Here is a 144,179-nt window from a genome sequence, read left to right as displayed (position 1 = left end):
ATTGTTATTGAGTTCTCTGCGGGCAAAATTTAGACAGAGATCCAACCCAGCACCACCACTGGAAGAGAACAAGATGAGTTATATAGTTACTTCTTTTCTCCAGCTTGTAAAGTGTCCTCCTGTGATTTTACTGATAAGAACATTGCAATCCTTTCACAGACATTAAAGGAAGTATGAATCAGAGATTTCTATGGTGTACTTCATCTTGGCATATTTGTGCCTTGAGCTCTATGAATGCCTTGCAAGACGGTTGTCTTTATCACATATCTGTTATACAAATGAGTCATCTGGGGGGCCAAGAAGGCCCCACCTGGCAGTCATTCAGGTTTGTTGATGGATGAGTTGCCATCAGATGAGCACATTACAGAGCTTCTGTCATCAGGGCCCAAGTTGTATGGATATGTGCAGACGGGAGGTAGATGTTGTTTAAAGGTTAAAGGCATTACTCTAACTGCTCTATCATGATCTTCTACAACAAAATAAGAGTAGTAACTAAAAATTTTAAAAGCCTTCCATATGTTATTATCATGGGCATGCACTGGAAGCACACCTCTTTTGTTGTTCTGGCAGGGTCTAGTAATGGTAGGAAAGGTCATTTTGTAAAAAGTCTTCTGAAGAAAGCTAGCTATCTATTGTGCTTGGGAATCCTGTGTGGTGGGACAGGTGTTGGCAGAAACTGTTCAGTACATATTATTTCATCAGATTTGTGGAGGACTTACCATAAGTCTTAATGAAAACCATTTATTTTCCCCTAATAAAGCAGAGTTGTGATCAACGACTCAGGGAATGAGCTCTGCTTGTGATAGTGACAAAACCGAGGAAACTTCTACTATGTGCATTGCAAGAATGTCAGCATCCTGCACAAATCCAGAAAGATTTTGCTAGCATGAAAAGAGCTGCACAATCACACAGAACACAAAACATACTTAAGAATCCCCAAGATAAGCCATCAGCTGTGTCACCAAACAGACAAATGTGTTCTGGCAAGGCCTTGTTCTTGACGGAAGCTTTTGAAGATGTAATGAAGACACCATACTGGTACTTTGGTGTCAGTTAAAACACTTCTGAGAAAATATTATGGCTAAGAACCAGTCAGTGTGTATGGCCACTGTTGCGGCATAATGATGATGGGCAGCTAAGTACTACCCAGCTGCTCATTCTCCCTCCTCTGTCCCCCATGTCAACAAAATAGGCAGAAAATAAACTCAAGCTCAACCTCCAACAGAGCTCTGTAGCACAGGGCCCACCCTTCAGAGGTGTATTTCTACAACAAAGGTCCCCAGGGGCAGCAGCTCCCCTAGCCCCCCTGTCCCACTGCTGGCTCTTCTCCATGGGCTGCAACTTCTGCCAGAGGCTGCTTCTGCAAGGGCTCTCCATAGGCTGTACCTCCTTCAGGCCTCAGCTATTGCTGCAGTGTGGGCTCCTCCATGGCTGCACATGGAGATCTGCTCTGCATGGTGCCCATGGGCTGCAAGAAGACACCCTGCTCCTCCATGGGCCCCTCCTGGGCTGCAGGGAGCTTCTGTTCTGCGCCTGGAGCACCTCCTGCCCCACTTCTGCACTGACTGTGGGGTCTGCAGGGCTGTTTCTCTCACATTTTCTCACTCATAGCTGATACTGAGCAGCAGTTTTTTCCCTTCCTTAAACGGAGGGTCAGCTAGTGTCTCTCAGCAGCAGACCTGTTTTCCAGCTGTCAGGAACTGACTCTTATCTAAAATGGGGCAGTTTCTAGACTCTTCTCACAGAGGCCACCCCTGTAGCCTCCTTGAGAAATATCCTTTCAATACATTGCCATTTTGGCATCTATGTAATAAGGGAAATGGAAAGCATCATTGACAGATTTTTTCTTGTTTTCTTCACTCTCTAAAAGCAAAAATTTACTCCTAAAGAGCCAGTAAAATATTTTTCCCTAGTAATAATATTAACAATAATAATAATGAGAAATAAACTGTTTTAAAGTGGCATGGGATTACAATTAGTCAGGATAAATCTGAGAATCTTAAAATAAGGATTACACCAGATGAGCTGGGATGCTTTCTCTGCAAGGCACTTAGGCCTATTTCCACCGGTGCTGGTGTCAAGTTTTATGTTAATTTCTTAAGCGCGGTGATCAGATCTGGGTGGAAGGAAAACAGGCAAAAGATTCAAGCCCATTCAGATCCCAGACCTGGAGTTAAGGATACTCTAATTCACATATAAAAATTATGTGTTGCCTCTGCCTGTATAATGCACTGAGTCACACGTAGCTCTTTTCCTTTGGGGTTTTAGGCAGTGTTCCGTCTGGGCCTTTTCAACTAAATTCCTTCGGGTGTTGTGAAAAGATTAGGGTCAGAGTCCAGTAGGTTTATGCTGGTTTAAATTTTATTTCTGGCTAAATCACATCAGATTTTGTTTACCTGATGACAGCAACTTTCATTCCTGGCTGCAAAGTTCTCCATTGCAATTGCTAGTAAGTCTTGCTAATTCCCTCAAGCCTTGCAAAGGAGCTAGCAAGAAGAACAAATAAATTGTGAATTGCTGCTAGGCATGTGAAACTTGGAGGTCTGGAAGTGCAAGGTTAGATGATCTCCCAGGATAGATCTTAAACCCACATTTGAGCCTATTATTTATTGGAACGAAGTTGGTGGAAGCAGAGGGAAGAAAGATTTAGCTGTTTAAACTAAATAATAAGTAGTAAGGGAGAAGGGCCATATTAAAAAAAAAAAAAAAGAAAATGGAGTTTTAGAAACTTGTACACTATTAGAAGGTTGGTTTCTTGTTTTATGACTTTAGCTGTGTCAACTCTATTCATTAAAAAATTAAAGCTTTAGTTGAATTAAATTCTCTTTGGCTGTTACTGATTTGAAAAAATCGTGCAGTCTCAAGGGACATAGCTGGGATGAAGATTGCTACCCGGGTCAGCAGACACCACATGTTGAAGGTTAAAGAAGGTATGCCACAGTTTGCTTTTTCTCATTCAGGCTTTCATAACAGTGAAAAAGTAGGAAAAAAAAAGAAAAAAAGAAATAAGGAGGAAAAAAGAAATGAAAAAAATATCTCTCCCGGAAAGCCAAGTACTGACACAGGCCTCTGCTTCATGGGGACTAATGATCCCCATTCAAAACTGTGCTACATTCAGAGTAGCAGGGAAGACTATATACTTTGTTGGCATGAAAGGGTGGGTCTCCTTTGACTTCAGCAGAGTTTGACTTATTTATGCTAGCAGAAAATTTGGCCATGAAATTATTAGTTGTAGTATAAGAACCTTCCTCTGCCAGAGCAGGATTATTCCCTCATTCAATGTATTTTGCAGTCTAACATTAAACATGAAATGTTCAGCATTCTATATGACAGGGTTTTCCCTCTGTCTCTTGGGATGCTAAGTTATTAAGAACTTTTTCTCATTGCTCAGCCTATGCTGATTTCTCTTTAGTACCGTCTGACTCCACTACTCCCAGTTCTACCCCATGGTACCACCCAAAGAAATTCTTCATCCTTTCCTTGCGCATAACTCTCACATTTCAAGAAAAGGAAGGATCCTCCTTTCATTATCGGTAACTTCTGTATATCTGATCGTTCTGCAAAATGTTCAACATTTACTATTACAAGAGTTAAAATTTAATTTAGAAAATAAGCAAAATGTTACCTTTGATCTTGTGTGGTAAAGGGAGTACAAAAACTCTTACTGAGCAGGTTGCCAGGAAAAAGGACGTGAAGAAATATGGCATGCTTCTGCCCCTACATGTAGGTGAATGGAGATTGCCAGCTGCACTAGAGGCATTCTTTAAAGGAGAACCAGAAAGAAAGAAAAAGAGCAGCCTCCTATTTCTCTTCTGGAGCTGGAAGTACACTCTGTACACTCCCTGACACTGCTGCAAAATGCCAGAGACTGAGCGCTTCTTGTTAAGAAGGGTTAGAGTAGAAGAGGTCTAAAAAAGGCCAGAAACTCCTTGGCCATTGTAAGGCCACTTTCTTCAGATTCTTCAGAAGTGTGAAGACTCCACTTTGTGATCTAATTTTGCTTTGCTTATGTATTTGGAACAAAAATTTACCCTGTATGTTTCCCCTCAGAGCTCAGTAAGGCTAGCTATTAAATAAAAGAGTATTCCACTGACAGTGAAGATGGCACATAAAATGGCCCCTCGTCCCTCCTTTTAAAATTCTTCTTATTAGCTAGCTCAATAGGAGTTTAGCCAGTATACATACTTTGTGACTATCCTGAGTTGCCAAAGCTGTATGTCCTGCTCAGCTCCTGATAGAATAATTTTCACATTATTTTTTACACAAAAAAATATGCATCTCAAGCTCTTTTTTAGTAGATCTTTGTAAGTTGATATTTATGCCTCTGTGGAAGGCTACAAGTAGCTCCTACTAATATACTGTGAAGTAGGTTAAACAGAACACGGATTGATGCCTAATATAAAAGTGGGCTCTGTAAAGTAAGAAGTCAGAGTACTGTGATTTTGGCTGCAGAGCCTCACCGGACTTGAGCAGCTAAACGGTTGGAGCCCAACTGCTAGTCTGACGCCAAACGTTTCTCTGCATACTGTTTTTGTGCAGCTCAGACTCGGCTTTGTCAACATCTCTGTGACTTAGAAGGCACTGCTCCTCCTAGCCTCACATGTCAAAACTGTCCCCTGTTGATGAAGTCATACAGACTGAACATAGCTTGCTCCAAGAGAACACTGATCGTAGGGCACGGGAGACGCACAAAGAACAGCCCTGCCCTCCCCACCCCAACACACACCATTTTACAGCCCATGGCTTTCTAGGAGGGAGAAAATGCAGAAGCGTCACATCTTCCAGCTCTGCTGAGAGGTGCTTCCAGTTTCGCCTCTGGATAGTCACCACCTGCAGGACACTTCTGCAGAACAGAAGTATGTTTACAAGGCAAGGAATTCAGTTTCTGTTTTTGTCTAGATGCCACAGAACAAATTATTTCCAATACAGCCCCTCCTAGATGAAAGTTTAGAACGTACACTGCAAAGCCTGCAATACAGTTAGTAGAACGTTCACTCTTTCAGTGAAATGTACTTACCATCACAGTATGCTTATTTTCTAAACTAGGCAAATTGACATAGAAGGCCATCCACGTTTCTGGCCTCTGGGCTTAGTTTCATTTGAAAAAATCTCTTTGAAGTGTACTCTGCTGTGGTGAAATTACTTACTTCAGTGATATCACTGTCTTAAATCATGAGGATTTACCCTTCCAGGCTTATTTCCATGAAGTTTGAAGAAGGCACAGTCATGTAAGAGCAATGGCACTTTCCAGCTTATTGGAATGATTATCAGATGCAAAGTAAGCAACAAATCAGTCACAAATAGGGAGTAGAGCTGACAGGTTGGAGTTAAGCAAGTCCAAAAAGGGGAAGATTAACTTCGTAACAATAAATGAAAAGTCTAAATCTGCCAGTGTATGACAAACTGTGTGGTCTTCTTTATCTAGGTGGTTCTGGTTTTGACAACAGCATATCTTAGTTGGTTTTTTTAATCCAAATGACAGCTTTTTAACCTCAGTATGAACCTAACGCAACTGTGTAGTGAGATAGAACTTCAAATTGAAATCTCACATTTGAAAAATATCTGGGTTCCATGTTTTAAATTTACAAAGGTTAACTTAACTGGTTTTATAAAGCAGTAGCATGGAGATTTCCAGCCCCAGAGGTGATGCATTGGATCACTCCAAAATTCAACAGTAAAATCCCACAATGAATTAACACAGCTTAACCTCCATACAGTATCATGTCTATCTTCTGTTTCCATTAAAAATGAAAAAGTTAGAATTAAAAGAATCTCAGAGTTTCAAATACAGTCAACATAAAGTATACCATTTCAAAAATGTGTCGGGTATAGGACAAAAATTAAAATGTGAGAATATAAAGCAATGCAAGACAAAACCCAAACAAATGGTCCAAGCAAGGAATGCTCCCCACCAAACATCTGGACACTGCAAACTCTGAGGAAGTTACTACATCAGAGTCCAGATTTTGCAGCTGTCTTGTGTAATGAGCAGATCTAAAACTTTGGATCTGATCGTATCTGAGTTTTAAAGATGTTTGGATTTGGAGCTTAGTTTATAGTTCTGGCCTAGTTACAGCACATGCATTTTAGATGTTTCTGAGACACTAGAATGACTGAGCTTTGTAAAAACCAAAACGTTTTGAAATTTAAGATGTCATTTATTTTGTTAAGAAACTGCATAAATTAAACTTCTTATTTAGATCTTTTTTGTGTGTTCACTTAGGTAAAAAAGCTTACACACAATGCAAGTCCCACTGAAAGTAAAAGTATTACGTGTTCATAAGTTCCACTTTTTAAGTTACAAAGAAGTGCTGTGCATTTAAGAGGCAACTAAGTGCTTTTTATTATTCTTGCTTCTGGACAGTATTACTTGGCTTTGTAAACATAAAGCATCATCTGTTGAACTGATCACTTCTTCATAGCATGGTTTCTCACATATCAGTCAGAGTACACAACATTTTTTGTAGGTCATTTAGAAGTTTTGAAAATCATTATTATTCACCAGAATATTTTCTCTTGCAAGATAAGAAGCTTTTTTGCTTGTTTGTATGAATACAAATATGAGTTAAAGAAGCTTTATTTTCTTCTTTGCAGAGGCACCTGGGAAGAATACAGGGATGTTGTCCAGACATGCAGAGAAGGGATCAAGACAGCCAAGGAGCAGAAGGAACTGCACTTAGTGACGGATGTGAAAAATAACAAGTAGAGTTTCTACAGGTGCACTGGTCAAAAAAGAAAGGCCAAAGAGAGTGTACCCTCTGTCATAAATGAGAAGGGAGTATCGGCAACAACAGATACGGAGAAGCCTGAGGTACTTAAATTCTTTGCCTCAGTCTTCACTGGCAGTGAGGCTTCCCAAATCTCTCACACCACTGAACCTCTAGGCAGGGACTGGGAGAGTAAAATCCCCTCCCCTACAAGAGAAGAGAAAGTTTGAGACTGCCTCATGAGACTGAATGTGTTTGCCTATGGGGCCCAATTACATGCATCCCAGGGTTCTAAAGAAACTTGTTGATGAAGTTGCAAAGACACTCTCTACCGTATTCAAAAAGCTGAGGCTGTCAGGTCAAGTCCCAGGTGATTGGAAAAAGGGAAACATCACTCCCATTTTTAAAAAAGGGAGAAAGAAAGACCCAGGAAAATACAAATTGGTGAGCCTCACTTTTGTGCCTGGGAAGATTATAGAGTAATAGATTCATAGAATCATTAAAATTGGAAAAGATCTCTAAGAAAGATCATGAAATAGATCCTCCAGGAAGAGATGTTAAGAAACGTGCTAGATGAGGAAATGATCCAAAACAGCCAGCACAGCTTCACCAAGGGCAGATCATGCCTCATCAATCTGGCAATGGCCTTCTGTGGTGGATACCAATAAATTAAGGAAGAGCAACTGATGTCATCTACCTGAACTTCTGAAAGGCCTTTTATATGGACCCACACCACATTCTTATCTCTAAAATGAATGATGAAGTTGATATGATGGAAGGGATGCCATCCAGAGGGATCTGGACAGGCTTGAGAAGTGGGGCCACATAAACTTAATGAGGTTCAACAAGTCCAAGCACAAGTTGCTGCACTTGGGTGACAGCAGCTCCAGATTTTTGTACAGGCTTGGAGAAGAATTCATTGAGAGCAGTCTTGCAGAAAAGGACTTACGAGTTCTGATAGTCAAAATCACAGTGTGAGCCAGCAGTGTGCACTTGCAGCCCAGAAGGCCAACTGTATCCTGGGCTGCCTCAAAAGAAAGATTGGCCAGCAAAGTGAGGGAGGTGATTGTCATCTACTCTGCCTTTGTGAGGCTCCATGTGGGTTACTGCATCCAGGCCTAGGACGCCCAGCACGAGTAAGATTTGGAACTGTTGGAGTGGATCCAGAGGGCCATGAAGATGAGCAGAGGGCTGGGGCACCTCTCCTACAAAGAAAGACTGAGGGAGCTGGGCATGTTCTCTAAAGGCTAAGAAAGGGAGGCAGAACAATAACGCTCCAGAGGGACTTTGTTGTGACCTTCCAGTACTTAAAAGGTGCTGATAAACAGGAGGAAGACCAACTTTTTACACAGTCTGATAGTGATAGGATAAGGCAGAATGGTTTTAAACTAAAAGAGAGGGGGTTTACATTGGATATTGGATGGGAAATTCTTTACTCACAGGGTGATGAGGCAGTGGTACAGGCCACCTAGAGAAGCTGTGGATGTCCCTTACCTGGAGGTGTTCAAAGTCAGGTTGGATGGAGCCCTGGGCAGTCTGATCTGGTGGGTGGCAGCCCTGCCAACGGCAGGGGGGTTGGAATGTGAATGGTCTTTGAGGTCCCTTCCAACCCAAACCATTCTATGATTCTGCAAGTTCATTCATTTTGTATCAATGAAAGATTAACTGTGCCTTCTTCAATTGCCGCTGCTATTGAAGTTTGTTACTTAATCATTTCATATCTGTCTTGTAAAGAAACTGACAGCATTTTTTCAGAGAATAATTTTTGCAAGCCAGAAATAAGCAAAGTCTAAGCTCCACTATAGTAACTGAGAGTCTTGTAGTAGCACATAGTAGAATTGACTCAAATACCTGGCAAATAACTGTTTGAAAATATTTATTTATTGCCTCAAAACAATGTTCATCATCTCTTGATGCCAGTAGTCACTGTTTATCTCACTTTTACCTTTCTCTCACCCCCATTTCCATGCAGCACTATTCCCAAATTCAGTCTCTTTGAAAAGAAAAAAAAATCCTGTCAAAAGCCTGATATTTGCTAAGTACTTCTGGTATCTGGAAGATGGTTGGTGTTCTACAACATTCACATTGTATAACAGCTTCAACTCAACCAGAAGATGGGCTACAGAGCTAGTATACCTGAAAGCCTAGAAGAAGTGGAAGTGAAACTGCGCTTGTATCTCTCTCTATATTGGAGTCTGAATTACACCTTTGCTAAGGATTGTGAAGACTTCTCAGCTCCAGTTAGCAGTGCAGAACACCTGTGTTTTTAGTGTTATTCATGCAGAACGCTAAAACAATAGGAAGATAACAATAGCCCATTTGAAAAGCAACATATTTTTTTCTCATTGGAGCGTTTGGGGCAGGAGAATTTCCCTTTCCTTCAGGATCTATTTTTGTCTTTCATGAATTTACAGAGAAACATGGATCAAACAGCATTTCCAGTATCATGCTGATTAGAATCACACCCTGCCACGCAAATGTTGAAAGAACTTAAAATCATTAGAGTATTCTTGCAGTGAATGTCTTTCTTATCTATTCCCATTTTTCTGACATTTTAGAAAGAATTTAAATGGCTAATAAATATTCTTAGCTTCTATGTGAGAAAGAAACGTACTTGAAAGATTTCTTAGTATCCACTCATTTCTAAATGTTAGAGCTTCTTAAATTAGGCTGGAGATATTGCAAGAAGTAATTATAATGATCTATGAAATTTGACCGCACTGGTCAAGACAGCTACAGTAAAGCCATATAATTGCCCATCATCTAATTCTTGTTTTCATACCTCTGTGCCTACTACTATCAGAGTAATTAGAGATCAAGCTTTGAGAAATTGTTCACTATAGGATCCTAGCCACAGTACTGCCTTCTCCACCTTCATACATCCTTCCTCACCCATTCGTGAACTATATTTTAAAACACCATCAAGGAGTTCAGTATGAACACAGACTTCTGCTTATATAGACTAAAGTTTTGGTTTGAGCCAAGGTGATTAAATAAAATGGCTGTCCTGGAACTTAGGAAAGTGCATCAAACCAGCTACTTAGCTTCCAGCATTTTTCAGTCTTTCAGCACAGCATCTGGATGATATACACTCTGAAACAGAAATAGGACATCACTGGCATACTTTGCTATGAAGCTTTAGTTAGCTAAGTGAAATCCAGTTCATCGATGATCCTGATTAAAGTAAGAGGATAGCAGACATCTACACTGGCAGGGACCACCTCTCATTTGCTCACTGAAGAAGTAGGTAAAACAGTTAGTTATCGTGCTATAACTAGTGGTTGATTTGCGCTACATCTAGCCATGCTTCATGAAAAACATGGGAAGGAGGAGGAGGAGGGAGTTGGTGTCTCTAATTTCTATAATCATGTAACTTACAAGAGGAATATATCTTACTAGAATTAATCATAGGTGGCACTTAAGAAAGTGGCAGCAATTAATTCTTCAGTTTGGGTCATACAAAAGACTCAAATCTCACAGATACTGACAGCAGTGCTTTCTGTAGCTTAACAAAAGTTTTATTCTGGAGCTATTTTAACAATCAAAATTAATCAACACTCATACTCGTAATTTAAGTTGAGTAATTGAGGATTTAAGGATACTCTTATGTATAACTCTGGAGTCTGTAGTGGCAGGTCAGTGGTAAGATAATAAATTTGCTCTAGATTTGCCCCAATAAGACTGGAGGAGATCAAGGAAAGCTAAGTCCTGATCTAGAAGTGAATAAAGCATTTTTAAAAAGACTTGACTTAGATTACTGTCTACAAAATTTCTATTCTGTATTCCACCACACAGTGCATAGCACTTCCCCACACCCTATAGAAAAGTGAAAACCAAATTAAGAAAATCCATAACCATAAAGAAATACAGGGGCCCTCTTTGATGAAAATCCCAGTTAATACTTAGCAGAAAACCATGCTTTTCATTACTGAGGAGACGGAAAATACCCTAACTTTTCCTCTAATTTCATCTAAAGTGAATTTATTTCTTTACACTAAAGTTGGTAGTTTATTAATTCCTGAGCATATTAGTTGTTCATACTAATAAATAGAGATTAAGTGTGATGATGTCCTACTAAAAATAACCATTGGAAGATCATCATCACATTTTATCCAAATTTAATTTATTTTCAAATCAGTGCTTTAGAGAAAGATGACAATGCCCAGAAGACAATCTCTTAACTGCTAATTATGGGGCTAAGGAAGGGAGGAAGAAAGGGACAGAGAAGACGAGACCCTTTCTTGGTAAAGAAATAAGCCTCTGTAGATAGAGTATAAAATAGTCAGACTCTGAACAAACAGTGATCCAGCCTCTTTTTTTTTGGAATATGATGTACAGACATATCCAAAATGTACTTTCTAACCTTCTGGCAATTATCTTATTTTAAATATTAAATCCTGCTTGTAAGTTTCTCAAGTGCCATATTGAAAAAGTTTGGATTTCTTGACCTCTATCTTATTTCAAAGAATGTTATAGTATATCTCCTTTGATGGCTGGAGACACTGTTGTAATAGTGTTTCAGCTAGCACGCTCACGTTCATTTAGTATTAATTTCATGCTAACTAATGTATAACCACTTGAATATGCACCCTTAACATCCTTTAACTTACAAAATCTTCTCTCTTCCGTAGATAGTCTATATTGTTAATCTTCACAGTAACTATTTTGTGCACCTTCTCCAATTTTACTTCATCTTTCTTCAACACAGGCAATGATGAGTGCATGATACACAACATTCCTAGTCCCTCCTTGACTTAATGAAAAATATCTATTAGCAGAATTGCAAATTATTTTTATTTACAATACATTGGTCTCTCATAAGCAAATTCCTATTGAGTAGAGCACTGAAGCTGCTTTCTTCTTCAGCTCTCTCCAATTACTGAGTTTCCTACTTACAACATGCAATGATTTTTAGTGTCTAATTCCATGATTATACACTTACTTTGTTAAATCCTATTGTATTTTACTCTTATAACATGAAGTGGAACCAATTAACATCTTCTGGGAAATGCATCTTTTGGGATGAATACTATGAATACTCACTTAGTTGATAGGGATTTGCCCTAGCCAACTTAAATGAATGAGAAAAAGTAATCAAAATGCAATTCTAGATGGAAACTCAATATCACCTATGATTCAGATATTTCAGTCAGCTTGATGCAAGAGCTGGACTAGTAACTAGTATTAAGTTTTTCCGTGTTTTAAAATGTTGACCCGAGTTAATATAATGAACATTAAGAACAAAGAAAAATCTTCAGACACAATTCCTATTAGAGAAATGCCTTTGAAATAATTTTGCAAGCAAATCTGAAAGTTTTCTAACTGAATGGAAATTAGTACTTCCTTCCAGATAAGACATTTATTACTACAAGGAGGAAGAAGAGTTAAAAATTGAATCAGAATTCATTGACAGACAATATAGTTTGTGCTAATCAATGCCTGTTTAGGGGATTAATTTCAAAGGCTGAAATGCTTATAACAACACTTATCCACCTACCCAACCATTTCTTCGAAGACCATATTTTGAACATTCAGTTGAGTTGTACTACTTGCAAGAACAGTTAGAAAATTCCCTCAGGAAGTCTTTCTATTAAAGTCTTTTTTCCCATCAATACCTCTTAATAGAATGTAGTAATATTTGTACCAGGAATCTCATTTCCAGTAGGAAACTTCCTGCCTTGACACTCAAAAACTTTCCTATTTTTCCCAGTGGAATTTTTACTTGATCTTTAATTAAAACAATCAGTGCTAGGCAACCTGTTCCTGCTGGTCTCTTGAGTAGTCTCTTAAGACTGATTCCTTTGTATTTCTATATAGAACAATTTAGTTGGCCCATCATTTTCTACATTTCCTTTGCTATTTATTATCTGGCATATTTGTGCTTGAATAAGTATAATTTTGCCGACAGCCATAATCCTGTATTTGTGACTTAGCATTTAGTTGCCATAGAAATGACTGCCATGTCACAAATCAAGCATTATTAGTACAACTTGCAGTGCTGGATCAAATTGAAGGATACTATAAACTGGAAAAGAGTAAGCCTTTTAAGTGTAGAAATAGGTAAATAAGACAAGAACTCTTTCAGGAAATTATTGGCAAGTTTGTACATAGATTTGTCCTTGAAATTTAAAATTTGTAATTTAGCTCTTATTCTTTCTGTTCTACTGTCTTGATCTCATGGCAAAAAAGTCCCAGTGATTTTTAAAAGGTAAAATGAAGGCTGAGCGTAAGAAAATTTCATAACTTAAAATGAAAATGAAGCTGGAAATGGAGCAAACTGTAGGATACACACTGGTAACATTTACAGGAGATGTTTTCATAGAAAGTGATCTGTTTAATTCAGAAGCAGGGAGTTTGACAGTGTATTTGTGTTGAAAGTGACCCAGATATGTCTCATGCATCCTTAGTGAATCAACCCAGAAGCTAATACATGAGGGGCAGAAAGTTGGCAAGAAGCTTTACAGACTTTCTAAGCAGTTTCCAGGTTGAGCAGATAATGAATCCTAAGCAATCTTACTTTGCAGTAAATTTTCTCTTTCTGCCCTTCCAGCAGTTAAAAATCAAATAAGTTCTAAAGAAGACAAATTGATATTATATGAATTCTGAAGCTTTTTTGTGCAGTTGGATTTAATCATGGGTTCTTGGAATACAGGAATCTAGAAATTCTGCTTCTTTGGAGCATATATCATCAGGTAGGGGTGCAGGGGTGCACCTCAACAGATGAGTGAAGGAAATCCAAAGTGAAGATATCTAGGATATCTAGGATACCTAAGATATCTACTAAAATATCTAGGATAAAAGAGTGTTAAAACATTTATGTTTCACTAGATTTAAAGGTAGAACATGGGTGCCAAAAAATAGAAGGGCAAAATAAAACGCTTCATTTGCAGGAGACATGAAGGAAAAATAGAAATAGAGTTTATTAGCAACTGGATTTTGTTGGCTTTACTGTAATAACGTGGCATATTTGTTTGGGAGTAATTCTGTTCAAGCTGAAAGGAAAATTTGAAAAGCTGAAAATTTTCAATAGGACTATATGAGCACAGGGAGTTTTCTGTGAGGAAAATGTTTGTTGCTTGTAGTACTACGTCATGAAATAAATGGAAAGTATATTTTCCTTATTTTATGGGTGCTCTTGAACTAAATATTAAAATCTATGTCCCATTCTTAACAATCATCTGTTAAACAAGTATCCTATCTGTTCTCCATCACTTCTGAAGTAACTACTGCATGTTGAGGTTTTTTTCTAAGTGTTTCTAAGTGCTATTAGCCAGGGTTAGTGAGAGCTGTTTGAATCTAGGAACTCATACTAAGAACATTTTCTTCTTAGCCAAAGTGAATGTTAGTTTTTAATTCAGTAGTTCTTACGTGGTGATGACTTGATATTGGGTGTGGTATAAAAGATCCTGAAAAATCAAATTAACTTCAGCTAAGTGTGAAAACAATCAGAGATATACTAATTACTGTGAAAAACAAATTCACCAATAATAACACAAGCAAGCAAGCAAACAAAACCCACTAACACCTACTAGGATGTGAGATTTTCCTAATTTTTTTGCGGCAGATTGCATGAGTAGATGCAACACTTCTCACTGAAACTCTCCAAATTGATTTCAGGAGCTTGCTTGAAAATCTGTGGCATGAACCGTTCTTTTTTAAGGGAAGTAACATTCCAGAGCTCTGAGACTGTTTGCATCCTTAACTTGTCTTATCTTTCCTGCATTTACCTTGCTTCTTCTCACTCCACGAAAGCCTTATAAATTAAATTTCTTTCTTGGGGTAATACCTGAAACACAGTTCCTGGTTGGCTTTTGTTCAGGCTGTTCTATACAAACCACAGCCTTCCAAAAGTAAAGATTCTTCAGGTGGGATTTTCATTTATGTTGGTGGAGATCATTACCAAGTAAGCTGTTTCACTAGTTGTAGTACAAGGTTGCCATTGCCATGTATGGATGTATATTATAATTAAAACCTTTCTAAAAGTCAGATCAAACAATAAGAAGGAGAAAAAATAAGAAAAATACTGATACCTTGATAAGAAGAGGACTGCAAGGACCCATGATTTCATTCTGCAGTATTTCAAGATAGCAATCATTTGTTAACATAATCAGATAATGTTTTTATTTTCCATTTCTTACATTACTAGAATAGCCTAGTGTTGCCACTTCTTTCTGTTTGCCATGTGAGCTCCTGCAAATTCTTTAAACCCAGCATGTAATAGAATGCATTTACCAAAAACTAAGTGAATTATCTGCTCAACCATTTGCAGAGAGCTGAAAAATCTCAGGCTAAAGATAAGCAGCAGAGATAAGCATTGAAAGAGTTTCATAGCCTATCATCTACTGAAATACAGTAGCCACAAAGCATTATTTCTTCCAGTTCAGTGAAACACAGAAAGTAAAGTGTTTTCTTCATTATGTTGTCTGAAACATTCAACACTTCTTTGTGACTAGTTGAGGGGGATGACTATAAGCAGATTAAACAGGATCTTGAAAAAAAGTTCTGTGAGGTTCTGTGCATTTCAAGCATTATCATTATTAGTATGCAATTCTCTCTGTTACAGCTTCTAGAGTTGGAAGAGGTCATGGATTTAACCACTATGTACAGGTCCTGATACAAAGCCCACTGAACCAACTGTAACACTATATTTTAGTTTGGGTGATGCCAGTAGAATTAGTGTAAGTATAGGATGTTTGTCTTTAAAAGTGAAAATTCACACTCTGCTCTTATCCAAGTGCATTAATCAGTCCACCACAAATGGTAACCACTATAAATCATTTTACTCAAAGCTCAGCAAAATAGTACTTAGTGCAAAGCCAGTAAGTACTGTCGTACCTCTCACATAAGCAGCAATGTTTTACTAGGTTGGGTAATATTAAATATATTTACTGAACAAGTAAGACTAAGGTATTTGGAGAAAGAAAGCTTTGCTTAGATGCGCAATATCACAGAATCATAGAGCAGCTTTGGTTGAAAGGGACCTTAAAGAACGTATAGTTCAAGCCTCACTGCCATGGGTAGGGTTGCCATCCACCAGCTCAGGCTCCCCAGGTCCCCATCGAGCCTGGCCTTGAACACCTCCAAGGATGGAGCACCCACAGCTTCTGTGGGCAACCTATGCCAGTGCCTCACCACCCTCTGAGTAAAAAATTTCCCCCATAATATCTAATCTGTACCTCCCCTCTTTTAGTTTAAAACCATTTCCCCTTGTCCTATCACTGTCTGCCCATGTAAAAGTCAGTCTCCCTCCTGTTTATAAGCTTTCTTTAAGTACTGAAAGGCTGTAATGAGGTCTCCCTGGAGCCTTCTTTTCTTCAGGCTGAACAAACCAAGCTCCCTCAGCCTTTCTTTGCAGGAGAGGAGCTCCAGCCCCCTGATAATCTTTGTGACCCTCCTCTGGACTTACTCTGAGAATTTCACATCTTTCTTGTGTTGGTGGCCCCAGACCTGGACACAGTAGTCCAGATGGAGCTTCATGAAGACAAAGCAAAGGAAGAATCACATCCCTTGCCCTGAAATGAATTAATCAGATCAATTCTGAGTACCAGTTACAAATCTTCAACCTAATGAAATATCAAATAATTAAGCCAAATAGGCATTGTTTTGAACTTTGCAGCATTTAACTGCATTAGAATGACTAAGATAACAAAGACATTGATTTTACCTTAGAGGAAACCCAAAGCATAGCACTAGCATGATGTTTGGATTATTACTGTTTGCTATCTGTGAATAATACTTCTGTTCTGATATGCACAGAAAATGTTAGAAAGGTTAAAAGTCTTCCAAAAAGATTGCCAGTAAATAAAATTTGAGTAATTAGATACCAGATTCTATAATATAGGCTCTAGCAGACATTTTAGTGCAGTCATTAAATCAGACAAATATTCTGGAAATTATTTTCCTCATTTCTGTCAGTGTCTCTATATCTCCAACATTTATTTTCTCATGAGCCACTTTCGAGACCCTTGGACAAGAAGCGTTGAGTTCAACATATTAATGTTAAAATAAACAAAATTCCATAAAAGGTGACTTCTGAGAGCACACAAAAAGAAGGAAAGAAAGAAATATTGAGTATTGTCAAATGCAAACAATGTTTTCTTCTTCATCATCAAGATTCTTCTAAGACAGTTTGCCTGGATGGTATGCAAGCCTTTCTCACTGCATTAAAGGTATTTGCAGGTATCCATTTCTTTCCATCTTGGCCTGGTGCCTATTGCTTAAAGTTGTTGAGGAGCTGAAAGATAAAGCCATGATAGTTTTAAATGAAAAATAGCCAAGAGATCATCTGTTAAGAGATTTGTTCTTGTCATCTATCAGTTTGTTTGGTGTATCTCTTGCCAAAAGCTAGTGCAAGCCTTACATTATATACTCTAGCCACTTATGCCATCTGAAGAAGTTGTTTGACATATTTCAAAGGTTGTTTTATTATTATTATTATTATTATTATTATTATTATTATTATTATTATTATTATTATTATTACTGTAGAAGGAGTTCATTTCTTTCCCCAGTTACATCAAAAAGAGCTAGAACAATGAAGCTCCTTTTGTAAAATGAAAATATGTAGGGAATCCAGCGCTGTGCTAACAATGCTTGACATTAGGAATGTTTTCCATAATAGAAAGTAGAAAAGAAAAAGCACTTGTATGTATGCTAGGTGGAGATCTTAAATGTGATAACAATTCTATTGCACTGTGCAGTTCTAGCATGCAGTTACAAGTACTCGAATAAACAAACATTCTTCAGATATAGCAGGGGCTCAAGCATCCATTAAAACTTTAAAATCACTTACCATGAAATTGCCTTGTTCTTCATGTACTCTATAAACATGCATGTAACTTTAAATTGAAATGGATGAAGTCTGGTAAATTTTCAATACAGGAGTTACGTAGGTGAAATGCTGAGATGTTTGACTCTAATACCAGTGGAACAATATACACAGCTGCCCATGTTAGAAAGATTCTTTATTATGTTCTGCTTCTACAGTAAATAAGCATGAATCTTCATCTTCTTAGAACACTGGGAAGACCAAGTATGAGTGAAGTGTATGTAAATTTGCAGAGAAAAATCATAGCTACATCTAAATATTTTTGTTTTGTATTGAATGAAGGCTAGCTTTTATTAATCATAGAATGACCTAGATTGGAAGGTACTTCAAGGATCATCAAGTTCCAATACCCCTGCCATGGGCAGAATTGCCAACTGCTAGATCAAGTACTAGATCAGATTGCTTAGAGCCTCATTCAACCAGTCCTCAAACACCTCCAGGGACGGGGCATATACAACCTCTCTGGGCAACCTGTTTCAGCACCTCACCACTATCTCAGTAAAAAAACTTCCCCTGACATCTAATCTAAATCTCCCCTCCTTTAGTTTAAAACCACTATCCCTTGTCCTATCACTTGTGATAAAAAAGTTGGTAAAAAGTTGGTTTCCCTCATATTTATAATCTGCCTTTAAAAAATGGAAGGCTGCAATGAGGTATCCTCACAGCTTTCTCTTTTCCAGACCGAACAAGCCCAGTTCCTTCAGCCTGTCTTCGTAGGAGAGATCCTCTAGCCCTTTGATCGTCTTCATGGCCCTCCTCTGGACCCTCTCCAAAAGCATCACAACTTTCCTGTGTTGGGGTTCCCAGACTTGGAGATGGAGCTCCAGCTGGGGTCTCATGAGAAAAGAGTAGAGTGAGATAATCATCTTCCTTGCCCTGCTGGCCACCACTCTTCTGATGGAACACAGGATACCATTGGTCGTCTTGCCTGCAAGTGCACTGCACTGGCTCATGTCAGGTTTTTCATCAACTAGGACCCCTAAATCCTTCTCAGCAAGTCTACTCTCAAGGAGTTCTTCTCCCAGTTTGTATACATATTGGGGATTACCTCGACCCAAGTGCAAAGCCTTGCACTTTGCTTTGTTGAACCTCATTAGGTTCACAAGAGCCCACTTTTCAAGCATATCAAGGTCCCTACGGGTGGCATCCCTTCCTTCTGCTGTATCAACCACGCTGCTCAGTTTGACATCATCAGCAAATGTGCTGAAGGTACACTCAATCCCATTATTTATGTCATTGATAAAGATGTTAAAAAGTGCTGGTCCCAAGACGGACTCCTGGATGACACTCTTCATTACTGGCCTTCACCTGTACATAGAGCTGTTGACCAAAATCCTCTGGCTGCAACCTTCTAACCAATTCCTTATCCACCAAATAGTCCACTCTTCAAATCCATATCTGTCCAAATTAGAGATAAGGGTGTGGTGGGGGACGATGTCAAACGCCTTGCAGAAGTCCAGGTAGATGATATCTCTTGCATTCCCTTTCTCCACCAATGCCATCACTCCATCCTAGAAAGCCACCAGATTGGTCACACACGACCTTCCCTAGGTGAAGCCATGCTGGCTGTCTCAGATCACCCTCTTGTCCCTCATGTGCCTTAAGACATCTTCCAGGAGGATCTGTTCCGTGATCTTCCCAGGCACAGAGGTGAGGCTCACTGGCCTGTAGTTCCTCCTTCCTCCCTTTCTTGTAAATGGGATCAATGTTTCCCCTTTTCCAGTCCCCAGGGACTTTGCCTGACAGCCATGACTGTTCAGATATGATGGAGAGTGGCTCAGAAACCACATCAGTCTGCTCCTTTATGACACTGAGATGCATGTTGACCACTGCACAGACTTGTACACACTGTCTCATGAGGTGGTCTCAGACGTGCTCAGCCCTCACAGTGGTGGGGAGTTTGCTATCCGAATTCCCACTAGGAGGTTCAGGGATGTAAGGATAGAAGTGTAGAATTCATTTTGCAATGCTGAAAGCAGATTATAAGATAACAAACTGATAGCAAATATGTGAAGTATGTTGTAATGTGTCTGCTATCAGAAACTAGCATTTACAGCCTAGGCCTTATTTTTAATGTTTCTGTCCTATAACACTTAGTGAGGATACTGCATCTCAGATTCTCAGCATGTCCTCTTGTTTCAAAGTCTGTGACCTTTTTTTTTTTTTATGCACATATTTCTTTAACAATTTTGTCACCTCATGGTGATTTTTATATTCTCTTCTTATCAACCTCCAAGAGCAACTCAGCATGAAATATACAGTTCTGAATGTAGCAAACTCCACCACTTTGTTCATACACCAATGGATCATTGTTGCAATACATGGAGGTGAAGTAAGATCAGAGATATTGCTAGATGGAGAAGAAAACCTCACAAATCTTCAGATTTTTCTGGTAGCCTATGCAGATATACAGGATTGGAATTTTGATCAGTTAATAAAGAATAAACATATGTTTTCACTGTTTCACCTCTACCCTTGCATAGATTTTTTTGTAATGATTTCAAGATTTATGCACCTATAACTCAAAAAAAGCTGGTCAGATAATGTAGTCATTCTTCTTTAAAGATAAAATTTTACCTAGTAAAAGCATCCATGGTATCTTGTCAGTGTGGTTATCTGTGCTGTGGTAATTTTCAGCACATCAGAAACTATGTTAAGCACTGACACAAAGTTCACAAAATATTTCAACTGGTAAATCAACACTTTGGGGATATCTTTTGTTGGAAGGTTTAGTTTTCTTGCTCGTAAGTGGAAATAATAGAAGTGGAAATTGAGATGTTCACACAAGAAAATGTCGTCAGACTTGATTGGAAGATAAGAAAATGTCCTGAAGCTTTTTCTCTTATTACTCTGAGGGGTGAGCATTCACTCAGAAGTTTCTCGCTATCTGCTATCTGTATTTACTTTGCGTCAGCCTGAGCAAGGACCCTGGATGGCAACTTGCTTGATACCATCCATCCAGGAATTTCAAATTAGCCCTTTCTATCTCCAGTTACTCTGGTAGATTCCTACCGTCCAGCATCCCTTTCTGCCTTCCTCGGTGTGCAGAGCTCTCACTAGCTCCTGTCTTCAGCGGGGTTAATCCCAGGGCCCCCAAATTCACAGGGTTAGCTGTTCCTAAACAGTGCTAGTAAAAGACAGTCTGCTACTTTTTTTCTCTGTAAGTGCACTGGTGCAGCATCATCTGAATAATGTCATTACAACCTAGATTTTCATTACAGAACTGGAGATCTTTAAAAGCAAGACCAAATAATATTGCAGAAAATACACAGCAAACCTCCTTAGGCCAAGATTAAGATATTTTGGGTGGTGTGTAAGATGATGTCTATAGTTGCTAAAACTTGGTATGATTACTTCAGAACTTGCTCCATGTTAGCCATAGCACTCAGAAAAATGATATTGGGATTTACTTTTTTTTCTCTTTCTATGTTATATGCTGTATAAGTAAACTTAGGTAATTAATAGCCTAGGTGTAAGATCTATTTGAAAGACAGAGCAGAGCAGAGGCACAAAACCTATGACAATGCAATGCATACTTGTGTATACGCAGAATGTACAAATTTGCAGGATTTTAAAAAGTATTTTCCTGGCTAGATCCCTGTTCTCTGAGCATCATATGGGAAAAGCAAACAGACAAACAAACCTACCACCTCCACAAAGTTTTGCAGAATATTAGGTAGATGAGGACAAAGGCCAAATGCAAAAATGCAGAGGTGAAAAGAGAAGTAACTGTTTTCAGTCTCTGCAGGAACACAACCAGTTTCTCAGGATTTATAGCAAATCATGAGAGAGATAGAGGAGTTGACAGGAAAAATTAAAAGCAAGAAGAAGAATCTTGATAATAGAGATTTAGAAGATGGAATTACCTTTATCAAAATTGTCTCCTTATGACAAACTCATTAACAAGTAGCTGTGTGTCTTATATTTAAACCAAAGTTATTTTCCATAAAACATGGAAAAATATATAATAATAAAGGCTGTTGCTTTCATCTGTGGACTGGAAAACTAATATGGGGCAAAGACACGGTGCAGGCTCTCCACTAATTTTTTAATATCAAACCTTAGCAGCTTTAGATACCACATTACATAACACCAAAGAGGAGTCTAAGAGCAAATGTTTTAAATATGTTTTTCACAGCTAGAAACATTCCTGTAGTTTTTCAGTTTGTTGTTTCACGTGTTTTCTTTTCTACTAAAACCTAGGTAAATCATAGCTTACAAATGTGTGAGAGAAGATTACAGACCTTTTACTTGCAAATCTATCATTAAAAACAGAACTGGATATTAGACCATTTCAGTCTCCATCTTGATTCAAAAGGGAGAAATTAAAAAAAAAAATTCTCTAATGTTAAGCTTTTTAAAGAAAACATTCTAGTAGTAAACGAAAATTATAGTCCTCCCCAAAAGGAAGAAAATATTTTGAAGGAATGTAAATTCTGGGGTTTTGATAACAAAATAATGTCATGGAGTCAAGAGGATAGCCAGGTAGTATGGCATGGGTGAGTTAATTTTATTAAGGGGACAAAAAAGTGGGATAGGCTGTGTCAGGTAAAAGAATTATACTTGTGCACATGCATGTGCACACACACAGAGTTAACATATGTAGTTATGTGCATGATTCCCCTCAAGTTCTCATGTCAGGTAGTTCAGGTAGCAGAAAAAGCAATGCTCTCTTCACCTATTCCATGGCATACTCTGTCTGGGGGCTTGGCACCAATGCTTCAACAGTTGCACCTCAGATTCTCTGCTTCTAAATGTGTCAGATGTCCACACAGCAATTTTTCCCAGTCTCTCTTACTGGAGTATTTCACAGCCAGGTGCTATCTCAGATTGCTCCACAGTATCACACTCTGCCTGTTTAGCAGTTTCAGTTGTTATTCTCCTGTCATTCGTTATACCATGGCCCATAGGTAGGGTCATCACACTTGGCTCTTGCTCACACTGTCCTCCTATTGGCTATGTCTCCTTATGCTCAGTCACCCACTTCTGATTGAGGTAAAGGTTATGATGCTCCCATGGCAAATAAAAAAGATGTTGAAGACAAAAAGAAAAAAAAAAGGTTGGAAAGGGATGATTAAAATGTCCTATGAACGGGATTTAATATCAGCCCTTACAAGATATTTTGCCATCACAGCTGTGTAAATTTACCGTAACACAGAACATGTGAATAATTTGGAGCCTAGTCCTCAGAAGCTGTGTGGATTGTCATCACAGGGGTTATAGTCTTAAGGAATTCCCCTAGGTCTTCAGGAAAAAAGTATCTGCTGAAGCAAGTGCTAAATCAACTAATGATGCTTTGAAAGGACACGGTAATAAGGACAGTAAAGATTAGTTGCTGGAAGGGATCTTCTAGAGCTCATCAACAAAAAGTTTTCTACTTTGCAAGTTCAAGATACTTGCAAGAACTGTATTGATGCTGTCATGCCTGCAGCACAGCTTGTATGCCTTTCCTAGGACAGTGGTATGCAGGTGGAAGCAGCAGATATTCATGAAGTACTATCCCCCCAACTTTTTTATTATCAGCCTCTTTTTCTTTCTTTTTAACCCATTCTAAAGAGCTAAAATGATAGCTATCACTGGAAAAGTTGTCTCTGTTATTAGTGGGAAAAAATGCATTTCATAAAGCACTGGCATTGCTGATGACTTCACCACTTCAGTGGTGCCATGCAGGAGCACATACACAATGCTTTGCTATCACTGCTGTCCCTTTGACATCCTAAGTAGCCTCTGCCTCAACTATGCCAATCCCATAATGCCTCAGGTTATTATTCTTTTGCCCCACACATTGTCTCCTCTTGCAGAATGATGTGTATTCAGGTTTCACAATGAAGAACACAATTTTCAGCACTTTAACAGGTGCTTTTTAGCTTAGTTGTTTACCAATACGAGTAACTATCGGAATGTCTCTAGAGAACACATCTGTACTCCTTAGGATCAAGCTACTGATTAAATTGTTATTTTATTAGTCCCCTCACCTCCCCTTACTACTCTTATATTGTTAGATAAACAACCAAAACACATTTGAAATTATGCTAAGCTTATAGTGAAATATAACTAGGTACCAAAACAACTACTTCAAGATATGTTCTGGAAGAGGTTGGTCTTAATCATATATGCCTCAAGGGCCCATATGTGAAATGGTGTACTAAAAAGGATTTTTCTACAAGAAGGAACCTCAATTAATATGCATGAATTATTTGGAGAACTTCAGATGAAAGGTGGTATGAACAGTCAAAGCATTCGTATTCTAATACATTCCCCGAGACAGTTTGGCCCAAAGTAGGCTTAACTCTCCGTCTAGCTAGAGGCTGACAGATGTATTTCATGATGAATAATTTGTGCTTGAATGAACAATTTCAGAAGTGATTCTGATTTTTTAATGTTTTCTGAAGGTGAGCATCTGCAATTCTATTATTATATGGGGGGAGGGGAGAAAAAGCTATATCCACGCATGTGTGTGTCTGACTGAAATTATAAAGCTTTGTGCTGAAAGGATCTGTAGCTAGGAGACAGCTAAAAATAACTTTATTCAGGACAGATGGGTGATGCGAATATATGGGTGCTATTCAACTGTTTTACTGGACTTTCCAACCCTTTGATGTGTTTCACTAATCCACTCTGAAGATCTGCATGAACAAAAGTTTGCATATATTATGCAAAAATAAAATACATAAAGATGATGTGTGAGTAGGTAGGATTAACTTTGGCAAATTCCACAGATTTGGGCTATTTTCCTTCGTTAGCTTCTTTGGTTTTGGTTTTAATACTAATATTCAGGTTTAAGAGACATTGAAAAAATGACCACTTTTGCACAGTGGCCTTCATCAGTAGAAATCTCTACGTTTGTTACAATATCTTTTGTAACTTAAAATTTGAGGGGGAAAATGCATCTATTTAATAGTTAAAAATATTAAAATTAAATGCCAGAGTGCCCTCTACTGGCCCCCAATATTAACACTGAGCTAACAAAAATCAAATATTTGAAACACGGCAAAACAAACAAACAAAAAACCTATGGTCCATAATTTATGAAAAGTTTGCCAGCTGTGTTTAATTCCAAACATGCTGGACTTGTTAAAAACAAGTCCCTCCCACATCTTGAAAAGATGGTGGCAACATACAATGTATGGAGCTTGAAAAGACAGACTGGCTTTTCCAGTGGCTGCTGACTGCATGCTGGTAGAATAAACCACATTCATAATCAAACAAAGAGACTTTGTTTTTATATGTCACTGATTTAAAAAATGCTTTGCAGTGTATGAAAATGGAAACAAAGCATGCCCTATTACATTATCTGCAGACAGTAGAAGACTGTAAGTTCAGTAGGGACTGTGAGTTTCCTGCTCCCTGCTTTGGTTTTCCACACAAGCCATCGCAAGAGAGCTGCTGTCCTATGTTAGGTTTAGAAAACAGACTGATAGTTTCTCACTATCAAGAGGGATCTCTTCACTTCAGAGATCAATAAGAAGTTTCTTGCACAAACTGGAAATACTTTCTTAGAGGTAGCAGCAGGTGATTGCTGATTTTCAGGAGGGGATGCCCTACAAAGGAGGAATAGAAGGGATTTTAACACCTTACTGTGCTTGCAACTTCACCTCCTGGCAATCTCCAGAAGTGTGTATGCAGTGCTTCAAGGCAGATCAACGGATTTGTTTCTTCATATGTCCTCACACTCCAATATTGCAGAGAGCAGCAGGCAAGCATGGGTACTTGTTATATAAAGCATTGCAGAATTCCAAGAACTTCCTTTAGACATAAAAAAAGTGAGAAACATATGAGCTAATGGGATTATTTTTTTACTTTGTAGGCCCAGAAAAATAGAGAAAGAGCTGTTGATGCTGTTTGTGCTATTATTTGATAGGTATTCTGACATGAGTGTGTGGAAGAACACATCTACAGTTAAGTTCACAGTCTAGTGAAATGCTGAAGTTGTGGCCTCTAGATATCTGCTTATGAAATTGCATCACATTAATATTTCTAGCTGCCAAACATCATCCAGTATAGACTGGAGGATACCTTCCACTTAATTTCTTTTTCCATCTCTGAGCTTTATGTTAGGCTATTAAAGCTTAGCAAGTATTCTTAAGCAGGCAAAGGAAAAACATCAGAGTTCTAATTTGGGTAAACGCAGAATTTTTTGTTTCGTTGGATTAGCACAAAAGCCATACAGAGCAAACTGAGCAATTTTACCTCAAGGATTAAGTGTGAGAGCTTGATGCACATTAATATGCATTCTCAACAGTTCTGTGAAACATGGACTTACTACCAGCACCACTGTACAGTCGGAGATCTAGAATTACATACTGCCTAATTTATGTCAAAAATTCTCTGACAATGCTGGGAATCAAGTCTATGCTGAGTCACACCCCAGGGCCTTAAACAGATCTCTGAGTACTTTGAAAAGAGGTATGGTGGGACATCAGTAACCTGGGGATCCCCATGAGGCCCTTCTAGGCCAAAAGATAGCAATTTCACAGTGCTCTCTAGAGTGAAATCAGGGAACAGTTTCTGGGAGGAAGAATACTGAAGAAACTATGAAATTATCTGTACTGTTCTGAGCCTCCAAAACTCCCTCATTTTACACAGCTATTTCAGCTTCATGCACAGCTGAACACAACTGCTGTTCTTTTGCGGTAAATGTAGTGAGTCTAAGCTATTTTTCATGTAGTGTGCCAGGTTTTTATCTTTTTATTTTTTCTGAGAAATACTAAAATGACGGTGTATACAGTCCAGCCTCCTTCTATTAACTTTGTAATTCATCTTGCTTTTTGTAAGAGCAAGGCTTGATGCACCTGTTGCCATGCAGAAACCGATGAGCTGCCTTAGCGCTGTCCTTTTCTCTACCCCCAGTCATCATACAGAAACTGAGTACAATGTTGGATCAGATTGTTGTGTAGTGTTGGATGAAGCTGATTCATGTGCAGTTTCCTTTGGGCATCGTCAATGATATATGCTGATGTCCATCTTATCCTTTCCTCATGGATCAAGTTTGTATTAGGGTAACTGTGAGTTGTTAATAAGCAACTTCTGCCTATTGCACAAGGCTACTGTCAGAGGCCAGCTTCTTCTCTCACACTGAAGAGGTATGCTTACAAGGTTTTCTGTTTGTACCTCTGTTTTGCTCTTCATGTCAGTATTTGTTTTAGGACCGAAAGCAGTTCTGATCACATTTTACTTAGTGGTTAAAACCAGAGAAATTCCAGGAACACAAGTCTAAAATAGAAATTAAATAAAATCTCTTCCTCTTTCACTTATAGAGTACTCTGCTTTTTCAGTCTGGCAATTTAGCAAATGTTTTTTTTCCCAATGTCAGCTGAAAAGTTAGTAATAAGAGAGGATAGCTCTGGCTCTAAAGCTTCCTGCCAGCAGACTGAACATCCTTTGTGCTTCTCCTAGAGCTGCCTTCATCGTGAAACCCCATAGATGGGCTGAAACTTCCACATTACTACAGGAACTTCTGGGTTTCATACTCTTCCCCTGATCTTCAAAAGGGCTCAGGCAAAAGGAGATACAAAATGTCTGTCTGGGATCCAGCTAGAGTTAGTGCTATAAATTCGCTAAGGCTGTTTAAAGATCAAATCACCCAAGAGGCCTTGATGTAAATTAAAAAAATATGAGGCTGCATAGTGGACTGAGTTCTGCTTGCAATACTGCGATATTATCTAGCTTGTCAATTGCAAGGAGTTGGGAGTTGCCAAGGCTTCAGTGCTTCTGGATAAGAAATTCAGGCACTTGATGAACTTTACAGACAAAACCTGTTATCACCACCAGGTTAAGTGGAAACTCAATGGGCACTTTGAGAAACCAAACTTAATATATAGGCACTTAAAATAGGTATTAAATCCTTAAAACCTAGCCAAGGTATTTGTGGAATTTTCCTTATGCAATTAACTCAGTGTGATCATGTAAGTAGTGTATTGTCATTATTTCCACCATTAAATGCCTCATTGTCCTTCAAGTACTTCATGCTGTCAACTGCTGTAGCTCTAACTGTTGCACAGAGCCATAACTAGTCTTGATCTTGCTAAGCTTTGGAGGCAGGCAATAAAGGCCTGTGGACATCCAAGTATTTCAATGCATAGCATGTAGCAGTTACATTTTAAAGTTCTGTGACTTCATTAATTTCAGTAGATACTAAGGATGTTCTACCTCTCTATAACAGGAAAAAAAGTTTGGAGAATCCACAGCTCCAACTTCGATATGTTCAGGACTTAACTGGACATGCCCCTGTATGAACTAATCGTATATCCTCTGAGCAGGAGGTTGGACTAGCCCCCTAGATAACACTCCAAATCTGATTATTATTTTTTTAATTCTATGCAGATTTGTTTCCAAAACTATCATGAAAATGGATGTCAGATGTAATATTTAAGAATCCCTCAATTAAACATTTTTGCAGAGAACAGTCAGCTATATATATATATATATATATATAGGCAAGCGCTACAGATATGCATGCAATTTATTATATTCTAACCTTTCTCAGTCATATAACATGTCTGCAGTTTAGCATCCTCACAGATAAACTGTTGAAGTATGTGGAACTGAAAACTGGCTGAATGACTGGACCTACCAGGTTGTGATCAGTGGTACAAAGACCAGCAGAAGGCCAACCATAAGTGATATATCCTAGCAGTCAAAATGAGGTCCAAACATATTCAACATCTTCCCTAGTGGTCTGGGCAATGAGGCAGAGTGCACTCCCTATGACTTCACTGATGATACAAAGTAGTGATATACCAGAGGACTTTGCTGTCACCCAGAAGGGCCAAGACAGACTGGAGAAACTAGCCAACAGAAAATTAATAAGCTTCAACAAAGAAAAATGTCAAGTAATGCTGTCATGTCTAAAAAGAATGTTACCAGTGTGAAAGTTACCGACAATATGGGTCTGTATGTGGGACAAAAGAGTTTATGCATTATACAAAATTGGGCTTAGGCGTTAGGTGGGGTAGAAGTACAGCACCCTGAGCAGAGCAGAGGCAGCTAACAGACACAGCAGTTTGCGCAGCTCTACTGAGAGGGACACGGGAGTCCTGGTGGAACAAATCTGACCACAAAACAGCAGAGTGCCCTTGCAGTGAAAAGTCCAACAAGCTCCGGGTCTGCTTTAGACAGTGCTGCCAGTGGGGTTGGGTAATAATCCTTCCCCTCTAATCAGCACTGGTAAGTCAAATTTGGAGTCCAGTGTCCAGTACTGGGCTCCCCAGCAGAAAAGAGGCACGGATACATTGGAACAAAATCAGCAAAGGGCACCTGTGATGGTGAAGGGCCTGGAGCATCTGCCACATGAGGAGAGGATGAGAGAGCTGGGCCCATTCAGCCGCTAGAAGACAAGGCTCAGGGAGATCTTATCAATGTGTACAAATACCAGAGGGGACTGAATGAACAAGATGAAGACAGATTCTGTTCAGAGGTTCACAGTGAAAGGGTGAGAACCAAAGGGCACAAATAGAACACATGAATATCCACCTGAACACAATAAAACTATTTAGTTGTGAAGGTCATCAAATGCTGGGACAGATTGCTCAGAGAGGCTGTGAAGTCACCATCTGTGGAGGTCCTTAAACCTGAATAGGCACAGACCTGGGAAACCTACTCTAGTTGACTCTATCTCAGTGGGACTAGAGAATTTCAGAGGTGCCAGTGAACCTCACAAAACAGTGAGACAGCAATACCTTTCAGAAATTCCAAGTCTGCATTTGGACTACCAGAGACTAAGAATTTCAAGATTAATAGTGATTACAGAGTGGAAACCCTGAGACTAACTCCAGTTTTTCATGTAGTCAGCCTACTGGTACATTACAGAAAATTAAGACCAAGTTCATTTCTATAGAACGGAGTCAGATTTATAAAGTGATACCTGGATACGTGCCCTAATTTGTTGCTTCATTTTCTCACCTTGAACACGGCCTACTTCTGCGCTGGGAAGAAGACTCACATGTACATACAGACCCATACAGATCCTGTTCCTTGCCTTTGTGAATCTATTGAGTTTTCATAACCTATCAATATGGCAAGCCTGGGTCACATCTAGAACTATTGCTCAGTTTGCATGTCACCTTAAAGATTAGAAGGCTTAAACTATATGAACCCACAAAAGAAGCCCTTATAGCAGTTTACAGGTCATGTCTCCTTATAAAGCAGTTGTCTGTATAATGTCAGAATTCAAATAAGAAATTCTGGTGTGACTTATCATCTTCTTTCTAACTTTCCAGAGGGAAGACATTATTTCAAAGCGGGGGGGGGGGGGGGGGGGGGGGGGGGGGTGGAGGAACCCACCAACCCTAATTTGGTCAATCATCTATTTTCTTTTTTAAAATTTAATTAAAAATCCTGAACCTTTCAGGAACTAGAGGAATACAGAAGTGATGAAAATTATACATTGTGTCAGGTCTGGACTTGTGTCATCAAGTGATGGCATTTAGCAGATTTTTTGACCATTTGTGCATTCTTTCTGGCCCTATTTGTGGAATGACCTGCAAGGGTGGGAATGGGGCAGAATTACATATTTGCTCTAAATCATACAAGATTTTCTAATAGATAGTTGCTGTATACTTTCCATAAACACTACAAAGTAATAATCTGATAGTGATAATCTGAAGGTGCTCCATGTTGCTCAAGCGCATATTCACAATGCAGCCCACGGAGAGGAGCCATGGTGGAGCAGAGTGAAAAAGGAGGAAGGAGCAGCAGAAGAGCTGCAATGAAGTGACCACAAACCTCCTTCCCCCTGTGCTGCTCAGAGGAGGAGGAGGAGTCAGGAGGTAAGGGGTTAATTTGAGCTTAGGAAATTGGGTGGGCAGAAAAGGTGTTACTTTAATGTTAGTTTTTGTTGTTGTTGTTGTTTCTTACTACCCAAATCTATTTTAATTAGTGATAAATTTTCTCTAAGTTTAGCTTAGTGGTTGTTCACCCTCCTGGTCAGCTAAACTCCATCACATTGCTCTCTCATTCCCAATCCTCAAAGGAAGAGGGGGAGAAAATACTGTGGAAAAGGGTTCAAGGGTCAAGATAAGGACAGGGAGATCACTCACCTATTACCGTCATGGGCAAAATAGACTCAATGTAGAGAGACTAATGTAATTTACTGCCTGTTACTAATAGACTAGAGAAATGAGAACTAAAAGTAAACTAAAAAAAACTTTCCCCCATCCACTTTCTTCTACTTCCTTCCCCTGAGCAGTTCAGGTGGAACTGGCAACAGGGGTCTGCGGTCAGATCAGAACACTACATCTCTGCCGCTCCTCCATGGTCACTCTGCCCCTGCTCCATGTGGATCCCCACCATGGGATGCTGTCCTTCCCAAACTGATCCTACATGGGCTTCCCACAGACTACAGCTCTGCAAGCACTTCTCCAGTATGGCTCCAAAACATGTTTCCCGTCCTTCACAATGTTGCTGCTGCTGCACAGCACTTTTCTCCATTTCATATATATGCTCTCCCAGAGGCACAACACTGTCTCCCACTGGCCAGCATTTAGTTTTCTAGACAGATGGAACTGGCTCTAATCCAAAATTGGGCAGTTTCTGGACTTTTCTCACAGAAACCATCCCTACAGCCACCCTGCTACCAAAACCTTGACAAATAAACCTCATACAGTCACTTTGTCACTGACAGTAACAAATAAATGGTCTCCCTGTCTTTACCTTGGCCCACAAGCTTCCTATCTGCTCTCCCAACCCACTGAGAAGGGACCAAGAGCAATACACTGGGTGGGTGTCTGGTTCTTTGCTGAGGTTAACCCATGCCAATATCAGTACAATAAAGAATATAAACCCTGTATAACTCTAATATAAAACATGCAAAATAGTATTACAAGCTAAGTCAGTCTAAGCACTACTTGGTGTTTTTTGAAACCCAGCATACTTTAATAGGAAGTATCCTGTCTCCACAAGATTGCACGTTGGTCATAATGACATTAACTTTATGCGCTCGATGTTCAGCCTACCCTATTTATGAAGATCATTTTACATACATGGGTTTTAATTCAGAGAAGCAATACAATAATACAAAAATATTTTTGTATATATTTTGTATATTTTTTGTATATATTTTGTATATTTTTTTTCACAGTCTGAAACAAAATTGTTTTTAGCCAAAGTTAAGCACAAGAGATTTGTAAACAATAAAATAATAATTCACAAAATTATTCTAGTTATTCTCTCAGCATTTATTTGAAATATCAATATTCCAGGATACAGTTTATATATTAAGCAGTAGGGAATTGTCATAATTTCACATCATCCAGTACTGAAGTGGCACGTACAAAGCAGCACATTAAACCTCTGAAAGAGTCTCTATAGTTTAGATAAATAGAACTCTGGATAACTAAACTAACAGAACTTTTGCATCTGAAAGAACGCTGAGAAGCTAGGCACAGCACTGTACACACCAAGTGCAGTAAGGAGGAAAAAAAAGAGTGAACTAATCATATGGGGAAATGTTTTTGCATATGCAGCCACATGTCCTTAATTGCTCAACACAAAAAGAAAAAAGTTTCATTTAGTCCTCATTGAGGGCAGAATACACACAAATGATGTTCGAAGAACACATGGTAGACAGAAATAAAAGTAGGGAAGGTTGTATTTGGTTGGTTTTCCTCCACAGTGAATGAGTTTACAAAAACTATATCTGGTACTTAAGCAGCATGATTTTGTGCCAAAACTTGACAAGAAACAGTTAACACAACAGTTTTATCCCCCATCTTGCCCTTCTACTGGCATTTTATTGAGCATGCTCAAAGTTTCTGAAGGGCAACTTCATGTAGTTTGTGGTTCAAGCTTTTTACTATAGGAATCCCCTTTTTATGGTTCAAAGTTTACCTATAGGTGGAAATAGGTCTTTTAATAACAATCAAAAATACAAAAATGAGCAGAGACCAGAAGGGCACACAGTACAGTGGTTCACTTTCTGAGAAACCAGAGAGTCTACATTTTTACCGTCTCTGTGAGAATAGCAAGCCATTTTGGTCAGAATATAAAATTCTTGTTAGTCATGGTTAGACCTGTGTGAACTGTATCACTAGGAAGGGAAAGATGGAATGGCAAGAACTTTTCCCTCTTTTTACAGAGAACTAAGACTGAAAAGTAATACAGTGGTGATAGGCATTATCTTCCCAATACTGCCTTCACTTCCTGCTACTTCACCATGAGTTACCTGTTTGGCTCGCCATCATCTTCCCAGCTTCACCTCAGCAGTACTCTGGTTACCACCAGGCCAGCATGGCCAAGTGATCTAACCCACACTGTGTTGGCTCAGAAGATACCACGCATCACCACTACGTAGTATGACAACACATAAACCAAAGATGCTCAGTGGGACTTGACGATTCTAACCACTGCAGTTTGCACTTGTAAGGTGTAAGAAGCAGCATTTTGAAAGCAGTGGTATGGACATTACTATCTGGGACAGAAGTGGTGGATCAGCTATCCTAATTGGGTAAAGGAACTAGAATATCAACATAATTGATGGGGAAGAAACCTGACTGGCCATGAAGCATCCCTTCATACCAGTTTTCATCAATCTGGTTAGTGAGGGTAATAATATCACCCTCTTTAAATCCCAGCTCCCCTTCATTTTCTGGTTCGAAGTCATACAGAGCTCGGCAGCATGGCTGATCCATGTGAGCACCTATGGAGAAGAAATAGAAAGAAATAACATGTTTAAAAATCTCAACAGTTGTGGTATCCTTTTTAGCCTTGTACTTTGTATAGATTTTGCTGTTTCTAGTGTGTTTCATATGGTGATGGCAGTCCTTTGACAGCATCTAAATCTGGGCTAGTAAACTGTATTAGAAGATAGTTACCAGCTTTTGGCAGTTGAGAATACTAAAAGAACTAAACTACAGACAAGCCCACACTTAAAAGAACAACTACTACCAGTTTGGGATCTAATTATTGTCTGTTTACAAACCACAAAAAGTGAAGCAAAAGCCCAAACATATTTCCAGCTTTACTGGCACAGAGATGCTTTCTCTGTGTCTCAGGGAAACAGTGAAAGGGTATCTTAAAATAACAGCAAAAATAAAACTGTAGCTTTATTTGGAATCTTCACTGGTACAGCTATTGCGTAAACTACCCCATATGCTCCAGATCTCCTGAATTTTTGTATGAGGTTTACAAAGAAAAGTTTCCCATTCCCATGGAACAACTGATGTTTACAGGGCCATCAGAACTGCTTTGGAACAGGTTTGAAATGGAAAGCTTTCTAATACGATATTTCATGAACATCTAACCATAAACCCTTTAGCATGGCGAATGGATGTTATTATAAGCCATTAATTAGATTAGATTTTAATTGCTTATATGAAATCTAGAAATATTATTTTCTTCTTGTGCTCCCATCTTTCCCTCAATCCCTGAAGATTATATAGCTTTAAGCCTACCAAAAGCATAATTGTTCATAGTCAAAATATTTAGGATTTATCAGCACTAAAATGTATTAAACTTATATCTCTGACTTTCCATAGTAAAAGTCTATGCACTTCCACTGGTCAGAATGAACTGACACATGCCTCTAAATCATAATGTCAACTCTAGGAATATGTGTTTCAGCTTTTTTACATGCACCAGTTTCAGGATGAATGGATTTCAGATACAGACTTTTAAAATATTCATTTCAACCGCTCCCTGTAGCTGGAAGATCCATGCTTGAACTATTTTAGGATAAGAATATTCAATTTCTGTAGATGTCAATAGGGCAAGATTTAATGCAAAGATGAAATCTTTGAATGAACTAACACAAATCTACATTAAAGAATTTTAAGAGAAGACATTTCTCTAAAAGTGATGCACACCTCAAGTGAAAGAACACCTGTTGAAGAAAATGTTAAATATTGCTCTCTGTAAAGGAAAGCACAATTGTCTGAGAAATACAGGAATATCAGATTGTACAACCTTATCACATAGAAGTGTTTGTGACACCACAAAAACACAGGGGAAGAAGAAAACTATAGTGGCATGACATAGAGATTTTTACTGTACAAGACTGAAGCTATACTCATGCACAAGGAATCCCCAGTTTAACTCCCATTCTTTGTCAGCATAATCACAAAATTACCAGTTTGCAAGGCTATGCTAGGCCACTTCCAGTTGCATGAGCCAAACGGAGATACCATTGCTGCACATATATGGGAGAACTTTAAATATTCACACCAGGGTACTATGAGAAGGAAGGAAATCCTGACTAAAGATCTAGCGAAAAGCATTTAATCTTGCAACATAGAGTATGCTAGCAATTGTCATTGAGATCAGTTGGAATAGTTGAAGTCAGGGTCTGGAAAGAGGACAACTGCCATGATAGTATGTATTAAAGACTGTTACTGTGAGGAACAAGTGATAAGGCTTTCTTAGTATGTGCTGACAGGAAATAAAATACATCTTGAAGCTACTAACAATGTACAGTGATATAAATGTTTCACCTTGTATATGCTGCTCACCATTGGACAAATAACATACCTCACTTCCAGTCTTGGTGATTTTTAATTTCAAGTTATATGTACCATAATACCTGATTTTAAAAATTAGGGTAAGATTATTGAGATTTGCAGTATTCTAGGGTTCTGTATTTTATGGAGAACTTACAGTTGATCGTCGGGTTTTCTAAATGCCTGTTTTATGATCTGTGTTTCAAGGGGAATTTAGTATGGCAGCAATCTTTTTATTTCTAGTACTAAGGACGTTTTTGATCCAAAGATGGATGATCCATCTATGTTTTTCTTCCTGAGGAAATGAACATTTTACAAAAAAATTCTGTACTGTGTTTTGCAACCAGACTAAGTCCTTCAGTAGAATAATGTAGTTAATTCAAACAGTTCAGTTAGTTCACCTGTACTATCCTCATTCTCATTTTCGTTACTAAGGAAGAACTACCCTCTAGGAGGAACATCTGCACTGTAGGAAAATTCAGCCAGATTTGGCCGTTTTTTGTCTCATTGCTATGCTGTTACCTGCTGGTTTTGGAGTAGTGGCGTGGGATATTCCTCCATTGTGCTGAGTATTGTCACCACCAGTTGTGAAATCCAGGCTCATACGAGGTTTGGGCTGGTATTCTCTTCTGGGCTGAGATGATGCCTCTTTTATTCTGTCAAAACATGAAATTAGTCAAATGTCAAGGCTTGCATCCTTGAAAACAGATGAGACACACCAAAAAACTTTATTTCCAAGGCTAAAAGTTAACCTTTGTCAATCAGCCAGTCTAAACAAGTTTTAGCATTTGGAGTAATTTTTATTTAACACATTAGTTTAAATTACCACCTGACGTGATTGTGCCATTAAATTATTCATTTGTCTTTTCCCTTAAGAATTTTGGCCAAGATCCTTTTAACAATAACAAGAGATCCTAATGAAGAAAACCTTGTGATTTGATCTAGTAATGCTCAGAGAATAGCTCTGCCCTTATTTTTAGCTCGACTGAAACCCAGCTGTTTTGCTGCTATTGCTGTCAATCCTTAACTATTCACCAGTTTGATGCCAACTCGTGTCATTTTGTGCGGAGACTATGTGAGAATGTATTGACTTCTGTTGCAGACTTTGTTCACCTGTAATTGGGAACACTTGCTTCATAGAGACACACAACCCCAGTTTTCCTGACTCTCAGAATAAAAATGTTATGCATCATTCATTTCAATTTATTCTTCAACTTGAGAAATGTATAATTTCTAGGAAAGAGTACCTTTTCAGATTCCTGGCTAGCTAGAATCCGAGCAATTTATGCAGAACAACTTCCAAATCTGCTTCTAACATAATTCAGGGAAGAATACCTGAGTCAAGAACTTTCCATTCAAAGTGCAGGTTGGTTTATCTAACGTTTTCTAGGCTGGCCCTAGACTTATGGTCGATAAGGTATTTTAATTTATTTACTGAAAAAATTTGCTCATAACTTAATCAGTTTTTGTCCTGACAACAAGTATCGATATTAGTCAGTCCTAGAGACTGCTTTCTTCTACAGAAACAAAAAAACATCAGCAAATCTAAACAGAAAGCAATGAAGTTAACAGATAAATAAAAAGGCTTTGCTGCATTTCACTCGTTTACAGAAGTTCTTTTTTTGAAACAGCAAAGCCTTGGAAAAAAAAATAGATTTAACCTGTTTATTACTCATAATACTTCTGTAAAGGAAATATCATTTTTCTTATTTTATGAACTCGAAGTTCATAAAGTTTTAGTGACTTCATAAAAATTACCCAAAGCTTAGCATAACCCTTTTTTCTTAAGAAAAGAAATATCTCCAAGGAAACTGTTCCTTCTTCCCAGATGCTCTGTCATGATAGATTTTCTGCCTCCATAACACACAAAAACAAGTTCAATAAATGTACAGAAAGAGCATTACCTGTCTTCCAGCTTAGAAGTAACTCGCTGAAGGATCTGTGTGGCCTGCTTGTGGTACTCCAGCTGGGCTTGTACAAGAGCAGAAAGCTGGCTCACCTGTTCAATCTGACGATTGACATGAAAATATATCTTAGGTCACATCATTACACATCAGCAACAGAAAACAAAGAACACTGTCACACTGAAACTGCAAAGGCATTTTTACTTTTTTCTCTGAAAACTTTATTTGTCCTTGTAGTTCATAGTTATATATCAGCCTTTATGCATTACCATGTCTGATTATGACCTGATCAGCAATAGTGATTGAAGCTCTCCTCTGCTGATCATCTCCAGGGTCTATCTGCATGAACATCAGCCTACAGATCTGCTTCATTCCAAAAATATTTTCATTCAGAAAGTCAAAATGAGGCTAAAATTTAATACACCTTCTCCACTGCAACCTCCTTTGGTGTCTTTGAAGGACAGAAAACCATATGGGTAACAGACATGCTTCTTTTGTATTCTGAGCTGTGGAGTAGGCCAATACATGAAGATGCAATGTGCCTTTGTATATAGGTTATTTGTAGTGAAGACAGATAGCATTCTACTTCATAAAGGGCAAATCACTGAAAACTCTTGTAAGGGGAGCACCTCTCCAACGAAGAAAGGCCGAAGGAGCTGAGGTTGTTCAGCCCGGAGAAGGGAAGGCTCAAAGGAAAACTCACTGTGGTATTTCAGTAAAGGGAGCTTACAAGAATGATGTAAAAAGAATTTTTACAGTTTGATAGTGACTGGATAAAGGGGAACACTTTTAAGCTAAAAGACAATTGGTTTATATTAGATCCCAGGAATAAATTTTTCACTATGGAAGTGGTAAGGCATTGGAACAGGCTGCCCAGAGAAGCTGTGGGTGCCCTATCCCTGGAGGCCTTCAAGGCCAGGTCGATGGGGTCCTGGGCAGCCTGAGCTGGTGGGTAGTAACTCTGCCCATGGCAGGAGGGTTAGAAATGGATGGTCTTTAAGATCCCTTCCAACCCAAGCCATTCTATGATTCTACTATTCGACCATTCCATGAATGTAGTTCCCAGCAGTTTCTACAATACACAGTGCCACAGTGGTATATCACAAGCCTGGACTATCTGGTCATATAGGGCTGTTAATACAAAGATTAAAACTAAAAATTCACTGTACTTTTGCAAGAGCGTTTGTTTTTTTAATGTCTCCTTTAGAGCACTCTTATAACAAAATGAGCTATTAAGTTATGTGTGAATTTAAACTTAAAATAAATCCAGTCATTTACTTAAACTGAAATATTTAAGTTGAGCTTCAGTTGACCAGATATCCTGTACAACAAACTTCAGCTGTAATGTACGGTTTTTTTCCTTCCAGAAAAGGTAGATTTTTCTTCTTGTTTGATTTTACAGTTACATTACTTACAAAGCGAGAATTTAAAAAACGAATAGATGTAAAACTCTAAACCAGTCTCTTAAGCAAAAAAATAGGCTTCAGAATCAAGTTTCAGCAGTCATATTAACTCTGGATTTCCTATTTGTTACTGTACATGATTAGGGCAGAGATCATGAGGGTTGTGCGTTTATAATCTCTGGTATTTACCAGTCCTCTCAGGAGCATAGACACTTGAGGAAAAGTGTGAGATTAAACTCCATAACCACAGCTAAGTAAAAATCATTATTTACATTTATGTCATTCTAAGAAGGAAGATGTTTTGTCCTTCTAAGTAATACTGTTCAGTTAGGAAGCACAATAGTGTTATAGGGGATTTATGTTCTTTATCTCTTATCTATCAAATACCTATTAACCTAGTCTGGCATGTGCATACTGTATGTTAATATAGCTTCTGAGCCTCTTACTGAGTGTAATGAAGTAGCAAGTGCTTTCTCATTTTAAAGTTATAGGAATCTATGTCATCACAGATTTAGAAGTCTGTTCTAAGAATTAGCTCAGAGCATAAATAAGGGGTATCTCACATCCATCTCCAGAAGGTTGAACATGCTTGACTCAGCAATTTCTTTTGATTCATCAAATTTCTCCAGAGCTTGGCGAAGCTCTTCATCAGGGAGCTTGCCCTGTCTTTTCTTCTTGTAATCAAAATCCAGACGTCGACCCTCCATTTTCTTTAGGTGATGCTGGAAAACAGGAAGGTAGAAGAATAAATAAGAATAAAGAGTGTTTCCCAGCTCCCCTTGCCTTTCTCTACCATGGGCTATCTGTAATGTAACCAGATATACCATGTACCTTTACATATGTATGCTGTTTGCTATATGTCATCCCTTCCTGAGACAGAAAAAGCAGAACAGTGAGGTGGTTTTACATCTCTTTTAAGATGTACTGCTGTCCAAATACAAAAAACTTTCAGAACTAAAACAGGCCACACACAATGAATAAATACTTTTGATACTTGTATTAAAGGTATGAGAGTTTCTGACATTTAACTCTCTTTGGCTTGTGTAACACTCTTCTTGAGCAAAGCAACACAGAAAACACTTTAAATCACTTTCATCAGATCATCAAAGTATCTTAATGCTGTCTTTTATTAAAGATTTTCTGTTTTATTAATTGACAGATCACTCCTGTCATTCCATTTAGCAGCTGCCATGCCAAGCTGGCCAAAAGTTAATGCTGCTAGTCAGAATACTTAAGGTCTTTACTTTTCCTCAGAAAAATCAATTTGTCATCTATTACGATTATCAGTTTTGTAAATTTTATCAGACTGCCTAAGACATCTTTGTTCCTTGTATATTTAACCATGTGGAAGCATCAATGATCTCAGAAGAATAGTTATTTATACACATAAACACCTGCTGAATTAGGAAGCACTTTTACTTTCACTATGATAAAGTCAGGCTGTGTCTGTACAAGTATGCGTCCACAAAGAATTTTCTGTGTGTAGATGCTGGGTGATCCTTGGACAATGAACCACACAATTCGTGCATTTGTATTCCAAATTCCTGGGAATATTTTGGGCACAATTTTCACACAGACAAAAGAGTAGTGCCAGTCTAGAGGCAAGTATGAAAATGCCTCTGCTTATTATACACTAGAAAACTGAACACAAACATCTCTTCATCTAATTAGTAAGTGAAATGCATTTCCAGATGGTACAATTACAGTACTGTGTTAATGCCTACCAAGGTTTGGTGATGCTATTCTCAAAAAAGTTATAATTGTGATCTTTCCCATTCTAAACAGAGAGACAGCCATGAAAAGCAGAATTCAAACCAAAAGAGACTAAATCAGACCATTTGTGAATCTAAGAGCTCTTTTTAAACTACACAGCAAATAGATTTTTTTGTATATATATATATATATATATAAAAATACTCCGTACAGTTGGCATTATGAAAATGCCACATTGATGACAATACCTGTATTTCTCTCAGGTCTTTGTCATGGAGATTCTGAAGTGGGTCAATGAAGTTTTGTTTAACTTCCATGTCTAAAGAGTCTTTGACCTCAGAAAGCTCCTTCATTGCTTCTCCCACATCTGCAAGCGCTGGTCCTGAAAAAAGATGTCCACTTTATCTTAAAATAACTTGGTTTCAATGCATGAAACTGACTCATGGATTCAGTTAGCATTCCATTTTCACCTTCAGGTTTAGGAAAGAAACAGAGTCTGATGCACCATGTGAAAGGGTAGCAAGTATTTTACACTTGTACAGCCCCCAGAACTTATGCTTTGTAACACAGCTGAGCTTGAGAATTCACTCTGCACAAGAGTCTGCCTCCACACACACCTTTTTGTGCATTCACTCCTCACTGTGTTGAAGGAAACGCTGGAGAACAATTCTCTTTATTTGCTCCAGTATGGTCTCAACACTAGATTTCATATAAAAATAGTATTAATGCAAATCAAAATTTTCCTATTTGTATCAGTTAAAATGCTGACAGTTTCAAAAGTAAAAATAGCTAACCAGTGTTTTATTTTTATTTGATGAAAGATTCCTTTGATGAAACTCTCAAGTTCATACACTAAGAAAAGTTCATAAAAGACAGTAAGAATTAGCTGTATGAGGTCCACAAAAATTACCATTCTGGTTTATCTCCTCTGTATGAAAATAAAAGCAAGAAGCTAAAAAATACTCTCCTGATTTGAGAGGTACATTGGTGGAAGAAAGTCTACTTTCAAAGAATACTAAGGGTCTGAAAACTTAAAAATGCAAGGAATTAGGAAGAGCTTTGTCTCCCAAGCAGGGGATGGATGTCAGGGATGCACAGTAAAACTAAAGAGCCTGCCAGATCTAGATGAAGAGTGACAAACAGCCATAATAGCTGCTATTAGTTAAGAATGTAAAACTAATTCCTATATCTATTCTGCTGTGTGCTAATGTAATCATTGGGGAATGTAGAACAATTTGCACAAACTGAATTCTATTAGTTCTTCATTTTCCCTTTCAGAATATATTTGAAAATTAGCAAGGAAGAGGCAACCAATTAAAAAAAAAAGAACAATTAAGTAATCCTTAGTACAAATAAACCTACATCTGACAAGATAGTAAAATCCTAGTCAACAAGCAAGAAAGTGCCTTTTCTATTGCAGATATTTTTAAGCCAGAAGCAACATAGTATGAAGATTCAAGCAGGAAATAGAATTTTCAGGATCCTATTTGAGTGTTCTAAGTGTTGATAGATAAAAATAGCCAGAGAGAAGCCTGCACAATTATGACAGAGAGATAAGGGAACATGCTGGAAATGCTACCTCTTCTGTTTAGACCCCTACTGTGGATGAACACAATACAAAATCTTGGTATTCTGACTCAGGCAGCTGTAAACTCATTTGAAGCTTGAGAGAGGGTAAGGGCTCTACAGATAAGACAGAATTGGTAACTAGTGCCTTAATATATTTAAGATTGTCAGAAAAAAAGGCCAAAATATTAATTAAGGAATTAAAGTTTTCAACAATATCTTTTAAAAAAATCCATTAGCCCCAATTCCTCGCCTTTAATGAAGACAGTAACATTAGTTACAATTTTTTGTCTGAGGACAAAAAGCATAGGTCACACCAAAGGTTATGCCTCCTGTTTATTTTTATGGAAACTACAATAGATAACAACACTATTTTGAGAGAAAATTCTCAGCTACAAAACATTACTTTTCAAAATAGGAACCACCGTTAGCTATGCATTTTTGCCAGTGATGTACAAGCACCTACACTCTGGAACATGGCTGGTCTTTCACATCATTATCGCCACTGCTGAAACACACCATCCACTGCCCCACTGTGCTCACATCCACTGTTTAGTCTCCACAAACGTTCAACGTCAAGGAATGTCAGTGGGTGCAGCTTTTTCCACATGGAGAAACTCAATTCCACACCATTGCTTCAGACACACTTCCACGTCAGACTACATTTTGTCAGACTCCCTCTCTGCTGCCATCTGTCACACGACAACAAAATGTAATGGAATATTGGTGGGAAGGTTCAACCTCTACTGCCATACCACCAACATCCGCCTCTGATGTTGTGAGCCAACATAACAAAATAGGAGGCATTATTTTCAGAGCAGCCCCTGTAATTCACAGACAGTAATGACATTTCTGAACACATACATTTTCCGTCATAATGTAGTCCCTGTACCATAATCTACAGTAAGTCTAAAGCCTATGTGGATATGGCTCCAAGTGGTAACAATTTGATTTTCATCTGTAAGAAAATATCTCTACTCCAAATCCACAGAAAATTCTGGATCCCCATAATGTCAGCAGACCTAGTCCAACCTCAAAGGAGAAGTCTGATGAAGCTGAACATGAGTTTCTAGCAGAATTTCTTCCTTTATAAAACCATTTTATATTTATATTTATATTTTATATATTTATTTTATATTTATTTTATATATATATTATATATATATATATTTATAAAACCATTTTATAAACCTTCCTTTATAAAACCATTTTAAAACCAGACTTTAATGATGAAAATAAATTACATTAAATTTTGTTATCCTTTTTATTTCAGTGCAATGGAAAGAGAAGTAATCAAATTACCAAAGTTGCATTCTTCTCCAAGTTCTCGGCCAAATTTCAGCATTGCATCTGCCAGCAAGGCTTCAGCCTGAGGGTAACCCGGTCCCTTTTCCTGGCCTCGAATTTTGGACATAGTGTTAATCATGCTGAGTTTAGCCCTGGAAGCTGAAAGAGGAAAGTGACAGAGGTTACATGGTATTTTGAGTCCAGAGACAGAAATGCTCCACTTCACGTGAAATGCTATCATGTATGTAACTCTTGATTCACCTGCACTCTAAATTTATTTGAACTTCCTACAATGTGTTTGAAAGACATTATCTAAATTTAGGATCGAGTGCTGTTTTTCAGGAATGATCTTTGGAGCAAGGAAACAAAATATTGTCAGTCACTGATGGTTTATCTTGCTGGTAGTCCAGAGAGGAGGCTCAGACCTGAACTTTAAGTCAAAGTCTCCCTTGAAACGACACAGACAGAAAAATGCCCAGGAACACTGCCAAGATAGCATGTTTGATGTGTTACAACTCAGGAAGAATTTTTAAGATGTCCCAAAATGTTTAATCTTGAGACTCCTGCCTAGCAAACAAGTGCCAGATTGAGCCAATCTTCTTCTCAAGGACAAATCCAGACTAGGCACACTCAAGATTAAACTTTTGATACCCCTGGTGTTTATGTTTCACAGTTTTTCATCTGTAGAGTATGAAATAAAAACTCGGTTCCCAGCTATGATGTCCAAAACCTTGCAAAATATATGCATATATTAATGAGGATTTGGACGAACTCCCACGTTAACATGTTTTTTGATGTACTTTAGTTTATATTTTATTTCAGATACACAACTACAGATCAGAAGAAAGCACACTATCATCAGCTAATGAAAACAAAGAGAGCAAAAATAAGTAATTTGCCTACAGATATGCTTTTTTTGCAGCTACAGAATGTGAATAGTCTGCAGAGATTGTGGGGTTTTGCCAGGTGAGAGTGTGTTTTTCTATCTGCACTACTGTGTTTACTACAGAAGGACACCTATGAATGCCTCTTCCTTCCTCCCTGAAATGATTTGACTTTGGCAGCAGCTCTTAGACAGTAGTACTTCTATTGACAAAGCATCAAATAGCTAATGTAATTGTTCAAAATTTGGCCTTGCGCACATTCCTGCAACAAAGCAAACCATTAGCAGGGTGCAGTCAACAAGTGTTTTGCTCTTAATGTATTGTTGAAGAGCATTTATTAAGAGATGGTTCTTGCTGCTGAATGTATTTCACTTTGTGGAGTATATATTTATGCACAGATATAGACATGGTCAATGTACAGAGACAGCAGAATCAGAAAATGGTCATAGTACTTATTTTGGGTGGGAAACAGCTAAGAAGGGGTAGCATATTTTTAACAGATAGTCACAATGTTTTTGTAAGCTGCCTCAGTGAACGTCAGTGCCATTAGATCACGCTTTTCTGCATCTGAATTTCTTGATGCCTTTTGTTGCCTACCATTTCAAAACTACCATTAGTAGACTGACTGACTGTTCACTATAAGAAAATGAATATTAATTAATTGTGTGGCCTTTAAAAATGGCATCTAAAGGATAGAGGTAATAGGGAAATACAGAAGCACAAAATAAACTTGGGCATAAACAAAATCAATAGGCCGGGAAATGGAAATGGAGAAATGAACACAGTAAGCTGAAATAAAACAGGAACAAATGTGAGTATTTTCAGAAATTAAAGCAAAAACATAAGAGGAAATGTTAAAAAAAGGTTGTGGCTATGTCCTAGACTTGCTACTATAAGTAGAAAAAGAAAGGTACAGGAAAGAATTAAGCAGATTAAAAAAAAACAATAAGGAAAGGGCAAGAAGAGGAGAAAGGTAAGCATGAAAAAATCATGTTTCAATGATTCATTTAATCATAAGTATCAAATCTGGTTTCTACACTTAATTGGAAAGCTCAAGTTCCAAATAATCTAGTTTTAGTTGGAAATCTCAGAATATGTCCACCAGTGGCTTCATTCCTTCTCTTTTAAAGTTGATTCCATTAGCTTCCATGGGATCTGAGGAAAGCCTCTGCTCAGTCGATCTAAAAATCCCATCCTGACACATTTCAGTTCTATTCCTTTACTATGGAATGTTCCATGTGCTTTCTTTTGTAATTTATGTCTCAGCCTGAGGGAGGACAGGCAGAACAACATATGGAAATGGTTTGATTTTTTTCCCAGTTGCACTCCCTCTCCTTTGCACTTACTTTCCTGGTGTCCCTATTGATTTCTCTTAATATCGAGTGTTAACTGAATTACTGCAAAACATAAGAATTCTTTATACTCATTCTTTATACTCTCAATGCCAATTTTTTTTCTTTCAAGTTATAGCCATGTACATCTGCATGGAAGGTACATCATTTTCCTCATGAGACTTCATCATGTTCAATTTTAGCCATTTTTAGATAGCCTTCCATTTTTTTCATAATTGGGAAGTCTACAATGCTAACTTTATCATTCACAATAACTTTAGCCCAGTGTTCCTTTCAATAAATTCACCTTTGTCATCAAAATACTTCTTGTCTTTTTCTCTTTCCTTTCCTTTTCTCTTTCCTTTCCTTTTTTCCTTTCTTTTCTCTTCTCTTTTCTTTTCTCTTCTCTTATCTTCTTTTCTTTCCTTTCCTTCCCTTTCCTTTCCTTCCCTTTCCTTCCCTTCCCTTTCCCTTTCTTCCCTTTCCCTTCCTTCCCTTTCCCTTCCTTCCCTTTCCTTTCCTTCCCTTTCCCTTCTTTCCCTTTCCCTTCCTTCCCTTTTCCTTTCCTTCCCTCTTCCTTCCAGCATCAGTCCATTAAATGTTTAGTGAAGCTGGGCCATGCTGCATACCTCCTGTGTTGATCCCCCATAATACCATGAAGACAACTGACCTCCCACAGGGCTGTACTTTATTAACCAAGCATACTGCTGTTTTCAGGGTATATCCTACTTATCAAGGAGTGTGTGCCGCGCCCCAAATCCTATTAATCCTATGAGAAACAGGTAAACTTCTAAACAAAATCTTCTGTTAAGTATTGCTGTTATTTTTTTTTCACTAATTTCCCCCCTCAACTCCAATGTAATGTTTCTCATTAAAATGAGAAAGCAAATAGGAAATATATGAAATAAGTAGTTTTGGTGTCCAAAATAACATTCTAGTAGATAGTAACATAGCCATACAGAAAATTTTAAAGATCCTTTTTTTTTTCTTTTATTGAAAAAGAATGTCATTTTCCATGTAATTCTTATCGCTACAGGGAGCTCTTTTGCAATTTTGCAGTTGGCATAAACCAGTCTAAGATCAGCTGAGAGCTGAAAGAGGCAGTCCTTTTTTTCCTCTTATTCTATCTGCTACCTTTTCCCAGCTGTGAAATGAACAACATGATCTCATTTGATATGCAAAAAGGTAAATCTTCCTCCCGTCTGTTAGAATTTTAATTTTCTGATGTTTCTCACATACTCTACAAGCAGATGAAAAAATGGATAGTTAGAAAATAGGAACTGCTGTAGCCGTGCAATTTTGCATCAGCCTCAGGTGGCTGAAATCACACCCTGAGATACTTCCAAAGATTTTGCTCTCTGCTGTTGTTGTGAGCCTCTTTTGTGATTCACAGAAATCATGATCACTCATATCTATCAGGAAGGGAAGTACAAAACAGCCTAAGCTTATTACTCAGTCTATATGATGTTGCACAACAGCATCTTGACAGCAGTTAACAATTTTATCACTAACTCCATAATGCTTGTCAGTCCTATTGCTTTTCCTGCAGAGAGCTTGTTGATGGTGAGCAATGAAGCTGTGGGCTTGAGTCATAAACAGTATTCCATCTGTTGATACAGAAACCATTTTAGTCATCATTATTTTCTTTTCAGTAGTTCTCGTAAATATTCTTCCTCCTTTTTTCAACCCACTGACAGCATCATCATATTATCCTCCTTTCCTCTGCAATCTAACTCATAAATATCACAAAGTGAGCTACACCAGCAACAGTCCTTCATCCTACCGCACTGGTGATAAAATATCTCACAGTAGTTCAAAATTGTTTCCAGCTATTAAGAGATACTGAATGAATTTTGTCTGTACCTCCATGAAACTCCAAAATAGGTACACGGCCCAGTTTTGATTTCAGACTTGCTTTCAGACAATCTTTCAGTTGCGTAACTCCACTGATTCCATTGGTGAAACAGGCATTGACACAAACCCCCTACATTCCCAGTCCACATCTGTAGATTTTTGAATATACTGGTTTACTAGTGACCATAACAGCTCCAGATCACCTTCCTTGTGAGAATCCTCTGGCAAGACAGCAGCATGCAGCTCTCCATCAGCCCACTGAAAAAGCCTTTCTTTCACCTCCCCATGGAAACCAGCCATTTATTTCTATTTCAAAGGTTCAAGTTAGCAATCTCTGATTAGGACTGCAGACACCTCCTTTTTCACCAATTCACCACAAATAAATAGCTCTTTTGCATCCCCCCCTTTTGTAGCAACTCTAATGAGGATGGGAAATTGCTAGAGGTCGAGGTGAAGGGTGTTACTTTTGTTCCTGAGCCCTGCAGGAATCTGCAGGATTCTGCAGGAATCACAGAATCTCCTTCAGAACTCAGTCGTTCTTCCCAGGAACTGAAAAGTCTGCCCAGATCCTGATCCTCAGCCTTGTCCTGATCCCATCCCCAGGGAGATACACAGGGCTCGTGCACCACCGCACGTGGTGGGACAGGCTCTGACTGAGGCCCTGCTCTGCCTTCCTTGTGCAGGCAGCCACCTCTAGCCCCTGGAAGCCCCCACCCTCATACTGCTGACATACAGATGGCTGGCATGTAAACAGACTCCGTTTCTAAGCATATGTTGTCTCTTTACCTGAAGGTATAATACAACAATAAAATAAGTCTCCTAAAGCCAGCCTCCATTTCCACTGCAATCTAACACAGAAGCTCATACTCACCTTTCAACCCACAGAAACTTCACTGATTTTGCATTAATCTCAGCTCTACCATTAAGGATGAGATCTGTCAGACTACACAATATTGAGAAAAAAGCATATTTTCAAAAAGTGCTCCAAGTACTGTGAGGTTGTGAAATTATATTACCTGGATTGGGCTGAAGATACTCTATTGTCTTCGCCATTATTTCCATAACTGCCCTGCTGGTAACATCCACTTTCTAAATGACAGAGAGTTAAACAAAAAGAAACATGAAAAGGGGTGTCAGACAAGAGGAAGATGCTTTTGTATCTTCTTTTTGTTCTTATGAATTCTTTTAACTATTCTCATCATTTTAATTTTGTGTACTTGTGAATAGCTGTGGAGTAAATCCAGCCCTGGTTGCAGAGTGGTGATAATGCCTGAAAAACTGCCAAAATACGAGCCTACCATTTCTGCTTGTAGCAGAACCACTCTTTAAGTGGAGCTATTACTACAGAGTACCTCGAGATGATCTATCAGGAATTTGACACAATTCACTGTGCTATACTGATGTTTTTCATTACTCTGGAAAATGTCCCATAATGTGGAAAACTTATTGATAGAAATGTCATTGAAAGTTATCTATAGAATTATTAATCTCTGGTCCCAAATAAGCGGCAAACTAATGGAAAAGCAGATAGTGGTTGGTTTTGACTTACATCTAAAGAGAAAATGAGCTGTCTGCCTCTTTCAGAAGGAGTTTTGGTAAAACTGGGATAGGAGAGACAAGGTATCCCTCAGTATCTGATTCCAAGAACATTAGCAGCTAGAAGACATTGACCGTTTATTCCCACTGGATCACTCCATGAAGAAGTATTTTATATTTAGGAGCTTAAATAAGGACAACTATAAAGAATTGCATATCATTATTTTCTTCTACTGTAAAAGGAATTCTTGCTTTCTTAAGTAGTCAGCATCAGCTTTCAAAATTGCTTATACGGAAATATAGAACTACACTCTCTCTCAGAATTAGCCCTCAAAAACAGAAATGCTGTTTTGGCAGACTAGGGGCTCACCATAACCTATCCTGTACTCTACGTTTGAGAAAACACATTGCTTTTCTCTGCAGGGTAGCTTGTGACCTACAGAGTGAATCACTTTACTATAATGGCAAAATCCTATTTTAAAAAAGAACACCTGAGGTAAGTTGTTTGCAGCAAGCTGTGACTGACCTTCTTCCATTTTTGTTTTTTTTTTTATTGCTACTGCCATCTGCCAGGTCTTGCTCTATGCTTTACTCAAAGAAGCAGCAGAGGTCTGCCAGCCCTGGTTGAACAAGAAGCTGAACTGCCTTGTAGGGAGCCCTGAAATGGCAAGAAGGCTGCAGAGGAGAGCGGGGGCGAGGGAACAGAAGGCCAGGGACAGGCAGAAGGAGCATGTCCACTGCCTACAGAAAAGCTGGCAAGGGATCTGGGACCAGTGGGGAGTTGGGGGCAGACTGTTAGTTTACTCTGTTCCCTTCTCAACTCTTAGCGCTCTCATCTTCTGGGCTGGCAACACGTACCTCCCATGAGCACCCTGTGGGACCCACCCCTGGCTGTTGCACTGTCCTATTTCCAGCTTTAAAACTAACATCAGTTTTCTGAATCTTCTTTAACAAATTCCAGGTTTGATGGGAAGGCCTATGGTTGTGGCACCTTCAAAAGAAAGCTGTGGCAAGAGGGAGAAATCACTTATCTAACACTCTGCGATGAAGTGCAAAGGGTATTCCCACCTCCTTTGATTTTCATCTGTCACAGAACCAGGCCGAACACCCATAAACCGCTGACATCATCCATGGCTTTTTTCCTCATCTTCCCATAAAATGCACAGATATTTAGCTGTTTCTGTTCTATTTCTCTTGATCTATTATCTATTGGATAAATACTCTACAAACCACATAGCAGTAGTGTTACAAGATTTGATGGCAACTGTCAAAGATGAAGTTAGAAAAAAAAACCTTGACTTTTTCAGCTAACATTTTCTCATCACTACACAGAGCTGTGGCTTTCCTTCTTCCCATAAAGACAGTCAGTGCTACCACTGCCAGCTTCTCTGAGCAGTCAGCTGGGGGCAATTAGCTCCATCCTCCCAACACACATTGCCAGCAGATGCTGCCTAAGGGTATCTCTGAATCTGTGAATGAATATCCCAGCGCTACTGTCAACCCTCTTCTTCAGACAGCTCTTGCTCATCTTGAGTGATGCTCAAGAAGCTGAGAATTACAGTGGCACACTTTCCACTGAAATGACCATACTTACAGACAGACTCTCTCTGCTTACAGGGTCCCTCTAAAATGATTTAACTGATGGCAATTTGTAGCTGGCATCAGCTTCAATCTCTGAATGAAATATTGACAGTATAAAGAGTACCATATATTATGTATTCCTCCATCAAAAGATAAAAAGGGACAAGAATCAGAATACTCATTCTTACTGAATAGAATGTGAGACATTCAAAACTATTCAAATTATTCAGGGCCAGAAGCTTTGAAAACCCATCCCTAGAAAGGAAAAATGAACACTAATTAGTGAATATATCTGTATTAAGACTTACCCTTTCCATTTCTTTGAAGTCATCATCTAGCTTGGTTCCTTCTGCACCTCCTACTTTTTCACTTACTTTCTGCAGTTAAAAAAAATGAAGGAAAGAAAGGAAAACAAATATTCAGCAATAACATAAATTCTAGCCACCTAGTTTTCTTATGGAAGTATTCTTCCCCCGTAAGTTGGTACAACGCTCAGACACACTTTTTCTGAAAAATTATTTCAATCATACTTCAACATAAGCAAAAACAAAACAAAAAAGACTAGTACGTAAATCTCAAGAGACCCAATCGTTTGCTGGTATTAAAAGAGATACGTACTATCACATCCTTGCACTATCCCACCCTTTTTTGTCTGTGGAGTGGATGCCTGTATCTTGAACTTCCCAAGCAACTAATCAACAATGACAGAGCTGTATTCAGCAGACAGAAACATCCATGACCATTTGTGCTGGTGAAAAATGAACTGACTTGACAGAATGAACTGGGGAGGGAATCAAGGTATGTAAAGCTTTCTCACCACAGCTGAAAAATGGCCCCAGCTGCATTGTTCAGTAGATAAAAATGCAATGCCTAGAATAATAATCATGTATAAACTCAAAGCTGAGCCCTGACTCCAGTCATCCAGAAGGCAACAGGCACCCACCCCCTTAGATGCATTTTGACTCAAGCCACAATCAGGTCTTCTGCATTTAAAATCAGGTTTATAAATAAGTGTCCCATACAAAAAAACACAGCTATATTCACACCATGCAAGAACTTGAGGGTCATATGAGTTGTATACAGTCTTTTCGCCCTGGCAAAGACGCTAGGGGACCTTATCACAGTATTCCAGTACAGCCAAGAGCAACTACAAAGAGGATGGAGGCACTCTCTTTGCAAGGAGCCACACTGAGGAGAAGGGGTAATAAGTACAAGTTCCACTGGGAGAAAATTCATGTTGGTATTAGAAACTTATTTTTAAGGTGAGAACAAACAATCATGGAAAAAACCTCCCCAAGGAGGTAGTAGAATCTCCAACACTGGAGGTTTTCAAGATGCGATTGGACAGGGCTCCCTTTTCTCATCAACAATCAGACCTGATCACATTCTGAAGGTCCTTCCCACCACAGCCGTTCTGTCTGATTCTCTAATTCTGTCATTCCATATACATTACTTAGTTGACAGACCAAAAACCAAAACATTGAACTTTGGTGTCATTTTTTTAGCAAATATTCTGTTTGTTGTTCTTTTGTTGTTGTTGTTGTTGTTGTTTTGTTTCTTTTTTAATTGTATAAAATAGACATCTGGAAAATGAATTGGAAAATGAAACAATGTTATCATTTCATTTCCTCGATTCAAGCTGGAAGACATTAAGGAGAGTTTCCTTCGAAAGTCAGTAAAAGCTACAGTAGTGGATTTGAATGACGACTGCTACACAATACCAATCAAAACAGATTTTAGCAATTGCATTGTCAGTCACAGAAGTATGTTAGTGGTGTAACTTTACAAGTCAGCCAGATCCATGTGACCCAGTGAATGTACTACCCTTTCACTAGGTTGCTATTTGTCAAATGAAATTCATCAGACATATCAGTTTCTGTTTTCTGCACATTTTCAGTTCTTTGTACTGAACATTATTTAATTTTATAAACCTTCCTAAGAGTTTCTGAACCTTCTTTCAACTGTTTTAACAAAATGTAACTACTGACTTCAGTAAAGTGACTTCTGCAATACACAGGCAGAAATTAATAAAAAAATGCACTTTTTTGCTCTTTGTTTCAACCCATGCTAACATAGGTTGAAAGACAGCCCACAACCTATCATTTACCTGTGATTAATAAAATCCAGACATGATTAATTTCATCTTCACTACAGTTCACACCTACAAAGCTGCAAGCACAGCATCAACAAGCACTTATTGATGCAGACTATCATTACATTTAGAATAGAAAATGGGTATGAGTTCCGTTTGTTTTCCGTCAGGTCACTGCTAATTAGTACCCAATATGGTACTAATTATCACTATGAAAAGCTAAAAAAAAAAAAAAAAAAAGCAGGACTACACTTACCCATTCTTCTCTATACAATTCAGATGATTCTCTGTGGTCTGTATTGCTGAACTTACCCTTTACAGAGATCAGTGAGGTACCACAAAAAAATATTTTAAACTCAGAGCTGTTAGAAACAATTCTACTATGGACAACAGGTAGATTAAATATCTTAACAGGTGTTCTTCATCTGCAGCATCTGTGACAAATGATAACAAAGGAAGTAAAAAAAGCCAGTTTTCCTCATCAATCCATAGATTCATAGAATCATAGAATGGCTTGGGTTGGAAGGGACCACAAGGATCATCAAGCTCCAACCCTCCTGCCGCAGGCAGAGCTGCCAACCTCCATAACTAATACTAGATCAGGCTGTCCAACCTGACCTCGAACACCTCTAGGGATGGGGCATCCACAATCTCTCTGGGCAGCCTGTGCCAGCACCTCACCACTCACTTGGTAAAGAACTTCCCCCTGACTTCCAGCATAAATCTTTCCTCCTTCAACTTAAAACCATTTCCCTTTGTCCTGACATTATCTACCCTTGTAAAGAGTTGGCTCCCCTCCTGTTTGTAGGCTCACTTTAGGTACTGGAAGGCTGCAATGAAGTCACACCACAGCCTTCTCTTCTCCAGGCTGAGCAAGCCCAGCTCCCTCAGCCTGTCTTTGTAGGGGAGGTGCTCCAGCCTTCTGATCATCCTGGTGGCCCCCCTCTGGACCCTAACAGCTTCCTGCCTTTCTTGTACTGGGGGCCCCAGACCTGGACGCAGCACTCCAGATGGGGCCTCACGAAGGCAGAGTAGAGAGGGACAATTACATCCCTCTCCCTGCTGGCCACCCCTCTTCTGATGGAGCCCAGGATACCATTGGCCTGAGCTGCAAGAGCAGCCATGAGTAAGTCTTCTGTGAGCAGACATCCTACTACTGCTGAAATGGCAAAATCTGTACAGAAGCTGCTATCTACCACAAGACTTTTAGGTCCATGAAAACAACAGGCTGCAAATATGCTAGTACTTAAAGATTCAAAGCAGATTTTGAATAAATGATATTCATCTCTAAGGATACAAAGTACTTAAAGGTAATTAAATTTCCAGTCTCTGTTAGGTGTAGCTTTATTTTTCATACCTTAGGAGCTCTTCATAGCTGATGAGGTTTTGCAGACAAGTCCTATCATCCCCAATGATCCCCTGAAGATACCATTTCACATCTACAAACATTAGCAACTGCTCTTCCTCTTCATATTCAGCTGAGAAATGCATGACACTTAACAGTGTAGCTCTGTAGTCAGCTAGATCAGCTGTAGTCAAAGAGGCAGTTCACCCCCTTCTTCTCAACATGCTTACCATTTTTGGTCACTTTGTCAATATCAGTCACACAATCCATATAAAAGTCACACATTTAAGGTGACAAAGTGCAGAAAATTTGTTCTTAAAGTTCTGAGTAAAGTGCTGTTAAAGACAAGAGGGATGAGTCACAGGTGAGAGACAAGCCATAGAGCACTTCTGGAGTTAGGTGACTCTTTTCTCAGGGTTGTTTATGTCACAGACTTTCAGGGAAGCACCTTCACCTCCATTATCCAGCCCAAAATCTAGTTTGGAGAAGCGTTATCAGACCATAGGAAAAGAGCAGCAGAACCACAATCCCACTGAAAGCTTAAATACTGTTTTTTTCTTGAAAGGCCATAACACTTAGTAGTCAGAGACAAGAAATCAAATCAGGAATTTAAATTAAAGAGAAAAAATCCCAAAGAGTGCTTCTCTTATGGCAGAAGGCAGCAATCTGCTCAGAGGAAGATATTAAGCTCCCATTTCAAGGCCATTATCTAAGGTGGTCTTCTGGGAGCTGTGGGCCTTGTCATAAATTTGACAATTTAAGTCAAATTATAGAAAAGTATTTATTAATTCGAGTAAGCAAAAACACAAGCAAAGAACAGCGCTGGGCACCCTGGGAGTCGCAGAGTCACGACTCCTCAAGAAGGCGCAACCTGCCACCAGCCGCTCTTTATTTTTATAGTCTCTCAGTTCTGGTTGTTGAGGCTTCCGGGGTGCTTGTTTGACGTCTGCAGTTGTACTTTCCCGTTGCTAGATGTCATCGCAATCTTTCTCTTACTGGGTTGGTTTGCTTTATTTAGGATGGAGAGGCGAAGTGGCGAGACAGAATGTTCGAGTTATCACAAGGACAGTTACTAGACCTAGATGTTTATATTCCCTCCAGGGGGTTCAGGATGTGTATATTTCCCCCCTTCGTCAGGCTAGCAGTACTTTCCTTCACAATGGACAAACAGTCTCACATTCACACTTTATCACAATTACTACAATGAACAAACATAAACATTCCCACATTTTTATCACAGGCCTGAGAAAGGCAACTGAAACATTTGCAACTGAAATCACATATATGTCATGACATATTGCTTAGAGATATTCCTCAGCCCATTCATTTCCATTCTCCTAATCAAATGTTTAAGCATTTAATTACAGGCGCTGTTCCACAGATATGATGTCACTGGTCAAGAAGCTATGGCAGCTTGCATCAGCTGAGGATCTGCTTGTACAAGAGATTCAGAAGCAGTCAGAAACCTGCACTGTAAGGTTTTATCTTCTGGAAGCACAGTGGCAGAAGTATCTTCAGGTTTATTAAGGATTTTCAAACAGGTCCTAAAATGCTGTGATGCTTTGTTAGCATTCCAAACAGAAGGAAGACATAGCTGCCTTGCAAAAGCAGTGATAAATATATATTTCAATGGAAAGAAGTCTGTGTACACATGCTGAAGGTCTGCCAATGCTGTGGGCTTTTCAGAAGGAGAAAGCATTTGAAAAAGTACATTTATAAAAAGCACAGTCTCTAATCAAGATTTTTTAAAATTTATTCTGTCATTTCACATTCTGTTGAGTGCAAAGATACTTACAGGTTAATATTTCTGCCTGTTGATTCCCACACAGGGTTTTACTTCAGAATTTGTTACCACAGAAAACATGACACTTGAAATTCAAATTTATGGCAACAGTTCTGGCTCACTGCAGTCAGTGAGGGATATGTCTTGTGGCAAATCACACTTTCAGCCTTAGCAAGAAGCAAGAGAGGAGATTTTCTGGTAATTTCAGCTAAATTGTAATATAGACTAAAAGAAAGAATGCATCTAAGAAGAGCAAGTAAATCAGCTCTATTTGAGACTTCTCCTTTTCCAATATCACTAAAATAGAAAAGAGGCACCTTTTCCAGGTTAGCTATCTCCAGTAATCTAGAGATAGTTTATATAAATCCTGCAAGGCTATAGAAAATATCACTGCCAGTGCACAGCGCCTAATTTTGGACCAGAAAGGAAATCAACATCTGATTTCAACTGAGGAAGCATAATCTTGCTCAAGTTCTTCAGAAACAGCCACCTAGGTGAGGGAAGTTTATGAGCCAAATGATCCAAAACTATTGGTCCTGGAAAGCTTCAGGAAGCTCAACGGGTCTGACATAGCTCATCAGAAACCAGAAATATTGGTTTCCATTACAAAACCATGCCACTCATTTGCAGGAAAAAACTGAGCAAAAAAACCCTATATTTTTGTTAAATGCAGAAGATTTCACAGGAATGGAAACTTATCACCCTTTCCCTTGCATTTAATAGTCCTTGCACTCTATTCTATTTTTCTTTTAATTTGTAAAAACATTGTACAAAAGAGGAATTGTCATAGGACATGGCAAGACAACGTATAACAAGCCACCTCAGTGGTAAAACACAAACAGGATCCCAACTTAACGTGTATTTAAGACTAACGAGGATGATAAAGCCCTTTTACATCCCATTAGCGAATTTCTCAGCCCTGGCAGCCAGAAGAGCAGTCCATGATGCCAGCTGGAGTTTGTCAGCACAGGATCTTCTCTGTGCAAAACTGAGAAGCACAGTGACTCCACCACTACAACAGAAACTCAGAGGAGCCATGAAAATAGTGTGAAAGGCAAGAGGGTAAAAAAAAGAGATGTCCGAGAACCTCCAGGAAACTTCACTGTTTCTGTTCTGTTTGCACTGAGACTTTCATTGTGCCAGTGAAGCTTTGCTTTCTCCCTACTAAGATGAAGAAATCCACTTGCCTACCACATGGAAAAATTGTGAGAATTAATTTGCACCTGACACTGCTTGTCATCTTGAGCATATCTAGCAGTTACTGATGTAGTTAAGGTAAGCATCTGCCAGACAAGTCTGAGATTATCTCTTCCGTTTCCCTTCTGCCATTTGACAGATACATTTAATCAGGAAATAATATACTGACTCCCCAGACAGCATTGCAATCACTCTCTCCCTGCTTACAGTCTTTTTTCATGGATCTGTTCCACCCAGCAGCACATCATCACAGCTGGGTACATTTATCCTTTCTTAAAATTTCCCTTGACTCCGATGATGTTAGATGCAGAATGACAACAAAAAGTACACTACTCAAAAATCAGGAAGTTAATTGAATTTGGGAACCCTAACAAGGAAAAAGAAGGCTAAGACTGGGCCACAAGAGGCTTGCCTTGGGCCCCACAAAGCATCTCCTAAATACTCTTCATATGCATATAATAGCTTGCCCTTGCTGCTGCTTGCAGCTGCTAGTAGTAGGGCCCATAGTCTTGTAAAGAGCCCTCAGTCCAGAGGTAGGCTGGAACTCCTGGGAAATCAGCTGTAATGTGACATACAGAAGAGACAGTACTTGACAGTGCCACTGGTGAAGCTTGTCAAGTCACAAGGGAAAATCTTAATGGGACAGATTCTCCAGCAATAATCTGGAGCAATGGCAAAATGGCTCACTGAAACTTTTCCTTTGAAAGAAATCCAGTGAAAGAAACACCCATACTGAATCTGTCCTATGTGCTTAATCTCATCATTCAGGGTCCATCCCTAAATCGGACTTTTTTCATTTTCAGTTAAAGCTGAAGGGAGACAGGGATCAGTGATTACTTTGTCCATTCTAACATAGCATTTTTCTTTCTGAATGCTGTCAACGACACAGTGCAGAATTCTGCTGCTGCAGAGTTGTTCAGCACTAGTGCACAATATGAAAGTATGGCTGCATCTGTGCAAGCTTCTGCGCTGATGGCAGTTACTGCAGTGCCTCTGCTGCAATGCCACTGCATTAGACTGGAGACTGTCCACTGGTGAGAGAAATAAAGCAGGATGAGAGCAGGGACAGAACTGCTGCAAAAGTGCTGTGGAGTAGCAGCCTGGCCGTATCCCTGTGGCAAGTCCCTGCACATAGGCATCCACTGTAAGAAAGGACGTAAGAAATACCACAGGAAAAATACAAAACTAAATCACTATTACACATTCTAGTGTCAGAGGTGTACTGACAACTGAGACACTGCCATGCATCCAAGACAAGCACTGGAATCCATTTAAAGTGCATTACTGAAGTTTCACGTTTGCCACACAGAGGCTTCAGAAGCTCAGTTCTCTGCGTGTTTGTGTTCAGCCAGAAAGTTGGTCACAACCTCAGCACCTTTGCTGTTCAGAGCAAGGTCAGGAGCTGGCAAAGAGGAGCTGAGAAGCTGGCAAATGCCACCACAGAGCTGAGGACAGTCAGAACACTGTGTGCTTTTTTGACACTACCTCTCTGTCCCCAGCAGGACACCAGTACGGGCAGCAGAGAAGAAACTGGCATAAAAAAGGTTGCTGTATCAGCTAGAATATATGCCAATCTCTCTCTTTTTTTTTTTTTCCCCCCAGTAAGCAGCGGGAACAGAGAATCTACTCCCATATGGTATTTCCACTTCTGATGCCAACAGTGCTGTGATCTAGGACCCGTAACAGACCTGCAGGCAAGAACATGCTCACACACTTTTCACACTTGTGCAAAGGGACCTGGACTCAGACCCACAATCCTTATGAGCTCTCCTCACAGCAGCAGTGGGAGCTTGGCCCTACACTGTACTGTCACAGAGAAAGCAGACCTCTGTGCTTTATTTCTGAGTGCCAAAAAGTATGATAGCACTGCTTTTTCAAGGCAAGTGTATCACTCAAACTGAGTGGTGATAAAGAAACTCTGAGGTAAGGGCAAAAATAAAACAAGAATACAGTGAGTTTTTTGGATTCTGAAATTTATTGCCTGGAGGTGAGCAGTGCCAGCTTTCTCATGGAATGTTATCAGCAGGCAGTTCCTGGCCCATCATGTTCTGTTACCATAAATAAACAGTGTTTTTGTATTTTAGGAGAATGTGAACTACAAAATTACACATTCATTCAATCTATCATACTTCTTTCACATCTCCATAGCAAGTTTTATGAAACTATATGGGGAAGATCACAGAATCACAGAATTGTTTGAGCTGGAAAAGACCTTTAAAGGTCATCTAGTCTACCTCCCTGGCAATGAACAGAGACACCTACAGCTAGATCAGGTGAACAGAGCCCTGTCCAGCCTGACCTTGAATATCTCCAGGGATGGGGCATCCACCACATCTCTGGGCAACCTGTTCCAGTGCCTCACCAGCCCTACTGTAAAACACTTCTTCCTTATGTCCAATCTAAATCTCCCCTCTTTTAGTTTAAAACCATTTCCCCTTGTCCTATGACAACAGACCCTGCTTAAGAGTCTATCTTCTTTCTTATAGTCCCCCCATAATACTGAGAGCCTTCTGTCAGGTCTCCAATGCTCCTTATAAAATTCCTGTGCAGGCAAAATCTAGAACTGTTGCTTTACATTTTCTTGCTGCACTTTCAGGCAGAGGAGCTGTGGATATTAAACCTATTATAAAGGCATAAGACATTATACAGAGTGAAAAAGAGGCTAAGAGAAGCAGACCACGTATCCATCCAGTAAGCTGCATTATCTGGAGCTCAGGTACATCATGTTTATGGATCACGATCTGCATCCTCTCAGCTGCATACATAGCACATCTGCCCTGTCTACATAGCTTCTGACTGCAGAAGAAGCAATGATCTCTTCCTTCTCCCTGCTTCAGTTGGCATTTGCTTACCTTACCACATCCCAGACCTCCATGGTACAGGTGACAGGTGAATTAAACCAAGTCACCAGACTGCTTGAGCTCATCTACTCCATTTCAGTACAAAAATGTGAATAAGTTTCCTATAGTAGTAGTTTACAAGCTGAGAGGCAGAATTCACATTCTCTCCTCATGAGGAACATCTTTGCAGTAAACTTCAGCTTTGCAAAGTTGAGTACCTCACATGCAAGTATAAAATGTGCAAGGGCACGTTTTATATGCCTCTAAGATCTCCACAGAACATGCAGCCCAAACACCCAATCTGGGAGCACCTCTCCTATGAAGAAGGGCTGAGGGAGCAGGGCTTGTTCAGCCTGGAGAAGAAAAAGCTCCAGGGAGACCTCACTGCAGCCTTCCAGTACTTAAAGGGGACTTATAAACAGGAGGGAAACCAACTTTTTACATAGTCTGATAGTAAGAGGACAAGGGGTAATGGTTTTAAACTAAAAGAGGGGAGATTTAGGTTAGACATTAGGAGGAAATTTTTTACTCAGAGGGCGATGAGGCAATGGCACAGCTGCCCAGAGAAGCTGTGGGTGCCCCATTCCTGGAGGCGTTCAAGGCCAGGTTGGATGGGGCTCTGGGCAGCCTGAGCTGGTGGGTAGCAATCAGCTCACGGCAGGGGGTTAGAACTGGATGGTCTTTAAGGTCCCTTTCAACCCAAGCTGTCCATGATTCTATGAAGTAAGTACTACTGCAGCTTACAAAGGAGCACCTCTGAATTCCAGGCAGTTGAACAGACATTCCTGCACTGAGCAAGAGAGCTGAGTCTGCTGCCCATATTTGGAAATTCTAAGAGATACCAAAGAACAGAGAAAAATGCCATAAAATCCCCCTGGAAACAGCTTACAGTATAGCAGTGATTTCAGTAACTGGATCATCACCGCCACCAAGATTCATCATAAGACAACACAGCTCAATACAGCAAACTGTGCTTTACATGCATACTGCAAATACTTACAGTCAGTTTTTCTGTTTTTTACAGCCCAAAGTATTGTGGCATACCTACCTTAAGTTTCACAGAAAAGAAGGGGAGAAATGTTTCTCTGAAAAAGCAATTTCAGTTGCTGCTTTTTGTCTGATTATAGTCCCTGTAATTTTAACATGATATGAGAATAAACTACTCCATGAACAAGTTCAGCTTTATAAAGCCATTAGATTATACTGACTTTTCCTAAAAATATTACAAAGTCTTCATGCACTTGTAGTACAGGCTCATTTACAGTCCCAGAATTTTAAAAACAGATTAGGAAGATGCAAACGGAGAACTGCTTACATTTCTCACTTAATACAAAAGGGTGAAGATTTAAAGCTTAGACTTTTCTGAACTGCTTTCTGAGAGAACGGATCCATTGTTAACTCTTTCCTGCTCTCAGTGTGGCAGTCCACTATCCAGAACGAAAATACTTGCTCACTGCGTACTGAAGTCTCCATAAAAAATAAAGAGAAGAATATCAATGCTGAAATTTTGTCCTCCCCCAGTTACACGATAGACATGTCTCATCACAAATATAGGCAATACCTTTTAAATGGTGCACTATGAAAATAAAATCATTGGTATATGAAGGGAGTAATGTTCACAGTTCAGAGTGCAGAATTACATGCATGGGAATATATTTCTTAGAGCTAAGCACACCTGACCCTTTCAGGGGGTTCATGTAGGTGAAGTGGCATCCTAATTCTCTTCTAGAAAGACAACTGCATATATCTATCAAATACAGGCAGAGAGCCATAGTTTAAACCTGCATCATCCTGTTTAGAGAGACAAACCACAGCTATGTTTCACAAGTGATGGAAGTCACCCCAGTGTCCACAGTAGCTGGCTGCCTGCACATCCACAGCCATCTCACTGAAACCTGTTTTCTCCTGACTGGATCTATTTTGCAGTACATAGCTGTCATAAGGCATGCTGTACAGTCCTTGCCACATGCTCAGGGGCTTTCCAACTACTGTAAAGTAATTGGAGGTCTCTGCCTGCCATCTGCAAAAGGAGAGAGGATGTGGAAAGAGCAAAGCCAGAGAGAGAAATAAAAGAGGTATTGTTTTCAGCTGGTACAACAAATAGTTTTGCTTCTGCTCTTCTGCTTCACCAGATGTCATCCTAAGAGATGCTCCACATTGTCCCTGCCACTGAAAATCCCATCTTCTTTCTTCTTTTTTCTTAAAAAACATTTACACTGTTGTCATGTGCTGATCTGTTTTGTGCCAGTTTTTATTGCAGAGACACCATATTTCAACAAAAGGTACCAGCATACTTTGTAGAGTGGAGTAGATTTAAAGGTAATGTAAAAAAAAAAAAAAAAAAAGTGTTTAAATGTTTAAATTTCTCTTCCATTTGAAATAACCATTCCAAACTCCAATTGAAATGCAAAGTGTTTTTAAGGACAATTGCCTTACACTGCAGGTGAAAATAATACTTTTTCTTCCCTTCCTCCTTGCTATGTTTTACATTATAACAAGTCTTAACATTTATCTTGGATTTTAAGATATAAATATCTTGTAGTCTGCATGGAATTTTTAAACATGTACGATCCCTTATGGGAATCTGCTAATTAAATTTATTAGAACATTTATATTCAATACATGATCTACCATATATTATTATGTGGTGGTAAAAAGCAAACAACAAAAAATACAGAGCAGGTAAGATTTTCAAATGTCTAAATTCAAACATCAGAATGAACAATAAAAATACAGCATTAGCCTCTTCATGTACTTTAGTTAGTTAGCCTGATTATCCGAGCTATCCACATGCTCAGAGTTACTGTCCTCTGTACAGAAAATTAATGCAGTAACATCTTCATTATAACCATACAGTTTTATCTTTTGAGGATAGAGGGGATAAGCTGAGATCTGTATTCTTTCACATCCTTCAGACCTGTACTTGGCTGTAAAAGAAGAAACACAGCAACAGAAAGAATGGTAAATACTTCATTGCCTTAGTCTGCATTATGATGCTTAGCAGTGTAATGCAGTCCGAGGAAAGAAATCATTCCTGAAAAATTCTGATCTCATATACCATCATTTCTTGCTTTAAAATACTGTATTTGAATTAGTTTCCAAAAGCAACATACAAGTAGAAATCATATGCAGAAGTGGTTGGTTTGAAGTATGTCAATATACTGTGCTAGACCTGAGCCGTCTTAATGCAACTTCAAATCCAGAGAAGATCCCAGATTAGCCAGGACAAAAAGGTTGGTGACAGGCAGAAATTCCTGGCATTTGTTACAGTACCACCTGTAGCTTATGGGGACACTGAGAACACAAATTTTTCACTGTTCCCTGTTTATGATGATATCTTTTATGTAGCTTTAAAAAATATTAAAAATTAACTTATGCTCACAGAAGGCGTGCAAACAAGGGAGTCTTATATTAGAACCAATACAGCTCCCCTACTGACTTTTACTCATATGTAGGTCTCAATTATGCCACAGGCTTTATAGTTTTTTTCCAGAGAGGTATCATATTGACTGAGCATGGCCTATGCCAAGTAATTTAATCCACTTGTGCTCAGGTTTCATTCCTCCCTACACTACATCAGTAGCAGGGTGGATTAGTCAGTGAGGATCACAGTTTCCACAATAAATTTTTTTTGCAAAGTACAAATGTTCTTAATGAGCAGGCAGCATAACTTGTTTCTTAGCAAACATACCATAGCTCCCAGAGCTGACCTTTGTCCATAGGACAGGTAGGAAAACTCCCACTGATCTTACTGATACAATATCAAGCAAAACAGCTTCAGTCTGGAGGAGGCTCAGAGGTGACCTCAACGCTCTCTGTAACTACCTGAAGGGAGATTGTAGTAAGCTGGGGTTCGGCCTCTTCTCTCTTGTAACTAGTGACAGGACGAGGGGGAATGACCTCAAGTTGCACCAGGGGAGATTCAGGCTGGACATTAGGAAGTACTACTTTTCTGAAAGAGCGGTCAGGAGCTGGAATGGGCTGCCCAGGGAGGTGGTTGAGTCACCGTCCCTGGAGGTGTTCAAGAAACATTTACATATAGCGTTGAGAGACATGGTTTAGTGGGGTTATTGGTGGTAGGTGGATGGTTGGACTGCATGATCTTGTAGGTCTTTTCCAACCTTGCTAATTCTATGATTCTATGTCAAGATTCTCCTCAAAAGCCACTAATCATTCAAATACTTCTTGAATTCTTAAGACTCCTGTGTTAACAAGATAACTGGAGTTGATAGCACTGTACTACTCATATTTCAGAAACACCAGCTCAAAATGGAATGGCAATGTTAGACACATTCATAAAAATAAATTTTATGGAAACTTTGACCTTGTAATGGTTTTGCACTTCATTAGTATTTAACAGCTGTTGTTTGAATCTATATAGAACAATCAATATTAAACAACCATAATGCCTATGGTTAAAACCATTAGTCCCTTTGTTTTAAGCACTATTTTAACTAATTAATACGGATAAATAAAAGCCTTGCCTACTCTAGGGATTCTTTTCCAAAAACACCTCCTTTATAGCTAGAAGTACTCTGGCTCCAGCAGGACTTCAAATGCTGGCAGTATATTGCCAACACTTCTAACCCTGCTCAGGTGTTCACTAGGCAAAGCTACATGACGTACCTACACCAGCACTGCCAATACAACTAGCAGCAGTGGAACCCAACCAGGTTAACATTTCTCAATTGCTAGTTATGATACAGCAAGGGCATCTGAGACTTAAAGATGGCTGCTGGAATTCAGAAAGCATAAATACAAAGTAGCATACCAGCATGCTGAATTACACCCACCTTTGTATCCATAGAAGGTGTGGAAAAAGGAAAGAGTGAAAACATACCTGTATTTTAACTAATAAGATCTTAAATACATGAATGGAAGCATTTTGATCCTGTATACTAAATGCAAATGTGGAAGTTCAGAAATTATTTACACAAACTCCAGTGCTAGCAAGCACCGTAACAACATGCCACCTGATTCCTAGATGATCCATCCTTTATTCTTAGCTATACAAGATAAAGATACGACAGCATCCAAAAAAGAAAATCTGGTCCTTGTCTTTAAGAATAAGTTACTATATGTATCTTAAGCTTCTACACTGCCAATAGCAATTTACTGCTAAATTTGCAATGCAACTGTCCACCATGATATCACATCCGAAACACGAAAAATATATGAATACAGGTGAGGTTTTAAATTGTACAGGATTTTGGAAGTCCCTAGGCAAAAGTAAATGTGTAAGTATTTTCCTCTGTCACAGTTTGGTAATGGCAATGAAAAACAGGATTCTAGCGGTGGAAAAGTACCTAGAACTGAGGGTAAGGTGTACGGAGACTGAGAAATTGCACTGGCTTTTGCAAGATCTCATTTTTCATACTCCATTTATGCAGAATATGTCACTCACTCTGAAGCTGCATAGTCTGGTGGACAGTAAATAAGCCACATTTTGAATATTCATGAATCTGTGAATAACATTTTCTGTGTCCCAGTTTTTTAGCTTCTGCATGAAATGATAATTCCCAGAATAAACCATTTTTACATTTTCTCCTTAAAGTGTGCATAGGCTGTGATGGCATCTACAAATTAGTTGTGTCTTCTGGTTATGATCTGAAGAACTCATATTCTAGTCACTCTATGCCAATGTAAGCATCAACAAATGGTTTACAAGAGCTTTGAATAGGTGAGATTCTTTAAATATAAATTTTTCAAAAGGCAAAAGAATTCCTCACACATCTTGGGACATGCAATCACAGGATCACAGAGCGGCTGAGGTTGGAACAGACCTCTGGAGGTCATCTGATCAAAGATCCCCTGCTCAACCAGAGCAGGTTGCCCAGGACAGTGTCCAGATGGCAAATCTGCCAAATCAGGCATATCAAAAAAACGTGTGGATACATTTACTAGCAGTGCTCTCTCAAGACATAGTATTCAGTTCTTATTCTTCAAGCTTTAGGGTTCTCCATTGCTGATCCCCTGAATCTTCCCTGTTAGGGCTTCCCTGTTAGGGCCCCCCACAAGGGAGAGCAAACTATGTCTCTAACAGTGAGAGTCTGGAGAAGGCTGCCTTCCAGCACTACGGAAATGTTCAGTAAGACAACTAGTGCTGCCAGTACCAATACACTTCTGAAGGTGGAGATCATGTAGGAGTGCCATGGTTGTGGCTGGGACATGCTTAATTTTATTCACAAAGGCTCATATGATGCTGTGTTTTGGATTTAGGATAAAAATAATAACACACCGAAATTTTAGTTGTTGCTGAGCAATGTTTACAGTCCGGGACATTTCAGCTTCTTTTGCTGTCCTGCCAGTGAGGGGCTCAGGGAGCACAAGGAGTCAGAAGGGAACACAGCCAGGGCAGTGGACCCAAACTAACAAAAGGGATATTTCATAGCAAGTGGGGTCATGCTCAGCTATAAAAGTTGGGGAGAGAAGGAAGGAGGAGCAGACATTCAGTGTGACAGCGTCTGTCTTAACAATAAACTGTTATGTGTGATGGGGATTGCTTTCCTGGCAGTGGATGAATATCTGCATGCTGATGAGAAGCACTGAATGAATTCTGAATGAATTTCTTGCTTTGCTTTGCTTTGCTTTGCTTTGCTTTGCTTTGCTTTGCTTGCACAGGCAGCTTTTGCTTTACCTGTTAATCTGTCTTTATCTTAACCCATAAGTGAGTTCTCTCACTTTCATCTTTCCGATTCTTTCCCCCATCACACTTGGGGAGAGTGAGTGAGTGACTGTGAGGGACTCAGCTGCTTTTCAGGGTTAAACCATAATGGGGGCAACAGGAAAACCAACACCCACAGCTGCTCTTTTTTAAGATGCCAGAAATGCACCAGCCAATACCTTTTCCCAAAGGAAGAAAGTTCAGTCTTTGCTAAACTAAACTATGCCCTGCTTTTCACCAAGAATATGAGGCAGTGTCTAGTGGTGGAGCTGTCAGAAAAATGGTTACAAGTTCACACGGCCTCCTGACCACCCAAGCATTTACTTGCATTTCCAGCCAATAGGTACCACACTAGAATCTGTCTGTGTGTCGGTTCTGCCACAAGCCACTCCGATTCAGTATTTTATTTTTTATATTTACATGGATGGATACTGTTTACATGGATGGATAGTGATAGGACAAGGGGGAATGGTTTTAAACTAAGACAGGGAAGGTTTAGGTTAGATATTAGGAGGAATTTTTTTTACTCAGAGGGTGGTGACGCACTGGAACAGGTTGCCCAAGAAGGCTGTGGATGCCCCATCCCTGGAGGCATTCAAAGCCAGGCTGGATGTGGCTCTGGTCTAGTGGCTGGCAACCCTGCACACAGCAGGGGGGTTGAAACTAGATGATCTTTGAGGCCCTTTTCAACCCAGGCCATTCTATGATTCTATGATTCTATTACTTTTTTTGTTTGTTTCAACATCAGTATAACTGGAGTCTTTCACTAAGATAACTCAGCAGCGTGCTCCACTCTCATGACTGCCAACCTATTTTAGTTAGCAGAAAGTGGGGAAATGCCTTTGCTCCTGAACAGTTTCCATTTCAACTTCAAGCTTATCTTACACAGCCATTCTGAAGGATAATGCTACTTTAAATTACCGAGGAAACTGGAAAGAACCACTGTGCTTAATGCAAAACAGCATTTTGCTCTTGTAATTTGCTCTTGTAATAGACACTGTCCTTATCTTTTGGAGTAGCTGATAAAGTTTCTACTTCTTCTTTGACATATACCATTGTTTTATGAAGTTGCTGTTCTTCCAGTTCACTTTTCCTTTAACACATGAAACTGATTCTGTCAAACACAGCAAAATAAACAATTAGAATTGCAAATTAGTGTTTCCCTTTCTTATACTGTAGGAACATTAGTGGAAAAAACAACAACAACAAAAACAACAGTTTAAAATAAGGACATTTTCAAAGGGTTATTATATCCTGAATATTTTATCAGTAATAAATTTTACAATCATCACAAGGTTTGAAACTGGAAAAATAAACCTAAAACAATGAACCTAAACCAAAACAACTAACAGAAAAACAATTGCTGACCTGACACAGGAAAGTGGAGAAAAATTACCTCTAGAGGACTGCAGGGCTGGCAGCAGATGCACTACCCATATAAGCTCACAAAGCTACTAAAGTTTAGAAATGAAGCTGGTAATGTTTCCACGTCACTGTTCTTTGCATAAAATGTAGTATCTCCGTTTTCCTCTACTTTTATCTTTCTTGCCTATTTGAGCTGTAAGTCTGCCTGGGTAAAACTGGGGTTGTTTGTATGCAGAGTGCATATACATCATTAAGATGGTTCAGTCGAGATCGTAGGCGTGACATTCCCTCGGCACTAGTGCTGAGATTTACCTTCATTTTGACATGCAAAATTAAGTGAAACTTTTCCCCTATCAAACTACCCAAGGAAAAGTCTAAAATCTCTCAGATTCCTCATTACATGAGCTTTATAGCCTCATGCAAACTGCAAGCAAATCAATAAAACTGACAGTATTATGACACACAGGACAGGCAAGCTCTGTTTAAACAGCTCAGATGATGCAGTATGACTGTCTCTCATTCTTTCTTGAGATCTCTTCTGTATAATAGATTCTGATGATTCAGATGCTCTGTGTGAAAATAGTCAGGAACCCAAAAGATCAGCATGTTAAATAACTGCAGAAGGACTTTTATAGTTTAAGGCTCGGAAATGGTAATCAGAAATAGTAATTCTGACAATATGCTATAGAGTAACTTCAGAGATGCTACGTATTTCTCAGATTGACAGATAATGTCACTTGGCCAAGTAGAATATTTTTTGGCAGAGTTTTAGTGGTTTCAATATGACGTCAGAAATGATTTCTCCATGAATAGATAGCTACTCTGTTCAAAACCACGCAGAGTAAGCGACCCTGTAACTCACTCTGGGAAACAATCTAACTGAAGAGACTAAAATGCGGATTTCTGACATCTCAAAGCTTTATCTGTTCAATGACGAAAATCGTGCTGGCCCAATTAATATTTGGAGGCAAGGGATGTGGAGAAGGACCTCACACAACATGGAGGAGCTCCAAAGGAAGAGATTAAGATCATACAGTTCACAGAGGAAATTCGAATGAACAGTATATACTTCAGCAAGTTACTCTCTGCTTTTTACATAAAAATTCTTCTGCTATCTCAGAACTGCTTTCAGCACCATATATGTTAGCAGATTTTCTGTAATCTTTAAAAGATTAACAAAATAAGCAAATTATGCTTTCCTAATCTGATCAGTTTGTATGTTACAGAGTTTCCACGTTCACAGTGTTTTTAACAGACTCTGTGGAATATGCTTTGCTGTGGAGGTCAATAACAACTTAGCTTGCCAACCCCATTTCTTTCAGGGTATTGATAGGGCTGACAACTATTCCAGTGCTCCTTACTAGGCAAGGTAAGAAATGAAGAAGATAGCATCATAAATGTAGAATGCATAAATCCTCTATTTGTGTAAATCATAAAACAACAGGCTTGGTTTCCCCTGCTGTGTCAGCAGTAAAGTTTCTTTTATGAAAACTCTGCTTTTAAAAGTACCAAAAATGTTACAATAACTACACACACACGAGAAAAACATCCTTTTTTCACAGCAAAAATATGAAAGAAAATTCTTTCTGATCTGTGAATTTAATTATATAACATTTTTAAATTTAATAACCCATTAAAATCCATTATCTATAGCTCTTAAAAAGGGAAATGATCAACCATGCTTGCTCAGGGAAAGGCATTCAGGCAGTCATTACAAAGTTAGCTGCTATAAGGCACAGTAAATCTTCCTTTCTTTTTTATGTAACCACAAGTTATAATCTATGTATTTCTATTGTACTGTAATGAGATGTTTGAATCATTTCATGGTAGCCTGCTGCACCTAATAAAAGGTTTTACTGCATCAGCGTTCACAAGGGATGAAATACGTGCCAATTATTCACAGCAGAATGATCATTTTCCTTTACCTTTGTCATTCTTTCCAGCAGAGAAAATGGTCAGGATTTTCACACAGGTTTTGCTACTCCACAGAGGCTTTAGACAAAATGCACCAAAGCAATGTGCAGGATTGCTAGGTTTTAGCCCAGGTGGTAGATGTAAAAATTTGTAACAACTAAAGAAGTGAAACCTCCACTGGGGCCTAAACATCCTGCTTAACCTTCAATTCTATATGCCTGATTACCTCAGGGAAATACTTAGATCAACAGAGGCACCCAGACTTGCTGATATTAAGCAAGCTGAGCTGCAAAATTTGTGATTAAGTGTTGTAGTAACAATTCCAGTGCAGTGAGAGAGATGATTAGTCCTTCGGAGCAGTAGTTGTCCTAGGTCCTCAAAAGTTTGAATTTGATCCTCAAAAGAATGGGACTTGTGCTGAAGTCATTTTCACAGATAAGATTTGGGCTTCCCAAGTCAAACTGACTTTGTAACAGTGAGCGCTCTGCCTAAAACTGGAATAGAATGCATCAGTATCAGAAGAAAGATAAGGGAAGCTTAAGAAGAGAACACAAATTGGAAACATCTGAATGTAAAGACATAATTAGTGCAAATTTATTACCATTTATTTATTAAGATCATGAATAGCTGGGTATCTGTTTTTCTGGGCAAAAAGAAAGCATAAAATATACAACGTCTTGCAAAATATGTACATAGACTACCTGAACTCTTTTAACTTTTAGCCAAAATTTGCATTTAAAATTCATAAACAATGTTTCTGCATCCCTAAATCAATTTTGCCTTATACAATTATGGAAAAAAAAAACAAGACTTCCCACATTAAAACAAAATTTTGAACAATGCAATTAATTTGTAAGCTGTGATGGCAACAGCATTTGGGGCTAACATGTAGTATATCAGCACAGATGGATACTCTTTTGATAATGAGTATGCGGACCACTGTAGAAAACATATCACAAATACGTGCTTAAGCTTCTCTCTTTTCCCAGTAGGGAGTCCAGTTGAACACTGTGTGCAGAAATGCAGCATACCAGATTGTATCCAGTTTTATGCCATATGAGATAGAATTATTACTTGTTGCTATCCTTTGGTTAGTACCTGCATGTGAAAAGAAGTGTGTGAATATATAAATGTGGCCTTAGACCGCACACATTTATAACCATTTTTCTATTTAAAAACTATCACTAAAGAGATAAAGAATAATGTTTTCTCTGCGTTAAATTAACTTTTAATTTCTTTCTGCTATGATGAAAGCTACCATGATTTGAATACAAGGTACCTCCAGACAGGTGAGCAGCTGTTGCATGCAAATAATGCAAAAACAGATCTAATTTCTTGTCTTCAGCCTCATTAAACCGACTTCTGCAGTAGGCCAATTTCAGCAGCAATGCCAGTGGCAGAGGTTTCCTAAATTAGCTCAGCTCAAATTAAATATTTAAAGAAGAAAAGCTTTTAAGACAGTAGGGTATCATTAAGCCACAACTGCCATGCAGAGCTACACAACTGTCATCTCAGAATACATGCAAAAAAGAAAATCTGCTGGCTTCAAGGCAGATAATTACCAAGATCCATAGGTTAATATAAGAATTCAGAAGCACAGTGCATCACCTTGCACTGACTTACAAACTGTGAATATGTATTTCCTCAAATACCCAAACTTATGCACATTTAAAGGAAAAGAGAAAACAAAACAAACAAAACAGTAAAATCAAAACCCACCCTGTTTTTAAAGCTTCAATCTCCAACAGTGAAGTCTGCTGAAAAAAAATGGGAGATAATACAGGTCTCTCAAAGCAGTGAAGAGTGAATTACTACAGTGTTTTTCTTAAAGGAGCACTAGTTGTTCCAAGAAATTGTTAATTCATATCAAGTAAGGTCACTAAGTCATGTAAACTTGCTTATTCAGGCAAAGTAATGGATGTATACTGTGGAAATTCATGCCACTGATTTCACATACCAAAAACAATCTGTGTTAGGGAATTTGAATTCCACGGCGAGGAAATGGTGTTCATCATATAGAGGTTTCGTACAATGTCTTTAATATCTATTACTGCATAGAAACTGGCATAGATAAGTTTTTTGTAACAACTCAGAAGTAAAACTCCTTTTCATTCAATATTGGTTTTACTTTTTTTCATGCCAATTGTATCCTTACTAAAAATTCTGTCTCAGGAAAGAAAAACACTACCAAAATAGCAGTGGAAATGCCAATCCACATGAAAACTTAGTTCTGTTTTTGTGTGTCTTTGTTATGTTTTGTCTTGCAAGCACTCTTAATGGCAGCTAAAAGCAGAAAATTCTCAATTATGCTACCACCTTTACATGACTTTCTGCCCACTGTCTGGACTTGCAAGGGCATTCTCTGAGGTATCGTTCCTCAACTTGAGACAATTTAGCTCTCACTTCCCACACAAATAGCATTTATTACTAGCTTGTCCAATCTGTTATCATGTCAGTCATCACTGTTTTATTCGACATGCTGTTTGTGCACTAATCTACCCACTGTTGAAGTAATTGCTGTCCAAGTTCTTCTTATTCCAACTAGCAGGCACAGGGTACTTTTAAGAACTCTGAGTAAAATGGAAGATGCCAGATAGCAGGTAGTATAGCGGTATTCAACATTCAGTTCTGTCCAAGCCTAAAAAAAATCATCTATAGGTACCTCCTGGTTCTGGCCACACTGTCCTACTAGCCTACAGTGACAAAACAATCCATTGTTCAATGACTGTCAAACCCAATTCTTTCCCCTGAGTTTTTCCTCCTTTTTACTGCCCACAATGCTTTTTGCAGCCATTGCATTTGCTTCCATTTCTTTTTCAAACCCCAGCATCTTCACTTCTCTGTAATTCAGAGGTAGTTCTCCCACTCCTCTCGTGAGTTTCCCTCCCTTAAGTATTTGTAGAAAGATAAGGAACTATCTGACAGCGATCCCAACTACAGAAATATTTTACTAACTACACTTCCGGTGAACACTTTATGTGCTGTAGCGGTAATACTAAAAAAGAGATATCATGAACACTGAAGATCAACAGGAAATAAATCAAGATTCCTAGGCAATAAAAGATGTAACATGCTAGTCTGATGAGACATGCAGCAAAGGATGCACTGAAAGCCTCAGATTGTTTTCATGCACAGTTTAATAATATTTAGGCATTATCTGTGTCACATTAAGTTGCAGAGACACGAGACAATACTTTTTACTAAGTGAGAACACAAAAGTGAGAGAGCTTTCACAAAAAAGAATAAATAAACATCCAAATGTATACAATCAATGCTACATCTGAAGCTTTTAGATTTTCAATAGGAACCAAACATATTGTAAACAGCAACCTCAGTTAACTATATTGTATATAATCTATTTTGTATATAGTCTATTGTATGTAGCAACAACATAGCAAAACACTTAAGTGGTTTGCTTCACACGTATCATAGTTATCATAGAATCATAAAGGTCGGAAAAGACCACTAAGATCATCAAGTCCAACCATCAACCCATCACCACTAAGACTACTAAAACACGTCTGAGTGCTACATCAACCCTTTTCTTGAACACCTCCAGGGACAGTGACTCTACCACTTCCCTAGGCAGACTGTACAATGCCTAACTATTTCTGAGAAGAAATTCTTCCTAATATCCAACCTGAACCTCTACTGGTACAACATAAGGCCACTACCTCTCATCCTATCACTAGTAACCCAGGAGAAGAGGCTGATCCCCACCTCACTTCAAACTCCTTTCAGGTCATTGTAGAGAGCAATAAGGTCTCCCCTGAGCTTCCTCCAGACTAAACAGTTCCCTCAGCTGCTCCCCATAAGACTTACGATCCAGTACCTTCACAGCTTTGTCGCCCTTCTCTGGACACACTCCAGGGCCTCAGTATCTTTCTTGTAGTGAGGAGCCCACACCTGAACACAGCGCTGGATGTACAGCCTCACCAGTGCCGCGTGCAGGGGGATGATGACCTCCCTAGACCTGCTGGCTACACTGTTTCTGATATAAGCCAAGATGCCCTTGTCCTTCTTGGCCACCTGGGCACACTGCTGGCTCATGTGCATATAGACGAAATTCAAGATCGGTACTGTAACATGACAGTGAAAAATTAAATGCTTATTTCTAGACTCAGACAGTCACTTGCTTTCATTGCTTTTCACACATTATTCTACCCATCTCTTGTGGAAAGGGAAATACTACTACTCCTTTATACAGTATGTATTTATTTTTAGTGCATTTCCTCTTTGATCCAAGGATCACTATTTACAGTTTGAGATTACAGAATCATACAGAATCACAGAACATTCTGTGTGTATTCAGAATTTTTCCTAACTTAATCACTTAATGATAAAAGTTTCAAATTGAATGCTTTCTCTCCTTTTTACACTGATTTTAGATACTTTCCTCCCCTCTTTACAGGTGCAATATTACCAGAAAACTGCCAGTACTACAGACTGTTCCTCAGAATAACTCTGTGCTGATTAAACTTTAAGTCACATAATTAGGGTGTGCAGTCTGTAATTGCTGTTGTCATTTTAGCCAATTACTATCTACCGGGATATCTCTTAACCATTCTTTGATATTCAAGATGATGACACTGAAGACCTATTTTCATAGAATCAAAGAATCTTTAGAGATTAGTTGGGAGAGACCTTTAAAGGTCATCTAGTCCAACTCCCCTGCAATGAACAGGGACATCCACAGCTAGATCAGGTTGCTCAGAGCCTGGTCCAGCCTTGCCTTGAAAGTCTCCAGGGACAGGGCTTCCACCACATCTCTGGGCAACCTGTTCCAGTGCCTCACCACCCTCGCTGTAGAAGACTTTTTCCCCATATGTAACCTAAATCTATCCTCTTTAAACTTGAAACCATTTCCCCTTGTTCTATCACAACAGACCCTGCTAAAGAGTCTGTCCCCTTCTTTCTTATAAGCCCTCCTCCAGATACTGACAGGCCGCTATCAGGTCACCTCAGAGCCTTCTTTCAGCCTTCTCCAGGCTGAACAGCCCCAGCTCTTTCAGCCTGTCCTCCTCAGAGGAGGACACCTCATAGAAGAGGTGTTCCACCCCTTGGATAATTTTTGTGGCCCATTTTCTTAGAGAATGCTACCATTATGTTAAACTCCACATCGTTATTTTACAGAAACATAGTCATGATAAGCTATTGTTTGCTGCAGATACTAAGAAACATTTTAAAACTTACTATGTTTGTCTGAAGACTTTTCAGGATGAACCATCTCCCAGCTTCATCTTGCGAAGTGCTGTATTTGTACGTGAACTGAGCTGATGTTTTACGTGCAAAATTATAAAATGTGTCTCTGAAAGACAGCTGAGCTTCAGAGACATCAGCTATATGAGCAGTGTTGCTACGACTCAGTGTTTCATAACCAGGACACAGCTTTCTGGTTATTACCGATGGCATGGGTTTGTTTATTTTCCTCTTAGATGTTACACTGATTTATTGCAAGTTCATCACGCTCCTAACATCTATCGCTATGAAACTGAAAGCTGTTTTAGAACTTTCTAAGGGCTTTATGAAGTCTTGTCAGAGATTAGCTACAGAACAAAAATTAGAACCAGCAGTAGTTGCTTGAAGTTCATTCTCTAATAGACAACTAGAGAGCATCTGCAGACTCTGTGCATGAAAGAACTTCTCCATGGGTACAGCTTTTTCATAGTTGAGGTGTTTGTATGCTACGCTTTCATTTCAGTGTTTAATGTCATACCTTGTTTGACTTACACAGGAAAATGTGCTTAGTTTCAATCTTACTTTTGGCAATCACTCACTTAAATCATGAAATCATTATTCAAAGTTAACAATCTCTGTCTCGGAAAAGACCTAATCTTAGATGGAGAGGCTGCTGCTGTTGGTCATAATCTAGTGCTATCAATCACAGAGGATTGCAAACAAAGACTTCATATGATCTGATTAATGCTTACACTGTCCTTGACGTCGCAGTTGTGATCTGAAAGCTCAAAGGCTTAGAGATTTTCAGGTCATCGTTACTAATTGCTAAGCTGCCAGATATTATTATGCTTTTCCCACATGGGAGCCCTTAAAAAAAAAAAAAAAGTGAGAGACAGAAAAGAAAAACCCACAACAAAAGAAAACCAAAACAAATCAAAGAGACAGGAAGAAAAAAGTAGAAAGTCATCTTGAAGGTCCAAGATGTACAAAACAGCCAGCAAGCTAAAAACTATCAAGAAGTAGGACAGATCAGACTCTGACAGAGGCTGAAACAAAGCATGTACTAATTTGTGCAAGATTTACTATTATTTCCTCCCTTTCTCCTTTTTTCTCCACTATCAATTACAATTGCACTTTAGACTCACTTCTGGAGAAAACAAAGCAGGTCAGAAAAGTTCACTGTAACTCCTCTTTTCAGATGCTTCAAAACTCTGGTAAGTATTGTCTTTGTCGGCTCTCTAAGCAGTGTCTCAGGTTAGATTCAAGGACAGTTCTACAATACTTCTGAAGACTATAATGTCATTCTACAAATCTCAAATTGTCAGTAAGGTTGCCAATAACAGTGCTTCAAATAAATACAGGCTAAAACTTTATTTCTAGCTTCTCAAACGAAAGACAAATATTGAAAAGCATACATGAAAAACATGGAACAGAAGAACTGTAACAGCAAGAAAAACAATATTCAAAGGTGAAGAAAAAGGGCAAAGGAAAGCACCTAGTACCAAGCTAATGATGAAACTGAAAGTCTCGAAACAGAAAAATGAAGACAAATTGCTAGAAGCAAGAACAAAAAACTCAGACACTTAAATGGAGCACAAGAGATACAAGCAGAGATTTTTTAGCTAAAATTCTAAAATGGAAAAGGATACTGCAAACAGCAATGTAAGCACAAAACTGGCTAGCTTGTATTCATCAGCACCAGAAAAGCCAGGACAGATCGTTTGTGCAAGAGGGAGAAGGGAACCATGGCAAGTGAAAAATTACAGCCAACAACAGGTGGTTTTCAGGTAAGGAAGGAATAGAAGGAGTGTCTCCAATAGAAGAGAATATGCCATCCTTACACTGTGGTCTACATTTGCTTCTGACACTCCAATTTTCATTTTGTGACTACATTAAGGTTTCCAAGTAGGCAACATCTCAATTAAAATAACTCTATTAGTTAAATAGGAGGTAAGGAAAGGATGTATTTTCAGCATAGTCTACCCAATTCACCTTGACACCAGATGGTGACCTCACCACTAGTGCAGTTTAATGACCTTCAGACAGGTTACTTAATGACCTTAATAAATAACGTGAAAACATATTCACACATTTTATGTTAAGCTAGGCTACAGTATTCTGTTTGTTTATATCCACCGGTTGCTCTTTGGAATCCAAAATCATCTTTTTAACACAGCTTTCATGATGTAATTTTTCCAAATACATAAGCACCAGTTCAACTTAAAGGACCAAATTTACACCTTTTTCCTGTATGTATCTTTTTCATGTTGGTTTTGCAATAGTGTAAGAATTAGAACAACTGTGATTTCTTAAAGAAGAAAATCAAAATCACAACTCAATTTTGTTCTTAACATTACCTGCAAAAGAGAAATAACTTTATGATCACATTCTATGCAGGAAGACCTCTGCCTACAGAGACACATTGTGACAGTTGATGACATAAAAAAATTACTAAAAAAAATGAAAATTCTTCTACTCTTTTTCCATTTGTAGCCTAGACTTTTAGTCTTAAATCTTCCTTTCTTTATACAAACAGATTTTTGCTTCAGGAAACTATGAGATCTTGTTCTTGCTTTACCAAATCTTCCTGACAGATATAATAACACCTGATTCACAGTGGCTTTATATTCTGTTTTCTGGAAAAGGTAGGTCTTTTTTCATAGCCTCCCTAACTGCACTAACAAAACACTGTAATCAGTTTGGATTGCTTTCAAGCTGAGATTCATGTTAAAGACGAAAGTCCTCAGCAACTGAAGTTTTGCTATTTCTCAGCATTAGTACTGTGATTCATTATTTCCAAGCCTCAGAGTGACCTCCACAAGTTCCAGTTATACAGAATAGGGCTAATCAGTTTCTCATCAGGGCCATCAAGTCAGCTCTGATCTCCTCTCATTCCTGCTGAAGTTCTGAATTAACTTTAAAATTTGACTGTTGTCATGGTTTTATGATTTTCAGTTATTGGTATTCCACATCATAACATCATGTAGTGTATGTACCTGGTTCTCAGAAGAGAAGGACTACTACAGTCCCCAGGGTACTTTGCTCCTCTGTTACCATTTCCGGCCAGAGGGAAAAGATAAAAACTTGCAGATCACGAGACCTCATCCCTTCTCTTTCTGCCGTTTCTCGTCCTGGCAGCACCTCACTCTCCAGACGTCTTATCGTCGGTAGTAGAGTAAGGCCTACCTTGATTTTGGGACATTCTCTCTCTCTATATTGGATTTATCAGCCTAAATGTGTTGTTTTGCATTCCGATATCTTATTTAGTAAATTAGTTTGTTTCTCCTCAAATTGTTGCCGTTGTTTTTGCTCTCAGGGCCATCTCCTTACCCTTTTTTTCCCTTTTCCCTTTTCCCGGGGCGTGGGCCTGTGGGTCCTCCGTCCCATTCGTCACGGAACCGGGCCAAATGCCCATAAACCGTTGACAGACTGTTTTGTAAGATTATCAGTTGTATACATCTCAGATCTCGCTTATAGCTTTGCCTGGTTCAAAGGGGTCATACATGGTGCATGACAGTGTATCAGAATAAACAGACAGAATCTCAGTAAGCCAAAATAGCTCAGGTTCTCTATGTCTGTATATTATGAAAAAAGGAACTTGGATCACCAAGGTCAAAAATTAATACCTCAGGCCTGAGTCTACGATGCCTCTCCCACGCAGTGCAGCACCCCACAAATGGTTAAGAGGGGAGGCAGCAGCCAGCATGAGTCTCAGAAGCAAACAGTTTCTAAGGACAGATGCATCATACTTTCCAAGTCTGTATGACGGCACGCAGAGACAACAAGAAGGCAGCTAGCTTAATTAACAAATTTCCCTTGATTTTTAGGTGAATCACAACTTCAAAAAATTGAAATCATTTACACAGACAATTTTACCTGAATATTACAGAAAAGATAACACGTGATTTACTTGAGATTGTTATCTGTACCATACTACATTTTTCCATAATGATAGGTAATTTCATCATTATCACTTTTGGCATGAGAAAAGTTTAGCAGTTTTTAAAAAGAAGTTCTTACCTCATCACTGATAATCAGTCTGATTTTTATATTTACCTTGTGGCTTTGTCATGAGCATTCAGTGAAGCAGAATTTGAAAAAAAAGAATTAGGCAAATTCTTCCAGAGGTATAAAACAAGGTATTCCCAAGCAGTTGTAAACTGTAAAAAAATTAAAAATTCCATTCTGCTTTAAGAACTACAGGATATTTTGCATTACCATGACAGATACATTAGCAGAGCTGTATACTGACTTCCAGCCATAGTCAGTAACTATAGTTTAATTATAATTTTATTTCTTCTATTGTACCTTCCTAAGCCATTCTGAAAAAAATAGAAATGCCAGCCTTTTTTTTTTTAATAAATTAGCTGAAAGCAATAGTTTCTAAAAGACTAAGCTATTCCTTTCAAGGAAAAATTAAACCTTTAGCATCACAACACACAGGGCCTTGATATAGTCCTGTATTTTTCCTCTTTTATTGCTTTTATACTGGTAGAGCTAGGTTTGTGATTAAAAAAAAGAGATGCAGTAAAGCTAGTTTTTAACATCTGAAAACTGTCCTGGAATCGAAGAGTGAAACACTAGAACTTTATCAGAAACGTTTCAGAGAACAAACAAATAAACAAACAAAAAAACCACAACAGAAGGCTGGTAGTCATGGCAAAATTTGAAGTGATAACTCTATCAGGAGCAGTATAGGACACCATGGATTTGCAGCTATGTAGCAATGCCAAAGACTTAAGTCACATCTGCTACAATTAAAAAAAAAAATCAAAGACTAATACCATTCTCTGTGACATTAATACAGCTTTAATATAGTCACTGCCCACCTTACACATGCCTGCATACTATGCATTAAAACACCTTATTCAAGATTTTCTTCAAATGCAGAAATTATTGATCTGTCCTGTGGGTGTAAAATCAAATGTATAGGAAAACATGATTATGTACAAGTTCAGTAAAGAAATAAAGGTTACTGCATAAATAAAATATGAACCGTATGTTGTAAAATCATCTTATTAGTCCAGTGCAGCACATAACTATTGTGCTGCTAATGCAGCACATAACTGATTGGTAAGCTCTATCAGGAGGTTCTCCTGATGACCAGGAGTTCTCACAGGGTCAGATTTCTCTCTTCTAACATTTTGTATGAATGGGCTAAAGGAAGAAGAAAACTAATTAAGTATGCTGGACCACCAAGAACACAGCCGGATCTGGCTAACAAATAAGTTGGCACTGACAGCTCTCAGTGCAGCCCCCGTGGTCCCTCGCTTTCTTTTGGGAGGGGGTGCTGGACCTGTGCTCATAGTCTAACATCAGTGAAACTTGTTCCTCTCCAAATCCTTGCCCCAACCCCTGAATTTCCCAGAAGCACTAAGTGGCATGGTTCAGGGTGCTTTACCACCCACTTCTGGGAAGCAGGACAAGCGGCCGGCTGTCTTCCCTCCCAGCAGCCAGTGCCATCATGCGTGGGCTCAAGAAAGGGAGTTTCCGCATGTATGCTCCCCAACAAATGGAGAACACCAGGTTCTCACACCAATTTCCTCCCAAAAGCAGATGTCAGCAATTCCTTACACAAGGAAAGACATTTTTTACATTAATCTTCTGTCACGTGAAAACCAAATTTTCACATTCAGGTACAGAGGCTACACTGTACTCCAACCCCTTTCCACTGCTGTCAGTGCCACCTGATGTGTACCCCTCTGAAGGCACAAGCTAACTGCTTGTTAGCTGCTAGCAATGCATTAATTATGAGATTTTTCCCATTTACCATAAATGCAGACAAACGATAAGTGTACAAAAAACTAGCTTATGTAAGATGTTCTTATTGCTCAGAAAGCAGTCGCATATTGAGCAAGCAGATCTATGAAAATATAAAATTATTAAAGTGTTGATTCCTGAATATAATTTTTTTCTATTTCATTCCCAGATTACTCTAGAAAGTCCAGGTTATCTTTATTCTTATTGTTCAACTGAAAAGGAAATTTTCCTTAAACATCAGAGAATACTCAAGCAATTGTCCTCTACTTAAGTTGGGTTTTTTTGTTCAGATATATAGTAACATTTATAATCTAATTAATACTTACAATTATAATATGATCTAAAAATAATTAATTTTATCTACATTTATAAATTATTTGATCACTTATTTATAATCTACATTTATGTCTAAAATACTGCCTATACGATTTATACTTACAGATACAAAAAGAGAGAAACTAAACCGCACACATCAAACTGGTTTTCAATATACTGAAGGATTTGTAGGCAAATTTTCCAAAATTACACAAAATGACAGAAAATGATTAGCTAACTTTGACTTTCCGAATATATGCATTATGATACAGGGGAAGTTTAGACTGGACAACAGGGAGAATTTCCACACAGAAAGGGTGGTTAAATATGGAGCTGGACTGCTCAGGGAAGTGGTGGAGTCCCTTCTCTGGAGGTATGTAAGTGATGTGTGGACGTGGTTTAGTGATGGGCCTTAGGAGGTTAAGTTAATGGCTATTCTAGATGATCTCAGAGGTCTTTTCCAATCCAGACAATTCTATGGCTCTTTTATAATCCTCTGCTAGCTTTACACTAGTTACAGCTTCATTATGGTTTTCCCATTCAGTGAAGAAAATGTGCAGCATTCTTCTAAAAACATAGCTTTTTAATTTATTCTAGCTCTGTTGATTGAGAGGTTATAATGATTACATGCACTAAGCTTACAAAGCTTAACCTCTACTTAAAAAATTTTTAAAAAAATCCCACTACAGTAGGCAGGTGCTTTAGAGAAGTTTGACTCAGCCATTTCTAGCTGCTACTCAGCCATTTCTGACTGCTGAAGGTGCCTGGAAGACCAATATCCATCTAAAGATAGCAAAGGTGAGCCCCACATGCTCTCCAGTCCTTTCAGGAAATGTGTCCTATTTTAATTCTGAAGTAATAAAAGATGTGCTCTGTAAGATATCTGAATTATTCCAACTGAGTTCAGTAGGAATAAAGAAAGAAAGAAAGAAACTCAGCAGGAATTAACCAGCTAAAGGCCAATAATGTGATTAAAAAAACATTTTCATCTCCCAAGTAAGTTTTTTGTTTGTTTAAGAGAGGTTCATTTGCACAATTTTCACCCAGACTTTCAAATTCACAAGACTGGTTGAAATGCTTTCCGTGATGGAAGAAAAGTCTTCCTGTGACTCCTAGGTAGGACTGAAAATACAGAAGGTACCATATGTCTTTAAATACAAGACCTACCATTGTACCCTAGCAACTCAGCTGAAAAACCAACATCTTTAATTCTAAACATACACAGCACTACATACATGAAATAAGAATTAATTGCATTATGAATTTGTAACTGCAGCAAATTTACCAATCACTGACTTCACGTTATTCCCAATCAGTCCCAACTTCAAGAAGCCAGCAGTAGAAGAGCCATGTTAGGTGATTCAAAACTCTCTTCCTTAGGCTTAAATCAATTCTCACAAAATTGCCTCCATTTCAGCTGTGAAGTGTACACCAAGTTCAGAAAATGATTAAGAGCAAAAAATGGGGAAAAAGAAATATTTTTTTTTTTCATAAAAAACACCCACAAAGGGAGGAAAAGAAGAAAGGGAGGCAGAGTATAAGAGGCAGAAAAAAACTGAAAATAAGAACCCACAAAATATGCTCCTTACAGTAGTCCTTTCTGGTAGGAAAGAGACAGTAGGTCTTCACCCACTGTTTAAATGATCGCTGGAACAAGCACAGCACTTACAGCTTATTTCCTGAATTGCAGCTTCCTGCTTATTTGTTGCATAACCAGGGAAAAATCAATCCATTAATGAAATCATAATTATTTTTATTATATAGAGTAACATTTCATCTAGTTACCTCCATATGCTGTCCAGTCACATCCTGAAAGACCTTGTACTGTGCTCAGTGGAATGAAAGTTGTCATGACAACTATTACTTCAAAAGTCTTGACCTTTTATGACTAACATTTTATGTTTCAAAACATTACAACAAAACATAGACAAAAAAAACCCACTTCTCTAGGCAAGGCGCTGTGCAAGAACAGTTAAAAAGACCTCTTCTCTGCATCATTTTAAAATCATACTTTACAAAAGCAAAGCAACTTACTTGAATAGGTTCAGCATGCATTTAGCAAAAGCACTCTTTAATGTCTCTAAAAAGACAGTTTCTAGAACACGATGAAGTTCAGAGTCCACTTTTAACAAAATGCAGGAAGTAGAGAAATTGTCACACTTTTTAAAGATTAAAAGCACTGAGCAGCAGCTGAGAGACAAGAGCAGGAAAATGTGAGTGAAACAGCTCTGCAGACAACAAGGTCAGTGAAGAAAGAAGGCAGGAGGTGCCCCAAGGCACTGGAGCTGAAGTTCCCACACAGCCTGTGGAGAAGTCCATGATGGAGCACATCAACACATGCACCCATGAAGGACGCCACACCACAGCAGGTGGATGTGGCCTTAAGGAGGCTGGAATCCATGGAGATCCCACACAGGAGCAAGCTGGCCAAAACTGCAGCCAGTGAACAGGAGTTTACACTAAAGCACTTTGTTCCTGAAGGACTACACTCTGTGGAAAGGACACACGCTGGAGCAGTTCTTGAAGAACTGCAGCCCGCAGCAGAAGGACCCACCCTTTAGCAGCTTGTGAAGGACTGTATACTATGGTAGGGACTCCCAGCTGGAGCAGAAGAATAGTGTGAGAAGGAAGGAACAACAGAGATGAAGTGTTCTGTACTGACCACAACTCCCGTACCTCATCACTCCCTGCCATTTTGAAGAGAAGGGGTAGAAGAGTCAGGAATGAAGTCGTGCCTGGAAGAAATATGGGTGGAACGAGATATTTTTGCCTTGCTTCTATTACCCACTATCCTTCTTTCTCAATAATTGGCAATAAATTCACCAAAGTGAATCTGTTTCACCTGTGTCAATAACTGGTGAGCAATGTCCTAAACCCACAAGCTTCTAATTTTTTTATTTTCCCCAAGTCTTGCTAAGAATGGGGAGCGAGAGAGCAGCTTAGTGGGCATGTGGTAATCAGCCACGGTACGTAATGTAATTTTAAATCAACTTAGCTACAATTAAATATACCAAAATGAAAGACACCTTGCTTAAGGAAGAATGTGTTCCAGAAAAATTCTCGTTCTATGAAAAGTTTTGAAAAATTATTTTAAAAAATATTAAACACAATTTGCAGCAAATTTTTTACTCAGTGTAGATAGAGCACAAAACCCCATGCCATAGAAACAGATTAGGATATAGTAGCTGCTAGACATCTGCAATAAACCATTATGTTTTTAAGGAAGATATTAATGACAAGACAAAATGGCAGAGGAAGAGGATTTACATTTTAAGATGAAAACATATCATGTGGGATTAAGATTTTTTAAAATGTGCTAGGTGTATTTTGTCCTTGCTGCATTTATCTGATGGTAAAGTTAGCTTCACTCATGGGGTCTCTCAAGCAGGTAAGACTTGCTGACTTTACAGGAAGTCCTATTGAACACTATAACTTCAGAGTTAAAAGGCTGAAGAGTCAGCTACCCTTCTGAATATGCAAGGTGTAATCTGATTATGCAATATGCTTCTTAAAAATGTTTGTTTTGGTTGCCCTTTAAGCAGAAGTTTGAAGTCATTTCCTTTCTTGTTCTGTGATTTTAGAGTAGGGGAAAATGTCTCAAAGCACAGAATTAGAGACGTGTTAAATAAATCATAGAATATCCTGAGTTGGAAGGGACCCACAAAGAAAATCAAGTTCAACTCCTGGCTCCGCACAGCACCACCCAACTCAGACCATATGTCGGAGAGTACAAATGCCCCTTGAACTCTGGCAGCTTGGGGCTGTGACCATTGCCCTGGGGGGCGCAGTCCAGAGCCCCACCACCCTAAGGTGAAGAACATTTTCCTAACCCCCAGTCTGACCCTCCCCTGACATAGCTCCATGCTGTTCCCTTGTATTACACCACAGTCACCAGAGAGCAGAGCTCAGCACTGCCTCTCCACTCTCCTCGTGAGGAGCTGCAGGCCACCAGAAGACCTCCCCTCAGCTCCTCTGCTCTGGGCTGAACAAAACAAGGGAGCTCAGCCATTCCTCATACACCTTCCCACTCCCCCAACCCCCCCACTTCTTCATCATGTTTAGTCACTATTACTTTTAGCATCTTACATCTCAATGAACGGTAATGTTTAAACATCTTCATTTCTGATCAGGATGTAAAAACTACCAAGTCTAAAGGGCAAAATATTCAGTAACCACCCATTGCCATATTGATTAACTGTAATATGGGCTAATGCCCCTGATATTAATACCAAAGGATAGATCATGGGACTAACTTCGTCTGTCATTTCTGGCACTGAATGGAGGCAAAGAGTACAAAGCAAAGCTAATGGTGACCTTTTATGCTCTGCATCATTTCAATAGCACCCTTACCAAGTAACATCCACTAAGTTCCAGAAAAAAAAGTCTTGAAGAATGGGCATAAAAAAAAACACCACCAACCCACTGCTTTATCACTGGATGCCTTAACATGAACAAGAATAAAGAGACTGGTGTATTTCTTAAAGTATTACTCTAAACTATAGCATGTAGGATTTTTCTCCTCAATGTATATCCAAAAGCATGCATTCTTAGGAGTAGAAAAGATACCTCATTGTAATTGTAACCCAAAGAGCTGACTTTCTGAGATGCTTATGAGAGCAGAACAAGACTCAGATGTTCCCCTTCTTATGGAGTCTGATAGTTTCTAAGTAATTTTTGGGTTCTAAGTATTTCTTTAAAGAACTGTCCTTGTCAGTGTCAATCCAAAATGAAGACCGATATTAAAAGAAACAGACAGTTAATGGCTGGGCCAAAGTCCTTCTTAACAAAATCAGTGTACAAGTAAATTCCTACGAGGAATTTTCTTAGAAATTCACTTGTTATCTGGTGAATATGGCAGCAACAGCAAAAATGCTTTACATCTATTTGTTCCCGGAAGACAAAGAAGCTAATACACCACAGAATTTTATATCATCTGCCTGTACAAGCTGTTCCTGGAAAATGGTATTGTTTCATACAAAAGAAGATTGCATGTTTTTACAGAAGTACTCATGCAAAAATTGGAAGTACATTACCGTTAAGTACTTGATACCTGCTTTCAAGATCTGCACCAGCTCCATCTCCTTTCAGATAAAGCTGTTCTGCCTTCAGAGAACTGTATTAATTGAACGACACTCATAACACTCCACAGCACTCTTTCTACATACAGGATTGACTTTTAAGGGAAAGAACTGGTAAGAGACCATTATCCTGAGTGACCAGTTGTTTGCTGCTCAAAATAACCACTGATATTAGAGAAAGGGCATGCAAAGTGAATTTAAGCATTAACTATGTAAGAACATAAAAGACAGGAAGTGAGTGACAGAACGCAGTAGAGGACAGAGAAAGTCGGTCCAGGCAGCTCACAGGAATAGAGACAGAAGAACTCAGACTTCTAGTCCTGGAGTTTGTCCTTACCGCAGTTATCCTTGGCACTTGCAATGTGACTGTTTGACTTCATCTGGCTCTAGTGAGACTACCTGTGTTACAAAGCCCAGGCTGGCCTGGTGGACAGATGGTAAAGTGTTGTGTGAGGAACTAGGTCTTGTCCCAGATGTTCTACTAGCATTAAAATACTAGCTGCTTTACAAAGCCAGCAGGAATATGGATAAATTAGGCTCCTCAGGACTTAATAAGGCTTTGGCCTATGGAGTGTCAAAGGTGTGACTCACACAATCATGAACAAAGCATCCAAAGCCAAACACACACCTCTGGGATGCGGAATATAACCCAGATGTGTAACACTATCATCTTTGGGGCAAAGTTTCTGTGTACAAAAGGAATACAGATAATTCACATGGTAATTATGCAGTGGAGATTGATCCTTATGATTCACATCAAAGACCAGTCTTTTTGGTCATGCTGAGTAAAACTGGAAAAAGGGAGGGAAAAAAAGTATTAAAAGACACAGTTTTAAATTTCTTTCTCACAACCTAACACTCTTCCTCCTACTGATATTCAAAGAAATCTGCACTGCTGTCAGTTTAGACTCAAATTATTTCATTTCAAATGTCTTAAAAGATGGAGCATGCCTTATCTTAACTTCCTAAGTTTCTTAAATAAACTAACGATTTTGTATACCTACCTATCTACTGGTTTACTGCTTTGATTCACTTGCACTACGATATTTCCTAGCACACATGCATAACTTAAACGGGTTAGCAAACTGCCTCATTGTATTTAATATTTGCATGTTAATTACAGTGGCTATTGTGCACTGCTGACACATCAATGAGGGATGCTGCAGACATACTCCACATGTATATAGCCACAAATCTTGTTTTGGCAGCACTGAGTTCCTGATTCCCAGACGATATCTATTATACAGTTTCTTCAAATTCTGATAATAAAAACACTCATCTTCTGCAGCCTCTCAGAGATTTAAAAGCATCATGTAACAGATATCTAGAGTTTGGGTTTAATTAGCTATGAAAGCTCTGAAGGAGCAACACAGCTAACAAAAAAGTTCTTTTTTCCAGTTGAAATCAATCAGTACAATGACTGTGTAAGCTCATACCTGCCAGGGTTGCTGTAAAGCTGGTGGTGGGGTAGGGGTGGGAGGACCGTCTGCATTTAGTCCATGAAACGTGCGTGTTCATGCTATATACAGGATTTTCCCTTGGGAATACCTAAATATGTCGCCTAGGTGGAACAGTCTAGTTCTTTTCCTTACTAAAGGAAAAATGTCACTCCAAAGCAAAGCAGAGTAGCAACTTGCATTCACTGCCAGGGGCAGGAAGGGTGTTGTGCAGGGCCATCTAGCAACCTGCAGCCCAGGCAAACTGCTGTCCTCCAAATTTAAATACAGTGTCAGCTTCAAGGATGCTGACTAACATTCAGCTGAGTTTTCATACAGTCAGCCATTTAAAACACATACTAAGACGTTTCCTGACTATCCTAGCACGCCATCTGCAGCCTGCAGGCCCAGAGCATTGTGTCTCACAGCTGCACAGAGACATTATACTGGCATAATTTAGCTACCAGGCATGTCTCACTTGGTTTGATGAAAAGAATATCGGAAGACATCCCCTACTCCTTGAAGGAATATTGATCAAACATGAAATCACCCAATCCTTAGTTATTTATATATGTGTCCATATAGAAATATGCCACTGACCACAGTAGTTAGCAATAATTGAAGCCAATGCTGTATACTTCACCTAAAAAATAATGTACAAAGTAGTGAATTCCTGTGTTTGATGATGATTAAAAAATCCAACATAATAAGGACACAATTCTTAATTGTATGGCACACACAAAACCTGTGTAAAGTACTACTTAAATGACACCTACAGAAAAGATGGAGAAGGACTCTTCATCAGAGAGTGTAGAGACAGGACAAGGGGTAACACTTCTAGTATAAAGGAGGGTAAGGTTTAGATTAGATATCAGGAGGAAGTTCTTCACTAGGAGTATGGTAAGACACCTGGGAATGTTCAAGTCTAGGGTGGATGTGGCTTTGGGCAACGTGGTCTAGGGAGGCGTTTCTGATCTTTAAGGTCCCTTCCAATCCACTTTACGATGACAAGGCACAGTAGCAGATGCTCTTTCAGTATCTATTCACCTACATTTAAAGGGTAGGGCGAATTATACTTTCAAAACTTCCCACTTTACTGTTCAAATTTTCTTTTTTTCCCTTTTCAATTTTCTTTTTCTTTGATCCTGAAATTATACAAACAAAAGGCATAGAAGAAAAATGAGTGTCTCTAAGGAAGCACAGCATTACAGCATTAAATCCTCAATATTTTTTTAGAATATATATATTTTAATTTTTATTTGAAAAACAGCAGATGCAAACTTTGTTTCTAAGGTCAGCTCCAAAAGAAACAGAAACATTTACAAGTTTCCCTGTCTGCATAACATTAGTTACATTCTTTTGCAATATTCTGCATGCTAAAGTTATTTCACAGAGGTTTTTTGTTTTTTTTTTTTTTGGAATACTCAGCCTCTTAAAAAAATCAAGTGAAAATAATTTCTGGTTAGAAGTGTTGATACTGTTGTCATCTGAAGAAATTCAGACAGTCTTTAGCTACATAGTATGGTGCCTCCATCATAAGGTAATTCCTATGATCACAATCTGTTGTCACCATGTTTAACAAGCACAATGTAGTATCTTTAAGGGGAACATTATTGATGTTTAATTTCTAAATGACTGCTTTATTAATGAGTTTTCAGTGCCATCAAGTAGTTAATTTGAGAGCTACTGTTACAGCTGTTGATCACACAGGGAAAACAAAAGAAAAGGAACAGAGGTCCTCCTGTCACTTGTTCAATAATTGTCTTTAGAATATCTTAAGATAAGAACCTGCTTCTTAAGCTGTAAATATTACAAAAAAATCATCAGAATTGGAGATAATTTATTGATCCTGTTCGTTATGGATTATACATGAATAATAAAATAAAAGTCAAGTTCTTTTTTCTAAACCAGATATGGAGATACTCAGATGTCAAGAGTCACTTACTGCTCTGAGTCTGTCAGAGATCTGGAGTTCTACGAGCACATTTCCTCCTTGTAAGATACTTACAGGGATTATATTCCCCAAGTGATTAAATGTAATAAATGTGAAAACTAATGCAGAGTTTAATTAGCAGACTGATGTTCTTCACACAAGCTGTTCACTTACATGCAGCGTCTGTTTATCTGGAAGGAGAGCAAGTGCATCTGGAGAGTCTACGGGGGATTTTAACTAATACAGATATAAGTAGCTATGACATAATCACACCTCTATTTTTTGTCTTTACATCTCTGTCTCATTCCTCCACAAACAGATTTTATTACGCCTACAAGAGTTTTAAAATAAATTTCAGTTAGAGTGATCCTGACTGGTGTTAATTCCATGCCACTTTACTGAAACAGTGACAAACGTGTAGGTGTCTATAATGATTATAAAAACAGTATTAAAATAGAAAAGCTCAACTTTTAACAAAACCAGGAATTACTATGAGGGAATTAGCATTCCTTTCCCCTCTTTCTCAAAATACTATCTCTTTAAACTAAAGGCAGAAACTTTAGTAATGTTTTTTTTTTGTTTTTGTTTTTTTGTTTGTTTTTTTCTTTTTTCTCTTAAGGCTTCACAAATCCAACTCATATGTCATGGAGTTGTTCTACTTTTTAGCTCTGCAGATGAAGCTGTAAGAGCAATAAACACATAAGGTTTTTCTCTGCCCATGCGTCAGTAAGTAACGATACGATACATCCTTGCCTAGTAAAGTATGCTTACTAGAGTTAAGGATTTCTCCTTGCAAAGATGGATCTGAATAATGCTGCATCCAGAATCCTGAGGGGGATCTTCATGATCCATTCTCCCACTGTAATCAATTGCAAAACAGCCTTTGATTTCACTAATACAAGATGCACATGCCATATAAGTGATACTTGCAAAGGAGAACCATCTTAGAATTTGACCCATTGCCTAGCTCATTGCCGCAGTTTCCTCACCTCTGACAAAGAGACAAGTGTGTTTGAGATGGTAGTGCAGGAGTGCATGAAAGAGGATTTATTAGGATTTATTCCACTGTATCTCCCTATCTCCTGCAAGGTCCTTCTCTTTCTCTACATGCTTTTCCCCTTTTTGAAAGCAGCTTTTACAGAAATAATTTCACACGATTTCTAGAAGAATTTCACATCCACAAATTGTCATGGAAGCAGTGGAAATTATAGGCAGCTTCTTAGTGTAAAGCACAATGTGGGTGAAGTTAGACTCAACAGATGCTATGCCACAGACATTCCTCTCCAAAAAACATGAACAGCTGTTGAGTTCTGCTTTGTGGGGCCTAGCTATACCAGCATGATGAAGAGCACAGGAATTTCTTGCTTGAAGGTATATGAAAAACAGACAGAGTATCCTTTTGGTCACAGCTCCTGGATACACTGATGCATATTCTGTAAATCCTTCTCCTACATTTCAGCTGATGTCTCCAAAACTTATTTGACCCAATTATTCTAAATGCACAGAGTTAACTGTAACCAACTGACACAGTAGGCATTTAAATACCTTGTGAGGAAGCCAAAACATTAGACTTTATTTTTTTTTTAATTCTCTTTCCTCTTCTTGTCTTACTGCCATTACTGCTAAAACACGTTTTGGTCTTACAGATGTCAGCAGGTTCTGGTGTCAGGTGGAATGAATTAATGTTCATGATGTTTTGCTGAAAATGCAAGTGTGCCCATCAACTCATCTGGAGACCATTTAAAGTTCCACTAACATACACATGCACCACAGTGAGCTCAGTTTTCACTATTGCTTGTTCTTCATGATTCACCTTTCCTCCACAGACAGAGTTCTGTTCCATTAGCAGTTTTCCAAGTCCTCAGAGAATGGTTAAGGGAAAGGAATGGAGGAAAAAAAAGTTTCAATAATGGTGCTTTTCTATGGCTTCAGATAGGTTCTTGTTACAGTGCTAAATTTAAAACTCTTTGGAGAATCTTGGTTAGCATAAAATAACATTTCAGTATAATAAAAATGATACAGAAGTCTTTCAAGCAAGAGACATGACAAAGGTTGAACTCCCTCACTTTCCCTTGTTCTCTGGATAGAAACCTTCCAAATTCCACATGGTGACACGAGGTAGGGGAAAATTGCATCTTAGAGTCATGTTTCCAGTCACTCAAAAGATCACATTTTCATTTGTTACATCTGCTTTACAAATTAGGTATAGCATCCACATTTTGGTGGCTGCAAGATTTTTAAGAAAAATAGGAGAGGGGGTATTGAGTCTTAGAAGCCTCAAGAAAAAATCTCCTGTTTTCTGAATGAGTGTCTTAAGACACAGTGAGAGAAATGATACAATGAATCTATCACAAAAAGAAAGATGACCATCCCTGCAGTGAGTATGGAATCAAATCTCACAGTGTGGAAGGAGTACTGATCGCTTTATGGAAAGCAGACAAATGAACATCAAATTCCTTATCCCCAATCTTCCTGTAGGATAAGCAAGGTACTCAGCTGCTCCATCGCTGAAAGGCTAAGTTACTCATGAAAACAGAACTAAAGCCATAGGGAGATCTTAAAAGTCTGTAAAAGTTTGGATGCACTCTGGGCTAGGGGCAAGGTAAACAAGATTTGGAATTTCAGAAACAGATTTCAGCTAAATCTGCTTTCAGATCCAAGTGTAAGGACATAAGGACTGTAAAACATAAATTAGTAAAATTTGCATTAGAGAAAGGAATCTGCCTAACTTGTATTTCTCAGTTAAGTTTGAAGCCTAATTGTTATGTAGGATTTAGGATAAAATAAATAAATAAAAAATAAACATGTCATAAAACATGTAATTTTGGCTACCTTCCAATGTAAAACTATACAATTGCATAAACATCTAATAGTATTGAAATGCAGCATTTCCACAAAACTTTATTAGTTGAGAAGTCATGATGTATACAGATAACATTATGCAGAAAAGAAAGGCTTAATAAATAATTATCAATAATTTGTTTTCAAAAATAAAAAATACTAATCAGATATTGCCATCTCTGCCTGAACAAAAAGTTCTCCAGTTAAAGAAAATATGATAGGCTCACAAAAATACTTAACATTGGTTGTCAGGGAACTGTCACTGACAGTCCAGTCTGAAGGAAATAAAAGTCATCGAGTTCTACCCAAAAGCAGCAATGACTTGCTGTCCATGACATGTGCATCCTGCATTCAAGCGGACCAGGATGAAACAGAGGGAAAGTCAAGCTAGTGACTGAGACACACTTATGTTCTTATATCTTAATATCAGAATGAGATGTTTCTCCAGTGTTGCTGTACGTATTTACAATTTCAGGCAAATTTGGACTTACATCATAGAGCAATCTGTAACTATAATAATTTTCTTAAATTCCACATTTTTACTCAAACTTGACCCTTAAGCATTGGGCATGCTCCTTTTTAACCATTAAAAAGCATTCTTTTTACTATCTCCATTTGTCCCCAAAAAGGACTAACAGAACAACTTTTTTCATGGCTAAGAGGCCATGATAATTTATCTTCAAGCAAGAAATTGAAACTGAAAAAAAGCACGGTATAATAAGCAGAAGAATGTCATTACAGATAGAAGATGACTAGGTAAAACACATTTTAGGTAATACAAAGGTACACATAGTCAAAATAACTCATTCAGAGCACAGAGTTGATTACAAACTGCTTAATTTAGCAGCTAATAAGAAAACTTGATAATTTGTAGTGGAACAATGTTTTCTTGTGTTTTTCAGTTTTTTATTACATTCCATTGCATTCACCAAAACACTGCAACCAGCCAAGCAATAAACTCCAGATCACTTTCTCCATATCATATTTTTATTTTTATTGATAAAACATATCATGTCTCAGAAATCCATTTTGTATTTTGTCAAAAAATCAAACTTTACCTAATAAATCATGGATCCTCTAGTAGAACTGAAATGTATGGTAAATCATGAAACCAGCTTATAGAGTAGCCACTGAAAAAGATTTCTCATTCTGAAGCACAGAAATCTGTTGTGAATAATCACAATGCATTAAATGTTCTTCTCTTTGACCTTAATACAAAGCAAATTTTAGAAAAATCCTGGAAGGCAGGAAGTCCAAATCTCAGAGAAAAGACTGTATTCAATGATACAAAATAATCTGCACACTGCTGCAACAAAAATGTGTCTTTTGGCTTTAACTGTGATTGATGTTTGAATAAAAGTATGTGGAAGACAAGATCTGTTAATAAAACCCTGTTAAAAAATCATAACACTTAAAAACTCTGAAGAAAACAAAGAAACAACAACAACAACAAGAAAAGAAACAACCAAAACATTCTTCTGCAGTTCGCAGGACCTATGAGGAAGCCTGGGATGGGTACAATTAGGTGTATAAGCAAGAAGTCAGAATGACTTACCTTACAGATACTCCATACTGCCTCCACTCTGGTAGTTTCACAGCATCCCCATACTACATTTTGTAAAGAGGTTTTTCATTATTATTTATTTTGGCTATGGTTTTCTCTGCAGAGAATAGACTCACCTTTATAGGGCAGAGTAAGCGATCAAAATACCAGTGCAATTCCAAGACAAATGGTTGGCACACTACTCACTTTCCATGTGGTGAAACTGGGGAACGGGGTTATTTGTTTTGTACTTGGACAAAAAATTCTAATTTACCTAACTATTAAATACAAACATTTGGCATTAATTGGGTTTCTTTGTCACATGTGCCTATAAAGCAACAGAGATATGTAGCTTGTGTACAATGTGGCGTATCTCTGAATTTCAACTCAGAGGGTTTGGGCATTTTAAATAATCCTGTGTTCAAAAATAACAAACATTTAATTACTTCAAAACATCCAGCTTCCAATAAACACATTTTAAAGTAGTGGAACACAGTTAAGCAAATGATGAAGATAATGAGATAACAATCATACGAACTGACTTTGTGGCTTTTGCTGGGAAATCTAAAACCACCATCCATACAAACAATACTTTGTAAAGGAGAGTGACCAGTGGGAATACTGCCTTCAGAAAAGTAATGTATAAAGGCCTGGATGACTACAAAAGCAATTCAATCAAACAGCACTACTAAATACAAATGAGTAAACAGTAAGTAAATAAAAAGGAAAGTAACTTTAAAATGCATATATCTCTTTGAATAGGTAGAAAAATACTTTACACAACTTTTTAAGTCTTCAAAGCACACGAAATTATTCCAAACAGGACTTTTCTGTGTTCCCATGTTGGGTTTATGTAGCAAGGTTTTGGCAGCGGTTGGGCTGCAGGGTTGGCACTGCCCCATGTCAGATCAAAGACGGCTCCAGCTGCTCCAAAAGGGACCCACCACTTCCAGAGATGAGCCATGAGTGATGCTGGGTGAGTCTCTGGGAGAGCAGGTTTGAGAAAAGAAAACAGTACTCTGCAGTGGTACACAGGAGAGAGGAGTAAGAAACTGTGAGACAAACAGTCCTGCAGACCCCAAGGTCAGTGCAGAAGTGGGGCAGGAGCTGCTCCAGGCACAGAACAGAAGCTCCCTGCAGCCCAGGAGGGGCCCTTGGAGGAGCAGGGCTTCCTCCTGCAGCCTGTGGGCACCACACAGAGCAGATCTCCATGTGCAGCCATGACATTGTGTTGAGGGACATGGTTTAGTGAGGACTATTGGTGGTAGGTAGACGGTTGGACTGGATGATCTTGGAGGTCTTTTCCAGCCATGGTGATTCTATGATTCTGTGAACTGATTGCAGGCTCCATTCCCCAGCACCGACTGGAGAGGGGAGAAGGTCTGAAGAGATGGAGGGGAGTTTTTGGTTTGCTTGCAGTTCTCACTGCTCTGGTCTGTTAGCAATAGGAAATAAATTACACTAATCTCCTCTCTTGCTCATGACAATAGTTGATGAGTGATTTTACTGTCCTTATCGGAACCCTTGAGCCCTTTTTCACTTAATTTTTTCTCCTTCTTCCATTTAATATAGGGAGTGAGGGAGCGGAGAGTGGAATTTGGTTGGCCATCAGGATGAAACCATTTCATAGAAATCCTTCAGAACGGATGTTAACTGATGTCCTGCCATTTTGATACAAATCTACATGGACAGCTGGAACTGTGACAGAGACTCTAGTAAGTCAGTTTTCTGGAGGCATTGCTTTCGTTTATCCCCAGAGAATTCAAAATTTATTTGAAGCATCAGCTTTGGTAGCACAGCTTTGCACATACTTACCTAAAGGTTCAGAAATACTGACTAGTATTTGTGCCAGTTTCCATCTGCTTCACAAAGAGTCGTGAATGTTTACTTTGAGAAAGTTTTTGTCACTTTAGTCCCTAAAAACCTGAGTAGATGACCTATAAAGAAAAGATCCTAGCAGTAATAACATAATATATCAAAATTAGAATGCAGCTGAATCAACTTTAGATTTCTGATTTAGATCATCAAACTACAATGTCCTGTTCACTGGGATGGATAATCTCCAGGAAGCTTCTGCCGAACACATGCTTATTCCAGAAACTGCAGCAGTTAAGTAACGGGCTAAGACAGCTGGGTTCAATTTAGGTTGTGGATTACTCATTCAGTCAAAAAGATAAATAATGTTAGGCCGGTGAAATCCAGCACTGGTATTAATGAACTCAGTTGCCACATTCAGCTTTTTTCTATTCATACTATTTCTAAAAGACTGTTCGTATTGGAAAAAAAAAAAAAAAGAGAGACACATTTCATTTCTAAACAACAATTATCTCTTAAAAATAACTACTATATTTAACACCCCAGATTAGTATAAATCAAATAAATTATAAACATAGGTACTTGAAACTTTCGACTTATCTGAAAGCACTTCATACAGTCATCTGCATTTTACTGTGTAGTTGATTAATTCATTTGTGATTTTCTGCTTGAAATTTTTTGCAGAAGGGAGAAAAACGTTGGGGTAGAACTACTTTTACAGATCATGGTAAAACTCTTTTTTTCTTATTTAGCTCATACATACATTATAGGAAATAGTACTGTGAATCAAGCATGGGTGGACTACCTCAGTCTACCTACTTTTATTTTCCAACTATCTCAATTTCAATTTCCATGTACACATTTTCTGTCAAAAATATCAGTTGCTTGTTATACACTGACCTACAAAAACAAAGGCACTACAAGATTCTCTGTCATATTTTCCATAGGGTATCTGAAGAAATATTTATTCCAAATACAAGACCTAGGATTCTACACAAGAAGAGTCAAAGTCAAAATCTCTACCTATTCTATATCGATTTCTGGTTTTAGCAATATTTTTGTTTTTCAATTGGCATATGGTAAGCGAAACTAAGTTTTGCTGAAATACTTGAAGACAGCTTATGGTGAAATGCATTCGTCAATTACACACGTCTAGCATGTAAGCACAGTTCTTGCCTTGCTTATTCTAAAGCACATTCTAAAGATAACTCTTTAGAAACTCTTGATAATGCAGAGAGAGAAAAATGACCAAAACTGTTGAAGAAGTATCACATTGCTTTCTTGTATTATTTAGTTATTTGTAGAACACATCAATGATTATTCTTTGCAAGTCTGAAGCCTAAATGACCATACCTTTCTCTATGGACAGAACTCCGTGACAATTTGAGCTGCTTCTTTGATTTCACATCTCCGCTCACTAATTACTCATCTTTTATTTCCTCACATAATCATGATCATTATTTTTGGGATATCTTATCTGTAAACTATGTATATTCATGGCTCACACACTTAAGACTTGTATTAACAGTATCAATTAACAGGTCAACGCTTCCAGAATCCAGGTGCCTTAAGTACCCAAGATAAGTCAAGAATGTCATTTTAATGCAGCACTGTGACTTGCAAAGTTTCCACATACTCAAGAATGAAAACAAATATTTCCAGTGTTATTTGGTTTCTGGATCTGAACCTGAGAATTAATTAAATTAGTGTGATAATGAGGCAGTGGATGGTGTGTTCCAGCAGTGGTGACAGTGAAATGAAAGACAAGCAAAGCTATCACATCATGAAATAAAGAGCATCTCAATCAGCTCATCCACGTGAATCAACTAATGGCACTGTTTGTGCTGACATGTAGTGTTCTGTAACTGAGAATTTGCTCTATCAAACTGTGTTACTGTGCTCTTTGTATCTGCTGCAGTTTCCATGGAAATAGATAGGAGGCATTACTTTTGGAGAGACCTACATATTTCACAGTATCACTGTGGTAACTAAATTCAAGGCATTGGAAACTTTTCATATATGCAGCAGTGTACATTTTAAAAAAAGAAGATGATGTCTTGCTGGTAAATCTCATAAGAGATTTAAGATGCCTTAACATCCTTAATAAAAGGCCACATGAAATGGAAGGGCTGTTTCTACAGAAATGGATAGATATAGGCCCTGACAACAGCATCACAGCAGTGTGCATCCCATGTATCAGTAAAGAGCCAGCCTAAGACAAACGGAACCCCAAGCCTGCATTTGTGATCATTATGTAACGTACACATAAGCCATATACAGATTATTATAGCACGTGACTAAATACAGCCTTTGCATCAGGCAGATAGAAAGAAGAATGTTATACTGTTTTATTAGCCAGTAATAAACCAGTTTAGGAGGCCAGCGGACAATACAGACCAAGAAGGGCTAGTAAACCATAATTTCTGTGAATAGATGACCTCAGATATGGGATCTGCTGCATTTGTCTCGCAGGACGCTGTAATAATGGTGTTATGTAAGCCCTGTAATACTCTTAAATCAATGAGAAAAGGCCAGGCACGGGGTAAAGCATGGCTGTCTACCTTGCCCCCCTCCTCCCTCAGTGCTATAACTAAAATTAGCTAAGTGAGGGCCTGACCCCACGCTGTGCAGAAGAAGACCACAAAGCAGCTCACAGCTGCCTGTCCAGGGTTCACCTCAGATGCTCCCACAGCACCACCCTCTCCTCAGGGACGGCAGCATCCCCAGGCACCAGCCCTGCCCATGCCACAGCACACACAGGCAAAGGAAGGGGAGTCTCTGTGCCTGTCTGCATTGCAAGTGCTCCCAGCACAAGCCAAGGTGAAAAAAAATGCATCCAGGAACAGGAGCATCGAGCATGGGTGGTGGCCTTTATAATTTTGTTACAACTTCTCAAACTATGAGTATTGCACTGACATAGGACTCTGCTCCCTATAAAGAGGCTCATGCAAAACAATCAATGCAGTTCTTCGAAGAACGAATTTAAGAGTTTGGCACAGTTGCTTTGAGTCCTGCCAGGAGAGAATGTGTTAATCTGTGCTACTGACACAGCCCCAGGAGCACATCTGACTATTTAGAGATGAGGACTAGGACAAATCCTCTACAGCAAAAACATGTTCTAAATACAGCTTATCCAGTATCGATTGACTTCTGTTGATAGAGGATTTTTTCTGCTGCCACTGTCCCTGGGTTTATCCCAGTTTGAACTAACCATTGGTAAAAAGAGAACAACATGTCTAACAGGGTTGCATATAAAGATTCATCTCTGATCCTCTAATGACGGTTCCTTTCTATCCTCTATCTCTGCAGAATATAAACCAACCATCACCCCAGCCGGGGGGGCTGGGATTCAAGATTAACCTGAACTCTCTTACACTTATAGTCATGGATGTTCCTCATTTAGCACCGAACAGTCAGTCACAATAAGAGATCACCATTAACCAGGGGCCAGAGCCAAGGTCTCTGACTGAAGCTATAATATCCTTAATTTATATGCATGTAAAAATGCAATTGATTACCTTACAATGAAAAAGTGAACTTTTCATTTCAAGATACAGTCTTGAGTGCGAAGGACGTTCATTTATAGCCAAAAGCACAATGAGAGGCAAAGCAGTATTGCAGAGATCTCCATTCTCCTTGGGGAATCCATGTAGGAGCAGTCTTTACTGGACTTTAAATACCCAAGGATTTTTGCTTCCTAGTTATTAATAGTGAGAAAGTCAAGGAGTAGCAAGCTCAAGAAACTGCAGCTGTGTTCCCTGTATCCCCAAAATGCCATGCCTGAACTGCAAAGCTTTATTAATATTTTATTCCTTTGCACGGATATGAGGCTTAAATGGAAAAAAATACTGAGTAAATACACTGATGTCATCACTGTTCTTCTTGAGCAGTCTCAATATACATCACTATTCAAAGCACTAGCAGCTCTTTCATTCAGCACTAAGAATACCTAAAATATTAAGATAAATTTTTCATATAGTAAAAAGCCATTTCACTTTGTGAGCCATTTTCCAGCTACTAGCAGATATTCAGATCCCCACGCTGCGTTCTTGTGTTACCAGGCTGTCAAGTAACAATAGACTGCTCACTCCATGAGATGCCCAGGGAATCTAGTATAGAAACAAAAATTACTTCATTTCTAGCCAGTACATACTCAGTCTAACTACACCTGATCCTCCTGTCACTCAAGTCTATTTCAGTTTTCCACACTGTTTTCAACAAAAGAAAGGATCCAGCCTTAAATGGCAGTAAAAGTTATTTCAATTTTCAGTGTCATTCAAGAAGTCAACTCATGATCCCAGATTACTTAGTTCCAAGAATGTACTGAAGTTATAGTAAACATCTGTTGACAACAAAGATGATATGTTATACTAATGAACAAAGTGGGCTGATAGCACGAACACTTTCAGAATCAAACCATAAACTTAAGTTTAAATTATTCTATGATTATGCTGAGCCAAGTGACCAGCATTCTTGGGGCCACCAGAAAAGAACTTGTTCTAATATACTGCACAGCATGTGAAGGTAAAGGATCTCCACAAGTGAGGAACTCTCACTGGTCTCTCCTACCACTTCAACTCATCAGCAGTCTAGTACATTTTCTCTACTGAAGTAATTTAGAAGGATCTAGAACCTCAGGTCATCATGATCACATAACTTGCTTTAAAAAACACCACAGACTTTCAGCAAAGAAATCATGACATTTGCATCCAAAGTCATCACTGTTTCTAGCCTGGCTTTAAACAAGTTGCCAGAACTAATGGGTGGCAGAAGGAAGGTTGTGAACTCTTTCCCCATTGATAACTACATGAAGAAGAACCGTATACAAAACACAGGCACTCACAATAGCCTATTATCTTTTCAATTGCAGCAGTTCTGCCTCCTTTCTAGTGAAGGGTGATGCTAAAATCTAAAACACATTCCCATTATGAAAACTGTGTCAAGTTTTTGTCCTACCTATAGCAATACTCTTCCAAGCTTCCACATCTGCCTGTTGTCACATTCCAAACAAACAAACAAAAAAAAAGCAGAGGATAAACAAGAGAATTTCTGTTTCAATTTTGTTCCGCATTTAGTCTGCAAAAGTAAGAATTAAATCCACAAGCACTTGGATGAAACTCTTGTTTTCCCCACTGAAACAAGTGTCTGTCATCTTTGGAAACACAGATCATTTTGTAAACAACCAATGGTACTAATAAAAAGTAAAAATAAAACACAAATCTAGTAAAGAAAGACAAACAAATAAATCTTTTCTGCAGAAAATTCTGACAACTCTCTAATAGTTCAACAGTATAAATTAGCAGAGCTAGCCTGTTTTATTGTTAAACAATTCTGAGTACTTAGTTCATGAGAAATTATAATTCCAAAAAAGCTGAGGGAGTTGGGCTTGCACAGCTTGGAGAAGAGAAGACACTGGGGAGACCATATAGAAGCCTTCCACTACCTAAAGTACATCAGGGAGTGCAGTAATAGGACAAAAGACAAAGGTTTAAAACTAAAATAAGGTAGGTTTAGATTAGATGTTAGGAGAAAATTCTTTACTCAGAGGGTGGCGAGTCCCTGGCACAGGATGCCTAGAGAAGCTGTGGATGCCCTATCCCTGGAGGTGCTCAAGGCCAGGCTGGATGGGGCTCTGGGCAGCCTGAGCTGGCAGGTGGCAGCCCTGCCCACAGCAAGGGGTTGGAACTGGAAAATCTTTAAGGTCCCTTCCAACTCAGAGCAATCTATGATTTCATATTGCTACTTCCGCAAACACTCAACTTTCACGTATGCCTGTGTCTTTATGCACTGTGAAACTGGCTATAAAAATAGAATCAGATTTGTATCTTGCCAGTTTAATGCAATTTAAGTAAGCCAAGACAGACTTCTTGAAAAGTATGAACTTCTTTTTTTCTCTTAGTATGTGCCGTTAATTTCTTCAATTTTGTATTTATTTCAATGCCTCTTCAAGATCAGTACCAAAAATCACAAAAGGAAGAGGTAACAGAAATATAAGATATCCTTCAGTCTCTGTTTTGCAGTAGATATTTAAAACAAGTCTGAATGGAAAAGCGATGTAAACTAAGCAGTGTTCCAGTGTAAGAAATGTAAGAGAAGACAGTAGACAGAGTTCCCCATAAACAGGATTTTTTCTTAGGCTGAAATAAAATAAAAATAAGGGCTGAGAATATAGGCAGCTTCCCTTTAAGAAGAGGTCACATAGGAGCAATATGCTCTGGGACACTGCAACATAACACACTCAATGTTGGACATGAAACACTTGACTAAAAGTACTCCCCGCCAAAACTGTTCCAATGCACAAATAAGCACAATGGAAAGAAGAGAGGAAGACTCAATTTTCAAATCAACAGCATTGTGGGGATGCCTAGAAGAAATGTCACCTTGTAACGTCCCACAGACATGCACCATTAATGGCCTGATGAATTTCACGTTCAGTGCTTGCTTTTATGCTGAATACCTTTTTCTGTATTTCTTGAATTGCCAGTGCTCAAAATAAAGCCTCACATCCATAAAGCCATCAAATCAGTGAACTTACTTTTTCCTGTCTCATTTGAAAACATATATATGACAAATGAAGTAAACTTTTTTCATGGACTGTGATAAATCAGAACTCATTTAACCCTTAGTTTACTAATAATTCATCTGCTTGACATAGCAAGTATCTGAATAGAATCAGTCCATTGGAAGGGATCTACAAAGATCATCTAATCCAACTGCCTGACTACTTTGAAGATAAACAAAAGTTAAACCAAATTAATGAAGGCATTATTCAAAGGCCTTTTGAGCATGTGAGTGACAGGCACAGGGCATCAACCACCTCTCTAGGAACGCTGTTTCAGTGTTTGGCCACCCTCGCAGTAAAAAATTGTTCCAATGCCCAGTCTGACCCTCCGATGGCACAGCCTTGTGCTGTTCCCATCCTGCTGCCAGTTCCCAGGAGCAGAGCCCAGCACCTCCCTCTGCTTCCCCTCCTCAGGGAGCTGCAGAGCAGTGAGGTTGCTTCTCAGCCTCCTCTTCTCCAGATTGGGCAACCCAAGTGCACCTGCCTCCCCTCACTGGACATGCCTTCATGCCCTTGTACTTCGGTGCCCTTCTCAGGATGCTTTCAAGGACCCTGACAATCTTTTTATGTTGTGGAGACTGGAACCACATACAGTGCTCCAGGTGAGGCTGCACCAATGCTCAATACAGCAAGAGAAGCTGCATTTGCTCTTGCTGCAGTCTAAATGCACAATACGGCAGTAATTGGGACTGAAATGTGCAATGGCACTTTTATAAGAAACCTCACATGAGTCAGAGCCTGTGGTGTGTCAGAACGTCAGCCATTGTCATGTGATAAAGATGCTTAGACGTGCACAAAATAAGACTAAAGTGCCAACGTTTGCTAGGGTCACATGGTCACAATTGGGAACTGACTTGACTCCCAACTTCCAGACCATGAAAAGTGGACCAAGACCAAGAGCTGCAGTGCCAAGAAAAGCCATTTGCACAGAAGTGGCAAAGCCATTTTCCTTCTGTAATTTCTTTTGTGTGGGATTTATAGTGGCTTTAATAACTTTACAGTTTGTCATAATGGTTTACTGGATAGAACAAAATCACACTATGAGTAGACTAATATTTTCACATTAGTATACATTTAGGTAGAGCCTTCCTTTCCCACTGTCACCAAACAACACTCTATAGGCAAGATCTGTGGCACATAGAGCTCATTCAGTGAAATATTCTGGAGTCAACTTTCTCTACTCTGTACAGAACTAGGTTTCAATCCTGCTGTTTTTACAGAGCTACTCCACTGGGACTAAGATATCACCCAGTGTAAATGGGTTACCTCTGCAGCTGTGTACTTGGTGAACCAATGTACAAGGGAGAACTGGAGAAGATGGGAACTAAAGCATTAAGAATTTTCTTGACAGTCTTAAGAACTAAAGAAGTTTTGTGCTCTGCTGGTGTAAAAATAAATCGTTAAAAATATAGTATGCAATGGGAAAGATGCGTAATACTTAGCTAAAGCACACATTATCCATCATTCTTCCCACTGTTTGGATTTGGAAGAATATAATCCCGACAATAGCAATGGAAAGAAAAAGCCATACACTATACTTACTCTATGGGGAAACGTGCTTTACTGATATTGAAAGTTCTGAGCTTTCAATTACTTTGAAGTTTTGCAATTTTATTTAGTATTTTCTGAAAAGCTAGTTTGAAAGGATGTGTTTCATAAAACTTTGAAGTACGCATTTGGTGCCAGAACTTGCTAGAAAGTTTGCAAACACGAATACTCCAGAGTTCAGATAAAAAACAATGCAGAAGTCCAAAGCTATTTTTTAAAACTTGTATTTTTAATAGAACTTCTCAGTATTGCAATGTCCCACTTCATGACTTCAAAATGTTCACAGTTGTCCATGCTATATATGAAAACGCTCATCTCATTAAACAGTCATAACTTGCAACTTGAATATGTGACATAAAATATTCAACACCACTTCAGAACCCACTTTCATCCTTTAATTTGTACCAGGATATTGCTTGCTTAAGTCTGCTCCAAAAAGCCTGCCAACGTTCCTTTCTGATACTATTCACATTTTGTCCTTTTGTTTGTATTTGCAGTGGACTCATGTACAATGAAAGCACTACTCATCCACAAAATACTCAAATATGGCATTACATCTCAGGTATTTTGTGCCGGTCAGCTGGGAGCAGTAACTTATAATTTTCCCTTACCTACCACTTCATTTAAAATTCTGCTCAAATTGCAGTCTGCAGATTGCCACAGATGGAATGTAGTTACCTAAAAATCTCCCATGCTGCCACATGAAAAATTGGAAACATATACAAAACTTCATATTCCCTTTGTCTGCATATAACGTGCTCATCCCCATGGTGAGGAGTGTTTGATACATAATCATATACAGATCTGTAAACAGGGGATGTATTGCAGTAATCTCACTGCAAGTTCCACAAGGACGAGTAAAGCAGAGAAACTAGAAATGAAAAAGGCTTGCATGTCTATGGGGAGACACTAATTGGATTCCAGAATTTTAAATCCATCTCCAAATGCAGAGACGCAAAGAGTGACTCACAGGCATTTCCACAGAGCATGCAGAGGTGAAATTAGCTGGGAAGATGAAGACTATGCGCGCAGCAGAACTGGTATAAAAACAAACATTATTGCAGTGTATGAAAACAAGCAGGAATAATGTATTTATAAGGCTCCTAAGAGCTTCATAGCTCCTAAGAGAGGACCAGGACCAGAACAGAGGAACAGTTAATTGCTGAATACAGCAACACCTGAAAAGCAGCGAACTGTCAAGGCATCTGAAAGTAGGCAAAGCTGCGTTAGTCTCAGCACCACAGCTACTCTTCATGATGTCACTCAAACAATCCAGTGGTAAAATCATGCAAGCCAGGTTAGCAGTGTATGAAGGAAGTGCCTGGGAAATTCTGCCAGTGTTTTTTGCTCTCACAGACAAAGGTTAAAGACTACATGGGTATGTAGGATGCCTACAGATATGTCTATCCCTATAGTTTTTTCCAGCACGAGACAGAGCAGACCGAGGGCAAAGCAGACTCTCCGTGTGGTTATCTAGACACATGTCTGTCATGGTTTTGTGATTTTTGGTTATTGGTATTCCACATCATAACATCATGTAGTGGATGTACCTGGTTCTCAGAAGAGAAGGACTACTACAGTCCCCACGGTATTTTGCTCCTCTGTTACCATTTTCCAGCCGGAGGGAAAAGATAAAAGCTCGCAGTATAAAAACTTGCAGATCACGAGACCTCGTCCCTTTTTCCGCCGTCTCTCGTCTTGGCAGCACCTCGCTCTCCAGCCGTCTTATCGTTGGTAGTAGAGTAAGGCCTACCTTGATTTTGGGACATTCTCTCTCTCTGTATTGGATTTATCAGCTTAAATTGTAATTATATTGTATTATAGTGTGTTGTTTTGCATTCCAATATCTTATTTAGTAAATTAGTTTGTTTCTCCTCAGATTGTTGCCGCTGTTCTTTGCTCTCAGGGCCATCTCCTTACCCTTTTCCCCTTTTCCCTTTTCCCAGGGCATGGGCCCGTGAATCCCCCGTCCCCTTCGTCACGGAACCGGGCCTAACGCCCGTAAACCGTTGACAATGTCCTCCTGGGTCTTGGTTCTGTGCAGGTCACTTAAGCATTCCACTGAAAAAATACAACACAATTTATTGTGGTTGAGGTCTTTGGACAGTTCACAAGTGATTAGTTCACACTAAAGAGCCAAAGATTACTTGCAATGATGCTCAGTGATGCCATTAAATCTTACGTACAGAAATTTATAATAGTTCTAAAAACCACAAGTATGCTGAAGGAAGAGAGCTGTCATGATGGCTACTTACAGAGCTATAGATAAACATTATTTCTGCAGTATGACAGTAAATATACCATATATCTGGTATTTAATTTTAAAAAGATTTACGGGGGAAAAAAAAAGAACAACAACAAAAACCCTAGAACTATCCAGCTTGCATGAAAGGGCTTTCTGAAAACTCTGAAAGTCAATACAGCCTTGAAAACTTTGACATCTGCATGCCCTTGCCAAGTCTATAGAGATCACAGTGACTCCACAGACCCAGAGGGACATGCAGTGAGATATTTATGTATCTGCTGCAGTTACTCCTATGCTCTACATCACCTTATTATAGGGCTACAAATGACATAAAGAAGACATCCCATGACACAAAGAAAAAGACATCAGAGAACTTTTAACTGTTTCTTCACCCCACTTATCAATATGTTCAGGCTTCAAGGCATCCTGAGCTCAGGGGGATAGCAAGACCAATAACAAACTGAAGATTAGCAAGATATCTTATAGATCCATAAAAGCTATAAGCAGTGAACTTATTTTATTGGAGCTCAATGCAGGCACAAAAGCCACAGAACTATAACTTAATAAAACCTGTCCCAGAAAAGCACAGATGTGAAAAAAACAGATTCAGAACAGCATGGCTCTCACACTGTTTAGGGAACTGTGAGTGAGAATGTTCCCTTTCAGTTGTGTTGAGAGAAAGCAGTACACTATTGTTGTTTTTTTCCTTTAACATCTCCGACTATTTTAAATGCTTATGGTGTGTCAAAGTAGTAACTTTTTTTTCTCCTGAATTTCAGCTTTTTTTGGTTCTCATAATTATATTTAGGTTTCATTTTGACCTTTGTACATTAAAAGAACTTCTGGCATTAACAGTCATTTCACCTTATTGGAATTCATTAAATAATTCATGTCTAAAAAAGAAAAGGTTCCCTTGAAATGCATGGTCCTAACACAAAACACTAGATCTGTTCAGACTGCTCTCTTAAAAATTGTCTTTTCAAATCTTCCAGAATTCACAACTTCAGTTCAAAGATCAGAAACAATAATATAGTTGTGGATAAGTACAGTAACAGCAATAGGACTTCTGCATTTTGAACCATAATGGAGCACACACATAGAAGAAAGATCCTATATTCTTTCCACAACTTAATTTCCCCAAGCGGTCATAGTCCTCTTAATAGGGCAGAAATAGATGGACAGAACAAGTAATATATCAAGAAATGTACATCCATTTGATTGCAGCAAATACTATAAACTCAGCCCGACTTCCCAGGGTTTCTCTAAATCCCACAGCTAACAGACACATCGAGGAGTACTTGCAGGCATCTCCCACTGTCTTAGCAAAACACACTCTTCCTCGCCAGTTGATGCACAGCATTTGCACAGATAAAACAGAACATACCATTTTTCCTCTCTTTTTCTGTTTTTAAACCTGAAAATCACATCCATGCATCCCTGGTTCAAATCTGCTCCAACAATGTGCCTAGCAAATTAAGAAAGTCTGCAAAACAGAAAGAAATTCAGGGAGCATCCTGTGGAAAAGCATTTAACCTCTATCTCTCAAGCAAACATACAATTAAACCAGAGGTACATCAACTTGTATAAAGAGAGAATAGTTCTCACAACATATTTTAACAGAGGTATAAGTTCTTTGACAGACTAAAAAATTATTTATGAGAAGCGATGTTTATCACAATTCATAAATGACAGGGGGAATTGTGGTCAGACAGCCAAATTTTAAAAAAGGTGATGAATTACATTCAACTAATTTTCAACAAGGGAAAAAAATTAGAAAAAAAAGAAGAGAAAAAAAGAGAATTAGAAAAAAATGAAGAGTTAAAAATAAGAGAACTATGTACATTTATGCTATCATGCACAATTAGTTAGCTGCCACACAAATGAAGGATGGAAGCAGTTCAAATTCATGTCATTCTGTTCTGAGGAAGCTTACTGCTTGTTTCTAGGTATCTGGAAGGATTAAGCTACTAAAAGCCAGAAGGCACTATGCTCTCCACTCATGGGACTTGGAGTCCAAGGACTTCCTATACTCACCTAAAATACTCCTGTTCCTATAAGGAACTTTGGTATCTAGTATACATTAAATCCATCAGGTCTCCAGCCTTACTGAATAGAGCAGAAACTTACCTTACATGCCATGGAGAACAGTAGGCCTAGTTCTGGAATAAAAACTGTATTTTTAAAATAAGATATTTAAAATCAGTAGGAAGAGACAGGAATGGCAATTTAGCAAATCAGAAATTATATCACAACTCTCTGCATCCAGGCCAGGGTAAGGCAAGATCATACTCCACTGTACTCACAGGGCAAATGCATTGCTTGCATGAGTGCAGTGGCTTCATACAGGGACAAACAAAACGATAAATAACAGCAATAAAAATCAGGATACAGGCATTTGCCTTTAGGGTCCTATTTACAATGGTCATCCTTCTTGGCATACCAAGAAATTAGGAAATCATACAGCCCCCTCACTAGCTTGCAACTGCTCCTTCAATGTCACAGGTCAGGCAGATATGTGAGCTCTGATATCCAAATTAATTGGCCTAAGAAGTAAAGGACACTTAATAACTCTTTTTCTGTGCACCTAGATGAACAGTAGATAATCCTAACACCCAGAGGCAGCCCAAGCTTTGCTGTGAGTTCCTCTTCCTCTTTTGTATTACTTTTGTTGCATCAATATGCCAGAACTGTGTCCTCTGCTGGATTCTCTGGATACTCTGCGCCAATTGATCTGTTCTGCATACCCATGCCAATTTCACTGTATCACTTGCTAAAGTAGACACAGCCTTGGAATTTCAGATCAGCAGATACATCACTCAATATGAAAGAGAGCAAGAGGAAGAAGTATAACCATGCCTCAGTCAAAGTTCTGGCACATATTTCAAACTGGAACAGTTCCCAGAGGAGATAGGTTGACAGGAGACAAAATGGCTCAAAGGAATTATTGCCAGGTCTTTGCAAAACTTGTCATCTGCCTCAAAATTCTTAAGATTAGCTTTATCCTTAAAAGAACTGAAAATTTAAACCTTGAAATCATGAGAATGTAGAAAGGAAGAGGTAGAGGACAGCACTATTAATTTTTAAATGTCTTTATTCTGTGCTGTTTTCTTTATATTTGGTTATATATGCTGAAAAAACATCATTCAAAAAATAGCTCTGTTAAAAGTCACCCCTGAACATTTGAAATATAATAATCAAAATAATACAAATTTGCAGAATTTTTTCAGCTACATTTTTGGGTTTTTTTTTTGCTATTGAGTAAATGTATATAGCACAAAAATTAGTGATCATCTCCTATTTACTTAGCTAACTCCATAGTTCACTTCCAACAAGTCTTAGGAGACAAAATTGTGGCAAAGCGTTTCAGTTTTTAGTATGCATTGCTTGCTTCCAGGCCCTTTGATATTACAAGATAATTTTCTGCTTTTGTGAATTGATCTACCTTTTAAATACCATGTTCAAGAACTGATCCATACTATGCTGTTTAATAACCTAAAGCAGTTGCTAAAGACAGAACTCTTTTTTTAAATTAATGAATAAGGTATAAGAAAAAACACCAATCTTTCCGGTATTCAAACCAAATTCAAAAGGGTCAAGAGGACACAATGAATTAGTTCTCTTAAGTTCCAGCTCCTTGGTAATACAGAGATGTCTGTAGAGGAAACCAGGTTCCACAAATCCTGCCAGAAATATCAAAGGATGGCACTAAAAAGAGGTGAAAGTAGCTCTTCCCTCCTTGGTGCTCACTTTGCAGCAGAGGTTGGTTTCTTTATCCCTTCCTTCTTTTCCCCCACTCATCCCTTGGCTTTTGTGGTGGGATCAGTTAGAACACAGATCCTACCTCCTTCCCTAAGGGCTTCCTGATAGTTGAGCCCAGGGCAGCCAGAAATGGCTGCTACTCTTCTCTTCAATGTACAGAAGGCAATGCTAGCCCACAAAAGTGAAAATGAGGCAACAACACTTCAAAGCACTTTTAAGTCTCAGCTGGGAATACAACGGAGAAAGGTCATGTTATCTCATCCAGGCTTATTCATAATACTAAGTTTCAACATTGTATGTCTTACATTTATGACCTCAAATCCACCGTGACTCTCTTGGAGCTACGGTGGAGACCTTAAGACAGAACATGGGCACCTCAAGATACTGCTGATGTGTAAGAGAGATACAGCCACAGCAAGTTGTCCTACAGTGACTGCTTGCCTGATGGCATGGTAGAGACCAGAAAATACAGTACGAATGAGAGCCTCCCTCAGAAACTCTTCTGTAACAGCATAACGCTAATAAGCTTCTTAAATCCCAGAAAGCAAAGGTGAGGCCTGGTCCCATTCTCCATCCATCTTCTCCTTCATATGCTTTCAAAATCTCAAGGATTCAAGCAGGCTTTGCCTCTGGTTCAGTGATTGCATAGGGCTGTTTCTCATACTCCTGATCTGGTCTTCATTCTTTCACAAAAAGCTCACTTGATATGCACAGCTTCACTCTCAGCTGCTTAATTTACCTTCCTAAATTCAATTTTATTGCAATAAAATGAATTAAGAATTTAAAGGAAATACAGCTCTCAATAATAATTATTTTAAAAAGGTTTGAAAGAAATTTTGGGAGGAAATCAGGGAATAAAAAGGTCTACAGCAGTGAATGTGCCTAAGTTCATGTAGATGAGGAAGATCTCCTGGACACAGGAGTAGTTAATCTGCAAACACATGTGAGAAAAATAGAGAACTGGAATAGTCTGTTTTATTGAAGCTTCGTTAAATTTTCAGTTCTCCCTTACTCCAGTGCCCTGACCATGGAGGGACAAAGTCCTTCACAGGATGAACGTAAACAAGGTGTAACAGCACTATTTCAATATGTGTCAAGAGAACTTCACAAATCTGCTTGGGCAGACTGCCTCTTTTTCATCAAAGTTATTACAAATTCCATGTACCTAACCTTAATGTATGATTTGGCAAGAGCTCTTATTCTCAAAATGAGAGGTTTAAATCAGCAATTACCTTTACAAAGCCCAAAATTACGGCAAAGGAAGTGAGACGTCATCAAATTTTCTCCTAAGAACTGGCAGATATTTTTAAATTTAAGATCACCAACATTCTATTTTGTTTTTATCTTAGGATAATACCAGTAGACATTAATCAGAAACGGAACCCAAGCATGGCCAGCTGCATGCTTGGCCAGTATACTGGCAATGTGTATCAAGAAACACAAACTGCTAGCTCCTAGAGTTGAGGCTCTCCAGACCAGTGATTAACAGCAATATGGGTAAGGAGGCTGTAGTACTTAGTCATTTCTGATAGGCGCGGATCAGCACAGAACAGAAGGATAGCTCCTTTTCTAAAGACACACTAGAAATTTTATCTTGGGAGTCTGCACCGCTTTCTCACACTAAAATAGCACAATCTTCTCCCTGTGTGAGGGTTATGAAGAAGAAAGAAAAACTGAGACAGTCTTGTCCTGACTCACATAAAGTCATAATAAATCAAATACTGTATTTGGCCTTTGCAGCTTACCCGGAAACTTTCAGTTCCTGGCTGTACCTCTGGCTCCAACAGACATGCTATGGTATTTCACAGAGCCCAAGGAAAACATTAATGCAGAACAGTTTTGAATTCCACTAACAATTATTAGAATGCATAAGAGATTTCAAGCAGGCACTTTGTTCATCACAAACTAACAAAATTTTTGACAGCACTGAGGAAAACTTTCATGTGCTTAAGGATTGCCACCCTGACTGGGACAGCAAACTCAGCCTTGGGGAATGAAGAAGCACAAAAGTCACATGGGGTTTACTTTCTAGTGACTGTTCAGTATTTTTTGTTACTAGATTATCCACAGATTAGAGACTTTCCATATTCTCTTTGCTTTTCCATATTCTTTCTCCCCAGTGAAACAGGAAATTTGGAAATGACGGGCTTATCATTCCAGAAACAATGTCAGCGTTTCCATTTGTCACGTTTGATTCCACGTGCACTGACAGACACCATTAAATCCCTACCAACATTTTTAACCCACTGGTTTTATTCATTTTTTTGTGTGTGTTCTCGGAATGGTGGCCATCTTGTCTTTTGTGCTGGAATAACACATACTGTCATAATGCCCAAATGAGGAACTGATGACACTGGATACAGTGCACTAACGAAGCAGAAAATACCAAACGGCAGTTTCATTCACAGCCTGCCATTTCTCCTAACCGTAGTCAGAATTACCTACACAAATGTGAACAGATTTGCCTCTGCCTTGTTTTTGAAGCTTTCTGTCGAGAACTTTACCACTCTTTCATCCTCATTCATCTTCATTTCAGCAACCTTACTCCCACCCATCTTTACAGTTAAATAAAAACTACAGTACTCTGAAGAGAACACCAAAAGTTCTACAATCTACCTCAATCACCACGAGGATTTATTTACTGTTTTGGCTCTCAAAATGCAGCTATTCTGAAACATGTCAGGTCAGACACTTGAGGAGGGATTTGACGTTTTTGAAAATCACAGGTCCCAAATCACACTATGTTGAATTATTTTCAAGAAAGACATTGCAAAATAAAGCAAAATCAAAAGTGATCTGCCTTTCAGTATCAGGTATTTGTGGTTCTTACTCTTACTAGTAAGAGAATCCCATTCCTAGCATGCAAAGACAACTAGGCATGACAAATTGATTAACAGTAAAAAAGGAAAAGGTATTTTTCTGCATTAAAAAAGAAAAAGGTTAAAGATCTGCATTAGTTATTACAAAAGTATCCAATCTTCTCTCTGCTTTCAGCAATTATCTCTTCCTTTTCTCCAGAAATCCACATTTTCCCTGTCTATACTTAAGACACACCAGATGTATGGCATATCACACCTACTGCCCACAACCATATTCTAACAGCAAAGGATCTGCCTTTTCTGTAGTACAACATTTTTTAGCACTTTTGTAGAAAGATTTTCCCTCAGACGCAGAACTAAATAGTCCTGTTTTTAAAACAAATAATAAATAATAGAGGTATCATAAGATCCAGCTACCCTTCCTGAAAGACAAACTTTTGTTTGTTTATGCTAACACATGATCCTTCAGTTAGACTCCAGTCTAATCAGTAAACCATGCTCACACATGGTTGTTATGCATTTTAAGACATATTTCTACATCCAAACTAAAAAATATTTGCATATTGTTGAAACTTCCTTATGCTGTAGCTGTTTTAAAAGCTCTTACTTCATTTCATAACAATAGGAAATAAAATCAAATCCCTTCTATTCCCGACCAAAGCAAGAAACGGGATCAGAAAACTTAGGACCTGCTTCTACGTAAGAATACCTCTTTTTACTTCATCTATAGCCATGGACAGCTTTTGTTTCAGTGCCAAGTGTAGCACTCCTAAAGAAACACAAATTCAGCTGGCAAATTAGTTGATAATAATATCCCAATTGGTCATCTCTAATGCCTTGGCCAGTTCTATGCAAATATTCTGACTCCAAGGGAAATGATGGGACTTCGTTTGCTGTTCTCATTTCCAAACAGTACCAAATAAGTAGAAAAGCTGTTCTTAGAATGGCAGGAGGAAATCTGTCCATCTTGGAGTTATATCTGTAGAATTGCAGAGCTTTAAATCTAGTCCTTAGATTATGAAGCCATAACTTTCCAAGACAGACAGTCTACGTGACTCATCTGGTAGGACAAACACTATTTTTGACATTTATGTCTTATGAATTATTAACTGGTTTACTGCATCTAGATTGATTTTGCATGAAAAGGAATTCTTGGCACATTCTTGAAGGCTGAAAATTGCACAGACTAGAAAAGAACTCAGCAAAAATTATCTAATTGGCTAATGCTGTTTGAAGGACCGAGTCACATTAGTCTACAAAAGTCATAAAAGATGAAATCAATAAGAGTTTTCAGGAGAATGCTCTTTCCAGGGTAAAACAAACAAACGCATCATGCCATTCTACCACCCTAGATGCCACCCCACCCAAAAAAATCAAGTATGGACCACTCAAAATTCAAACCCCATGTCTGAGAGCATTGCACAATCACTTCTTGAACTCTGACAGCTTGGAGCTGTGACCAGTGCCCTGGGGAGCCTGTTGCAGTGCCTGACCACCACCCTGGTGAAGAACCTTTTCCTAAAATCCAACCTGACCCTCCCCTGATGCAGCTCCGCGCTGTACCCTCAGGTCCTGTCACTGTCAACAGAGAGCAGAGCTCAGAGTCACCCTTCTGCTCCCCTGGTGAGGGGACTCCTTCTGACATGAGGCCTCCCTTCAGTCTCCTCAGCTCTGAGAGCCTTCCTTCGAACACTCTCTAATGGTTTTATGTCTTTCTTATATTGCAGTGCCCAGAAATACACACAGTGCTTGAGGTGAAGCTGCACCAGAGCAAAGCAGAGGGATAATCCATCCCTTCCTCAACCAGTTGGCAGTGCTGGGCCTGATGCACCCCAGAAGAATCTCCTTTGGAGTGTGTTCTACCATCACCCTATTTTGTTGTGGCAGCACTTTTTCCCCAGAGAAACAGAACAAAAATGATGCTCAGTGCTGATATTTTAAAGGGGGACAAAAGTGAATCGTGTCCTCAGTGCTACTGAATTTGAACATTAACTAAATTTGTTAGCACAAAAGTGAAAAATAAGCCCTATTTCAAAATGTTCAGGTAAATTATCTTCACGTTTAAAGACCTTTTGCAGACAGCAACAGAACTATGCCATCTAATTAAACAAACAAATAAATGACACATAACACATCATTTCAGAAATCAAACTGCAAATCATAAAAATACAAAGAGGTTGTCATCATTTTACTAGTGTGTGGTGTAACTACACACTCTGCCATCAGAGTAGGCAAAAAAGATGGAGGAAGTCAGTGTTTTTCTCTGTTTAGAACTTCAGTTTACAAGAATTCAGTGTAATTTCTCAATCTGACAGGGAGATTTCAAATGCAAATGAGAGATGACCGAAACAGCCCAACGGAAATTACAGCAATATTATTCCAGTTGTTTTGTGGCTAATTAACTCAGCTAGCGCTGCCTATCTGCTCTTAAGAAATATGGATTCACTTTACTAGCCCTCTCCTGCATGACTTGCCTTTTAGCTGAACTGTAACCAGGGGCTTAATTTCTCATTCTTTCAGGAGGTCCTCTGGCATCACCTCAAGCCTCAAGGCTAGCGTTAGCAAGGTTACACTTTGTTGTGGTTTAGCCCAGCAGCTGGCTGAGCACCACACAGTTCACTCACTCCCTCTTACCAGTGGGATGGGGAAGAGAATTGGAAAAAAAAAAAAAGTAGAACTCATGGGTTGAGATAAAACTTTTACTAAGAGAAAGGAAAAGGATAATAGTTTAGACTATATATATAAATTAATGTATACAAGAAATGATGCAGAAGCAATTGCTTACCCCCCCCCCCCCAACCAATGCCCAGCTAGTCCCCTGAGCATCGGAAGAGAGAGAGGTGAACTCCCACTCACTTCAAAACTCCTTCCTCTTGATGTTATATGGTATGGAATATCCATTTGAACAATTTAACTGAGCTGTCCTAATCCTGTTCCCTCCCAGTTCCTTGGACCCCTCACTGAGAATGGCCTTGGCTGTGCTTAGCAAAACTATAAACGTTGGTGTGTTATCAACATTGTTTTTCTCCTAGAACCAGAATATAGCATCATACCAGACACCTTGAAGAAAACAGTTCCAACCCAGCTGAAACTAAGACACGTTTGCTGCCACCTCAGCAGCACCTTAGCTGGGATCAAAGAACACCCCTTCTTTGGTGGGTGAGTGGAGACATGGAAGGCAGGTGAGAGAAAACCAATGCCCCTTGGAGTGACCTATGCTATGCTGCAACAACTGCTTCAGCCAGGCTCAGTCTAAGTAAGACAATTCTTTTTAAGATGCTATTTAATTGTACAGATTGGGCCTCCATCATGGGCAGAAGAGCATCATCTGTATCACATAAATTACAATGACAAATCTATGAATCATCCTGTCTAGGACTGCCACATTATTTTCCACTTACACACACACACACACGCACACACACACACACACACACACAAAATAGAATTACACTGAATTTCAAATAGTCACTTATTTTCTCTTTTCTTCCATGAAGACCTACAAGGAAAAAGGTAAAGCCTGTGAAAAACACTAACATGGTAAATGTGGATTTCCATTTTTTTAAATCTCCTCTCCAGAACAAACAAACAAAAAATAAGTAAATAAAATTTTTAATTCCTATCACTTCCTCGACAAGATGGATGGATTCCTGTAAGATCTGCTATGACCTTAAGTTTAAAAGAAAGCTACTCTTTTTTTTCCCTCCAAGATTAAGTGCCAGGTTATGTAAGCAGTGGAAGGTAATTCTGCTGTGCCAAAGATCATCATAAGAATACTGTGCTTTAGCTTAGTGCTCTTTCCTCTGCACAAAACCATGCATTTAAGAGATGATCAGCAGCACCACTGTCCATCAGCAGCCAGTGAGAAGAAAATGAGAACAAGAGTTAGAGAAGTTGCCAGAAGGCAACACAAAGCAAGATCTTTTAGTTCGAGCAGAAAAAGGTGTTGGAAGCTAGCAAGCTTTGGTTGCCAGAGAAGGGAGCCATGGGTCTGATTAATTCCAGGCATTTAACCAAATACTGCCCATTCACAGTTTACATTTACTCACAGAGCTGCAACAGCTCCCTGCGGTTTGCAAACCAGATTTCCAGTGCTCTCCCTCCTGTCAAGCTTTTAAGGTCAAATATTTCACCAGCACACTTACAACATCACAACAATCAGTGTTCAGGCTCCTTCACATTTCAGTCTCCATTAAAATATGCACAGTCACACCAGCACCTCACTTAAGTGTTCACATAGCACTGTAGAATCTTCTGCAGAGTAACCTCTGCAAAGTCCATTTCTACTAAACTTGTGTACACTGCTTCAGTGCTTTTTATGGAATGCCATTAGCATGCTAGCCACAAGGGCACATTTAAATCTTAAAGACACTGTTGTGCATGGATGACCAAGAACACCTGCCCTTCCTAATTATCTGCTGAGTAATACTTCCAGTGGAGATGAAATCAAGATATAAAATTCTGATCCAAGTTATGTTTTCAGCATAACATCCACAGATATTCTTTGCTTATAAAGATCAGTTTGTATATACAGATTATTTGTATGTACATACATAAAAATGGAAACTGCATATATCAGGTGGAAAGATGCAGTGATAGATGCCTAAGAAATATTAAAAAAAAAAAGTCATTATCTTTTTTACATACTAAGCAGCACTTCTTCGTATTAGATTAGACCCAGAGTTAGAAACTAGAGCAGACTGTTTAAGCCATCAACAATTCAGAAGGGTTATACAATATCCAAGCAAAGAGTAATTTAGATTAAGGTCAATTTTTCACTCTTTCAATTACGTAATATCAATAAAAGGACACGTGAATGATGCCAAATATGAATATTGTATCTGACAAGCAAGCTAAAGTGCACAAATAGAAGGAATTTCCCTATTTGCAGTTGGAAATATTCCCCTCCACAGATAAGTAAATAAATTTCTCAGAAATGTTTTTTATTTCTGGATCAGAAATTTGCTCACTTTCCCTGAACTACAAGTGTACCACTCCAGACTGAGAGAAAATAGAGTTTTGGTGGTACACTGCTCTTAAAGAGGCTTCAACATCTAGTTTGAGCACTGTCCTCAGAGTCATGTCACCTCACAAACACCTTTTTCCTCTTTCTTCCATCTGCTCATATATTTCCACATTGCAGAAGGTGGAGGCTTCTAAGTCCAACGTAAGTAACACAAAGTGCAACAGCTCCACCAGGAAAAATACAGTATTGTCTAGCTTCTCAAACTTGCCCACCTAGTTCTACGTATAAGGGAACTGACCACAATTTCATGGGTAATGTTCAGAGAAGACACAGAAAGAGATAAGCAGACACAGTGTGAGTCCAGTCTCAATCAAAGTCAGTGGGAAAAGACAGATGAAGTGCCTTCCTTGGAAAGGTCTAGCCTGGCAAGCATGAACAGTTCCTGCTAAACACAGAGGGACAATCAGGTACGTATTACAGAATAGGGGGCCGGATGGAGATTTAGGAAAATAATGACATTGATATATCACTGTCCACAATCTCTATCAGTAAGAAATAAATGGCATAACAACTGAGCAGTTGCAGCTGAAGAGTTCAACAAGGGCATGAAACATAGTGTTTCAAGAAAGGCTGTTTTACCCACTGCAGTGAAAATTATTTACATACTTTACAATTTTATATGGCTTCACGCGCTCAGCAGGCTTGCTGCACTCTTCGTAATAAGCCGATACTCTTATAGGATGCTTTCAATACACACGTTCAGTGTTTTCAAATTCTGCCTCATCTCTAAATGCAGTCTTTTTGCAAATGAGCAATCGTGAACCAATGCAGATCCCTTCTGAAGGCCAGAACAACTTCGCAATGCACGAATCATAGCAGAGCAGGACAAAAGTCTCATTTGCTCCTTATGACACAGTAGGGTCAGTCTCACCATGCACTTTACAGGCTGCCTTGTTAAAGACGAAAGCACAGCACTTTCCACCTAGAAGGCTGACACTGACAAATGTGAGTGGTCTGGAAGCAGTTCCTCCAGCTTTTTCTTCTGTAATGATCCCTTTTCTGTATAAAAATGCATACGCAGGTAATTTCTGCCTTGGTGTAAAGACAAAGCAATTTGTATCATAAACAGCAGAATACAGTAGTGAAAAATAAATCATATTACTGGCATTTTTGATCAGTCCAGCCCATTTGGACCTGCTCTTTAAAGGTCAGTTTAACTTATTCATGCATTGCCAGGGAAATCTAGCACATGGCCATTCCCAACATTTTTGTTCATTTCTTTCTGAAACCTGTTTGGGAGCCTGCTTTAGCAGGCGGATGGACTACATGATCTCCAGAGATCCCTTCTAACCCCTGCAATTCTGTGATACCCCACGAAATTATCCTAATTTCGACTGTCTTTCACAAGTTCCATATTATGCTGTGAAAGCAATCATGTGGAACTGAAGCTCTGAAGCTCATGCTACTTTAAAACAACTATCTTTAGATGCCCCAGACTGCCAAATCTCTACCACCCAAAGCCATTCTGGTGGAGTTAAATCTGCCAACAAACCTGCAGGTCACGACAGTCCCTCCACGCTGGCACAGCACTAATGGCAGAAGAATGTGCATGCCTAAAGGAAAAGTGACCGTTTAGTGGCACAGCATCTAGCTGCCCATTTCTGGGGAAAAAAAGAAACAAAACAAAACAAAACACTAAATTTAAAAGTATTTTGAGTAATGTTCTTAGTTCAAGAATATCCAACAAACTTTCAGCAGCACAGTCAAGATTCAAATGTGGTTATTTTTCTTCCTTAGATCCTCTGTGGGTAATAGACATAAATGTGCAACCTAGCCTGTTCTATACTTCCATATTTATCAGTTTAACATCGTGTAATTTTGAAGGAATGTCACGATTACAGACTCACTCTTGCTTTCACAAATTCAAGAATATTCATTCTAAAATGTATGATGCTGCACAGAGGTAAAACCATCAATATTTTTTTCTAAAAGGCAAAAAGGGGTGAATGCTCCATACATTTTCTAAGGAGCAAAGCTCCCACCTGCCTTCCGGTGACCTACTGCTGCAGCAGTTGGTGCAAGGAATTTGACAGACAAGTCATGTCTTCAACATGACTTCTGGTGAAAAAGTGGCATTATTTAATGCAGGTGAGCCCAATCTTTTACAAGTCAAAAAAAAAAAAAAAAAAAAAAAAAGAATGAAATGAAAACACTTGCTCAGCAATAAAACAATCTAGACCCGGAAGTCATACTATTGCAACTTCTGCCAGGGACTTACTGATGAAATAAAAACATTTTCACAGCATTTAAATTCTGCTACGCATCTTTATGCTTGCATCAGAAATTGTATTCTGTAACAATAATATTGTATACTCGTAATGCACCTGTGTGCATGAGGACTACTAATTTTGCAACATGAAAGGAAGAAAGAAACTAGGCCAAAGATTTCCAAACGCTTCCAGAACGACTGTGCATCATACGTTAGTTCTTACACAACTAGGAACAAAGGGAAAGATTCAGAGTCTTTAAAACTTCCAATTTGTTTGGCCCCATCTAGGAAGCTGCATTCACACTGGCAATGCCAATCCATACTCCACCTGGGGATTAATCTGTAATCAGAAGGATTCTCCCTGGAGTAAGGACAGCACAAATCAAGTCCTGGATTTCTCACCCATGCTGAAAACAAGCCAATAAACAGATCTGTCTTGCAACCTACTTGTGAGTCATTCTCATACATGAATGTGTCTCCATGCCCTGCATACAAACACTCTGTGAAAGTCACAGCTGGGCCCAAAAATCCCTGGGTCATCTGATAGCAGGCTGCTAAATCTGGCATCAGAAATGTACAACTTTGGCTCCAGCCAGCTAAAGCTCTTCCTTCCTTCTGCATGACAGTACTGCTGACAGTTAGTGTGAGCTTGTCATCTGAAGGACAGAACAGCACTCACAGACCTTCTGCACCACGCTCCCTCCAAAGGGTATGTGCACCCCCGCTGCTGCAGAGGCACTCATTAACTTACAATAATGGTGAATCAAGGCACACTGTTAGAAAGTGAACTTCAGATCGCCTGCTTCTTAACTATGGATGGATGACACAGACACTGCAATTCTTACTTAATTGGTATGAGAACTCAATGTAGCAGTGATGATTCCTGGGCTTGTAACAGCGCTGTAGGTAGCAGGGAGAGATAAAATGAAGTAGCAGCAGCAGATGGACACTGCAGCACAGGCTCAGGCACGCTTAACTGCTCCTTACTGCGTCTGTCATGAGTACAGCAGGTTTCTGTGAAGACTGTTTTACCAATGATGCAGCATAATTTGGTACGAAAGGTGAGACACATCTCCCTGCACCAGCAAGGGCCTGTGGAGGACTTGGCACATCCCACCGCACTTGTAGTCAAAATGGGAATGGTATAATTACAAAGACAGCAAGAACTAAAGTTGGGACTAATTCTTGTGTAAGAGGTCATTCCTGTAGGCACATTTCTCCACAGCGCAACAACAGATGAGATGAAAGACAAGAGATGGATGAGAAAGGGAAAAGCGTAGGTGTTGAAAAGCCAAATGGCTGCTGTATCTGCAAGTCTGCACCTAGGGGCTGCAACTTACACTGCTACCTGAAGATGCAATGACGATCAGTGAAAATTACTAGGAGTTCTGTACTTACTTGCAAAGAAAATAATGGAGCTTCACACAAGTCTCAGACTACAGTCTGTAAATTCGAATAAATTCCCCTGTCTTCTACAAAACCATTTTGGATTCATCCCCAAAGCGCACCGAGTCTGAACCCAATTCAGAAATTGTACCCTTACAGGCTACAACATACATACAGATTTTGCATTACGAAAAAAATTGAAGCCTGGTGAAACATCCACCCTGACCTCCTTGCAATAACACACCATGCCTAAAGCAACGCGACCAAATCTCATTATTCAGATTTTGTCTGTACCCTGAGAGGGTCAGGGGGGAGGAGAGGAGAGAAAAACAAAAAAAAAGAAAAAGAAAAAAAAAAGGTCTGATTTAGAAAGTAAGCCTAAAGCCACGCCGATGGAAAACCGGCGCACAGCCCGCAGAATGGGTCCGACGCCCACGCGGGCACCTGCCCCAGCTGCCGCCCCCCTGCAGCCAACCCCTGCGGGATCAGCACCCGCGCACCGCTCCGCACCGCAGCGCGGCTGGGGCGGCGGGGCAGCCTGCGGGGTACTTCGCGGACCGCGCACTCACGCAAGCCCGTGTATGCTCACGCACCGCGGAGACGCGCGGACACACACCACGCACGCCCGTGCACACACGCACCCGTGCACACTCAAACCACGCGCACCGTGCACACGCGCAGCCCACGCGCGCTCGTGCAGCCGGGTGCAGACTGGGCAGCCGGACCGAGACCAGCGCCCCGCACCGGACTGCACCACGCACCCGCGCTCCACGCACCCACGTACGCCCCTGGCGGCACGGGGTAGGGGGCGAGGCGATACCTGGGTCGCTTTATGGAACTGCTTCTTGAGCCCGGCCACCGACATGGCGAGGGCGGCACGATGCAGCCGAGCGGAGCCGAGCGGAGCCGAGCGGCGCCTAGGAGCGATGGGGCCGGGGTCCGGCCGCCGAGGAGCTGCTGCCGCTACCCACTGCCCGCAGCCCCGCACGCCCGGCGCTGGGAGGTGTCAGGCGACGGCCGCGCTGCGGGGGCGCCCTGACGTCAGGGCGGGCCGCTCCGCCTCCCCGCGCAGCCCCGGGCCGTCCCCGCGCCGCCACCGGCCCCGGCAGCGCTGAGCGGGGCGGCCTTGGCGCGGCTGTCGGCGGCGGTGCGGGACCCGGCCGGTATCCCAAGGGCCGCTGCCGACGGTCCCTCCTTGTGCTCCTCGTCCCGTACGGCCCCGCGGGGACACCGCTCAACCCGCCTCGGCTGGGACACGGGCAGGAGGCAGAGTAGTCCAGGGCGTGTGGGTGCAGGCGTGCCCGTTCCTTCATGCCTGGCTGGCCTCAGCGGGATGATGCCAGCTCTGGGTCCTTGTGTGCCCTCAGTATGTGTGTTCTTCCCACCTTGCAATGCCGGTGGCACACGGGCAGCCAAACCTACAGCCTGCTCCACCACTGGCATGCCGGTGTGGCTGTTGGCTTGAAGGTAAAGAGCCTCAAGCCCAAATAAACACCAATAATGTGTGCTTTAGTAACTTGGTCAGACATGCTATAAACACTAGCTGAACAGTAATTAATAGTAATTATTAGGCTCTGCCAGGAAAAGCCTAAACAATGCGAGCAGTGTGATCCAAATGTAACGACTCTTCTACTCAGGCTGGGCCAGCCACTGTGTATGCATGCTGCATCTTAGCGCAGCTGGGATGTGCACACACACAAAGCTCACATCAGCTGAAAGCAGCCATGCTGCACTGGCAGCTCCATCACCACTGACATCCCACAGCAGCTAGGTAGCATGGTTTGCAGCAAACAGAATGAAAACAGTGTGAGAAATACCTGGACCTGTTTCCAATCTGCATGTGGGCTTGCCGTGGCGTAGCACACGTGCTTGGTGCACCTATAGCAAAACCGGCACTGTGTTGGCCCACGCACCACCTCAGCCCCATGAGGTATGGGTCAGTGCCGACACCACAGACCTGACTTTGAAGCACTGTTCTGCAAAGGGACTGCAGTAGGAGAAAGCACTGTGAATGCAAGTCACATCGGTGCTTTCAGAAGCATCACCAGGACTACACATCGTTGAGAGTGGCAAACCAAGAACGTCTCTCTGCTCATGGGGAGCAGAATGGGAGAGTGTAATGGCCTCCTCATGAGCACAGTAGGACGTATTTGTTTCTGGTCTAGTACTGCACCCATGTCAAAACACGTCCATTCTTTTTAATATTACACTTTTTTTAGAGGATAAAAATTGAGACCGTACAAAGGTGACAGGTGAGGAGTGGAAGGAAGTTTCTTGCGCTAGTCATAGAATCATAGAATATCCCGAGCTGGAAGGGACCCACAAGGATCATCGAGTCCAACTCCTGGCTGCACACGGCACTGCCCAAAACTCCGTCCGTATGTCTAAGAATGTTGTCTGGGCACATCTCGAACTCTATCAGTTCGATGCCATGATCACTGCTCTGGGGAGTACTCTTCAAAAAACTACGTTCCGATTTGTTAAATGTTTTGCGTGGAAATTATTTAACTGAGGAACAGTGTGGTCTACCAGATCCATGGTATGCAGGAATACATGGCATCGTTCTCTAGATTATTGTGCCCCTGCAGCTCCCATTGCATGTTGATTGAAATCACAAGTATACTGCCCATCTATCTATACATCAGCCCAACTAGTATCTGGAAACCTCGATTAACATTCCATTTTTTGTCTTGTGTATTCGTATACTCGTGGGTGAATCTAATGCTTTTAGTTGTGCTCATGCTTTTCATTACAATTTTAAAAAATATCCATATTTCTGAAGGCCAAAAGTACTTTCTTTCTTAAAACACAGTTGATGCCTGTCAGTCTCAACAGACTTACAACTGCTTTGACTAAATTAAATAGTGGTATTTGTTAAAGAAAACTTTGTTTACTGTCAGTTCTGCTGCCTATCACATCATCTGTGCCTTCTCTTGGAGAAATCTGTGCGAATAATGCTTTGAAGTCAGAGAGCTGTATTCTGTTTTTAATTGTAAAGAGCAATAACAAGACGTTTGCTTGTAATGTATCATTTCTCATTTTGAAGTATATGTATTTCTTTTTGACATATTCATATATACAAAAAATGAATTAAGAAAATGCCATCATTGCATATTCAAACCAAATGCAGTATTTTCTTATGTGCAACCTCAATCCTGTCTGTGTGTACACTGTGAGGACTGTTAATCACTGTTTTCTTACATAAGAAGGATAAAACACAGTTGATTTTGCAAATTCAGAACTTCATGCTACTTCTAGCAATATTTTTCATTGTGTTACCAGTTGATGTTAAGAGTAAAAACTAGCTTAAATTTGTTATGCAAGTACAGTAGTGAGTAGTACATGGAAAATATCTCACGACAGAGAAAGAATTGGGTTTTTGATTGCATAAGAGCTGTCACGTGACCTTGTAAATATTGATAGTGTGGTAAAAATCATACAAGAAGCACTTTTACTGGTCTAAATGATCATATAATTCTCGAGAATTTAGAATAACAAGAATCTTCTATTTCATCAGTTGCCCGCTTGTGAATCTTCATCTTTTTTAGAAAAGGCAAAGAGGAAAACAGGCAAAATAAATAAAATAATATAAAAATTATAAAATAAAAGTCCTACTTGGTGATCAAAGCAGCAATTAGTTTGACATAGTTGGTATGTTAAGCTCCTGTCTGATTTTCAGAACTCTTACAAGTAGACATCAAAATTATTGGGACTGAACATTACTGAAAGTTAGACTTTCACTGTTTTTTTCTTTTTCAAAATGTAAGTCATCTAAACTGCACTTTTCAGCAAAACATGGTGGGAAAATGCTTTGTGGCTAGCTATATAGTAGCATTAATTCTTTATAAAATGCAGCAATTTGCAGCTCAGTGGAGTAGCAATCTGAAGCCTCCCGGCAGAACAAGGATTCCATTAAAGTTTGAACATGGCTGTAATTAATATTTTATTTAGCACATATTCTAAGACTTGTTTCCATTCAGTTTGCACCTTGGTTTCGGTCTAAAGTTTTTGGTACTTCATTAGGGTCCAGACAAACTAAGATGTCCTTTTTTTTCTCAAAATCTTCATTTCATTCATTCTTTTGCAGTGCTGTTTCTCACACACTGTCTGGCCATTCTTATCTTGATTCTCAGGTTTGTCCTCATATTTTACTCCAAGGAGCTTAAATATACTTTACAGTGAGAGAATAAAAGGAGAACATGAACAGATCACGTATGGAGTTTGGAGTTTGGTCTAGTTTCCATTGTCAGGACATCAAGATGCATAGCAGAGTTTTAGAAGACTTCAGCCTCTAGAGATTTAGAAATCTAGGCATCCCTGGCAGTGGTATGAGGTAGAATAAATCCCATGCTTCTCTCATAAGGAAGACATTCTGAAGATGTAATCTACTGCGCTGGCTCTAAAGCCAGTATGAATTAAATCTGCTTTAGTTAAAAGAAAGAATTTCACCTCTGTTTCCTGAGTTTTCTTTGTAAATCTCACATTCAAATTCTGAGAAAGTTGAATATGTTTTAGAAACTGTCTGTTGTTGCTGTGCAAGGTGATATAGCTAGTTTCATTCTGAAAGTCGTTATGTGAGAGAAATGGAAAAATTATAATTAATTATAGTAGATCCTGAAGAATTTGACTGCTGTGTTTTTCTGATGCTGGCTCCATCTTAAAGTTTGGTGTTTGTTTCATTGTGTTTTTATGGTTTTTTTATGTTTTGTATTGTAACTCAAATAGCATTTTCAACAACACAAAAGGATGTATGGCATAATAAAATCCCTTTATAAGCTGCCTGCCAAAATAAAACAAAATTCTAAAAATGAAATAAAAGCACTAGGAAAATGTACTTGCGCCAAAGGATTCAAAAATGAATTCCAGGAGAATATGCTGTGGCTACATATTATAGGTTCTTGTAGAATGTTCATTGGAAGCGAATTACTCTATTCAGCAGATATAAACTAATGCAGACCATCTGAAGAATGTTCTGACTCTTCAGACTACCAGGCCTGAGAATCAGTGACTAGACAGTTTTTCCAGACTTTCTGCTCACCCTTGAGATTTCTTTTCTTTTGTGGAAACACAGATTGGTTAATGGGGAACAAAACACTCCAGACACATGAAATGAGTGATTTACATGAAACATATGAAATGAGTGAATTCTTGAATTACAGAAATACAAGATGGAACTGTACAAAACATCCAAGGAACTGTGAGGGGGGACACATTGTTAAGGTGAAATTACCTTCAGGGATTTAAATTACCATTGAAGCCAGCATGAAACAACCACAGTTTCATAGTAAATGATGTAAGAACATGACATTTAAAGAAAAAACAGCAGTTCCAGCTTTGCAGCAGTCACTGAATTTTGATTCAGTGATGTGCCATTAGCTCTTAATCTCTGTCAGAAGAAAATGCACAATTTCTTGCCCATATGTGTGTGTTTCACAGTATTACCACAGATCAGTGTGTGGTTTTAGGTACAGACTGGTTCTTCTATACTGTTGAGTGTCCAATAATAACTGTCTTCAGAAAACATTAAAATTGTTTTGTGTCCAGTTGTTCATATGCTTGTCCACAGGTTGAGAGAGCATCCCATCTGTGCCTATTTGATATCTTGAGAAGACTTATCTGGCACCCATGACCCAGATTATTCATGAAGATCATGGATGTTATGACCTATTCTCAGAGCTCCTTAGGACAGGAATGATATTAAGACACGAATGCAAATATATGGCTCCATAAGCTTGAAACTTAACAATGTTTTAGTCTTTGTGCAGAAAGACTGCTTCTGGGATTTATGTCTAGATGTAACAGGCCAGAGATGGGACATCAGAGGCAATGAAAGGGTAGATGATATATTCAAAATCTTCAGCTGAAGTAAGACTATCTATCTTGGAACATATTGATCTTGATGGGCCACCTTGAATCCCTCTCTCTCCTTCTCAAGCTTTGTGTTTTTCAGGTTTTTTTTGTTGCTAGTTGGTTCACTTGTTTTAATTTGATTTTAGTTTTACATTTTAATGTACAGATTATCAGCGCTAGTAAAAATCTTGCAGTAATTATCACCTAAGAATGCTATGTGCCCATCCAAGTTCTGAGCCCAAGACCTCAATAACATATATATGCACCTTGAGTACTCGAGTCATATTTAAGCTGTGAAGAGACCTCTCCTCTGCAGTATGCATAGAGCACTCTGTTAAGGTAAATGTTATTACATTTGCTGTTTTTAGTACTATAAAAAACAATTTTAATATGAGGTTTGGATGACCCAAGTTCTTTGACCTGCATTAATTACACTAACTGAAAAAACTTACCCTTGGTGACAGAAGATGAAACCGACAGTGTCCAATCCAGTGCTTGGCATCAGCCACACTGCTTTCACTTTATAGATTCTTCACTGTTATTTAAGTATCCACTACATCTCTCTCATCTAAGAAGATCATTAATATTCCATCTTTTTGCAGCACAGGAAAGGCTTTCAAAATTCCACTGTAGAGTTTTTTGTTGTGTTTCTATGATTAAATTTGAGTTATAATAGATTTTGTACAGATAAAGGCATTTCCAGTGGGTATAAAGAAGTTATAGAATGAATGAACTTGGTTTATATAATAGAATAAGAATCACAGTTTGGACTAGCCTCAAGGCTTAAACTAGAGAGAAAAAAAAAATAACAATTTTTGCTTCTTCTAGAAAAACAAAATAGGTGAGGAACAAATCTCTCATGGCCTCTGACTACAATTAACAAGAAACATTTCTGGTCATGCACTTGTGAAACAAAGATTACTCCTCTATTTCCTACAGTCTCTTTTTCTTTTCTAGAGGGCTTCTTAAACATTCTTCTCAGAAAACAGGGTAATTCATCAAAACATTGTGGGATAATCAAGGGGTATTTTCATGTAATATCTTCTATACATGCATGAGAGAAACAGCACAGACTGAGCAAGTAGGATGAAACATGCAGAGTTCCCGTATGGCTCTTCTGAGCTTGCACTGCATTCTAGGGGAGACAGAGTCTCATAAAGGCAGACAGCAGACTTCTACCACAGCACGTTTTTTTCAGAAAGACTGATATATAGATTCATTAGCCCCAGAAGTGCAGTAATGTAGTATATGTGCTCAGTACTCCTTAAAAATGAATCTGAATACCCCAAAGGAAATGGATGTGGAAAGTCAATGAGAAAAGAATGAACACCGAGCACTCTGAAAAATTCTCAAGCTGTTTTTCCCTGAGCAGCTTAAGGAGGGCTAGACCATTGCCTGACCTATTATTTAACTCTTAACATAATCTCTGGGATTCTCTGATACAAGTTTTCTTCAAACATGAGAATCTCCTTATGTTGAAGTTTAATATCCAGCTATAGTGGGGACTGACATTCATTTCCACCTATGATACCAGAGCTGTACTTCTTTTTCAGTCTCTAACCAAATCTTTCTATTCCTTTATAGAAGAGAATCATAAACTCATAGAATCATCTAAGATGGAAAACACTTCCAGTATCAAGTCCAACCATCAGCCCTTCCTGCTGAACCCCGTCAGTAAACCACGTTCATTAATTCCACAGCCATATGTCTTTTACCATATAACTCCAGGAAAGGGGACTCTGCCACTTCCCTGGGCAGACATTCCAATGTTTGACTATCCTCTCCATAAATAAATTCTTCCTTTCAGCCAATCTATACTTCTCCTGGTGTAACTCGAGACATCTTCCTCGCATCCCATCTTGTTACCTGAGACCAGCGCCCACCTCACTGCATCCTCCTTACAGGTAGTTGTAGAGAGCAAAGAGGTCACCCCTCAGTCTCCTCTATAGTAAACAACCCCAATTCTTTCAGTCACTCCTCGTAACTCTTGTTTTCTAGTCACTTCACCAGCTTTCTTGCTCTTCTCTGCACAGTCTCGAGCATCTCAACATCCTTCTAGTAGTGAGGGGCCCAAAACTGAGCTCAGTACTCAAGGCATGGTCTTGCCAGTGCTGTATTCAAAGAGACAATCTCTCTCCTAGTCCTACTGGCTACGCTACTTCTGAAACAAGCCAGGATGCCATTGGCCTTCTTGGCTAACTGGGCACACTACTGGCTCGTGTTCATCCTACTGTTGACCAATACCCCTTCGTCCTTATCTGCCAGGCCAATGTCCAGCCACTCTTCCCCAAGCCTGTAACACTGCATTGGGTTGTGCTGATCCAACTGCAGAACGCTGCACTTGATCTTGTTGATAAGCATAGAACTGAACATGGCCCATTGATCCAGCCCATCCAGACCCCTCTACAGAACCTTCCTATGCTCAAGGAGATGAACACTCCCACTCAACTTAGAGTCATTTGCAAACTTACTGAGGCTGCACTCAATTCCCACATCTAAATCATTGATAAAAATATTAAAGAAAACTGACTCCAATACTGAGGAACACCACTGGTGTCCAGAAGCCAAATGTATTCAATTCCATTCACTATGACTCTGAGCCTGACCATAAAGCCAGTCAGAGGACTGTACATCTGCTTATATATATATAATATCTGCATAATATTTGAATTACCACAAATTGCACAAATTAAATGCCTTTTTTTTTTCAGCTGTGGATAATAAAGTCCAAAGACTCAGTATTTGGAAAATTCAAAAGCATTTTACCTGGTTTCCCAATGGGATAGTCTTCCTCAACTTCGTGTTAAAGTAGTGTCACACAAATAAACCCACACAGTGATGTAAGTACAAATCAGACTTATGTGAAGATGCTATTGGAGGCCATGGAAATCTGTAAAGTAGGAAGAACTGGACATTCCCCATTCATGCAAACGGGTCATACTTAAGAAAATAAAAGAAAAGAAATTATGAACATTCAGGGATGTTCTTCTCATCTAGCCCTTGTCTCTCTTATCTAAACCTAGGCCAAGTTAATCTTGGGTAGCAGCCAGGTATCCAACATGCTGCTCTCTCACTCCCCCTCCTCAGCAGGATGGGGTAAAAAATACCATAAATAAGGTCAAGATGAGGACAGGAAGATCACTCACCAGTAATAAGGCTGGTAACTGTGGTAATCATCACAAGCAAAACAGACTAAACTTGGGGAAGATTAATTTAATTTATTGCCAGTTAAAAATAGGGTAGAATAGTGAGAAACAACCAAAAAACTAAAAACATATTCTACTATCTTACCATCCTGAGGCTCAGCTCTGCTCCCGACTCTAAGCAGAGGCTGGGGAAATGGGGATTAGGTGTTATTGTATGTTTACAACAGTTTGCCTCTGGTACTCTTCCCTCCTCACACTCCTCCTCTTCTCCACAATGGGGTCTCTCCCACAGCCTACAGTCTTTCACAAACTGCTGCAATATGGATCTTTCCCAAGGTCTGCCTTTCTTCAAGAGCTGCTCCAGCATAAGTCTATATCATGGGGTCCATCCTTTAGGAAGAAGTTGCTCCAGCAAGGGTCCTCCACAGGCTGCAGCTTCTGTCCAAGTATGTCCACTTGCTCTGGTGCAGGAGCACCTCCTGGTCTCTTCTCACAGAGGCCACACTTGCAGGCCCCCTGCTACCAAAACCTTGTCACATAAATCTGGCACAGATATACAGAAGAGTCATCTAGATTGTCTCCATTGACTCTCTTTTTAATTAACAAAATAAAATATTTACTTCTAGAACAGAAGTTAACTGATTTATCTTCCATGTTTTCAGATGGCAAGAACTGCCTTTCAGGTATACCATTTATCTCAATGGACTCTGAAAAATAACAGGACAACCAACATAAATGCAGATTTTTTTACAATGTATTTGTCTAAAATTAGATGTGATTAATCTCATTCAGTGTGTCTACATTCCTGAAGATATTGAAATCCAAATGAACATGGTTTTAAACAAACCACTTCAGCTGGGTTTGTTAATCCATAATTCTTTCTCTGACGTTTGGTCAGGCTATGAAGCTGAAAACAATAATAATAAACAAAATTAAAAAAAAAAAAACACACAAAAACCTAACAAAACAAACAAAAAAGATTCTGAATTGAACCAATTCAAGCAGTAAGAACAATTTATTTTGTTCTTTCTTCTGAAGAGCAGTGACTTGCCTTAGTCCTGCTTGGTGGTGAAATGATTTAGATGTACCTTTCTATTTGTTGCTTGATTCACCAGATTCCATTAGGGTCTCTAGAACTGCTTGAATTGCTTCTGCCCTGCGCTTGCCTCTTCTGCAATTCTTTAAAATTTCTGTACTGGAAACTGACCTAGGATAATGTAGCTCTGTACTGTCATCAGGCCATGCTTACTAACGTCATTTTAAATATGCTGTCAACATTAGTGCATACAAGACAAAATAGGCCAGCCAAGAGATGGAATGCCAAGAGTCTGAGCAGATAGTCAGAAATGAACAATTGAAGGAAGCACTTACTGTGTTCCCACTTCAGGCAGTGCCAGACTATAAATATCTTCAGCTCAAGCTGCTTAAGGTCACTGAACTAACATTAACAGTGAACGGTCATTAATGCATTAAAATCTCACATCGCCACAATTAGTGGACCTGCTTAGAATGGAAATATTATAGAGTAACTGTCAACAAGGAATTGAATCTCTCAGTTGTATATTGTGATTCTGCACTCAGAGAAAAAATAGGCCAAAAATTTTGCAGCTTTGTTCTTATAGCTCTCAACAGGTTCTTATTTTAGGTCACTTCCAAAATCTTGGCATTGTGCTTTCTGGAGTTATTTATAGAGTGTGGGAAAGGGACAAGCGCTATTGTTATTCTGAGGAGTCCTTACAAAAAGCCCAAATCCAGATCTTCTCTATTCGTATTCAAAGTGATCTCTCCATTATATTTCTTCTAAAATTGTATTAAAGTGTATTAAACATCCAAGGAAAATTTCAAAGCAGTAACCGACAGCCAGGAAAGCCATCTTTTTTCTTTGTGTTTCCTCCTGTTCCTCATTCACTGAACAAACCATTTTGTTACTTTCCTTTTGTTCTTACATAACCATTCTTTCTCTGGATATTTGATCTGGTGGCTGCCATGTTACATATTCATCTTGGTTTCTCTTGACAACATTTTTCTGTCCAATGCATGTTAGATTTAACTGTATCTGTGTGCCATATTCGCCCTTTGATCTTCCCAGTTCTTTCCCTTCAGCCACAAGGATTTAGTAGGAAGTTACCTGCATGTTCTGGAAAGGTGTTATCCTTTCTGACGACAGAGACAAAGGAAACTAGAGAAACTAATGCCAAAATCTTCCCAAACATTTGGTTAAAAACAATGGTCTGTGCTTATGGAATCCTTCAGAGATTAAGCTGGGGGAATTAGTATCTCCAAATACATTGTTATCTTCATGTATATGTGTCTGGTTCCTTTCAGCTCACTCCTAAGACTTTCACATCCTTGCTTATATCAAGTAATGGTTACCAATATATTTTTTTCTGCATATAAAATTTAAAAATAAGTGTATGGAGATCCTTCAGACTGAGATTTACACATTGTCTGACTTAGTAAATGAAGACAAGACTATTGAGAGATTTGCTGTAAAGAGGTTGCTGCAAAACAGATTCAGCAAATATAAGAAATAGCACACTGCCTGTTGAGAAGCGACACAGTTATTTCCAAAGGGGAGTCAGAAAGCCAGGATGATTTTCAAAGCTGTCTTCACTGATGCCTGTATTGATCTCAGTCTGAATGGATTTTCCAAAGAGAAAAATGAGAATGGTGTTCCAGCTTTGAATGTATTAAGATCCAGTTTTCAGTGGGTAAGTACCTATGCTTTTCAGCTAGAAACAAAGAAAGAGCTAGAAGACTTTTGGTTTTGTCTTTTCAAACAAATATATGAAGCATTGTTTTCCTTCATTTCTACTTCTGTACCTTGACGAACTTTGTGGTAGTGTGTCTGGATTTCAAATTAAAAACCTGGTTTGAGTTAAAAGCAATTTCAACATCACTGGATAACCTCAAGGAGTTCTCTTTCTCTATATAGTGGCCTTAGCAATGGGGGCTGTGACTGCTGATAAAGACAACAGCACTATGGTGTCTTCCTTCAAGAAAAAAAATTATTCAGGCTTTTTGAAACCTGACAATATAAGCATGAAAGAAAAAATGTTCCTTTCAGAGTAAAGGAACCTTTAGTGTGGTTGAAATGCTGTGTTCCATAGGAGTTTTGAACATAAAAACAGCCTGTTAATCTTTTTAAATGACTTATACTGAGCACTCAGTATTCTATTGCCTACAATGCCCACAGAACCTGCTGAAGTTAGGCGCTACTTAACCCAAAGTTTCCCAGTTTACTCCTCTGTGCATACTTCTGTTAGTTTTTGGGAACTCATGAGGCATTTCTGAAGGAAGGTGAACCTGGAGGTGGCACATGGGGAGTTCCACAGTACACCTGCTAATCTGTTTCCATTACAGAGCTGTGAAGTAATTTCTATCAAGCTGTGGTGTAGTCATACCAAGAAAGTTAGAATCAGAGTTCAAACAATCTGTCCACCCCAAGTTTAAATTGAAGCCTGTGTTCCTAAAGATCAGTATTTTAACAGTGGGACTACGCTGTTTGCTCATAAAACTTTGTCCATAGTATACACAAACGATGTAATTTTCTACACATTCCAATCAGTTCTATTTTTGGGATCTTCTCCAGTATAAGCTCTCTAAGCAGACTGAAAACTATGGTTGCGCATGGCAACCAGCAGGGACTACACTGGCTTTAGTGTTCTTGGAGTGAAATCTTTATTCCATTTAAATCAGCAGGGAATCTGGCATCTGATGTCAACAAAATTTGACCATATCTTCATTCCTGCAGTGTAGAGGAAACTGCATTTAGAAGCTCAGCATTACATCTGGGTCTGGACAGGCAGCCTTGTTAGGCAAAGGCCGTTGCAGGTGAAGACAAAGAAGATCTCATGCAAGATTAGGCCATGAGCATGAAGTTGCTGCCACTTCTTCTTCTTCTCCAAGATTGTACTTGTTTATGCTTTTCCTCCCATTCTCATGCTGTGACTGGCTGGATTTCTGCAGCTCTACTGCAAGCTGTGTCAGAAAACTGCCACAGCTGAAAATTAACCAAATGTTAAAAAAAAAAAAAAAGTTTGATTTGCTTTTACCCATAGTAGTAGCCCAAAGGGGCATGCAGCCAAATTACGGAGTGATGGAGAGATCATTGCTTTTAAAGGCAGGCAGCAGTTCTTTTGGTCTGGGGTGACAGCAAAACTACAACCTAAGCAATGCCTGGTCACCTCGTATTACTCAGACAGGAAAGAAACCCTGGTGGGGCAGATGAAGCAGTTCAACCTGCACTACAGTTTGAAGTCATGCAGAAAAGTACCACACTGGGAAATAAATAATAAAATAAAAAAAGAAAACTTCACTTTGTGAGCAGAGAGACAATAATTGGTTTTGAAGTCCATAATAAATTAAACATCTTTTAGTTCACTTGGGTGCTGGCAACTGAATTGCATGAAATCAAGAAAAGTGACATGGAAAAGACAGTTCTATTTTAAACAAAGTACAGAATGAAAATGAAAGTGGAGAAGAGCATGTGGCTAACCTCACCAAAAAAAGAAAAGAGATCTTACAGTTTTGGAGGGCTGAACACCTACTGAGAGAGCAGATCAGGAGCAGATTCAGGGACATTACTAGGGCAGGACAGGGAGGAGGGGAATGCAATGAATTCCTGGCAAAACGATAAGACTTTTTCACAGTCAGGAAGTTAGAGTCCGTTAAGAAGCTAGGTGGGAGTCCACAGCACTGTAACTGAGCTTCCAAATACTGGAAGGAACAACATCAGAGGATGACAGCTGTTGTGATTTATCCCTGGCAGGCAGATAAGCAGCACATTGCCACTCACTCCTTCCCTTGAGTGGGATGGGGAAGAGAATTGGAAGGGTAAAAGTGAGAAAACTCATGGGCTGAGATAAAGACAGTTTAGTAGGTAAAGCAAAAGCTGTATGCACAAGCAAAGCAAAACAAGGTATTCATTTGATGTTTCCTACTGGCAGGCAGATGTTTAGATGCTTTCAGAAAGCAGAGCTCTTAACACATAGTGGTTCCTTAGGAAGATAAACACCATCATATCCATACATCCCTTGCACCCCACTCCTTTCTACCTTTCTTCATACAGCTTTTATGGTATCAAATATCACTTTGGGCAGTCTGAGTCAGCTGTCCTGGCTCTGTCCTCTCCCAGCTCTTTGTGCATGCTCAGCCTCAGCTGATGGGGCAGTGTGAGGAGCTAAAAAGTCTTTGGCACTACGTAAGCACTGCTGTGCAGCAGCTAAACCTCAGTGTTTTGTCAGCACTGTTTTCATCACAAATTCAAAACATAGAGCCATATGAGATGCCATGAAGAAAATTAACTCTATCCCAGTCTAAACCACTACAAAATATTAGATGAGTAAGATGTATATAAAATAAGAAAAAGTGGAGATATATCTGGTCAAGTCAATTATTAAGATTCAAGACAAACAGACAAGAGATAAAATTTGCAAACATAGCAAAGTACGCTCACTGTACAAAGATGACATTAGTCATGTTTTCAGATGAGTTTTTCTGGCAATGGAGTATGTCTGGACAATTGTGGCACTTATGTATCAGATACTGAAGGCAAAAACAGTGTCTTAGCAATGCAGAAAGTGTTGTAGAGGAAGTGAACTAATTCCAGAGTGATGATGAGCTTATCCAAATTGAATAATACAATTAGAATTTAAATAAATTAATTCACTTCTATGAGCTTTCTCCTTCAGACTCCATTACTTTAAAAACAGGGTCTAAATCAACCATTATTGGTTAATCACCTAGCAAGGTATCCTAGATAGCTGCTCTTTGGTCATAAACATCCAAAGACCTCAGCATTATCCCATTCTCAGAGTGATCTGTATCATTTATGCTGTGATTTACATTTCACTAGGAACCAACATTTAAGTCATAGTGATCTTCTTCATTAAAAGCTGTTTTTTTTCCAGTTGTCTTGTTGATTAAAAATATTAATATAATCATTATTAATTAATAATTACCAAGCTGATCAGAATAATTGTGTCTACAAAATATTCTCTAAGAATGTTTTTTTTTTAGTGATGACATCTGACATTTTTTCATAAAGCAGAATTAGGACAAGTATGCTATCTATATGAAGCCTAGAACATGGCTAATACTTAGAACACATCTAATACCAAGTTTAACTCACAGTAGATATCACATGGGTTATATTTTTTTTTCCTTTTGGCTCAAGTACAATCTTAATATAAATATATAACCTCAGTATACAAGTATAAGTAATTTGTTATGGCAAACGAAAGCTACAAAAAGAAGAACTCATTAGGAAGAGTCAAGGGTAGACAAGGGAGAACATAAACATGTATATTTCATAAAGCCAATAAGAATGATATATAAAACAATGTAATGTCAAAAGCAATTTACTGCCACTCAGGGTTGAAATCTACTAAAAATTACGTGAGCATCGATCAAGACTATTTTGTGGGACCAGATGTCTATAGACTTGTTACAATTGATTTGTTTTCCTCTCTATATTTTGATAGACTGCTGTGTAACCCCCTTAAAGTAAGTTCCATTGGTTATTTCACAATAAGAGAAGTTTGCTTTTCAATCCACCCTCACTTTCTTTTAAACTGAGTCATTGATTACTTAGGGGACATCGGCACCTGGTGAAAAGATGAGGCACTTTTCATTTGCCTGTTGGAAAGTCACTGTGTTTTTAGCAGTATTCTAGGATTTATGACTTCAAACTACAGACCATAAAAAGAAACAAATTCTTTTTGGTTTATGTGTGTGTGTAAAATGTAACATATTAGTAAGAAGCAGCATGCAGTAAAGCACAAACAAGACAATGAGTCACTGCTGTTCATAGCCAGCAGATTTCAGAGCAATATGGCTTAAAAATGAATAGCCATTATTTGTTCCTGCCACAAAGTCTTCTTAGAAGTTAGCAGGGATTAGGGAGGGAAGGAGTGAATCACTGATGTAAGATTTTATTATTGGACAATGTAAATATTATGTTAGAATCATGATAGCTTTGCTTCTTAGTTTGTTAATAATTCTTATTTTTTAAAACATATTATAACTTGATATTTTTTTGTTGGAATTGCTTGTAAAATACATGGTGTAACTATTAAAAAGTGCTTCTCACGCTATCTCCTTGTTGCAGTTTTCCCATCCTTGTCATAGTATTTGCATAGACTTCAAGTTCTTTAAGTGTGTAAATACAGAATCATTAATCATTTAGATTTAGTTTTCTGAAGTACAACTCAGTGGCACAGGTCACTGTGCAGCAAAACAACATGACAGAAAAAGTCCATCTTGGCTAAGAGAAACACAAAATCCACGGGGTGACATATCTGATTATGACCCATGATCTGCATATTGTGCACTGGGAAAGAGTTCTGATTTTTTTGCCTGACTTGGTCAGTGAGTGATTCCATATCTCTGGAAGGACCTAGTGTCCTGTCCCCAAATTCCATTTCCTTATATTCTTCAGATGTAAGACATAATACTAGATGGCTGATTTCTGTATATTAGCTTTTATCACCGAGTTTAAGTATTAATTACCAGGCAGTTGCTGATGCTACTCTGGTTTCAGATGCTGCCACCTTTTGCCACTCACTCTCAGTCATACAGTTCTGTAGGAAAATACTCACTAATCTCAATAGATCATGGACAAATGTGCTCTGGAAATCTGTTGAGGAACAGACTTTGCTTACAAAGGTAGCTGGGAGACTTAAATCAGCTGATGATTATACTAAAAAATATAACATGAAAATTATGACTAGGCTGTTTACTGTTAAAGATTTTTTTTTTTTTTTGAGCAACTGAGAAGTCTCTAGCTAAATACAGGACCATATTCCAAGTTAGTGAAAGGATCAATTGGACAGAATCATAGAATCACATAATTGTTTGAGTTGGAAGGCACCTTTATAGGCCACCTAGTCCAGCTCCCCTGAAATGATCACCTACAGCTCAAGCAGAGACACCTACAGCTCGATCACGTTGCTCAGAGCCCCATTCAGCCTGACCTTGAATGTCTCCAAGGATGGGGCGCTCACCATCTCTCTGGACAACCTGTTCCAGTGCCTCACTACCCTTATCATGAAAAATGTTTTTCTTGTATCCAATTTAAATCTCACGTCTTCTAGCATGAAACCATTTTCCATCGTCCTACCACACCAGCCTCTTCTAAAGAGTCTGTCCCCTTTCTTGTTATGACCCCCCTTCAGATACTGAAAGGCTGCTATCAGGTCACCTCAGAGACTTCTCTTCTCCAGGCTGAACAGCTCCAGCTCTTTCAGCCTGTCCTTGTAGAGGAGGTGTTCTGTCCATTGGATCATTTTTGTGGCCCTCCTCTCAACACACTCCAACAGGTCCATGCCTCTCCTGTACTGAGGACTCCGCATCTGGACACAGTACACCAGGTGAGGCCTCATCAGCACAGAGTAGAGGGGCAGGATCACCTCCCTTGATCTGCTGGCCTTTTGATGCAGCCCAGGATACAGCTGGCTTTCTGGGCTGTGAGGGCACATTGCTGGCTCATGTCCAGTTTGCCATCCACCAGTATTGCCAGGTCCTTTTTGGCATTGCTGTGCTCTACCCTTTCATCCCCCAGCAACTTTTATTTGTAGTGGGAGTGGACATGACTCAGATGCAAGATGTTGCTCTTGGCTTTCTTGAATTTCCCGAGGTACTCCTGGGCCCATTGCTGGATCCTGACTAGGTTTCTCTGAATGGCATCCTATCCCTCAGGCATGTCAATTGCACCACACAGCTTGGCACCATCTGCAAATTTGCTGAGGGTGCTCTCGATCCCACTGTGAGTGACACTGACAAAGATATTAAAGAGCAGAAATATCACACACTCATGGACCAGGGAGTAAAAAAAAAAGCAGCAACACAGTGAATCATTATATTTTGAAAAAGAAAAATGAATCAAAACAATACCGCCTAGCAGAATTTAGAAAAAAAAAATAGGGTAAAGTCATGAGAAGGAATCAGGTCACCTCCTACCTCTTTAACAAACAAGTGGCAAATAGCCAGTTGCAACAAGTAAGTTACTTGACATAGTCTCAGACTTGCTCAGAATAGAAGGTCTTTTCTTTGCTCTGCTAAACATAAGACACGGACATCTAAACTGTAAAAGTGATAAAAACAAAAAGGTAAGAAAACTTAATTAAAATCAGTCCAAACTGGATTGCCTTCTATAGAATATACAACAGGTGCAGATATAAGAAGGTATGAAGGAGGCATTTTCACTCATCTGGTATCTGGTGCCTGCATTGCATTGTCTTTCTTCATTCTTTTAATAACAGAGCCATCAGTGACTCAGGAGGAGTTGCCTAGGGAACTTCCACTCTAGTTAAAATTCAGGAGGTGCTCAGTTTCCTCCCCATCTGTGTTGCTCCACTGTAAACCCCTCATGTTTGTGAGTACTGAAATCTCACTGGTGGAGAACAAATATTCAGTTCTCAAAAAATTGCACTTATTGTTCTGCAGAGAAGGCAGGATCATTTGAAACCAGACAGAAAGCTAGTCTGCACTGTAAGATACAGTTCTTTGCCTTGAAGTTTAAAACTAACTTATCAAATCATTACTATGGCAAGTGTCTGCAGAGTTTATGTTATAATGCTGGGATTAATATTGAATCGTACCTCACCAATGAATTACAAATCCTCTTTGCATAGCACCTTAAATACACATGCTATTTTAGAGAAGGATAATACTAGGAAAAGACTTATCCAGTTAATTCCATGCAAAAAGAAGTCTTAAAATGGAACTTAGTCACTTCCTTTACTTGGGTTCATATTATGTACTAGTGCCATCCAGTGTTAGACACAAGGTCATTTACGTAAAAAAAAAAAAAAGAAGAAGAAGAAGAAAGAAAGAAAGAAAAAAAGATAATAATCTTTGATTATTCACTTCCCTGTTTACTTTTCCAAGTTCATAGTACGTACACTGAATATCAACCCAATTACTATTTTAAAAATCTGTTAGACACATTCCATTTTTAATTCAGTTACGGATTTCAAACACTAAACATAGAAAACGAAGAGGATCACAGCAATCTGACAAATTCTTTCCCTCCCAGAATAAAAGATTTTTGAATCCTAGTTATCTTGGTGGTAGTTCAGACCCATTCCAAACAACTTGTTCCCTGTTCATTCCTTGCTTGGAAGGGAGGTCTGTATTATCTGGAGGACATGACTGTCTCAGTCCTAAAAGACTGAGAACATATCCTGCAACCACTCCCTTTCATAGGAACTTTCAGTGAGTGAAGGATAATATTTTATTGAGATAATTTTTTTAAAAAAAATCACTCATTTTTTCCAATTGAACTTACATATTGAATAAGAGACAATGGCATTTCATTGCACTCTCTTTTAGAGACAATCATCAGTCAGTGCTGAACTAAGGTAACAGATTATTTTCATGAGCACTAGTAGTTCAGAGGCACACACTTTACGGGGCTTTTAATATAGTATGCATTACTTCTGAAATAATACATTAAGATAACAGCTGCTAGGTTAGTGACACATGAACATCCTTGAACTTCACAGCTACATAATCCTATTGGTGAAGGCTTGGACAGAAACCAAATCAGGACTGGAGCAGAAACCAGGAAAGTGCAAGTAATCAACCCAGAGCTAAGAAATGAGCAACAAAACAGAGCCTGAGGAGCAGAAGTGATCTCTGATCTCCAGGAAAAGCAAAGAAAACACTGTCAGAGCCACAAATTCGGCAGCACTGACAAGCTTCTCCCGGCACTCCTGGACGGAGGTCAGGAGTCCATGTGTGCTGGGGCTTGGGCACAGACCAGCATGAGCCATATCCCGGGGTATCTGTCCCCAGCCCTGTCTCCTGCTGCTGCTGAACTGCTGTTTGGCTTTTCAGGGCCAACCTTGGATGCGAGTCATCACTTCACTTTGCCTGATGGTGGCAGGCCTGTCACCGGAGCCTACAGTGATGGCTCTGTGGTATGTGCTGCAGGAGCCACCCCATTGCACCTGGCACTGGGCACTGGAGCCTTGTCCTGAACAAGCTCACAGCCTCCTTTAGCCATAGGCATAGCAGAGCCCACTGGAATCAGCATGGTGAGGCCCTACTTTGCAGTGTCTTTGGGATTTCATGTCATTAAGCTGGGGTCTGTTCTGCCTAAAAGAGATCACAGATTCCTGGGGTGAGCTCATGTCTTGCTTGTTCTAGCTGGTGGCATCACTTGCTTTTTAGTGCTTGGAAAGAAATTCCTGTGGAGAAAGTCCTGTCTTGAGCCATACCCACACTGTTTGGAGGACACAGCAATACACATCCAAATCACTTGATTTTCTATACATACAGTATTCTGCTATTTTTTGAGTAATAATAATTATATTTTTAATTTACATCTGCAAACTTTGTTTTTCACACTGAGAAGCTATGGATAACTCTCCTGTTGACTACAGTTATTTATGATGCATGGCAATACACAAAAGATAATCCCTTGAAATAAACACTTCAGTATGAGTTCCCAATGCAAAATAGTAGCTAAGTGGGTACTTGCATCCATGCATGTATAGCTAGAGAAAGATAAATAGAATAGACAAATAGCACTACCTCAGAAAGATAGGTACCTTCACTAGGATATTAAGACAACAGCCCCAGCAAGCTGGATCCTCTGCTTACTTATTTGGCTGTGGAGATGTCTGGGGACAGGCTCTTTTCATATACCAGTCTGATATCCAGGTTTAGTCACACAAAGCTATCCAATGGTGATGCTCAAATTGAGGAACACTGCTGCAGAAAGTGCCTCTTTCTCTTGTTCTAATCTTCAGACGAAACAGATGAAACAGAAAAATTGAGTGAATGATGGCCAGAATTAAAATACAGGCCTTCCTGATTTCATAATCTCTCTGCATTCCTGAAAGAAAGAAACAAACCCTAGCACATGTAGCAGCACAACTGAACTGATTTCTGAATACGTGACTACAGCACAGTTAAGGGAGCACTCTGTACTGACTTGATCTTTCATTATACCCCAGGAAATTCCAGATCAGGATATCTCAAAAACAGATCCTTATTTTATGTATGGTAATAGTGCATAACAAAACATAATAAAGCATGGAAGTAAATGGAGTTGAAGGACTCAAAGATCCAGAGTATTATTTTATTGCACTAGCACTACTACATCTAACTTCAAGACACACAGAGAAAAACAAAGGTGTAAATTGCTTTCTCTGTCTTTTTTAGATAGCAAAGATTGAGACATTGCTTGACAACTACATAAACATTTCAATCTGTTTTGAGTTTCTCCTTGAATTCCTCTCAACTGTGACCACTTGGTCATACTATATTATTACAATCTCATACATGTAAGAATTTCTATAACTCTGTTTTGCATGACGGAAGATAACAGGATTACGTAGGCAATGGGGAAGTACTGAAGCACGTGGGGAGGAGTACCTTTTCTAATGACAAATCCTCGTGACGGAAACAGATGGGTACCATTTGTCATAAGAGATCTATATTTTGGAAGCCTCATGCCTCTGATTGGTTTGTCTCAAGGTAAATCAGGATTTGTGTGGGCTAGACAGATGGCAGTAGAGAAACACAAAGTGAGAAGTCATCACTGACAGATACTGACTTTCATTTTGACATTTTAGAGTACAAAATAAAGATTTTTGAAAAGATTAGAACATTTACACAACTTTGAAGCTCTGCACAATGCCAAAGTTATTTTTATATATATAAATGTACTCAATTATGTGTGCATGAGTTTATATACATACATATATGTCTTTTAGGAGCAGCTCGCATATAAATACACAGAGACATACATGTATGTATATATTTGTGTGTATTTATATGAGGACTGCTCTGAAAGTAATGCTTGCTATTTTATTATGTTGGTCCACAATGTCAGAGGCGGACGTTGGTGGTACGGCAGTAGAGGCTGAACCTTCCCACCAATATACCATTACATTTTGTTGCCATGTGACAGATGGAAGCAAAGGGGCACTCTGACAGAATGATGTCTGACATGGAAGTGCGCATGAGGCAAAGGTGTGTCACTGAATTTCTCCATGTGGAAAAAATGGCACCCACTGACATTCACTGATGCTTGCTAAACATTTATGGAGACCAAATAGTGGACGTGAGCACAGCCAGGTGGTGGGCAGTGCATTTCAGCAATGGTAACAGTGACATGGAAACCAAGACACTTTTCGGACAGCCACACACAGCTGTTACACCGTGAAATGAAGAGCATTCTCATCACCTCATCCATATGAATTGACTAATGTTGGTGACTACACTGACAAATAGTGTTTTGTAGCAGAGAATTTGCTCTATCAGTTATTGTGCTCTTTGTATCTGTTGTAGATTTCACTGAAATAAATAGGAGGTGTTACTGTAAGAGCAACCTGCTTACATAAAAGTTGCTATGTAATAGGGTCTTGCCTTTGTGACACCTTACAAAATGGTTCAATAGTCAATATATCTCACATGTTGCAATATAAGCTATTACAGACCGAGTGTCAGGTCTTTCTGACATAGTACTTCAGAGTTTCCAGGAATAAAACATCTTGGCCAGGATGCACTGGTAAAGCCACTGACAACTGTGTCCAGAAGTCAGCGCTGAACCCATTTTTTGTGAAAGTTTGCCATCTAGAGGTCATATCAGAAAGTATCAGGATGTAAAACGACAGAAACACAGATTAAGCAAATTTTCTGAATGTTTGTAGGTACACTTAGTCCAAAATACCATCACCTTTTAAAATACTTTATATTTAGATTTTTTTTTAGCAATAGCATCTCAGAAGAGTCGAGCTGATGCTTCTCCCCAAATCAGAACCAGTTCTGCAACAGTTTGTAACGTGGTTGTATAATCTGCAGCTAGTCCCTGTGAAAAATGATATTTTAACTGTTTTAGAAGCCCTCACTTCTTCAGCAGATGGGACGAATGACATAAGAAGGAAAAATTCATTACAGAAATGGAATTTTACATTAGTAACAGAGATATGTAAAAAATTGGTTTCTTCCGAATGGCAGCATGGTTATTCTTACAAAAATTTCTCAAACTAGACAAAAATGTTTCTTTGAAAAATGCTGATACTTCATTTTTCAATTTCATTATTATATTAGATGTGTTGGAAAGAAATACTTTTTTAAAATACCTTTATCAGATTGAGAAATGTTATCAAAGACACTTGGCAAGCTTTCCGGTGAAGTCTCCAGAAAGACCACCTATCATTTCTGCACTATAATTTCATTGAGCACATGGACAGTAGTAAGGTATTTATTTGCTCTTCTTCATCATAAAATGTAATTTATGGTTTTACTTGTTTGTTTTTCCTCTGATTCTCATTACGGTAGTTATGACTTTAGGGTTTTACATCAAGCGATAATCACTCTCCTGCCATCCCAGCCCAGTCTCTCAACAGACATATGCAGGGATAGATTAAATTGGCACCTGTCTGTGCAACTGGTTCTTCTTTGGATACATTCAGAAAATACCCCATTTGTGACACTGTCCAAAGAGGAACAGGTAAGGTAAATGGCAGTTCACCTCACTAGTAGATGAC

The 144,179-nt window shown here is 39.1% G+C and overlaps 1 protein-coding gene across 2 annotated transcripts; it reads right to left on the bottom strand.

Moving 5' to 3' along the window:
* Positions 31,689 to 121,702, bottom strand: SH3GL2 (SH3 domain containing GRB2 like 2, endophilin A1). 2 transcript variants are annotated; one of them, XM_021381269.1, is made up of 9 exons: positions 121,497 to 121,702; positions 50,332 to 50,400; positions 47,923 to 47,995; positions 42,853 to 42,996; positions 40,233 to 40,366; positions 38,835 to 38,993; positions 36,869 to 36,972; positions 35,487 to 35,620; positions 31,689 to 33,169 (listed from the first exon to the last, which is right to left on the bottom strand). In XM_021381269.1, exons 1-9 carry the CDS (start codon positions 121,539 to 121,541, stop codon positions 32,970 to 32,972), a joined length of 1,062 nt encoding a protein of 353 aa, XP_021236944.1. In that variant the 5' UTR covers positions 121,542 to 121,702; the 3' UTR covers positions 31,689 to 32,969. The 2 variants fall into 2 exon arrangements, with proteins under 2 accessions (XP_021236944.1, XP_021236945.1); XM_021381270.1 differs by lacking the exon at positions 121,497 to 121,702 and adding an exon at positions 52,372 to 52,474 and having other exon boundaries at positions 32,970 to 33,169.

Source organism: Numida meleagris, chromosome Z (genome assembly GCF_002078875.1).
Source record: "Numida meleagris isolate 19003 breed g44 Domestic line chromosome Z, NumMel1.0, whole genome shotgun sequence".
NCBI classification, from domain to species: Eukaryota; Metazoa; Chordata; class Aves; order Galliformes; family Numididae; genus Numida; species Numida meleagris.
The sequence above is the reverse complement of the archived record's forward strand: the minus strand, read 5'-3'. Positions and strand labels throughout refer to the sequence as shown.

Excerpts from the sequence above, each read along its gene's own strand:
- SH3GL2 (XM_021381269.1), bottom strand. The coding sequence starts at position 121,541 with ATGTCGGTGGCCGGGCTCAAGAAGCAGTTCCATAAAGCGACCCAG. Across the intron at positions 50,401-121,496 it reads AGTTCCATAAAGCGACCCAG|AAAGTAAGTGAAAAAGTAGG; the intron begins GTATCGCCTCGC and ends TTTTAACTGCAG. Across the intron at positions 33,170-35,486 it reads CACTACTCCAAAACCAGCAG|GTGCTCACATGGATCAGCCA; the intron begins GTAACAGCATAG and ends TCTTCTCCATAG.